Source organism: Heterodontus francisci, chromosome 19 (genome assembly GCF_036365525.1).
Source record: "Heterodontus francisci isolate sHetFra1 chromosome 19, sHetFra1.hap1, whole genome shotgun sequence".
NCBI classification, from domain to species: Eukaryota; Metazoa; Chordata; class Chondrichthyes; order Heterodontiformes; family Heterodontidae; genus Heterodontus; species Heterodontus francisci.
In genome coordinates this window covers 92,494,618-92,638,796 of record NC_090389.1, presented here as the reverse complement: position 1 = coordinate 92,638,796, position 144,179 = coordinate 92,494,618, and the positions used below count along the sequence as shown (strand labels likewise).

The window sequence follows — 144,179 nt, the reverse complement described above, 5'->3', positions numbered from 1 at the left end:
CACTGGGGTACAGTTCCACACACACTGACTCTCACTGGGGTACAGTTCAACACACACTGACTCTCACTGGGGTACAGTTCCACAGGCACTGACTCTCACTGGGGTACAGTTCCACACACACTGACTCTCACTGGGGTACAGTTCAACACACACTGACTCTCACTGGGGTACAGTTCCACAGGCACTGACTCTCACTGGGGTACAGTTCCACACGCACTGACTCTCACTGGGATACAGTCCCACACACACTGACTCTCACTGGGGTACAGTTCCACACACACTGACTCTCACTGGGGTACAGTTCCACACACACTGACTCTCACTGGGGTACAGTTCCACGCACACTGACTCTCACTGGGGTACAGTTCCACACACACTGACTCTCACTGGGATACAGTTCCACACACACTGACTCTCACTGGGATACAGTTCCACACACACTGACTCTCACTAGGGTACAGTTCCACACACACTAACTCTCACTGGGATACAGTTCCACACACACTGACTCTCACTGGGGTACAGTTCCACACACACTGACTCTCACTGGGGTACAGTTCCACACACACTGACTCTCACTGGGATACAGTTCAACACACACTGACTCTCTTTGGGGTACAGTTCAACAGGCACTGCTTCTCACTGGGGTACAGTTCCACACTCACTGACTCTCACTGGGGTACAGCTCAACAGGCACTGACTCTCACTGGGGTCTAGTTTCACACACACAGGCTCTCTTTGGTGTACAGTTCAACACACACTGACTCTCACTGGGGTACAGTTCCACACACACTGACTCTCACTGGGGTACAGTTCCACACACACTGATTCTCACTGGGGTAAGGGTTCCACACACACTGACTCTGACTGGGGTACAGTTCCACACACACTGACTGTCACTGGGTTACAGTTCCACACACACTGACTCTCACTGGGGTACGGGTTACACACACACTGACTCACTGGGTTACAGTTCCACACACACTGACTCTCACTGGGGTACAGTTCAACAGGCACTGACTCTCACTGGGGTCTAGTTTCACACACACTGACTCTCACTGGGTTACAGTTCCACACACACTGACTCTGACTGGGGTACAGTTCCACACACACTGACTCTCACTGGGGTACGGGTTACACACACACTGACTCACGGGGTTACAGTTCCACACACACTGACTCTCACTGGGGTAATGTTCCACACACACTGTCTCTCACTGGGGTACAGTTCCACACACACTGACTCTCACTGGGGTACAGTTCAACAGGCACTGACTCCCTCTGGGGTACAGTTCAACACACACTGACTCTCACTGGGGTACAGTTCAACAGGCACTGACACTCACTGGGGTCTAGTTTCACACATACTGACTCTCACTGGGGTACAGTTTCACACACACTGACTCTCACTGGGGTACAATTCCACACACACTGACTCTCACTGGGGTACAGTTCCACACTCTCTGACTCTCACTGGGGTACAGTTCCACACACACTGACTCTCACTGGGGTACAGTTCCACACACACTGACTCTCACTGGGATACTGTTCAACACACACTGACTCTCATTGGGGTACAGTTCCACACACATTGACTCTCACTGGGGTACAGTTCAACAGGCACTGACTCTCACTGGGGTCTAGTTTCACACACACAGACTCTCTTTGGTGTACAGTTCAACACACACTGACTCTCACTGGGGTACAGTTCCACACACACTGACTCTGACTGGGGTACAGTTCCACACACACTGACTGTCACTGGGTTACAGTTCCACACACACTGACTCTCACTGGGGTACGGGTTACACACACACTGACTCACTGGGTTACAGTTCCACACACACTGACTCTCACTGGGGTACAGTTCAACAGGCAGTGACTCTCACTGGGGTCTAGTTTCACACACACTGACTCTCACTGGGTTACAGTTCCACACACACTGATTCTCACTGTGGTAAGGGTTCCACACACACTGCCTCTCACTGGGGTACAGTTCCACACACACTGACTGTCACTGGGTTACTTTTCCACACACACTGGCTCTCACTGGGGTACGGGTTACACACACACTGACTCACTGGGTTACAGTTACACACACACTGACTCTCACTGGGGTAATGTTCCACACACACTGTCTCTCACTGGGGTACAGTTCCACACACACTGACTCTCACTGGGGTACAGTTCAACAGGCACTGACTCCCTCTGGGGTACAGTTCAACACACACTGACTCTCATTGGGGTACAGTTCAACAGGCACTGCGTCTCACTGGGGTACAGTTCCACACTCACTGACTCTCACTGGGGTACAGTTCAACAGGCACTGACTCCCTCTGGGGTCTAGTTTCACACACACTGACTCTCACTGGGGTACAATTCCACACACACTGACTCTCACTGGGGTCCAGTTCCACACACTTTGACTCTCACTGGGGTACAGTTCCACAGACACAGACTCTCACTGGGGTCCAGTTCCACACACACTGACTCTCACTGGGATACAGTTCCACAGGCACTGACTCTCACTGGGGTACAGTTCCACACACACTGACTCTCACTGGGGTACAGTTCCACACACACTGACCCTCACTGGGGTACAGTTCCACACACACTGACTCTCACTGGGGTACAGTTCCACACGCACTGACTCTCACTGGGATACAGTTCCACACACACTGACCCTCACTGGGGTACAGTTCCACACACACTGACTCTCACTGGGGTACAGTTCCGCACACACTGACTCTCACTGGGATACAGTTCCACACACACTGACTCTCACTGGAATACAGTTCCACACACACTGACTCTCACTGGGATACAGTTCCACACACACTGACTCTCACTGGGGTACAGTTCCACAGGCACTGACTTTCACTGGGATACAGTTCCACACACACTGACTCTCACTGGAATACAGTTCCACACACACTGACTCTCACTGGGATACAGTTCCACACACACTGACTCTCACTGGGGTACAGTTCCACAGGCACTGACTCTCACTGGGATACAGTTCCACACACACTGACTCTCACTGGGATACAGTTCCACACACACTGACTCTCACTGGGGTACAGTTCCACAGGCACTGACTTTCACTGGGATACAGTTCCACACACACTGACTCTCACTGGGGTACAGTTCCACACACACTGACTCTCACTGGGGTACAGTTCCACACACACTGACTCTCACTGGGGTACAGTTCCACAGGCACTGACTCTCACTGGGATACAGTTCCACACACACTGATTCTCACTGGGATACAGTTCCACACACACTGACTCTCACTGGGGTAAAGTTCCACAGGCACTGACTCTCACTGGGATACAGTTCCACACACTCTGACTCTCACTGGGGTACAGTTCCACACACACTCTCTCTCACTGGGGTACAGTTCCACACACACTGACTCTCACTGGGGTACAGTTCCACACACACTGATTCTCACTGGGGTACAGTTCCACAGGCACTGACTCTCACTGGGGTACAGTTCCACACGCACTGACTCTCACTGGGGTACAGTTCTACACACACTGACTCTCACTGGGATACAGTTCAACACACACTGACTCTCTTTGGGGTACAGTTCAACAGGCACTGCGTCTCACTGGGGTACAGTTCCACACACACTGACTCTCACTGGGGTACAGCTCAACAGGCACTGACTCTCACTGGGGTCTAGTTTCACACACACAGACTCTCTTTGGTGTACAGTTCAACACACACTGACTCTCACTGGGGTACAGTTCCACACACACTGACTCTCACTGGGGTACAGTTCAACAGGCACTGACTCTCACTGGGTTACAGTTCCACACACACTGATTCTCACTGGGGTAAGGGTTCCACACACACTGACTCTGACTGGGGTACAGTTCCACACACACTGACTCTCACTGGGGTACGGGTTACACACACACTGACTCACGGGGTTACAGTTCCACACACACTGACTCTCACTGGGGTAATGTTCCACACACACTGTCTCTCACTGGGGTACAGTTCCACACACACTGACTCTCACTGGGGTACAGTTCAACAGGCACTGACTCCCTCTGGGGTACAGTTCAACACACACTGACTCTCATTGGGGTACAGTTCAACAGGCACTGCGTCTCACTGGGGTACAGTTCCACACTCACTGACTCTCACTGGGGTACAGTTCAACAGGCACTGACACTCACTGGGGTCTAGTTTCACACATACTGACTCTCACTGGGGTACAGTTTCACACACACTGACTCTCACTGGGGTACAATTCCACACACACTGACTCTCACTGGGGTCCAGTTCCACACACTCTGACTCTCACTGGGGTACAGTTCCACACACACTGACTCTCACTGGGGTACAGTTCCACACACACTGACTCTCACTGGGATACTGTTCAACACACACTGACTCTCATTGGGGTACAGTTCCACACACACTGACTCTCACTGGGGTACAGTTCAACAGGCACTGACTCTCACTGGGGTCTAGTTTCACACACACAGACTCTCTTTGGTGTACAGTTCAACACACACTGACTCTCACTGGAATACAGTTCCACACACACTGACTCTCACTGGGATACAGTTCCACACACACTGACTCTCACTGGGGTACAGTTCCACAGGCACTGACTCTCACTGGAATACAGTTCCACACACACTGACTCTCACTGGGATACAGTTCCACACACACTGACTCTCACTGGGGTACAGTTCCACAGGCACTGACTCTCACTGGGATACAGTTCCACACACACTGACTCTCACTGGGATACAGTTCCACACACACTGACTCTCACTGGGGTACAGTTCCACAGGCACTGACTTTCACTGGGATACAGTTCCACACACACTGACTCTCACTGGGGTACAGTTCCACACACACTGACTCTCACTGGGGTACAGTTCCACAGGCACTGACTCTCACTGGGATACAGTTCCACACACACTGATTCTCACTGGGATACAGTTCCACACACACTGACTCTCACTGGGGTAAAGTTCCACAGGCACTGACTCTCACTGGGATACAGTTCCACACACACTGACTCTCACTGGGGTACAGTTCCACACACACTCTCTCTCACTGGGGTACAGTTCCACACACACTGACTCTCACTGGGGTACAGTTCCACACACACTGACTCTCACTGGGGTACAGTTCCACAGGCACTGACTCTAACTGGGGTACAGTTCCACACACACTGACTCTCACTGGGGTACAGTTCCACACACACTGACTCTCACTGGGATACAGTTCAACACACACTGACTCTCTTTGGGGTACAGTTCAACAGGCACTGCGTCTCACTGGGGTACAGTTCCACACTCACTGACTCTCACTGGGGTACAGCTCAACAGGCACTGACTCTCACTGGGGTCTAGTTTCACACACACAGACTCTCTTTGGTGTACAGTTCAACACACACTGACTCTCACTGGGGTACAGTTCCACACACACTGACTCTCACTGGGGTACAGTTCCACACACACTGATTCTCACTGGGGTAAGGGTTCCACACACACTGACTCTGACTGGGGTACGGGTTACACACATACTGACTCACTGGGTTACAGTTCCACACACACTGACTCTCACTGGGGTACATTTCAACAGGCACTGACTCTCACTGGGTTACAGTTCCACACACACTGATTCTCACTGGGGTAAGGGTTCCACACACACTGACTCTGACTGGGGTACAGTTCCACACACACTGACTGTCACTGGGTTACATTTCGACACACACTGACTCTCACTGGGGTACAGTTCCACACACACTGACTCTCACTGGGGTACAGTTCAACAGGCACTGACTCCCTCTGGGGTACAGTTCAACACACACTGACTCTCATTGGGGTACAGTTCAACAGGCACTGCGTCTCACTGGGGTCTAGTTTCACACATACTGACTCTCACTGGGGTACAGTTTCACACACACTGACTCTCACTGGGGTACAATTCCACACACACTGACTCTCACTGGGGTCCAGTTCCACACACTCTGACTCTCACTGGGGTACAGTTCCACACACACTGACTCTCACTGGGGTACAGTTCCACACACACTGACTCTCACTGGGGTACAGTTCAACAGGCACTGACACTCACTGGGGTCTAGTTTCACACATACTGATTCTCACTGGGGTACAGTTTCACACACACTGACTCTCACTGGGGTACAATTCCACACACACTGACTCTCACTGGGGTCCAGTTCCACACACTCTGACTCTCACTGGGGTACAGTTCCACACACACTGACTCTCACTGGGGTACAGTTCCACACACACTGACTCTCACTGGGATACTGTTCAACACACACTGACTCTCATTGGGGTACAGTTCCACACACACTGACTCTCACTGGGGTACAGTTCAACAGGCACTGACTCTCACTGGGGTCTAGTTTCACACACACAGACTATCTTTGGTGTACAGTTCAACACACACTGACTCTCACTGGGGTACAGTTCCACACACACTGACTCTGACTGGGGTACAGTTCCACACACACTGACTGTCACTGGGTTACAGTTCCACACACACTGACTCTCACTGGGGTACGGGTTACACACACACTGACTCACTGGGTTACAGTTCCACACACACTGACTCTCACTGGAGTACAGTTCAACAGGCACTGACTCTCACTGGGGTCTAGTTTCACACACACTGTCTCTCATTGGGTTACAGTTCCACACACACTGATTCTCACTGTGGTAAGGGTTCCACACACACTGACTCTCACTGGGGTACAGTTCCACACACACTGACTGTCACTGGGTTACATTTCCACACACACTGACTCTCACTGGGGTACGGGTTACACACACACTGACTCACTGGGTTACAGTTACACACACACTGACTCTCACTGGGGTAATGTTCCACACACACTGTCTCTCACTGGGGTACAGTTCCACACACACTGACTCTCACTGGGGTACAGTTCAACAGGCACTGACTCCCTCTGGGGTACAGTTCAACACACACTGACTCTCATTGGGGTACAGTTCAACAGGCACTGCGTCTCACTGGGGTACAGTTCCACACTCACTGACTCTCACTGGGGTACAGTTCAACAGGCACTGACTCTCACTGGGGTCTAGTTTCACACACACTGACTCTCACTGGGGTACAATTCCACACACACTGACTCTCACTGGGGTACAGTTCCACACACACTGACTCTCACTGGGGTCCAGTTCCACACACTTTGACTCTCACTGGGGTACAGTTCCACAGACACAGACTCTCACTGGGGTCCAGTTCCACACACACTGACTCTCACTGGGATACAGTTCCACAGGCACTGACTCTCACTGGGGTACAGTTCCACACACACTCACTCTCACTGGGGTACAGTTCCACACACACTGACCCTCACTGGGGTACAGTTCCACACACACTGACTCTCACTGGGGTACAGTTCCACACGCACTGACTCTCACTGGGATACAGTTCCACACACACTGACCCTCACTGGGGTACAGTTCCACACACACTGACTCTCACTGGGGTACAGTTCCACACACACTGACTCTCACTGGGATACAGTTCCACACACACTGACTCTCACTGGAATACAGTTCCACACACACTGACTCTCACTGGGATACAGTTCCACACTCACTGACTCTCACTGGGGTACAGTTCCACAGGCACTGACTTTCACTGGGATACAGGTCCACACACACTGTCTCTCACTGGGATACAGTTCCACACACACTGACTCTCACTGGGGTACAGTTCCACACACACTGACTGTCACTGGGTTACAGTTCCACACACACTGACTCGCACTGGGGTACGGGTTACACACACACTGACTCACTGGGTTACAGTTCCACACACACTGACTCTCACTGGAGTACAGTTCAACAGGCACTGACTCTCACTGGGGTCCAGTTTCACACACACTGACTCTCACTGGGTTACAGTTCCACACACACTGATTCTCACTGTGGTAAGGGTTCCACACACACTGACTCTGACTGGGGTACAGTTCCACACACACTGACTGTCACTGGGTTACATTTCGACACACACTGACTCTCACTGGGGTACGGGTTACACACACACTGACTCACGGGGTTACAGTTCCACACACACTGACTCTCACTGGGGTAATGTTCCACACACACTGTCTCTCACTGGGGTACAGTTCCACACACACTGACTCTCACTGGGGTACAGTTCAACAGGCACTGACTCCCTCTGGGGTACAGTTCAACACACACTGACTCTCATTGGGGTACAGTTCAACAGGCACTGCGTCTCACTGGGGTACAGTTCCACACTCACTGACTCTCACTGGGGTACAGTTCAACAGGCACTGACACTCACTGGGGTCTAGTTTCACACATACTGACTCTCACTGGGGTACAGTTTCACACACACTGACTCTCACTGGGGTACAATTCCACACACACTGACTCTCACTGGGGTCCAGTTCCACACAGTCTGACTCTCACTGGGGTACAGTTCCACACACACTGACTCTCACTGGGGTACAGTTCAACAGGCACTGACTCTCACTGGGGTCTAGTTTCACACACACAGACTCTCTTTGGTGTACAGTTCAACACACACTGACTCTCACTGGGGTACAGTTCCACACACACTGACTGTCACTGGGTTACAGTTCCACACACACTGACTCTCACTGGGGTACGGGTTACACACACACTGACTCACTGGGTTACAGTTCCACACACACTGACTCTCTCTGGGGTACAGTTCAACAGGCACTGACTCTCACTGGGGTCTAGTTTCACACATACTGATTCTCACTGGGGTACAGTTTCACACACACTGACTCTCACTGGGGTACAATTCCACACACACTGACTCTCACTGGGATACTGTTCAACACACACTGACTCTCATTGGGGTACAGTTCCACACACACTGACTCTCACTGGGGTACAGTTCAACAGGCACTGACTCTCACTGGGGTCTAGTTTCACACACACAGACTCTCTTTGGTGTACAGTTCAACACACACTGACTCTCACTGGGGTACAGTTCCACACACACTGACTGTCACTGGGTTACAGTTCCACACACACTGACTCTCACTGGGGTACGTGTTACACACACACTGACTCACTGGGTTACAGTTCCACACACACTGACTCTCACTGGGGTACAGTTCAACAGGCACTGACTCTCACTGGGGTCTAGTTTCACACACACTGACTCTCACTGGGTTACAGTTCCACACACACTGATTCTCACTGTGGTAAGGGTTCCACACACACTGACTCTCACTGGGGTACAGTTCCACACACACTGACTGTCACTGGGTTACATTTCCACACACACTGACTCTCACTGGGGTACGGGTTACACACACACTGACTCTCACTGGGGTAATGTTCCACACACACTGTCTCTCACTGGGGTACAGTTCCACACACACTGACTCTCACTGGGGTACAGTTCAACAGGCAGTGACTCCCTCTGGGGTACAGTTCAACACACACTGACTCTCATTGGGGTACAGTTCAACAGGCACTGCGTCTCACTGGGGTACAGTTCCACACTCACTGACTCTCACTGGGGTACAGTTCAACAGGCACTGACTCTCACTGGGGTCTAGTTTCACACACACTGACTCTCACTGGGGTACAATTCCACACACACTGACTCTCACTGGGGTACAGTTCCACACACACTGACTCTCACTGGGGTCCAGTTCCACACACTTTGACTCTCACTGGGGTACAGTTCCACAGACACAGACTCTCACTGGGGTCCAGTTCCACACACACTGACTCTCACTGGGATACAGTTCCACAGGCACTGACTCTCACTGGGGTACAGTTCCACACACACTGACTCTCACTGGGGTACAGTTCCACACACACTGACCCTCACTGGGGTACAGTTCCACACACACTGACTCTCACTGGGGTACAGTTCCACACGCACTGACTCTCACTGGGATACAGTTCCACACACACTGACCCTCATTGGGGTACAGTTCCACACACACTGACTCTCACTGGGGTACAGTTCCACACACACTGACTCTCACTGGGATACAGTTCCACACACACTGACTCTCACTGGAATACAGTTCCACACACACTGACTCTCACTGGGATACAGTTCCACACTCACTGACTCTCACTGGGGTACAGTTCCACAGGCACTGACTTTCACTGGGATACAGGTCCACACACACTGACTCTCACTGGAATACAGTTCCACACACACTGACTCTCACTGGGATACAGTTCCACACACACTGACTCTCACTGGGGTACAGTTCCACAGGCACTGACTCTCACTGGGATACAGTTCCACACACACTGACTCTCACTGGGATATAGTTCCACACACACTGACTCGCACTGGGGTACAGTTCCACAGGCACTGACTTTCACTGGGATACAGTTCCACACACACTGACTCTCACTGGGGTACAGTTCCACACACACTGACTCTCACTGGGGTACAGTTCCACACACACTGACTCTCACTGGGGTACAGTTCCACAGGCACTGACTCTCACTGGGATACAGTTCCACACACACTGATTCTCACTGGGATACAGTTCCACACACACTGACTCTCACTGGGGTACAGTTCCACAGGCACTGACTCTCATTGGGATACAGTTCCACACACACTGACTCTCACTGGGGTACAGTTCCACACACACTCACTCTCACTGGGGTACAGTTCCACACACACTGACTCTCACTGGGGTACAGTTCCACACACACTGACTCTCACTGGGGTACAGTTCCACAGGCACTGACTCTCACTGGGGTACAGTTCCACACACACTGACTCTCACTGGGATACAGTTCCACACACACTGACTCTCACTGGGGTACAGTTCCACACACACTGACTCTCACTGGGGTACAGTTCCACACACACTGACTCTCACTGGGGTACATTTCCACACACACTGACTCTCACTGGGGTACAGTTCAACACACACTGACTCTCACTAGGGTACAGTTCCACAGGCACTGGCTCTCACTGGGGTACAGTTCCACACACACTGACTCTCACTGGGGTACAGTTCCACACACACTGACTCTCACTGGGGTACATTTCCACACACACTGACTCTCACTGGGGTACAGTTCAACACACACTGACTCTCACTAGGGTACAGTTCCACAGGCACTGACTCTCACTGGGGTACAGTTCCACACACACTGACTCCCACTGGGATACAGTTCCACACACACAGACTCTCACTGGGGTACAGTTCCACACACACTGACTCTCACTGGGGTACAGTTCCACACACACTGACTCTCACTGGGGTACAGTTCCACACACACTGACCCTCACTGGGGTACAGTTCCACACACACTGACTCTCACTGGGGTACAGTTCCACACACACTGACTCTCACTGGGATAAAGTTCCACACACACTGACCCTCACTGGGGTACAGTTCCACACGCACTGACTCTCACTGGGATACAGTTCCACACACACTGACCCTCACTGGGGTACAGTTCCACACACACTGACTCTCACTGGGGTACAGTTCCACACACACTGACTCTCACTGGGATACAGTTCCACACACACTGACTCTCACTGGAATACAGTTCCACACACACTGACTCTCACTGGGGTACAGTTCCACAGGCACTGACTCTCACTGGGATACAGTTCAACACACACTGACTCTCACTGGGATACAGTTCCACACTCACTGACTCTCACTGGGATACAGTTCCACACACACTGACTCTCACTGGGGTACAGTTCCACACACACTGACTCTCACTGGGGTACAGTTCCACACACACTGACTCTCACTGGGGTACAGTTCCACAGGCACTGACTCTCACTGGGATACAGTTCCACACACACTGACTCTCACTGGGATACAGTTCCACACGCACTGACTCTCACTGGGGTACATTTCCACAGGCACTGACTCTCACTGGGATACAGTTCCACACACACTGACTCTCACTGGGGTACAGTTCCACACACACTGACTCTCACTGGGGTACAGTTCCACACACACTGACTCTCACTGGGGTACTGTTCCACACACACTGACTCTCACTGGGGTACAGTTCAACACACACTGACTCTCACTGGGGTACAGTTCCACAGGCACTGACTCTCACTGGGGTACAGTTCCACACACACTGACTCTCACTGGGATACAGTTCCACACACACTGACTCTCACTGGGGTACAGTTCCACACACACTGACTCTCACTGGGGTACAGTTCCACACACACTGACTCTCACTGGGGTACAGTTCCACAGGCATTGACTCTCACTGGGGTACAGTTCCACACACACTGACTCTCACTGGGATACAGTTCCACACACACTGACTCTCACTGGGGTACAGTTCAACACACACTGACTCTCACTGGGGTACAGTTCCACAGGCCCTGACTCTCACTGGGGTACAGTTCCACACACACTGACTCTCACTGGGATACAGTTCCACACACACTGACTCTCACTGGGGTACAGTTCCACACACACTGACTCTCACTGGGGTACAGTTCCACACACACTGACTCTCACTGGGGTACAGTTCCACACACACTGACTCTCACTGGGATACAGTTCCACACACACTGACTCTCACTGGGGTACAGTTCCACACACACTGACTCTCACTGGGGTACAGTTCCACACACACTGACTCTCACTGGGGTACAGTTCCACACACACTGACTCTCACTGGGGTACAGTTCCACACACACTGACTCTCACTGGGATACAGTTCAACACACACTGACTCTCATTTGGGTACAGTTCAACAGGCACTGCGTCTCACTGGAGTACAGTTCCACACTCACTGACTCTCACTGGGGTACAGCTCAACAGGCACTGACTCTCACTGGGGTCTAGTTTCACACACACAGACTCTCTTTGGTGTACAGTTCAACACACACTGACTCTCACTGGGGTACAGTTCCACACACACTGACTCTCACTGGGGTACAGTTCCACACACACTGATTCTCACTGGGGTAAGGGTTCCACACACACTGACTCTGACTGGGGTACAGTTCCACACACACTGACTGTCACTGGGTTACATTTCCACACACACTGACTCTCACTGGGGTACGGGTTACACACACACTGACTCACTGGGTTACAGTTCCACACACACTGACTCTCACTGGGGTACAGTTCAACAGGCACTGACTCTCACTGGGGTCTAGTTTCACACACACTGACTCTCACTGGGTTACAGTTCCACACACACTGATTCTCACTGGGGTAAGGGTTCCACACACACTGCCTCTGACTGGGGTACAGTTCCACACACACTGACTGTCACTGGGTTACATTTCCACACACACTGACTCTCACTGGGGTACGGGTTACACACACACTGACTCACTGGGTTACAGTTCCACACACACTGACTCTCACTGGGGTAATGTTCCACACACACTGTCTCTCACTGGGGTACAGTTCCACACACACTGACTCTCACTGGGGTACAGTTCAACAGGCACTGACTCCCTCTGGGGTACAGTTCAACACACACTGACTCTCATTGTGGTACCGTTCAACAGGCACTGCGTCTCACTGGGGTACATTTCCACACTCACTGACTCTCACTGGGGTACAGTTCAACAGGCACTGACTCTCACTGGGGTCTAGTTCCACACACACTGACTCTGACTGGGGTACAGTTCCACACACACTGACTGTCACTGGGTTACATTTCCGCACACACTGACTCTCACTGGGGTACGGGTTACACACACACTGACTCACTGGGTTACAGTTCCACACACACTGACTCTCACTGGGGTAATGTTCCACACACACTGTCTCTCACTGGGGTACAGTTCCACACACACTGACTCTCACTGGGGTACAGTTCAACAGGCACAGACTCCCTCTGGGGTACAGTTCAACACACACTGACTCTCATTGGGGTACCGTTCAACAGGCACTGCGTCTCACTGGGGTACAGTTCCACACTCACTGACTCTCACTGGGGTACAGTTCAACAGGCACAGACTCTCACTGGGGTCCAGTTCCACACACACTGACTCTCACTGGGGTACAGTTCCACACACACTCACTCTCACTGGGGTCCAGTTCCACAGGCACTGACTCTCACTGTTGTAAAGTTCAACACACACTGACTCTCACTGGGGTACAGTTCCACACACACTGACTCTCACTGGGGTCCAGTTCCACACACACTGACTCTCACTGGGGTACAGTTCCACACACACTGACTCTCACTGGGGTACAGTTCAACACACACTGACTCTCACTGGGGTACAGTTCCACACACACTGACTCTCAGTGGGGTACAGTTCCACAGACACTGACTCTCACTGGGGTACAGTTTAACACACACTGACTCTCACTGGGGTCCAGTTCCACAAACACTGACTCTCACTGGGGTACAGTTCCACACACACTGACTCTCACTGGGGTACAGTTCCACACACACTGACTCTCACTGGGGTACAGTTCCACACACACTGACTCTCATTGGGGTGCAGTTCCACACACACTGACTCTCACTGGGATACAGTTCCCCACACACTGACTCTCACTGGGATACAGTTCCACACACACTGACTCTCACTGGGGTACAGTTCCCCACACACTGTCTCTCACTGGGATACAGTTCCACACACACTGACTCTCACTGGGGTACAGTTCCACACACACTGACTCTCACTGGGATACAGTTCCACACACACTGACTCTCACTGGGATACAGTTCCACACACACTGACTCTCACTGGGGTACAGTTCCCCACACACTGTCTCTCACTGGGATACAGTTCCACACACACTGACTCTCACTGGGGTACAGTTCCACACACACTGACTCTCACTGGGATACAGTTCCACACACACTGACTCTCACTGGGGTACAGTTCCACACGAACTGACTCTCACTGGGGTACAGTTCCACACGCTTTGACTCTCACTGGGGTACAGTTCCACACACACTGACTCTCACTGGGGTACAGTTCCACAGGCACTGACTCTCACTGGGGTACAGTTCCACACACACTGACTCTCACTGGGGTACAGTTCCACACACACTGACTCTCACTGGGGGACAGTTCCACAGGCACTGACTCTCACTGGGATACAGTTCCACACACACTGACTCTCACTGGGGTACAGTTCCACACACACTGACTCTCACTGGGATACAGTTCCACACACACTGACTCTCACTGGGGTCCAGTTCCACACACACTGACTCTCACTGGGGTCCAGTTCCACACACACTGACTCTCACTGGGGTACAGTTCCACACACACTGACTCTCACTGGGGTACAGTTCCACACGAACTGACTCTCACTGGGGTACAGTTCCACACGCATTGACTCTCACTGGGGTACAGTTCCACACACACTGACTCTCACTGGGGTACAGTTCCACACACACTGACTCTCACTGGGGTACAGTCCCACACACACTGACTCTCACTGGGGTACAGTTCCACACACACTGACTCTCACTGGGGTACAGTTCCACACACACTGACTCTCACTGGGGTACAGTTCCACACACACTGACTCTCACTGGGGTACAGTTCCACAGGCACTGACTCTCACTGGGGTACAGTTCCACACACACTGACCCTCACTGGGGTACAGTTCCACACACACTGACTCTCACTGGGGTACAGTTCCACACACACTGACTCTCACTGGGGTACCGTCCCACACACACTGACTCTCACTGGGGTACAATTCCACACACACTGACTCTCATTGGGGTACAGTTCCACACACACTGACTCTCACTGGGGTACAGTTCCACACACACTGACTCTCACTGGGGTCCAGTTCCACACACACTGACTCTCACTAGGGTACAGTTCCACAAACACTGACTCTCACTGGGGTACAGTTCCACACGAACTGACTCTCACTGGGGTACAGTTCCACACGCTTTGACTCTCACTGGGGTACAGTTCCACACACACTGACACTCACTGGGGTACAGTTCCACACACACTGACTCTCACTGGGGTACAGTTCCACAGGCACTGACTCTCACTGGGGTACAGTTCCACACACACTGACTCTCACTGGGGTACAGTTCCACACACACTGACTCTCACTGGGGGACAGTTCCACAGGCACTGACTCTCACTGGGATACAGTTCCACACACACTGACTCTCACTGGGGTACAGTTCCACACACACTGACTCTCACTGGGATACAGTTCCACACACACTGACTCTCACTGGGGTCCAGTTCCACACACACTGACTCTCACTGGGGTCCAGTTCCACACACACTGACTCTCACTGGGGTACAGTTCCACAGACACTGACTCTCACTGGGGTACAGTTCCACACACACTGACTCTCACTGGGGTACAGTTCCACACGAACTGACTCTCACTGGGGTACAGTTCCACACGCATTGACTCTCACTGGGGTACAGTTCCACACACACTGACTCTCACTGGGGTACAGTTCCACACACACTGACTCTCACTGGGGTACAGTCCCACACACACTGACTCTCACTGGGGTACAGTTCCACACACACTGACTCTCACTGGGGTACAATTCCACACACACTGACTCTCACTGGGGTACAGTTCCACACACACTGACTCTCACTGGGGTACAGTTCCACACACACTGACTCTCACTGGGGTACAGTTCCACAGGCACTGACTCTCACTGGGGTACAGTTCCACACACACTGACCCTCACTGGGGTACAGTTCCACACACACTGACTCTCACTGGGGTACAGTTCCACACACACTGACTCTCACTGGGGTACCGTCCCACACACACTGACTCTCACTGGGGTACAATTCCACACACACTGACTCTCACTGGGGTACAGTTCCACACACACTGACTCTCACTGGGGTACAGTTCCACACACACTGACTCTCACTGGGGTACAGTTCCACAGGCACTGACTCTCACTGGGGTACAGTTCCACACACACTGACCCTCACTGGGGTACAGTTCCACACACACTGACTCTCACTGGGGTACAGTTCCCCACACACTGTCTCTCACTGGGATACAGTTCCACACACACTGACTCTCACTGGGGTACAGTTCCACACACACTGACTCTCACTGGGATACAGTTCCACACACACTGACTCTCACTGGGGTCCAGTTCCACACACACTGGCTCTCACTGGGGTCCAGTTCCACACGAACTGACTCTCACTGGGGTACAGTTCCACACGCATTGACTCTCACTGGGGTACAGTTCCACACACACTGACTCTCACTGGGGTACAGTTCCACACACACTGACTCTCACTGGGGTACAGTTCCACACGAACTGACTCTCACTGGGGTACAGTTCAACAGGCACTGACTCTCACTGGGGTCTAGTTCCACACACACTGACTCTGACTGGGGTACAGTTCCACACACACTGACTGTCACTGGGTTACATTTCCACACACACTGACTCTCACTGGGGTACGGGTTACACACACACTGACTCACTGGGTTACAGTTCCACACACACTGACTCTCACTGGGGTAATGTTCCACACACACTGTCTCTCACTGGGGTACAGTTCCACACACACTGACTCTCACTGGGGTACAGTTCAACAGGCACAGACTCCCTCTGGGGTACAGTTCAACACACACTGACTCTCATTGGGGTACCGTTCAACAGGCACTGCGTCTCACTGGGGTACAGTTCCACACTCACTGACTCTCACTGGGGTACAGTTCAACAGGCACTGACTCTCACTGGGGTCTAGTTTCACACACACTGACTCTCACTGGGGTACAATTCCACACACACTGACTCTCTCTGGGGTACAGTTCCACACACACTGAATCTCACTGGGGTCCAGTTCCACACACACTGACTCTCACTGGGGTACTATTCCACAGACACAGACTCTCACTGGGGTCCAGTTCCACACACACTGACTCTCACTGGGGTACAGTTCCACACACACTGACTCTCACTGGGGTCCAGTTCCACAGGCACTGACTCTCACTGTTGTAAAGTTCAACACACACTGACTCTCACTGGGGTACAGTTCCACACACACTGACTCTCACTGGGGTCCAGTTCCACACACACTGACTCTCACTGGGGTACAGTTCCACACACACTGACTCTCACTGGGGTACAGTTCAACACACACTGACTCTCACTGGGGTACAGTTCCACACACACTGACTCTCAGTGGGGTACAGTTCCACACACACTGACTCTCACTGGGGTACAGTTTAACACACACTGACTCTCACTGGGGTCCAGTTCCACAAACACTGACTCTCACTGGGGTACAGTTCCACACACACTGACTCTCACTGGGGTACAGTTCCACACACACTGACTCTCACTGGGGTACAGTTCCACACACACTGACTCTCATTGGGGTGCAGTTCCACACACACTGACTCTCACTGGGATACAGTTCCCCACACACTGACTCTCACTGGGATACAGTTCCACACACACTGACTCTCACTGGGGTACAGTTCCCCACACACTGTCTCTCACTGGGATACAGTTCCACACACACTGACTCTCACTGGGGTACAGTTCCACACACACTGACTCTCACTGGGATACAGTTCCACACACACTGACTCTCACTGGGGTCCAGTTCCACACACACTGACTCTCACTGGGGTACAGTTCCACACACACTGACTCTCACTGGGGTACAGTTCCACACGAACTGACTCTCACTGGGGTACAGTTCCACACTCTTTGACTCTCACTGGGGTACAGTTCCACACACACTGACTCTCACTGGGGTACAGTTCCACAGGCACTGACTCTCACTGGGGTACAGTTCCACACACACTGACTCTCACTGGGGGACAGTTCCACAGGCACTGACTCTCACTGGGATACAGTTCCACACACACTGACTCTCACTGGGGTACAGTTCCACACACACTGAATCTCACTGGGATACAGTTCCACACACACTGACTCTCACTGGGGTCCAGTTCCACACACACTGACTCTCACTGGGGTCCAGTTCCACACACACTGACTCTCACTGGGGTACAGTTCCACACACACTGACTCTCACTGGGGTACAGTTCCACACGAACTGACTCTCACTGGGGTACAGTTCCACACGCATTGACTCTCACTGGGGTACAGTTCCACACACACTGACTCTCACTGGGGTACAGTTCCACACACACTGACTCTCACTGGGGTACAGTCCCACACACACTGACTCTCACTGGGGTACAATTCCACACACACTGACTCTCACTGGGGTACAGTTCCACACACACTGACTCTCACTGGGGTACAGTTCCACACACACTGACTCTCACTGGGGTACAGTTCCACAGGCACTGACTCTCACTGGGGTACAGTGCCACACACACTGACCCTCACTGGGGTACAGTTCCACACACACTGACTCTCACTGGGGTACAGTTCCACACACACTGACTCTCACTGGGGTACCGTCCCACACACACTGACTCTCACTGGGGTACAATTCCACAGACACTGACTCTCACTGGGGTACAGTTCCACACACACTGACTCTCACTGGGGTACAGTTCCACACACACTGACTCTCACTGGGGTCCAGTTCCACACACACTGACTCTCACTAGGGTACAGTTCCACAAACACTGACTCTCACTGGGGTACAGTTCCACACGAACTGACTCTCACTGGGGTACAGTTCCACACGCTTTGACTCTCACTGGGGTACAGTTCCACACACACTGACACTCACTGGGGTACAGTTCCACACACACTGACTCTCACTGGGGTCCAGTTCCACACACACTGACTCTCACTGGGGTACAGTTCCACACACACTGACTCTCACTGGGGTACAGTTCGACACACACTGACTCTCACTGGGGGACAGTTCCACAGGCACTGACTCTCACTGGGATACAGTTCCACACACACTGACTCTCACTGGGGTACAGTTCCACACACACTGACTCTCACTGGGATACAGTTCCACACACACTGACTCTCACTGGGATACAGTTCCACACACACTGACTCTCACTGGGGTCCAGTTCCACACACACTGACTCTCACTGGGGTACAGTTCCACACACACTGACTCTCACTGGGGTACAGTTCCACACGAACTGACTCTCACTGGGGTACAGTTCCACACGCATTGACTCTCACTGGGGTACAGTTCCACACACACTGACTCTCACTGGGGTACAGTTCCACACACACTGACTCTCACTGGGGGACAGTTCCACAGGCACTGACTCTCACTGGGATACAGTTCCACACACACTGACTCTCACTGGGGTACAGTTCCACACACACTGAATCTCACTGGGATACAGTTCCACACACACTGACTCTCACTGGGGTCCAGGTCCACACACACTGACTCTCACTGGGGTCCAGTTCCACACACACTGACTCTCACTGGGGTACAGTTCCACACACACTGACTCTCACTGGGGTACAGTTCCACACGAACTGACTCTCACTGGGGTACAGTTCCACACGCATTGACTCTCACTGGGGTACAGTTCCACACACACTGACTCTCACTGGGGTACAGTTCCACACACACTGACTCTCACTGGGGGACAGTTCCACAGGCACTGACTCTCACTGGGATACAGTTCCACACACACTGACTCTCACTGGGGTACAGTTCCACACACACTGACTCTCACTGGGATACAGTTCCACACACACTGACTCTCACTGGGGTCCAGTTCCACACACACTGACTCTCACTGGGGTACAGTTCCACACACACTGACTCTCACTGGGGTACAGTTCCACACACACTGACTCTCACTGGGGTACAGTTCCACAGGCACTGACTCTCACTGGGGTACAGTTCCACACACACTGACTCTCACTGGGGTACAGTTCCACATACACTGACTCTCACTGGTGTACCGTCCCACACACACTGACTCTCACTGGGGTACAATTCCACACACACTGACTCTCACTGGGGTACAGTTCCACACACACTGACTCTCACTGGGGTACAGTTCCACACACACTGACTCTCACTGGGGTACAGTTCCACAGGCACTGACTCTCACTGGGGTACAGTTCCACACACACTGACCCTCACTGGGGTACAGTTCCACACACACTGACTCTCACTGGGGTGCAGTTCCACACACACTGACTCTCACTGGGATACAGTTCCCCACACACTGACTCTCACTGGTATACAGTTCCACACACACTGACTCTCACTGGGGTACAGTTCCCCACACACTGTCTCTCACTGGGATACAGTTCCACACACACTGACTCTCACTGGGGTCCAGTTCCACACACACTGGCTCTCACTGGGGTCCAGTTCCACACACACTGACTCTCACTGGGGTACAGTTCCACACACACTGACTCTTACTGGGGTACAGTTCCACACAAACTGACTCTCACTGGGGTACAGTTCCACACGCATTGACTCTCACTGGGGTACAGTTCCACACACACTGACTCTCACTGGGGTACAGTTCCACAGGCACTGACTCTCACTGGGGTACAGTTCCACACACAATGACTCTCACTGGGGTACAGTTCCACACTCACTGACTCTCACTGGGGTACAGTTCCACAGGCACTGACTCTCACTGGGGTACAGTTCCACACACACTGACTCTCACTGGGGTACAGTTCCACACACACTGACTCTCACTGGGGTACAGTTCCACACACACTGACTCTCACTGGGGTCCAGTTCCACACTCACTGACTCTCACTGGGGTACAGTTCCACACACACTGACTCTCACTGGGATACAGTTCCACACACACTGACTCTCACTGGGGTACAGTTCCACACACACTGACTCTCACTGGGGTACAGTTCCACACACACTGACTCTCACTGGGGTACAGTTCCACACACACTGACTCTCACTGGGGTACAGTTCCACACACACTGACTCTCACTGGGATACAGTTCAACACACACTGACTCTCATTTGGGTACAGTTCAACAGGAACTGCGTCTCACTGGAGTACAGTTCCACACTCACTGACTCTCACTGGGGTACAGCTCAACAGGCACTGACTCTCACTGGGGTCTAGTTTCACACACACAGACTCTCTTTGGTGTACAGTTCATCACACACTGACTCTCACTGGGGTACAGTTCCACACACACTGATTCTCACTGGGGTAAGGGTTCCACACACACTGACTCTGACTGGGGTACAGTTCCACACACACTGACTCACTGGGGTACAGTTCCACACACACTGACTGTCACTGGGTTACATTTCCACACACACTGACTCTCACTGGGGTACGGGTTACACACACACTGACTCACTGGGTTACAGTTCCACACACACTGACTCTCACTGGGGTACAGTTCAACAGGCACTGACTCTCACTGGGGTCTAGTTTCACACACACTGACTCTCACTGGGTTACAGTTCCACACACACTGATTCTCACTGGGGTAAGGGTTCCACACACACTGCCTCTGACTGGGGTACAGTTCCACACACACTGACTGTCACTGGGTTACATTTCCACACACACTGACTCTCACTGGGGTACGGGTTACACAGACACTGACTCACGGGGTTACAGTTCCACACACACTGACTCTCACTGGGGTACAGTTCCACACACACTGACTCTCACTGGGGTACAGTTCAACAGGCACTGACTCCCTCTGGGGTACAGTTCAACACACACTGACTCTCATTGGGGTACCGTTCAACAGGCACTGCGTCTCACTGGGGTACAGTTCCACACTCACTGACTCTCACTGGGGTACAGTTCAACAGGCACTGACTCTCACTGGGGTCTAGTTCCACACACACTGACTCTGACTGGGGTACAGTTCCACACACACTGACTGTCACTGGGTTACATTTCCACACACACTGACTCTCACTGGGGTACGGGTTACACACACACTGACTCACTGGGTTACAGTTCCACACACACTGACTCTCACTGGGGTAATGTTCCACACACACTGTCTCTCACTGGGGTACAGTTCAACAGGCACAGACTCCCTCTGGGGTACAGTTCAACACACACTGACTCTCATTGGGGTACCGTTCAACAGGCACTGCGTCTCACTGGGGTACAGTTCCACACTCACTGACTCTCACTGGGGTACAGTTCAACAGGCACTGACTCTCACTGGGGTCTAGTTTCACACACACTGACTCTCACTGGGGTACAATTCCACACACACTGACTCTCTCTGGGGTACAGTTCCACACACACTGACTCTCACTGGGGTCCAGTTCCACACACACTGACTCTCACTGGGGTACTATTCCACAGACACAGACTCTCACTGGGGTCCAGTTCCACACACACTGACTCTCACTGGGGTACAGTTCCACACACACTGACTCTCACTGGGGTCCAGTTCCACAGGCACTGACTCTCACTGGTGTAAAGTTCAACACACACTGACTCTCACTGGGGTACAGTTCCACACACACTGACTCTCACTGGGGGACAGTTCCACAGGCACTGACTCTCACTGGGATACAGTTCCACACACACTGACTCTCACTGGGGTACAGTTCCACACACACTGACTCTCACTGGGATACAGTTCCACACACACTGACTCTCACTGGGGTCCATTTCCAAACACACTGACTCTCACTGGGGTACAGTTCCACACACACTGACTCTCACTGGGGTACAGTTCCACACGAACTGACTCTCACTGGGGTACAGTTCCACACGCATTGACTCTCACTGGGGTACAGTTCCACACACACTGACTCTCACTGGGGTAAAGTTCCACACACACTGACTCTCACTGGGGTACAGTCCCACACACACTGACTCTCACTGGGGTACAATTCCACACACACTGACTCTCACTGGGGTACAGTTCCACACACACTGACTCTCACTGGGGTACAGTTCCACACACACTGACTCTCACTGGGGTACAGTTCCACAGGCACTGACTCTCACTGGGGTACAGTTCCACACACACTGACCCTCACTGGGGTACCGTCCCACACACACTGACTCTCACTGGGGTACAATTCCACACACACTGACTCTCACTGGGGTACAGTTCCACACACACTGACTCTCACTGGGGTACAGTTCCACACACACTGACTCTCACTGGGGTCCAGTTCCACACACACTGACTCTCACTAGGGTACAGTTCCACAAACACTGACTCTCACTGGGGTACAGTTCCACACGAACTGACTCTCACTGGGGTACAGTTCCACACGCTTTGACTCTCACTGGGGTACAGTTCCACACACACTGACACTCACTGGGGTACAGTTCCACACACACTGACTCTCACTGGGGTACAGTTCCACAGGCACTGACTCTCACTGGGGTACAGTTCCACACACACTGACTCTCACTGGGGTACAGTTCCACACACACTGACTCTCACTGGGGGACAGTTCCACAGGCACTGACTCTCACTGGGATACAGTTCCACACACACTGACTCTCACTGGGGTACAGTTCCACACACACTGACTCTCACTGGGATACAGTTCCACACACACTGACTCTCACTGGGGTCCAGTTCCATACACACTGACTCTCACTGGGGTCCAGTTGCACACACACTGACTCTCACTGGGGTACAGTTCCACACACACTGACTCTCACTGGGGTACAGTTCCACACGAACTGACTCTCACTGGGGTACAGTTCCACACGCATTGACTCTCACTGGGGTACAGTTCCACACACACTGACTCTCACTGGGGTACAGTTCCACACACACTGACTCTCACTGGGGTACAGTCCCACACACACTGATTCTCACTGGGGTACAATTCCACACACACTGACTCTCACTGGGGTACAGTTCCACACACACTGACTCTCACTGGGGTACAGTTCCACACACACTGACTCTCACTGGGGTGCAGTTCCACAGGCACTGACTCTCACTGGGGTACAGTTCCACACACACTGACCCTCACTGGGGTACAGTTCCACACACACTGACTCTCACTGGGGTACAGTTCCACACACACTGACTCTCACTGGGGTACCGTCCCACACACACTGACTCTCACTGGGGTACAATTCCACACACACTGACTCTCACTGGGGTACAGTTCCACACACACTGACTCTCACTGGGGTACAGTTCCACACACACTGACTCTCACTGGGGTACAGTTCCACAGGCACTGACTCTCACTGGGGTACAGTTCCACACACACTGACCCTCACTGGGGTACAGTTCCACACACACTGACTCTCACTGGGGTGCAGTTCCACACACACTGACTCTCACTGGGATACAGTTCCCCACACACTGACTCTCACTGGGATACAGTTCCACACACACTGACTCTCACTGGGGTACAGTTCCCCACACACTGTCTCTCACTGGGATACAGTTCCACACACACTGACTCTCACTGGGGTACAGTTCCACACACACTGACTCTCACTGGGATACAGTTCCACACACACTGACTCTCACTGGGGTCCAGTTCCACACACACTGGCTCTCACTGGGGTCCAGTTCCACACACACTGACTCTCACTGGGGTACAGTTCCACACACACTGACTCTTACAGGGGTACAGTTCCACACGAACTGACTCTCACTGGGGTACAGTTCCACACGCATTGACTCTCACTGGGGTACAGTTCCACACACACTGACTCTCACTGGGGTACAGTTCCACACATACTGACTCTCACTGGGGTACAGTTCCACAGGCACTGACTCTCACTGGGGTACAGTTCCACACACACTGACTCTCACTGGGGTACAGTTCCACACACACTGACTCTCACTGGGGTACAGTTCCACAGGCACTGACTCTCACTGGGGTACAGTTCCACACACACTGACTCTCACTGGGGTACAGTTCCACACACACTGACTCTCACTGGGGTCCAGTTCCACACTCACTGACTCTCACTGGGGTACAGTTCCACACACACTGACTCTCACTGGGGTACAGTTCCACACACACTGACTCTCACTGGGGTACAGTTCCACACGAACTGACTCTCACTGGGGTACAGTTCCACACGCATTGACTCTCACTGGGGTACAGTTCCACACACACTGACTCTCACTGGGGTACAGTTCCACACACACTGACTCTCACTGGGGTACAGTCCCACACACACTGACTCTCACTGGGGTACAATTCCACACACACTGACTCTCACTGGGGTACAGTTCCACACACACTGACTCTCACTGGGGTACAGTTCCACACACACTGACTCTCACTGGGGTACAGTTCCACACACACTGACTCTCACTTAGGTACAGTTCCACAGGCACTGACTCTCACTGGGGTACAGTTCCACACACACTGACCCTCACTGGGGTACAGTTCCACACACACTGACTCTCACTGGGGTACAGTTCCACACACACTGACTCTCACTGGGGTACATTTCCACACACACTGACTCTCACTGCGGTACAGTTCCACAGGCACTGACTCTCACTGGGGTACAGTTCCACAGGCTTTGACTCTCACTGGGGTACAGTTCCACACACACTGACTCTCACTGGGGTACAGTTCCACACACACTGACTCTCACTGGGGTACAGTTCAACAGGCACTGACTCTCACTGGGGTACAGTTCCACACACACTGACTCTCACTGGGGTACAGTTCCACAGGCACTGACTCTCACTGGGGTACAGTTCCACACACACTGACTCTCACTGGGGTAAAGTTCCACACACACTGACTCTCACTGTGGTACAGTTCAACACACACTGACTCTCACTGGGATACAGTTCCACACACACTGACTCTCACTGGGGTACAGTTCCACACACACTGACCCTCGCTGGGGTACAGTTCCACACACACTGACCCTCACTGGGGTACAGTTCCACACACACTGACCCTCACTGGGGTACAGTTCCACACACACTGACTCTCACTGGGGTACATTTCCACACACACTGACTCTCACTGGTGTCCAGTTCCACAGGCACTGACTCTCACTGGGCTACAGTTCCACACACACTGACTCTCACTGGGGTACAGTTCCACACACACTGACTCTCACTGGGGTACAGTTCAACACACACTGACTCTCACTGGGATACAGTTCCACAGGCACTGACTCTCACTGGGATACAGTTCCACACACACTGACTCTCACTGGGGTACAGTTCCACACACACTGACTCTCACTGGGGTTCAGTTCCACACACACTGACCCTCACTGGGGTACAGTTCCACACACACTGACTCTCACTGGGGTATAGTTCCACACACACTGACTCTCACTGGGATACAGTTCCACACACACTGACCCTCACTGGGGTACAGTTCCACACGCACTGACTCTCACTGGGATACAGTTCCACACACACTGACCCTCACTGGGGTACAGTTCCACAGGCACTGACTCTCACTGGGGTACAGTTCAACAGGCACGGACTCTCACTGGGGTCTAGTTTCACACACACTGACTCTCACTGGGGTACAATTCCACACACACTGACTCTCTCTGGGGTACAGTTCCACACACACTGACTCTCACTGGGGTCCAGTTCCACACACACTGACTCTCACTGGGGTACTATTCCACAGACACAGACTCTCACTGGGGTCCAGTTCCACACACACTGACTCTCACTGGGGTACAGTTCCACACACACTGACTCTCACTGGGGTCCAGTTCCACAGGCACTGACTCTCACTGGGGTAAAGTTCAACACACACTGACTCTCACTGGGGTACAGTTCCACACACACTGACTCTCACTGGGGTCCAGTTCCACACACACTGACTCTCACTGGGGTACAGTTCCACACACACTGACTCTCACTGGGGTACAGTTCCACACACACTGACTCTCACTGGGGTCCAGTTCCTCACACACTGACTCTCACTGGGGTACAGTTCAACACACACTGACTCTCACTGGGGTACAGTTCCACACACACTGACTCTCAGTGGGGTACAGTTCCACACACACTGACTCTCACTGGGGTACAGTTTAACACATACTGACTCTCACTGGGGTACAGTTCCACAGGCAGTGACTCTCACTGGGGTACAGTTCCACACACACTGACTCTCACTGGGGTACAGTTCCACACACACTGACTCTCATTGGGGTGCAGTTCCACACACACTGACTCTCACTGGGGTACAGTTCCACACACACTGACTCTCATTGGGGTGCAGTTCCACACACACTGACTCTCACTGGGGTACAGTTCCACAGGCAGTGACTCTCACTGGGGTACAGTTCCACACACACTGACTCTCACTGGGATACAGTTCCCCACACACTGACTCTCACTGGGATACAGTTCCACACACACTGACTCTCACTGGGGTACAGTTCCCCACACACTGTCTCTCACTGGGATACAGTTCCACACACACTGACTCTCACTGGGGTACAGTTCCACACACACTGACTCTCACTGGGATACAGTTCCACACACACTGACTCTCACTGGGGTACAGTTCCACACACACTGACTCTCACTGGGGTCCAGTTCCACACACACTGACTCTCACTGGGGTACAGTTCCACACACACTGACTCTCACTGGGGTACAGTTCCACACGAACTGACTCTCACTGGGGTACAGTTCCACACGCTTTGACTCTCACTGGGGTACAGTTCCACACACACTGACTCTCACTGGGGTACAGTTCCACACACACTGACTCTCACTGGGGTACAGTTCCACAGGCACTGACTCTCACTGGGGTACAGTTCCACACACACTGACTCTCACTGGGGTACAGTTCCACACACACTGACTCTCACTGGGGGACAGTTCCACAGGCACTGACTCTCACTGGGATACAGTTCCACACACACTGACTCTCACTGGGGTACAGTTCCACACACACTGACTCTCACTGGGATACAGTTCCACACACACTGACTCTCACTGGGGTCCAGTTCCACACACACTGACTCTCACTGGGGTCCAGTTCCACACACACTGACTCTCACTGGGGTACAGTTCCACACACACTGACTCTCACTGGGGTACAGTTCCACACGAACTGACTCTCACTGGGGTACAGTTCCACACGCATTGACTCTCACTGGGGTACAGTTCCACACACACTGACTCTCACTGGGGTACAGTTCCACACACACTGACTCTCACTGGGGTACAGTCCCACACACACTGACTCTCACTGGGGTACAATTCCACACACACTGACTCTCACTGGGGTACAGTTCCACACACACTGACTCTCACTGGGGTACAGTTCCACACACACTGACTCTCACTGGGGTACAGTTCCACAGGCACTGACTCTCACTGGGGTACAGTTCCACACACACTGACCCTCACTGGGGTCCAGTTCCACACACACTGACTCTCACTGGGGTACAGTTCCACAAACACTGACTCTCACTGGGGTACAGTTCCACACGAACTGACTCTCACTGGGGTACAGTTCCACACGCTTTGACTCTCACTGGGGTACAGTTCCACAAACACTGACTCTCACTGGGGTACAGTTCCACACACACTGACTCTCACTGGGGTACAGTTCCACACACACTGACTCTCACTGGGGTACAGTTCCACACACACTGACACTCACTGGGGTACAGTTCCACACACACTGACTCTCACTGGGGTACAGTTCCACAGGCACTGACTCTCACTGGGGTACAGTTCCACACACACTGACTCTCACTGGGGTACAGTTCCACACACACTGACTCTCACTGGGGGACAGTTCCACAGGCAGTGACTCTCACTGGGATACAGTTCCACACACACAGACTCTCACTGGGGTACAGTTCCACACACACTGACTCTCACTGGGATACAGTTCCACACACACTGACTCTCACTGGGGTCCAGTTCCACACACACTGACTCTCACTGGGGTCCAGTTCCACACACACTGACTCTCACTGGGGTACAGTTCCACACACACTGACTCTCACTGGGGTACAGTTCCACACGAACTGACTCTCACTGGGGTACAGTTCCACACGCATTGACTCTCACTGGGGTACAGTTCCACACACACTGACTCTCACTGGGGTACAGTTCCACACACACTGACTCTCACTGGGGTACAGTCCCACACACACTGACTCTCACTGGGGTACAATTCCACACACACTGACTCTCACTGGGGTACAGTTCCACACACACTGACTCTCACTGGGGTACAGTTCCACACACACTGACTCTCACTGGGGTACAGTTCCACAGGCACTGACTCTCACTGGGGTACAGTTCCACACACACTGACCCTCACTGGGGTACAATTCCACACACACTGACTCTCACTGGGGTACAGTTCCACACACACTGACTCTCACTGGGGTACCGTCCCACACACACTGACTCTCACTGGGGTACAATTCCACACACACTGACTCTCACTGGGGTACAGTTCCACACACACTGACTCTCACTGGGGTACAGTTCCACACACACTGACTCTCACTGGGGTACAGTTCCACAGGCACTGACTCTCACTGGGGTACAGTTCCACACACACTGACCCTCACTGGGGTACAGTTCCACACACACTGACTCTCACTGGGGTGCAGTTCCACACACACTGACTCTCACTGGGATACAGTTCCCCACACACTGACTCTCACTGGGATACAGTTCCACACACACTGACTCTCACTGGGGTACAGTTCCCCACACACTGTCTCTCACTGGGATACAGTTCCACACACACTGACTCTCACTGGGGTACAGTTCCACACACACTGACTCTCACTGGGGTCCAGTTCCACACACACTGGCTCTCACTGGGGTCCAGTTCCACACACACTGACTCTCACTGGGGTACAGTTCCACACGAACTGACTCTCACTGGGGTACAGTTCCACACGCATTGACTCTCACTGGGGTACAGTTCCACACACACTGACTCTCACTGGGGTACAGTTCCACACACACTGACTCTCACTGGGGTACAGTTCCACAGGCACTGACTCTCACTGGGGTACAGTTCCACACACACTGACTCTCACTGGGGTACAGTTCCACACACACTGACTCTCACTGGGGTACAGTTCCACACACACTGACTCTCACTGGGATACAGTTCCACACACACTGACTCTCACTGGGGTCCAGTTCCACACACACTGACTCTCACTGGGGTCCAGTTCCACACTCACTGACTCTCACTGGGGTACAGTTCCACACACACTGACTCTCACTGGGGTACAGTTCCACACACACTGACTCTCACTGGGGTACAGTTCCACACGAACTGACTCTCACTGGGGTACAGTTCCACACGCATTGACTCTCACTGGGGTACAGTTCCACACACACTGACTCTCACTGGGGTACAGTTCCACACACACTGACTCTCACTGGGGTACAGTCCCACACACACTGACTCTCACTGGGGTACAATTCCACACACACTGACTCTCACTGGGGTACAGTTCCACACACACTGACTCTCACTGGGGTACAGTTCCACACACACTGACTCTCACTGGGGTACAGTTCCACACACACTGACTCTCACTGGGGTACAGTTCCACAGGCACTGACTCTCACTGGGGTACAGTTCCACACACACTGACCCTCACTGGGGTACAGTTCCACACACACTGACTCTCACTGGGGTACAGTTCCACACACACTGACTCTCACTGGGGTACATTTCCACACACACTGACTCTCACTGGGGTACAGTTCCACAGGCACTGACTCTCACTGGGGTACAGTTCCACAGGCACTGACTCTCACTGGGGTACAGTTCCACACACACTGACTCTCACTGGGGTACAGTTCCACACACACTGACTCTCACTGGGGTACAGTTCCACAGGCACTGACTCTCACTGGGGTACAGTTCCACACACACTGACTCTCACTGGGGTACAGTTCCACACACACTGACTCTCACTGGGGTACAGTTCCACAGGCACTGACTCTCACTGGGGTACAGTTCCACACACACTGACTCTCACTGGGGTAAAGTTCCACACACACTGACCCTCACTGGGGTACAGTTCCACACACACTGACTCTCACTGGGGTACAGTTCAACACACACTGACTCTCACTGGGATACAGTTCCACACACACTGACTCTCACTGGGGTACAGTTCCACACACACTGACCCTCGCTGGGGTACAGTTCCACACACACTGACCCTCACTGGGGTACAGTTCCACACACACTGACCCTCACTGGGGTACAGTTCCACACACACTGACTCTCACTGGGGTACATTTCCACACACACTGACTCTCACTGGTGTACAGTTCCACAGGCACTGACTCTCACTGGGCTACAGTTCCACATACACTGACTCTCACTGGGATACAGTTCCACACACACTGACTCTTTCTGGGCTACAGTTCCACACACACTGACTCTTACTGGGGTACAGTTCAACACACACTGACTCTCACTGGGATACAGTTCCACAGGCACTGACTCTCACTGGGATACAGTTCCACACACACTGACCCTCACTGGGGTACAGTTCCACACGCACTGACTCTCACTGGGATACAGTTCCACACACACTGACCCTCACTGGGGTACAGTTCCACAGGCACTGACTCTCACTGGGGTACAGTTCCACACACACTGACTCTCACTGGAATACAGTTCCACACACACTGACTCTCACTGGGGTACAGTTCCACAGGCACTGACTCTCACTGGGATACAGTTCCACACACACTGACTCTCACTGGGATACTGTTCCACACACACTGACTCTCACTGGGGTACAGTTCCACAGGCACTGACTCTCACTGGGATACAGTTCCACACACACTGACTCTCACTGGGGTACAGTTCCACACACACTGACTCTCACTGGGGTACAGTTCCACAGGCACTGACTCTCACTGGGATACAGTTCCACACACACTGACTCTCACTGGGATACAGTTCCACACACACTGACTCTCACTGGGATACAGTTCCACACACACTGACTCTCACTGCGGTACAGTTCCACAGGCACTGACTCTCACTGGGGTACAGTTCAACACACACTGACTCTCACTGGGGTACAGTTCCACAGGCACTGACTCTCACTGGGGTACAGTTCCACACACACTGACTCTCACTGGGATACAGTTCCACACACACTGACTCTCACTGGGGTACAGTTCCACACACACTGACTCTCACTGGGGTACAGTTCAACACACACTGACTCTCACTGGGGTACAGTTCCACAGGCACTGTCTCTCACTGGGGTACAGTTCCACACACACTGACTCTCACTGGGGTACAGTTCAACACACACTGACTCTCACTGGGGTACAGTTCCACAGGCACTGACTATCACTGGGGTACAGTTCCACACACACTGACTCTCACTGGGATACAGTTCCACACACACTGACTCTCACTGGGGTACAGTTCCACACACACTGACTCTCACTGGGGTACAGTTCCACACACACTGACTCTCACTGGGGTACAGTTCAACACACACTGTCTCTCACTGGGGTACAGTTCCACACACACTGACTCTCACTGGGATACAGTTCCACACACACTGACTCTCACTGGGGTACAGTTCCACACACACTGACTCTCACTGGGATACAGTTCCACACACACTGACTCTCACTGGGGTACAGTTCCACACACACTGACTCTCACTGGGGTACAGTTCCACACACACTGACTCTCACTGGGATACAGTTCCACACACACTGACTCTCACTGGGGTACAGTTCCACACACACTGACTCTCACTGGGGTACAGTTCCACACACACTGACTCTCACTGGGATACAGTTCCACACACACTGACTCTCACTGGGGTACAGTTCCACACACACTGACTCTCACTGGGGTACAGTTCCACACACACTGACTCTCACTGGGGTCCAGTTCCACACACACTGACTCTCACTGGGGTACTGTTCAACAGGCACTGACTCTCACTGGGGTACAGTTCCACACACACTGACTCTCACTGGGGTACAGTTCAACAGGCACTGACTCTCACTGGGCTACAGTTCCACACACACTGACTCTCACTGGGCTACAGTTCCACACACACTGACTCTCACTGGGGTACAGTTCAACACACACTGTCTCTCACTGGGATACAGTTCCACAGGCACTGACTCTCACTGGGATACAGTTCCACACACACTGACTCTCACTGGGGTACAGTTCCACACACACTGACTCTCACTGGGGTACAGTTCCACACACACTGACCCTCACTGGGGTACAGTTCCACACATACTGACTCTCACTGGGGTACAGTTCCACACACACTGACTCTCACTGGGGTACAGTTCCACACACACTGACTCTCACTGGGGTACAGTTCAACAGGCACTGACTCTCACTGGGGTACAGTTCCACACACACTGACTCTCACTGGGGTACAGTTCCACACACACTGACTCTCACTGGGGGACAGTTCCACACACACTGACTCTCACTGGTGTACAGTTCCACACACACTGACTCTCACTGGGGTCCAGCAGTTCCACACACAGTGACTCTCACTGGGGTACAGTTCCACACACACTGTAACCATCACATAATCCCACCCATGATATTCGAACCTCCGTTTCGTTCTGTGATGTGACTGGTCAGTTCTTCTGACCAACGCTCTGAATGACTCTCCCCCAGTGTGAGTGGCCCCCCGTGTGACTCTCTCCTGGAATGACTCTCTCCTGGAATGTCCCCCCGAGTGACTCTCCCCCGAGTTACCGGCTGATTCTGCTCGATTAATTCTATGTGACTGTGACAAAGGTAAACGTTCCCTCCTCATTCTTCTCGATCTGTCTGCAACCTTTGACGCTGCTGACCAGACCATCTCCCGCCACACAGGATGTCCTCTGTGACTTTGATAAGAGCTGTTTCGGTATGTGGCTGGGCTGAAACCTGATTGGAGGGAATCAAACATGGAGTTCCGGGAAAGATGGGATCATGTTTGGGAGGCAACAACACGTTTAAGGATTTTGGAGCAGAGAGAGAGGTTGGATTTGGATGGTACTTTGCAAGAATGGGGGGGTCAAGGGCGGGTTATTTTGAGGAGAGGGTGCTGATGGCAGATATGTAAGATTTAAAGGACAGAAGGATAACACTTGAAGAGAGAGCCATTAACAATATTGGCTAACAGGGCCCAGCGGGTGGTGGGGGGTGGGGGTGTTGGATGGTCAGCAGTTTAATGGGAATAGGATCAAAGGAGCAGGAGGTGGGTCTCAAGGACATGAGGGGAGAAAGGAGAGAAACTGCAGAAAGATGCGAGTTCAGGGCTCGGGCAGCAGGGAGGATTAGAGGAAGTTTGGCTGGGTGGGCTAGTGGAAGGGAGGAATGCGATAGAAACAACTGATCAGATGGTCTCGATCTTTGTGACAAAGAAGTTCATGAGCTCCTTGCGCTTATTATTGGAGGTGAGGGTGGAGTGGACAGGGGAGAAGGGGAGAGGGGTTTAAGAAGATAGTTTGTAGTAGAGAAAAGAAGCCGGGAATTATCTTTGCATTCCAGGATGATCCTGGAGTAGTGAGCAGACTGAAGCCAGTGTTTTCAGTCCCCGTTCCAAACTCCATTCCCTCTTCCGAGCAGCAGTCTGAGATTAAGCCAGTCAGTTCGCAACCTTGATGTCACGTTTGACCCCAAGATGGGCATCTGACCACATATCTACACCATCACTGAGACCGCCTACTTCCACCTCCGTAACGTCACCCAACTTCGCCCCTCTCTCAGCTCATCTGCTGCTGAAACCCTCACTTGTGCCTTTGCTACCTCTAGAGTTCCAACATTCCAACACACTCCTGGCTGGTCTCCCACATTCTATGCTCCATAAACCTAAAGTCATTCAAATCTCTGCTGCCCATGTCTTAACTCGCACCAATTCCCGTTCACCTCTTACCCCAGTGCTTGCTGACCTACATTGACTCCCAGTCAAGCAATGTCTTGATTTTTAAATTCTCATCCTTGTTTTCAAATCCCTCCATGGCCTCACCCCCTCCCTATCGCTGGAATCTCCTCCAACCCCACAACCCTGTCAGATCTCTGTGCTCATCAAATTCTGGCCTCTTGAGCATCCCCGATTTTAATCCTTCCACCATTGGCGGCCGTGCCTTCAGCTGCCTCAGCCCCAAGCTCTGGAATTCCCTCCCTAAACCTCTCCACCTCTCCTCCTCGCTTTCCTCCCTTAAGGCACTCCTTAAAACCTACCCCTTTGACCAAACTTTAAGTCATCTGACCTAATATCTCCTTTTGTGTCCTCAGTGTCATACTTTGTTTTATAATGCTCCTGTGAAGCCCCTCTCATTGTTTTATTACATTAAAGGCGCTATATAAATATAAGTTGTTGTTGTGGATAAAAGGGAACCAGTAGATGTAGTGTATTTGGATTTCTAAAAAGCAGTTGATAAGGTGCCACATAAAAGGTGGGAAACAAGGAAATGGCAGAGACTTTGAACAAATATTTTGTACCCATCTTCACAGTAAAAGTCACTAAATGCATTCCACTAACAGATGAAAATCAAGGGGCAAAAGGGAGGGAGGAATTTTAAACAATCACTATCACTAGAGAAAAACTACTAGGAAAACTAATGGGACTAAAGGGTGACAAGTCCCCTGGACCTGATGGCCTGCATCCGAGGATCTTAAAAGAAGTGGCTGCAAAGATAGTGGATGCATTGGTTGTAATCTTCCAAAATCCTCTAGATTCTGCAACGGTCCCAGTGTATTGGAAAACCACAAAAAGGAGGGAGACAGAAAGCAGGAAACTATAGGTCATTTAGCTGAACATTGGGAAAATGCTGGAATCCATTATTGAGGTGGTAGCAGGTCATTTAGAAAATCATAATACAATCAGGCAGTGTCAACATGGTTTTGTGAAAGGTTAGTCGTGCTTGACAAATTTATTAGAGGATAGAACAAGAAATAGATGTAGTATATTTGGATTTCCAAAAGGCATTTGATAAGGTGCAACATTAAAGGTTACTGCATAAGGTAAGAGCTCATGGTATTTATTTATTTATTTTATTTATTTTGAGATACAGCACTGAAACAGGCCCTTCGGCCCACCGAGTCTGTGCCGACCAACAACCACCCATTTATACTAACCCTACAGTAATGTATTGTGGGTGATATATTAGCATGGAGAGAGGATTGGCTAACAGGAAACAGAGAGTCGGGATAAATGGGTCATTTTCAGATTGCAAACTGTAACTAGTGGAGTGCCACAGGGATCAGTGCTGGGGCCTGAACTATTTATGATCTATATTAATGACTTGGATGAAGGGACCGAGTGTATTGTCGCCAAATTTGCTGATGATACAAAGATAGGTAGGAAAGTAAGTAGTGAGGAGGACACAGAGTCCACAAAGGGATATCGATAGGTTAAGTGAGTGGGCAAAAACTTGGCAGATGGAATATAATGTGGGAAAATGTGAGGGTGTCCACTTTGGCAGGAAGAATAGAAAAGCAGAATATTATTTACATGGAGAGAGACTGCAGAATGCTGTGGTACAGAGGGATCTGGGTGTCATTGTACATGAAACACAAAAAGTCAGCATGCAGATACAGCAAGTAATTAGGAAGGCAAATGGAATGTTGGCCTTTATTGCAAGGGGGATGGAGTATAAAAGTAGGAAAGTCTTGCTACAACTGTACAGGGCATTGGTGAGACTGCACCTAGAGTACTGTGTACAGTTTTGGTCTCCTTATTTAAGGAGGGATATACTTGCATTGGAAGCAGTTCAGAGAAGGTTCACTGAGTTGATTCCTGGGGCGAAGGGGTTGTCTTATGAGGATAGATTGAGCAGTTTGGGCCGTTACTCATTGGAGTTTAGATGAATGAGAGGTGATCTTATTGAAATGTGTAAGTTTCTGAGGGGGTTTAACAGGGCCGATGCTGAGAGGATGTTTCCCCTCGTGGGGGAATCTAGAACTAGTGGGTACAGTTTCAGAATAAGGGGACTCTTTTAAGACGGAGATGAGGAGGAATTTCTTCTCTCAGAGGGTCGTTAATCTTTGGAATTCTCTTCCCCAGAGAGCAGTGGAGGCTGGGTCACTGAGTATATTCAAGGCTGAGTTAGACAGATTTTTGAACTAAAGGGGAGTCGAGGGTAATGGGGAACAGGCAGAAAAGAGGGGTTGAGGCCACAATCAGATCATCCATCATTTTATTGAATGGCGGAGCAGACTCAAGGGGCCGAGTGGCCTCCTCCTGCTTCTGTTTCTTATGTTGTTATGAGGTACAGTACTGAGGGAGTGCTGCACCGTTAGAGGATTAGTATTATGGGAGTGCTACACTGTCAGAGGTACTGTCTTTCAGATGAGGCATTAAACCTAGTCCCTGTCGACCCTCTAAAGTGGACATAAAGGATTGCACAGCACTATTACAAAGAAGAGTGGGTGGTGGGGAGTTCTTCCCCGTGTCCTGGCCAATATTTATCCCTCAATCAACATCATTGAGACAGATTATCTGGTCATTATTTCAGTGCTGATTGTGGGATCTTGCTATGCTCAAATCAGTTGCCATGTTTCCTGCATTATAACTTCAAAGGTACTTCATTGGCTGCAGAGTGCTTTGCGATGTCCTGAGGTCCTGAAAGGCGCTATATAAATGCAAGTCTGTTAATTCTCCTGTCTGTAAGGATGCCGATCAATCTTGGTTATTCCCAGGGTTTGTGCTTTTCCTCAAGGCCTTGGGGCATTTTTGTAACGTTCTCACTCACCCCGGTGATTGTTTCCAATAGAACCCACTGTCAAAATGAGGTTGTGAGGGACACCGGTGAACAGCAGTGACAGGAATTACTCTGTGGTGGAGCACACAGCGAGTTAAGTTTTGGAAGACCCACATATTTCAGGATAGCTTCCTGCAGCTCTGAAATCCAGTGAGAGTCTTCGAAAGAGAGAAATGGTGACTGAATGTAGATCCCTTGGGACAATATGTGATAGAGGGTCCACAATGCAAAACAAGAATAGGCTTTATTGGGCCTAATGGGTTTTTCCTGTTCCTAATGGTTAATAACTTCTTAATCCTGAAGTGGGAAGAGAGATTAGAATGCATTCCACAACACGGAGTAGATACACAGTGCGATCCCTGCACAACAGCTCATGGTTCAGCAGGAAGCTGGGGAATGAGGAAACATGGATAACCCAGTTGGAGTGACTCATAAAGAGGACATCCTAGCTTTGGTGAGGGTTGTTGTAACTTGGAATACTTTGGGATGGGGAGTGTTTGAGACAGAGGCGCAACTGCATCTGTTCAAGGCAAACTGGAGATGCTACAGGGCCATGGGGAGAGAGCAGGGCAGTGGGATTAGTTTAGGATTGATACAGGGCTATGGGGAGAGAGCAGGGCAGTGGGGTTAGTTTAGGATTGATACAGGGCCATGGGGAGAGAGCAGGGCAATGGGGTTAGTTTAGGATTGATACAGGGCTATGGGGAGAGAGCAGGGCAGTGGGGTTAGTTTAGGATTGATACAGGGCAATGGGGAGAGAGCGGGTCAGTGGGATTAGTTTAGGATTGATACAGGGCTATGGGGAGAATGTGGTGGAATGGGATTAGTTTGGGATTGATACAGGGCTATGGGGAGAGTCAGGATGGTGTATGACTTGGAGGGGAACTTGCAGGTGGTGGTGTTCCCACGTATTTGCTGCCCTTGTCCTTCTAGGTGGTAGAGGTCGTGGGCTTGGAAGGTGCTGTCTAAGGAGCCTTGGTGCATTGCTGCAGTGCATCTTGTAGATGGTACACACTGCTGTCACTGTGCATCAGTGGTGGAGGGAGTGAATGTTTGTAGATGGGATGCCAATCAAGCGGGCTGCTTTGTCCTGGATGGTGTTGAGCTTCTTGTGTGTTGTTGGAGCTGCACCCATCCAGGCAAGTGGAGAGTATTCCATCACACTCCTGACTTGTGCCTCGTAGATGGTGGGGTCAAGAACCAGGGGGCATAGATTTAGGGTAAGGGGCAGGAGGTTTAGGGAAGATTTGAGGAAACATTTTTTCACCCAGAGGGTGGTTGGAATCTGGAATGCACTGCCTGAAGAGGTGGTGGAGGCAGGAACCCTCACAACATTTAAGAAGTATTTAGATGAGCACTTGAAACGCCATAGCATACAGGGCTATGGGCCAAGTGCAGGAATATGGGATTAGAATAGTTGGGTGCTGTATGGCCGGCACAGACACGATGGGCCGAAGGGCCTGTTTCTGTGCTGTTTAACTCTATGACTCTATGATAGGCAATGGGGAGACAGGAGGTGAGTTACCATAGGATTCCCAGCCTCTGTTTTGCTCTTGTAGCCACGGTATTTATATGGCTACTCCAGTTCAGTTTCTGGTCAATGGTAGCCACTAGGATCTTGATAGTGGGGGATTGAGTGATGGTAATGCTATTGAATGTCAAGGGGAGATGGTTAGATTCCCTCTTGTTGGAGATGGTCATTGCCTGGCACTTGTGTGGTATGAATGTTACTTGCCACCTATCAGCCCAAGCCTGGATATTGTCCATGTCTTGCTGCATGTGGACATAGACTGCCTCAGTATCTGAGGAGTCACGAATAGAACTAAACATTGTATAATCATCAGTGAACATCCCCACTTCTGACCTTATGTGGAGGGAAGATCATTGATGAAGCAGCTGAAGACGGTTGGGTCTGAAACACTACGCTGAGGAACTTCTTTACACAACGGGTGGTGATTACCTGGAACTCGCTGCCCACAAGGGAGTGGAAGTGGAGACGATCAATGACTTCAAAAGGATATTGGATGGCTACTTGAAGGAAATAGACTTGCAGAGCTACGAGAATCATATGGGGGAGTGGGACTGAATGAATTGCTCCATGGAGAGCCAGCATGAACTCGATGGGCCAAATAGCCTCTTACTGTACATAAATGATTCTATAACTCCTGCAGCGATGTCCTGACGCTAAGATGATTGGCTTCCAACAACCTCAACCAAATTCCTTTGTGCTAGGTATGACTCCAACCAGCGGAGAATTTTCCCTGAATCCCATTGACTCCAGTTTTGCTCAGGATCCTTGATCCTACACAGTCAAATGCTGCCTTGATGTCATGAGTGAATCAGCTGGGTTTTTACGACAGCTTCATGATCACCTTTACTGAGACCCATCTCCTTATTTTCAGATTTTTTTTAACTGAGTTCAAATTCTCAAAGTGCCCATGGTGGGATTTGAACTCCCATTCTCTGGATTATTAGCCCAAACCTCAGGAATACTTGTCCAGTAAAATAACCAGTACACCACTGTACCTGTCATACAGCATGAGGGTGAACACAGAACAAAAAATTGGAGCTACAGCATGTTGTTTACGAAGTGAGCTGGTAATTACTTGGGAAATTTCCACCCAGCCTGCGAGCGACAGGTCTGAGTGACCTCACACTCTCTTAAAGGACCCCTGCGTTTCAGCGTCCTCTCAACTCCAGCTGTGTCTGTCACCTGCTTCCACAATCACTCACTGGTTTCCTTTCCAACGGAACTGCCTCAGCACTTGGGGAAAAACAGAGAAACAAAGCTGCTGTTGGCAGAACTCATTCCCTTCTGTCAGAGTTGACATTTACTGTGTAATATCCTTCCTGGTCCTAGAATGTACTCCCGCTGATAAGTTTCTGAGAGTTAAATAAGATTTCCGCTTTTTTTTCCTCTCTCTACAAACCTTGACCATTCACTCACCTCCTGGGATCAAGGCAACAGAGAGGGAGGGTGCATTCAAGACCCCGGTCCTCTGGAGGTTGTGAGGTCAAATCCCAGCAGGGCAGATCAGCCATGATCTAACTGAATGATGGAACAGGTTTGAGGGGCCGAATGGCCTCTTTCTGTGTCGATATTCCTATGTATGATTTCAGTCCCATAATACAGAAATGACTTGGAAACCACTCAGTTGTAAAACTATTGCTTCAAGAAGAAGATTTATTGATGCCACCCTGATTCCTCCTCCTTCGGGTAATGAGGGATTGGCAGTAACTGTACCCATGCCAGTGTTGCCCACATCTGGATAACCAGCTTCCCCACACGCCGTGGGGGTTGGAAGGTGAATACCAGAAGTCTTGAGATTTAATGAACCAGCTGTTTTTAACAGGACGTTGCTGGAACACTTCCGCTGAATGCTGAGACCCAACAAAGTGTCTTCAATGGGAATTGAGGATGAAGAATCTTCGCCAGTTGTTGCAACAGGAAATGTGGCCGGTGAGAAAAGAGCCAGGCACCGCTTCAATGCAGAGAGTGACCCTGCTCAACACCACCCCCACCCCAACTCTACCCCATCCCACCACCCCCACCCCACCTCAACTCTACCTCACCCCCACCCCAACTCTACCCCACCCTCACCCCAACTCTATCCCACCCCCATCCCAACTCTACCCCACCCCCATCCCAACTCTACCCCACCCTCACCCCAACACCACCTCACCCCCACCCCACCTCAACTCTACCCCATCCCACCACCCCCACCCCACCTCAACTCTACCTCACCCCCACCCCAACTCTACCCCACCCTCATCCCAACTCTACCCCACCCTCACCCCAACACCACCCCACCCCCATCCCAACTCTACCCCACCCTCACCCCAACACCACCTCACCCCCACCCCAACTCTACCCCACCCTCACCCCAACACCACCTCACCCCCACCCCAACTCTACCCCACCCTCACCCCAACACCACCTCACCCCCACCCCAACTCTACCCCACCCTCACCCCAACTCTACCCCACCCTCATCCCAACTCTACCCCACCCTCACCCCAACACCACACCACCCCCATCCCAACTCTACCCCACCCTCACCCCAACACCACCTCACCCCCACCCCAACTCTACCCCACCCTCACCCCAACACCATCCCACCCCCACCCCACCTCAACTCTACTCCACCCCCACCCCCACCCCAACACCACCCCACCCCCACCCCAACTCTACCCCACCCCTACCCCAACACCACCCCACCCCTACCCCAACTCTACCCCACCCCCACCCCAACACCACCCCAACGCCACCCCACCCCCACCCCATCCCTGCCCCAATACTACCGCACCCCCACCCCAACATTACCCCATCCCCACCCCAACTCTACCCCACCCCAACACCACCCCACCCCTACCCCAATTCTACCCTAACCCCCACCCCAATTCCAAACCCAAACCAAACCCACCCCACCCCAACCCTACCCCAACCAACCCAGCCCACCCCAATTCCAACCCCGATACTACCCCACCCCCACCCCAATCCCGACTACCCCACCCCTACCCCAACACTACCCCACCCCCACCCCAATCCCAACTCTACCCCAACCCCACCCAACACTACCCCACCCCAATCCCAACTCCCATCCCAACCCAACCTGAACTCCACCCCACCTCAACTCAAACCACCTACTCCCACCCCAGTCTAACTCCACTTCACCCCAACCCCATCCCAGCCCCAGCTCCACTTAACTCCACCCCACCCAACCCCCAACCCAACTCCATCCCAACCCTACCTGACCTGACCCCATTAGTGTTTTTATTTATTCGTTTGGGGGATGTGGCGTCATTGGCAAGAGCAATTAGGGATGGATAATAAATGCTGGCCTAGCCAGCGACGCCCACATCCCAGGAATAAATAAAAACAAATGTTGGTGTAACAAGCAGGCAGGAAGAGACAAAATGACAATATATTCTGTGATCAGACCGTGTTGGAATCTTGAAAGCCCTTTTGTCTGGACAAATTCCACCCAAACTGAGAAAGAAACCTCAGTGTTTGTCCTGTCTAATCAAGCCGGTTATATTTTGGCGTGTTTCACTTTGGAGATTATTACTGATTTGATCTCCAAGGTCAGTATTGATCAGGAAGAGAACCTTCAATATGATTTTTGCTCTTCCTTTGGTTTTTCTCTCTTCACTCCTCTCTCTCATTTTACTCCCTCACTTTTACTCACATCCCTTTCCTGCATCTCTCCTCTACCCCACCTCCACACAGCTGGTCTGCCCTCTCCCCACTCCCCACTCCATGGAGGTTCCATAGATGTGTTCACCTCTGAACACAAACAGTGATCAACAAATGGATTTGATTTGCAGATGGAGGAGTGAGGAGAACCCCTGGGATTATTAAGAAATAACTAGATGCTACAAGAAATAACTAGGTTCCCCACGGTAGGCTATTGTAGAAAATACGGAAGTATGGGGTTGAAGGTGATTTAGAGCTTTGGATCAGAAATTGGCTAGCTGAAAGAAGACAGAGGGTGGTGGTTGATGGCAAATGTTCATCCTGGAGTTTAGTTACTAGTGGTGTACCGCAAGGATCTGTTTTGGGGCCACTGCTGTTTGTCATTTTTATAAATGACCTGGAAGAGGGTGTAGAAGGGTGGGTTAGTAAATTTGCGGATGACACTAAGGTCGGTGGAGTTGTGGATAGTGCCGAAGGATGTTGTAGGGTACAGAGGGACATAGATAGGCTGCAGAGCTGGGCTGAGAGATGGCAAATGGAGTTTAATGCGGAAAAGTGCGAGGTGATTCACTTTGGAAGGAGTAACAGGAATGCAGAGTACTGGGCTAATGGGAAGATTCTTGGTAGTGTAGATGAGCAGAGAGATCTTGGTGTCCAGGTGCATAAATCCCTGAAGGTTGCTACCCAGGTTAATAGGGCTGTTAAGAAGGCATATGGTGTGTTAGCTTTTATTAGTAGGGGGGTCGAGTTTCGGAGCCACGAGGTCATGCTGCAGCTGTACAAAACTCTGGTGAGGCTGCACCTGGAGTATTGCGTGCAGTTCTGGTCACCGCATTATAGGAAGGATGTGGAAGCTTTGGAAAGGGTGCAGAGGAGATTTACCAGGATGTTGCCTGGTATGGAGGGAAGGTCTTACGAGGAAAGGCTGAGGGACTTGAGGTTGTTTTCGTTGGAGAGAAGGAGGAGGAGAGGTGACTTAATAGAGACATATAAGATAATCAGAGGGTTAGATAGGGTGGATAGTGAGCGTCTTTTTCCTCGGATGGTGATGGCAAACACGAGGGGACATAGCTTTAAGTTGAGGGGTGATAGATATAGGACAGATGTCAGAGGTAGTTTCTTTACACAGAGAGTAGTAGGGGCGTGGAACGCCCTGCCTGCAACAGTAGTAGCCTCGCCAACTTTAAGGGCATTTAAGTGGTCATTGGATAGACATATGGATGAAAATGGAATAGTGTAGGTCAGATGGTTTCACAGGTCGGCGCAACATCGAGGGCCGAAGGGCCTGTACTGCGCTGTAATGATCTAATCTAATGCTAATACACTGGGGGTAGTTTAGAAACTCTGTGGATGGATAAATTAAAATGGGACTACTGGCTTTCCTCATCTGTAATTGTCTTGTGAATGATGTTGGTGTCAATCGAGTGGTTTGTGCTGTTGTCAGGACACATTAGGCAGGACTGGGAGGTTGGGGCAGGTGGGGGTGAGGTAGAGGATGTGAGTTAGGGTTTTGTAGGAGGAAAGAGGGTTAAGCTGGGGTTCTGGGGATGTGTGAGGCAGGGTTGTGTTGGGGGTAGGGAGCTAAGCTTAGGTTGTGAGGAATAAGGTGGGGGGAAGGGGGGGATAAGGTGGGGTTGTGGGGTGGGTGAGCTGCTGTCTCCTTCTGATACCACATGGGGAGATATGTTGCTCTCTGTTTCAGAGACCGGGTATAGCAGTCTTCACTTTTTGAAGTCTGACTTTGCACTCAGTATTGGTGAATCCCCAAAAGGAATCCTGAACTAAAGGTGAGTGACATAAAGTCAGGAGGAGCCGTGTGGGTTCCCCTGCAGGCTTTAGTGTTACCCTCTGTTTAGCTCTGCTGTCCTTAAACCTTTTGGAATTCTGAAGCTTTGGGTGAGCTGATGGTAGTGAGTGTCATAGAGTCATAGAGTTATACAGCACTGAAACAGGCCCTTCAGCCCATCGTGTCTGTGCCGGCCATCAAGCACCTACCTATTCTAATCCCATTTTCCAGCACTTGGCCCGTAGTCCTGAATGCTATGGCGTTTCAAGTGCTCATCTAAATACTTCTTAAATGTTGTGAGGGTTCCTGCCTCTACCACCTCTTCAGGCAGTGCGTTCCAGATTCCAAAAATGTTTCCTCAAATCTCCCCTAAACCTCCTGCCCCTTACCCTAAATCTATGCCCTCTGGTTATTGACCCCTCCGCTAAGGGAAAAAGTTTATTTCTATCTAACCTATCAATGCCCCTCATAATCTTGTACACCTCAATCATGTCCCCCCTCAGCCTTCTCTGCTCTAAGGAAAACAACCCTAGCCTTTTCAGTCTCTCTTCATAGCTGAAATGCTCCAGCCCAGGTAACAGAGTGAGTAAATGGTCAGTATCTCATCCATTCCTAGCAGGAAGCTTAACTGACGCACAAGGAAATGGTTTCTCATTGGAGCTGCGACAGTGTATATCTTGGGTGAAATCCACAGTTTAATGAGTCGACACAGTGCCTGCTGGACTGAGTGCAACTGTCAGGTAGGAATGTTCCACTCGCTCTGTTCCATTCACTCTTCCTCACAATGTCTGCAGCTTTGTTTGTTGGGATTTTGGGATTTCACTCGATGGATAATTAGATCAGTGAGCAGTATTTTAAAAGCAGGATGTGCACTGGGAATTGTGTTAATACAAGGTTGAACTCGATAGATTTTTGGACACTAAAGGAATCAAGGAATATGGGGATCAGGTGAGCAAGTAGAGTTGAGGTCGAGGATCAGCCATGATCTTATTGAACAACAAAGTAGGTTGGAGGGGCCGAATGGCCTCCTCCTGCTCCTGTTTCTTGTGTTCTTATGTACACTGACTGTAGGGTACAAAATCAGTGGCTGTGGAGACTTGAGCTTTGATGAAAAGGCAAACCGGTATAATCTGAACTGTTCTTTATTTGGAGTTATTTTTTTAAATTCAAATTTATTTGGAATCGGGTACCAGGAATGTACAAGTCTGACAGCCTGATAAAAATAAAAGTCATAAAGTTACCCAGTGGCTAATTGTGACTCAGAAGCTTCCAGAACATTCAGGTAAAGTGTGAAGCAGTAGCAGCTGAGATAATGGATGCATTAATTGTAATTTTCCAAAATTCCCTAGATTCTAGAAAGATCCCATCAGATTGGAAAATAGCAAATGTAACTCCTCTATTCAAGAAAGGAGGGAGACAGAAAGCAGGAAACGACAGGCCAGTTAGCCTAACTTCTGTCATAGGGAAAATTCTAGAATCTATTATTAAGGAGGTTATAGCAGGGCATTTGGAAAATCTTAATGCAATGAGGCAGAGTCAACATGGTTTTGTGAATGGGAAATCACGTTTGACATTTATTAGAGTTCATTGAAGTGATAAAGCAACATGGATAAAGGGGAACCTGTGGATGTGGTGTACTTGAATTTCTTTTGATAATGTGCCACATCAATGGTTACTACACAAAATAAGAGCTCATGGTAACATATTAGCTAACTCAATCCTCAATCCATTCGAACAGGAAGCAGAGAGTAGGGATAAATGGATCATTTTCAGGTTTGCAAGCCGTAACTAATGGTGTGTCACAGGAATCAGTGCTGGGGCCTCAACTATTTACAATTTATATCAATGACTTGGATGAAGGGGCAGAATGTATGGTCCTCACCCAAAATCACTGGACCCTGAGGAGACTGTGGATTGACTGATGACCTGTTTGAGAGCACTGGTGAAACATGTACCCAGTTTCACAAGAGATTTCACCAGCTGAATTGTCAAACTCCGGGAGGTATTGGAGAATGGGTCCCACTTGTATTTATGCAAAAAACAAGATGGCATTTTCATCAAGCTCACAGCCTCCTCCACCACCCTCCTTTCACTCTTGCAGCAATTATTCAGTGAGGACTTCAACACTTTTGTGTTTACAAAAGTAACTGACACGGTGTCATAGTCATAGAGTTATACAGCACAGAAACAGGCCCTTCAGCCCATCGTGTCTGTGCCGGCCATACAGCACCCAACTATTCGAATCCCATATTCCAGCACTTGGCCCGTAGCCTTGTATGCTTTGGTGTTTCAAGTGCTCATCTAAATACTTCTTAAATGTTGTGAGGTTTCCTGCCTCCACCACCTCTTCAGGCAGTGCGTTCCAGATTCCAACCACCTGCTGGGTGAAAAAACTTTTCCTCAAATCCCCTCTAAACCTCCTGCCCTTACCCTAAATCTATGCCCCCTGGTTATTGACCCCTCCGCTAAGGGAAAAAAGTTTCTTCCTATCTAACCTATCAATGCCCCTCATAATCTTGTACACCTCAATCATGTCCCCCCTCAGCCTTCACTGCTCCAAGGAAAACAACCCTAGCCTTTTCAGTCTCTCTTCATAGCTGAAATGCTCCAGCCCAGGCAACAGGTGAATCCCCTCTGCACCCTCTCTAGTGCAATAACATCCTCCCAATAGTGTGGTGACCAGAACTGTACACAGTACTCAGCTGTGGCCTAACTAGCGTTTTATACAGCTCCATCATAACCTCCCTGCTCTTATATTCTATGTCTCGGCTAATTAAGGCAAATATCCCATATGCCTTCCTAACCACCTTATCTACCTGTGCTGCTGCCTTCACTGATCTATAGACAAGTACACCAAGGTCCCTCTGACCCTCTGGATTTCCTAGGGTCCTACCATCCATTGTATATTCCCGTGCCTTGTTAGTTCTCCCAAAATGCATCACCTCACACTTCTCAGGATTAAATTCCATTTGCCACTGCTCCGCCCATCTTTCCAGCCCATCTATATCGTCCTGTAATCTAAGGATTTCCTCCTCACTATTTACACCACCACCAATTTTTGTGTCATCTGCAAACTTACTGATCAAACCTCCTATATTCACGTCTAAATCATTAATGTACACTACAAACAGAAAGGGCCCCAGCACCAATCCCTGTGGTACACCACTGGTCACAGGCTTCCAATCGCAAAAACAACCCTCGACCATTACCCTCTGCCTCCTGCCACTAAGTCAATTTTGGATCCAATTTGCCAAATTTCCCTGGATCCCATGGGATCTTACCTTCTTAACCAATCTCTCATGTGTGTTGAACTTTTTTCCCCAAAAATATACTTTATTCATAAAATTTGTAAAATACACTTCATAATAATTCAAATTTGACATTACATAAAGTGCAATCCAGATCAGTTTCTTTCAATACACGTACCATTACAGATTATATTTACAATAGGTTGGCATCTTTCCAACTACGAAAGATGATGGACACGAAGTAAACAATCCATTTAGGTGGGGTGTCTTCTCTTGGTGCACTGTTGCTGATGGCTGTGAAGGCCAGTCCTTGAAAGGCAGGTTCTGCCACAAACGTGAAGCTGCCAAGTGACACTGAGTTGTTGTTTTTGATGCTGGCGCCTGTTGCCAAGCTGCTCTAGCAACTGGTCGTCATGGCAGTGCACACCAGTCCGCAGGATGTGTCACCATTTCCCTCTTTCGGCAGCTAGTGACTCCCAGGTGTGACAGTCGACATTTAGGGCCTTCATGTCATGCTTGCAAGTATCCCTGAAGTGGAGCTTTGGGCACTCCACTGGTCGTCTGGGCCTGGCTACTTCACCACACAGATAGTCCTCGGGTATGCGACCGTATTTTGTCCTGTGGACGTGTCCAATCCACTGATGCTACCTCTGTTTGAGTTAGTACCAACACACCTGGGAGACTGCTTTTGTGAGGACTGCCACATTTGTGATTTTGTCCTGCCAGGATATACCCATAATGCACCACAGACAGCAAAGATGGAAAGTTTTAAGCTTTTACAATTCACCTCAAACATTCTCTGGTGCAAACAGTCCGAAGGGTTTTACATGGGTCCCAGCCCCTCCCAGTACTATGGCGGGAGGACCTTACACTGTGGTCTTTCCCCATTGGGCCTTTGCTGCGGCTGCCCCAAGCTTTAGTGCGTCCCTCAGCACGTAGTCCTGGACCTTGGAATGTACCAGTCTGCAACATTCAGTGGTGGACAACTCTTTGCGCTGGAAGACCAGCAAGTTTTGGGCAGACCAAAGGGCATCTTTCACCGAATTGATAGTCCTCCAGCAGCAGTTGATGTTTGTCTCGGTGTGCGTCCCCGGGAACAGCCCGTAGAGCACAGACTCCTGCGTTACAGAGCTGCTTGGGATGAACCTCGACAAAAACCACTGCATCTCTTTCCACACCTGCTTTGCAAAGACACATTTCAGAAGGAGATGGGCAACCGTCTCTTCCCCACCACAGCCACCTCGAGGGCAGCGTGCAGAGTCGGTGAGATTCCAGGCATGCAGGAAGGATCTGACAGGGAGGGCCCTTCCCACCGCCAGCCAAACCACGTCTTGGTGCTTGTTTGAAAGTTCTGGTAATGAAGCATTCCGCCAAATGAGTTTGACAGTCTGCTCGGGGAACCATCCAACAGGATCCACCATCTCCTTTTCCCACAGGGCCTCAAGGACATTACATGTAGACCACTGCCTGATGGATTTGTGGTCAAAGATGTTTCTCTACAGACTTTTGCCACGAGGGACCGTGTTATGGCACAGTCCAACTGAATGAAGCATTCTGTGGCAACATGGCCAGACCTATCCTTTGCAACACTGGGGACAGACAGAAGCTCAGCACATAGTGACACTTGGTGTTTGCAGTCACAGTGTGTGTTGAACTAATCGTCAAGTTGCCCATTCCCAATGAACAGCCATGGCCTGTGTTGTCTGCGGTGTGCCATTCTCTACAATCCACATCACCAACTCCATTCTCAGCCTGCGCCATCCGCCCCCCTCCCCGTCCCCCCTCCCTGTCCCCCCACCCCGTCTCCCCACCCCCAGGCAACTGTCTGAGGCTGAACCAGTCTGTTCGGAGCTTCCAACCACATATCCATGCCATCACTAAGACCACCTATTTCCACCTCCATAACATTACACAGCTCCGTCCCAACTCAGCTCATCTGCTGTTGAAATCCTCATCCATTCCCACAGCCCTCTGAGATTTCTGTACTCCTCTAATTATGGCCCCTTGAGCATCCTCGATTTTAATCACTCCCCACTGGCGGCCGTGCCTTTAGCTGCCTGGGCTCTAAGGTCTGGAATCCACTTCATAAACCTCTCCCCCTCTCTACCTCGCTTTCCTCCTTTAAAAGATGCTGCTTAAAACCTACCTTCTTCACCAAGTTTTTGGTCGCCTGCCCTAATATCTCCTTATGTGGCTCTGTGTCAATATTTGTTTTGCAATGCTTCTTGTGAAATGCCTTGGGTTCAATGTTCCCTCTAAGCTGCAAGGCCATGTAGCAGTGCAGAACGTACCACACAAGGAACAAACAGGCTACACACAACAAATGTTCCTTTAAGATGCCCGCATGCACGGCAATCTTAAAGGGACCACACAGTGCAACAAGCAGGCCGTGTACTGCAGAGAGAAATTTGAGGAAACATTGCTTGGGATGTTTTACTACATAAAGGTACTAAAAAATACAAGTTTTTGTTGTAAAAACAGAAAATGCTAACAATACTCCGCAGGTCTGGCAGCATCTGTGTAGACAGAAACAGAGTTAACATTTCAAATCTGTGACTTTTCATCACAACTGAGAAAAGTTAGAGATGCAACAGGTTTTAAGCGTGTACAGAGGCAGGGTAAGTGAGAGGGGAGGAAAGAACAAAATGGAAGGTCTGTGATAGGGTGGAGCGCAGGAGAGATTAAATGACAAAAGGGAGGATGGTGCAAGGGGAAAGGAGATGGTAATGGGACAAGTAAAGAAACAAAAGATGGGTCTAGAGGAGGTGTAAATGGCAACAGCAGAATCATCACAAACAGCTGCTGTCTGAAAACAAAAAAATTGGCAGCAGAGGTTATGATCTGAAATGTTGAGCCTGGAAGGCTGCAAGTGCCCAATTGAAAGATGAGGCACTGTTCATCGAGCTTATGTTGAGCTCCATTGGAATACTGCAGAGAGGACAGGGGGAGAGCAAGGGGGAGAATTAAAATGGTCAGCAAACGGAAGCTCGGGGTCATGCTTGCGGACTGAGCAGAGGTGTTCCACAAAGCACTTACCCAGTCTGCGTTTGGTCTCCCCAGTGTCGAGGAGACCACACTGTGAGCAGCGAATACAGTATACTACATTGAAAGAAGTACAAGTAAATCGCTGCTTCACCTGAAAGGAGTGTTTGGGGCCTGGGTTAGTGAGGAGAGAGGAGGTAAATGGGCAGGTATTACACCTCCTGTGAATGCAGGGGAAGGTGCCCTGGGAAGGGGTGGAGCTATTGGTGGGCAGAGGGTGGTGACTGAGGAGTAGACCAGGGTGTCACAGAGGGAATGGTGAAAGGGGCTGGGGGGGGCAGGGTGGGGAGGATGTGTTTGGTGGCGGCATCATGATGGAGGTGGCGGAAATAGCAAAGGATGATCCATTGAATGTGTAAGCTGGTGGAGTGGAAGGTGAGGACAAGAGGAACACTATCACATTTCTGGGAGGGAGGGGATGGGAAGAGGGCAGATGTGCGCGAAATGGAAATATTTCCAGCATCCACAGTACATTCCTGTTGTTAGAGGTAGCGCTGCACTGTCGGAGGGACAGTACTGAAGGAGTGCCGCACTGTCGGAGGGTCAGTACTGAAGGATTGCTGCACTGTCGGAGGGTCAGTACTGTGGGAGTGCTGCACTGTCGGAGGGTCAGTACTGAGGGAACGCCGCACTGTCGGAGGGTCACTACTGAGGGAACGCCGCACTGTCAGAGGGTCAGTACTGAGGGAGCGCCGCACTGTCGGAGGGTCAGTACTGAAGGAGTGCCGCACTGTCGGAGGATCAGTACTGAGGGAGTGCTGCACTGTTGGAGGTGCCGTTTTGCAGAGGAGATGTATAATTGAGGCCCCTGTCTGCCCTCTCAGCTGGATGTAAACGATCCCAGGACAGTACTGCAAGAACAGGGGAGTTTTACCTGGTGTTCTGGCCAATATTTATTCCTCAATCCACATCACTAAAGACATTATTTGCTCGTGATCTCCCAGCTGCTTTTTGGGATCTTGCTGTACACAAATTGACTGCTGCGTTTCCTGCATTCCAACAGTGACCCCACTTCAAAAGGTACTTCATTGGCTGTAATTATGCAAAGCGCTAGATAAATGCAAGTTCTTTACTTGTGCTGAACTGCCTTCCAGAGATAGAACTTTGCCAAGTACCTCGTCATATCAGCAGGAAGTGAAGAGTTGCAATATCAACTGGGAGGGGCATGAAATGGAATCCTGTACAATCTCATATCCTGTTGGACTAACAGCCGGATGTCTGACTTCCTGCTGTTCAAAGTTAATGGCCTGCATCTTGCTGACAGTTTTACATTGACAAGTCCTGCAGCCTTCCGATAATTAGTTAGAAATAGTTCAACAAAACTCAGGGAACAAATGACACAATCAAATTAAGTAATTGTTACAGAACACGGAAGGGCCCTCCTTCTGCATTGGGTAATATTCATAAATAACAAAGTCCCAACACATTCTGTCCCAGGCAGGAACATTTAACTTTGACTGTTTTCTGGTCATGCCTCTATATCTCAGCCATTGCTGTCTCTATTCTACACATTATCCTCACCTTCCCTTCACTGACTTCCACTGGGGTGCATGTGCGCATGGACACTGGCTGACTTGGGGCACAGCTTCCTCAGGCACTGGATCTCTGGGGTGCAGGTTAAAGCCTGGTTCGGGTATAAAATTAAAGCCCGACCCAGGCCCAACGCGATAACAGCCAACCCCAACCCAACCCCAACCCCAACCCGACCCAATAACAGCCAACCCCAACCCGACCCCAACCCGACCCGATAACTGCCAACTCCAACCCGACCCCAACCCCAACCCGACCCGATAACAGCCAACCCCAACTGGACCCCAAACCGACCCGATAACAGCCAACCCCAACCCGACCCCAACCCCAACCCGACCCAATAACAGCCAACCCCAACCCGACCCCAACCCGACCCGATAACAGCCAACCCCAACCCGACCCCAACCCGACCCGAGAACAGCCAACCCCAACCCGACCCGATAACAGCCAATCCCAACCCGACCACATCCCGACCCGATAACAGCCAACCTCAAACTGACCCAAACCCGACCCGATAACAGCCAACCCCAACCTGACCCAAACCCGACCCGAAAACAGCCAACCTCAAACTGACCCAAACCCGACCCGATAACAGCCAACCCCAACCTGACCCAAACCCGACCCGAAAACAGCCAACCTCAAACTGACCCAAACCCGACCCGATAACAGCCAACCCCAACCTGACCCAAACCCGACCCGATAACAGCCAACCCCAACCTGACCCAAACCCGACCCGATAACAGCCAACCCCAACCTGACCCAAACCCGACCCGATAACAGCCAACCCCAAACTGACCCAAACCCGACCCGATAACAGCCAACCCCAACCTGACCCAAACCCGACCCGATAACAGCCAACCCCAACCTGACCCAAACCCGACCCGATAACAGCCAACCCCAACCTGACCCCAACCCAACCTGATAACAGCCAACCCCAACCCGACCCCAACCCAACCTGATAACAGCCAACCCCAACCCGACCCAAACCCGACCCAATAACAGTCAACCCCAAACCGACCCCAACGCGACCCGATAACAGCCAACCCCAACCCGACCCCAACCTGACCTGATAACAGCCAACCCCAACCCGACCCCAACCCAACCTGATAACAGCCAACCCCAACCCGACCCAAACCCGACCCAATAACAGCCAACCCCAACCTGACCCCAACCCAACCTGATAACAGCCAACCCCAACCCGACCCAAACCCGACCCAATAACAGTCAACCCCAAACCGACCCCAACGCGACCCGATAACAGCCAACCCCAACCCGACCCCAACCTGACCTGATAACAGCCAACCCCAACCCGACCCCAACCCGACCCGATAACAGCCAACCCCAACCTGACCCCAACCCGACCCAAACCTGACCCAATAACAGTCAACCCCAAACCGACCCCAACGCGACCCGATAACAGCCAACCCCAACCCGACCCCAACCTGACCTGATAACAGCCAACCCCAACCCGACCCCAACCCGACCCGATAACAGCCAACCCCAACCTGACCCCAACCCGACCTGATAACAGCCAACCCCAACCCGACCCCAACCCGACCCGATAACAGCCAACCCCAACCTGACCCCAACCTGACCTGATAACAGCCAACCCCAACCCGACCCCAACCCGACCCGATAACAGCCAACCCCAACCTGACCCCAACCCGACCTGATAACAGCCAACCCCAACCCGACCCCAACCCGACCCGATAACAGCCAACCCCAACCTGACCCAAACCCAACCCAAACCTGACCCAATAACAGCCAACCCCAAACCGACCCCAACCCGACCCGATAACAGCCAATCCCAACCCGACCACAACCCGACCCGATAACAGCCAACCCCAACCTGACCCAAACCCGACCCGATAACAGCCAACCCCAACCTGACCCAAACCCGACCCGATAACAGCCAACCCCAACCTGACCCCAACCCGAACTTATAACAGCCAACCCCAACCTGACCCAAACCCGACCCGATAACAGCCAACCCCAACCTGACCCAAACCCGACCCGATAACAGCCAACCCCAACCTGACCCAAACCCGACCCAATAACAGCCAACCCCAACCTGACCCCAACCCGACCTGATAACAGCCAACCCCAACCCGACCCCAACCCGACCCGATAACAGCCAACCCCAACCTGACCCAAACCCAACCCAAACCTGACCCAATAACAGCCAACCCCAAACCGACCCCAACCCGACCCGATAACAGCCAACCCCAACCTGACCCAAACCCGACCCGATAACAGCCAACCCCAACCTGACCCAAACCCGACCCGATAACAGCCAACCCCAACCTGACCCAAACCCGACCCGATAACAGCCAACCCCAACCTGACCCAAACCCGACCCGATAACAGCCAACCCCAACCTGACCCAAACCCGACCCGATAACAGCCAACCCCAACCTGACCCCAACCCGACCCAAACCTGACCCAATAACAGCCAACCCCGACCCGACCCGATAACAGCCAACCCCAACCTGACCCAAACCCGACCCGATAACAGCCGACCCCAACCCGACCCCAACCTGACCCGATAACAGCCAACCCCAACCTGACCCCAACCCGACCCAAAGCTGACCCAATAACAGCCAACCCCAACCCAACCCAAACCCGACCCAATAACAGCCAACCCCAACCTGACCCCAACCCGACCCCAACCTGACCCAATAACAGCCAACCCCAAACCGACCCCAACCCGACCTGATAACAGCCAACCCCAACCCGACCCCAACCCGACCTGATAACAGCCAACCCCAACCCGACCCCAACCCGACCCGATAACAGCCAACCCCAACCTGACCCAAACCTGAACCAATAACAGCCAACCCCAAACCGACCCCAACCCGACCCGATAACAGCCAACCCCAACCCGACCCCAACCTGACCCGATAACAGCCAACCCCAACCCGACCCCAACCTGACCCGATAACAGCCAACCCCAACCCGACCCAAACCTGACCCGATAACAGCCGACCCCAACCCGACCCCAACCTGACCTGATAACAGCCAACCCCAACCTGACCCCAACCCGACCCAAACCTGACCCGATAACAGCCGACCCCAACCCGACCCCAACCCGACCCCAACCCGACCCGATAACAGCCGACCCCAACCCGACCCGATAACAGCCAACCCCATCCCGACCCCAACCCGACCCGATAACAGTCAACCCCAACCTGACCCGATAACAGCCAACCCCAACCTGACCCGATAACAGCCAACCCCAACCTGACCCGAAAACAGCCAACCACAACCCGACCCCAACCTGACCCGATAACAGCCAACCCCAACCCGACCCGACCCGATAACAGCCAACCCCAACCTGACCCGATAACAGCCAATCCCAATCCGACCCCAACCTGACCCGATAACAGCCGACCCCAACCCGACCCCAACCTGACCCGATAACAGCCGACCCCAACCCGACCCCAACCTGACCCGATAACAGCCGACCCCAACCCGACCCCATCCTGACCCGGTAACAGCCGACCCCAACCCGACCCAAACCCGACCCGATAACAGCAAACCCCAACCCGACCACACCCGACCCAAACCCGACCCGATAACAGCCAACCCCAACCCGACCCGATAACAGCCAACCCCAACCTGACCCCGACCCGGGCCCGATCCTTTAATGTTTTTAAATGCCCAACCCAACCCGAAAATAACAAACATATTATTGAAACAGGAAAAAATCGTAGATTAAAACAAAAACAATACGAAACAAAACAGTATAGTCCAGTCCGACCCGAGCCTGAATGCTGGACGCAGAATACAGACCTTACCTGACCCCATCACGAGGTTGGGTTTGGTTGGGTTCAGGCGGGTAGCCAGGCTTTAGTGCATGTTGCCAAGGGCACTGGCTCTGTGGGAGGTATAGGGTCCTGGGCCACTGGATCTCCCTAGGGTGCAGCTTCCCACAGGCACTTGTTCTGTGTGGGGTATGAGCTCCCTGGGCTCTGGCTGTCTCTGGGTGCGGCTTCCCCAGGTACTGGCTCTCGCTGTAGGGAGGGTGGGGTCAGGAAGTGCCCCATTCAAAACAGCACTGGGAGAGTCAACCTAGATTATGTTCTTAAGTCTCTGAAGTGGGGATGAAGCAATGATCTCGTGACTCAGAGTTGATAGTGCTACTCATAGAATCATGGAAAGTTTAAGGCACAGAAAGAGGCCACTTGGCCCATCGTGTCTGTGCCGGCCGAAAAACGATCCACCAATTCTAATCCCACCTTCCAGCATTTGGTCCGTAGCCCTGTAGATTACAGCACTTGAGCTGCATATCCAGACTCCCCTTGAATGAGTTGAGGGTCTCTTCCTCAACTACCCTTTCAGACAGTGAGTTCCAGACCCCCACCATCCTCTGGGTGAAAATGTTTTTCCTCAACTCCCCTCTAATCTTTCTACCAATCACTTTAAATCTATGCCCTCTCGTCACTGACCTCTCTGCTAAGGTGAATAGACCCTTCACCTCCACTCTATCCAGGCCCCTCAAAATTTTGTACATTTCAATCAGATCTCCCCTCAGCCTTCTCTGTTCCAATGAGAACAACCCCAGCCTATCCAATCTTTCCTCATAACTGCATTTTTTCAGTCCTGGCAACATCTTCGTAAATCTCCTCTGTACCCTCTCTAGTGCAATTACATCCTTTCTGTAATGAGGTGACCAGAACTGCACACAGTACTCAAGTTGTGGCCTAACCAATGAGTTATACAGTTCCAGCATAACCTCCCTGCTCTTATATTCTATACCTCAGCTAATAAAGGAAAGAATTCCATATGCCTTCTTAACCACTTTATCGACCTGTCCTGCTACCTTCAGGGATCTGTGGACGTTCACTCCGAGGTCCCACACTTCCTCTACACCTCTCAGTACTTTCTCATTAATTGTGTATTCCTTTGCCTTGTTTGACCTCCCCAAATTCTTCACCTCACACTTCTCCAGGTTGAATTCCATTTGCCACTTTTCTGCCCATCTGACCAGACCATCAATATCTTCCTGCAGCCTGCAGCTATCCTCCTCGCTATCTACCACACAGCCAATCTTTGTGTCATTTGCAAACTTCTTGATCATGCCCCCTACATCTACGTCCAAATCATTAATATATACCACAAAAAGTAGGGGACCCAGTACTGAGCCCTGCAGAACGCCGCTGGAAACAGCCCTCCAGTCAACAATTACCCTTTGTTTCCTGCCACTGAGACAATTTTGTATCCACCTTGCTGCATTTCCCTGGATCCCATGGGATTTAATTTTTTTAACCAGTCTGCCATGTGGGACCTTGTCAAAAGCCTTGCTAAAATCCATGTTGACCACATCAACTGCACTAACCTCATTTATCTTCCTTGTTACTTCAAAAAATTCAATCAAGTTGGTCAAACAAGATCTTCCCTTAACAAATCCATGCTGACTATCCTTGATTAACCTGTGCCTTTCTAAGTGACAGTTTATCCTGTCTCTCAGAATAGATTCCAATAATTTGCCCACTACTGAGGTTAGTCTGACTGGGCTGTAATTATTCGGTCTATCCCTTGCTCCCTTTTTAAACAGAGGTACAATGTTAGCAGTTCTCCAATCCTCCGGCACCACACCTGTATCCAGTGAAGACTGGAAAATGAGGGTCAGACCCTCTGCTATTTCCTCTCTTGCTTCTTTTAACAGCCGAGGATACATTTCAACCGGCCCTGGTGATTTATCAACTTTCAAGGCCGTTAATCTCATTAATACTTCCTCTCTCCCTATGTTTATCACATCCAATACTTCACACTCTTCCTCCTTAACTACAATATCTGCATCTTTCCCCTCTTTTGTGAAGGCAGATGCAAAGTATTCATGAAGAGCCATACAAATATCTTCCATTCCTACACATAGGTTACCTTTTTGGTCTTTTATGGGCCCTACTCTCTCCTTAGTTGTCCTCTTACTCTTAATGTATTGTTAAAACATCTTTGGGTTCACCTTGATTTTTCTTGCCAATATTCTTTCATGCCCTCTCTTTGCTTTCCTAATTTCCTTTTTGATTTCACCCCTCCACTTTCTATACTCCTCTCAGCTTTCTGTAGTATTGAGTTCTCGGTGTTGGACACAAGCTTTCCTTTTCTACCTTATCTTACTCTGTCGGCTGCTTGACATCCAGGGGGCTCCAGATTTGGCCGCCTCACCCTTTTTCCCTGTGGGAACATGTTTACTCTGACCCCCTTGAATCTTCCCTTTGAATGCCTCCCACTGTTCTGACACTGATTTACCTTCAAGTAGCTGTTTCCAGTTCACTTTCACTAAATCACTCCTCAGTTTAGTAAAATTGTCCTTGCCCCAATTGAGAACTCTAACTCCTGTTCTATCTCTGTCCTTTTTTATAATTATGTTAAAACTGACTGAATTATGATCACTGCCACCAAAATGCTCTCCCACTGCCACTCCTTCCACCTGCCCATCTTCATTTCCTAAAACTAAGTCTAAAACTGCGTCCTCTCTTGTTGGACTTGCTACATACTGGGCAAAAAAGTTCTCCTGAATGCACCTCAAGAATTCTGCTCCTCAATTCCTTTCACACTAAAACTATCCCAGTTAATATTGGGGTAATTGAAATCTCCTGCTATTACTGCCCTATTGTTCTTGCACTTCTCAGAGATTTGCCTACATATCTGCTCTTCTATCTCCCTCGGACTGTTTGGGGGTCTATAGTACACTCCCAGCAGTGTGATTGCCCCTTTTTTGTTCCTTAGCTCAATCCATATGGCCTAATTCGATGAACCTTCCAACATATCATCCCTCCTCACAGCTGTAATAGTTTCTTTGACCAAAATTGCCACTCCCCCTCCTGATTGCATCTGAAAACCCTGTAACCAGGAACGTTGAGCTGCCATTCCTGTCCCTCCTGAAGCCACGTTTCATTAATAGCTATAATATCATATTGTCACAGATGAGCCACAGTTGAATTATTCCTTGCTTTATTGCCCCAAGGACCATCTGAGTCTGGGAGCCAGTGAGCCCATGTATGAGAATTCTGTGACCCACCTGGCTGTGACATTACAACCAAAGCCCGCAACTGAACTTACCAGATGTTTGTAGCTCTGTCATGGTTCTGATTGTGGACCAGTAATCGGGAGTTCCAAGCCACCAGGGCATGTTGTGAAACTGAATTCAATAAATCTAATCATTTGTCAGCTGGCAACAGAAAATGACCACAAAAATTATCATTAAAAATCCAACTGATTAACTAATGTCCTTCAGAGAAGGGAACCTACCATCCTGAGCTGGTCTGGGCTTCACATAACTCCAGTCCCACACGGTGTGGTTGACTCTTTGTACCTCTGAGTGGGTGTAGAAAGTCCCTCAGCAACAAGCTTCTTGAGCAATAATGAGACCTCACCAACAGCTCCTACATCCCAGGAAAGAATTCATAAAAAAGGGTTTGTCAAACCTCCTTTTTGTTCATTTGCAAAGACGAAGCCTGGCGACAGAAAGATCATTCACCATGTAATTTCTCTCAATCATAGCACCCGCTGCAGCAACAGGAATGGCTCGTGGCTGAAGTGTTCATTGGGCAAGGGGGTGGGGGAGTGGGGGGCAGCAAACAGCGATTGCTCCTTTCAATAGAATCCACTGCATTCTCAGGGCGAATGAGATTCCCGCCAGGAATTTGTCATCTCCGTGGTGACTGATCCTCCAGCTGACGATGGTTCAGATTGTTGCTATTTGACCGGATTCAGAAGCTGGAGTCTCGGAGAATTAACCCTTCTGTCTTCAAATTTCCTCCACAATTTTCAAAGAAAGATTTGCATTTATATAGCATCTTTCATAACTTTCTAAAGCACTTTACATTCAATGAATTACTTCTGAAGTGTTAGTTCATTGGTGTCACCTTCTTCACAGAAGGTTACTGCCATGGATCTTCACCTTTCTCTATCCTGTGCTGCTGTTACACTTTCCAAATAGGTCAACTGCATCCAGTCTATTATATCCATCCTCCATTGTCTCCTCTCTTCCCTCTCCTACGTTTTCCATTGATCTTTCCTTCTAATAATTGTCTCTGTCTATCTTCTACTCTAACGATGTGACTGAAATATTGTATCTTTCTCTCTTGGATGGAGTGCACTAATTTTCTATTTTCTTCATCCATTTCCAGCACTGGAGTACAGTCACTGTTGTAGGAAATGCAGCAGCTAATTTGTGCACAGTAAGCTCCCACAAACAGTAATGTGATAATGACCAGATAATCTGTTTTTAGTGATATTGATTGAGGGATATTGGGCAGGACACAGGGGAGAACTCCCCTGCTCTTCTTCAAAACAGTGCCATGGGATCTTTTACACACAACAGAGCAGATCGAACAAGAGCTGGGCAGTGGGATTAGTTTGGGATTGATACAGGGCTATGGAGAGAGAGCAGGGCAATGAGATTAGTTTGGGATTGATACAGGGCTATGGAGAGAGAGCAGGGCAGTGGGATTAGTTTGGGATTAGATTAGGTTAGATTAGATTAGAGATACAGCACTGAAACAGGCCCTTCGGCCCACCGAGTCTGTGCCGAACATCAACCACCCATTTATACTAATCCTACACTAATCCCATATTCCTACCAAACATCCCCACCTGTCCCTATATTTCCCTACCACCTGCCTATACTAGTGACAATTTATAATGGCCAATTTACCTATCAACCTGCAAGTCTTTTGGTTTGTGGGAGGAAACCGGAGCACCCGGAGAAAACCCACGCAGACACAGGGAGAACTTGCAAACTCCACTCAGGCAGTACCCGGAATCGAACCCGGGTCCCTGGAGCTGTGAGGCTGCGGTGCTAACCACTGCGCCACTGTGCCGCCCATTGATACAGGGCTATGGAGAGAGCAGGGCAATGAGATTAGTTTGGGATTGATACACAGCTATGGAGAGAGAGCAGGGAAGTGAGATTAGTTTGGGATTGTTACAGGGCTATGGAGAGAGAGCGGGGCAATGAGATTAGTTTGGGATTGATACAGGGCTATGGAGAGAGAGTGGGGCAGTGGGATTAGTTTGGGATTGATACAGGGCTATGGAGAGAGAGCGGGGCAATGAGATTAGTTTGGGATTGATACACAGCTATGGAGAGAGAGCAGGGAAGTGGGATTAGTTTGGGATTGATACAGGGCTATGGAGAGAGAGCGGGGCAATGAGATTAGTTTGGGATTGATACAGGGCTATGGAGAGAGAGTGGGGCAGTGGGATTAGTTTGGGATTGATACAAGGCTATGGAGGGAGAGTCGGGCAGTGGGATTAGTTTGGGATTGATACAGGGCTATGGAGAGAGAGCGGGGCAATGAGATTAGTTTGGGATTGATACAGGGCTATGGAGAGAGAGTGGGGCAGTGGGATTAGTTTGGGATTGATACAGGGCTATGGAGAGAGAGCGGGGCAATGAGATTAGTTTGGGATTGATACACAGCTCTGGAGAGAGAGCGGGGCAATGAGATTAGTTTGGGATTGATACAAGGCTACGGAGAGAGAGCAGGGCAATGAGATTAGTTTGGGATTGATACACAGCTATGGAGAGAGAGCAGGGAAGTGGGATTAGTTTGGGATTGATACAGGGCTATGGAGAGAGAGCGGGGCAATGGGATTAATTTGGGATTGATACAGGGCTATGGAGAGAGAGCATGGCAATGGGATTAGTTTGGGATTGATACACAGCAATGGAGAGAAGGCAGGGAAGTGGGATTAGTTTGGAATTGATACAGGGCTATGGAGAGAGAGCGGGGCAATGGGATTAATTTGGGATTGATACAGGGCTATGGAGACAGAGCAGGGCGATGAGATTAGTTTGGGATTGATACACAGCTATGGAGAGAGAGCAGGGAAGTGGGATTAGTTTGGGATTGATACAGGGCTATGGAGAGAGAGCGGGGCAATGGGATTAGTTTGGGATTGATACACAGCTATGGAGAGAGAGCAGGGAAGTGGGATTAGTTTGGGATTGATACAGGGCTATGGAGAGAGAGCGGGGCAATGGGATTAATTTGGGATTGATACAGGGCTATGGAGAGAGAGCATGGCAATGGGATTAGTTTGGGATTGATACAGGGCTATGGAGAGAGAGCATGGCAATGGGATTAGTTTGGGATTGATACAGGGCTATGGAGAGAGAGCAGGGCAATGGGATTAGTTTGGGATTGATACAGGGCTATGGGGAGAGAGTGGGGCAATGAGATTAGTTTGGGATTGATACAGGGCTATGGAGAGAGAGTGGGGCAGTGGGATTAGTTTGTGATTGATACACAGCTATGGAGAGAGAGCAGGGCAGTGGGATTAGTTTGGGATTGATACACAGCTATGGAGAGAGAGCAGGGAAGTGGGATTAGTTTGGGATTGATACAGGGCTATGGAGAGAGAGTGGGGCAGTGGGATTAGTTTGGGATTGATACAGGGCTACGGAGAGAGAGCAGGGCAATGAGATTAGTTTGGGATTGATACAGGGCTATGGAGAGAGAGTGGGGCAGTGGGATTAGTTTGGGATTGATACAGGGCTATGGAGAGAGAGTGGGGCAGTGGGATTAGTTTGGGATTGATACAGGGCTACGGAGAGAGAGCAGGGCAATGAGATTAGTTTGGGATTGATACAGGGCTATGGAGAGAGAGTGGGGCAGTGGGATTAGTTTGTGATTGATACAGGGCTATGGAGAGAGAGCAGGGAAGTGGGATTAGTTTGGGATTGATACAGGGCTATGGAGAGAGAGCGGGGCAATGAGATTAGTTTGGGATTGATACAGGGCTATGGAGAGAGAGTGGGGCAGTGGGATTAGTTTGTGATTGATACAGGGCTATGGAGAGAGAGCAGGGAAGTGGGATTAGTTTGGGATTGATACAGGGCTATGGAGACAGAGCAGGGCGATGAGATTAGTTTGGGATTGATACAAGGCTACGGAGAGAGAGCAGGGCAATGAGATTAGTTTGGGATTGATACACAGCTATGGAGAGAGAGCAGGGAAGTGGGATTAGTTTGGGATTGATACAGGGCTATGGAGAGAGAGCGGGGCAATGGGATTAATTTGGGATTGATACAGGGCTATGGAGAGAGCAGGGCAATGGGATTAGTTTGGGATTGATACAGGGCTATGGAGAGAGAGCATGGCAATGGGATTAGTTTGGGATTGATACAGGGCTATGGAGAGAGAGCAGGGCAATGGGATTAGTTTGGGATTGACACAGGGCTATGGAGAGAGAGCAGGGCAATGGGATTAGTTTGGGATTGATACAGGGCTATGGAGAGAGAGTGGGGCAGTGGGATTAGTTTGGGATTGATACAGGGCTATGGAGAGAGAGCAGGGCAATGGGATTAGTTTGGGATTGATACAGGGCTATGGAGAGAGAGCAGGGCAGTGGGATTAGTTTGGGATTGATGCAGGGCGATGGGGAGACAGCAGGTAAGTGGGATTAGTTTAGGATTGATAAGGGCTATGGAGAGAGAGCAGGGCAGTGGGATTAGTTTGGGATTGATACAGGGCTATGGAGAGAGAGCAGAGCAATGGGATTAGTTTGGGATTGATACAGGGCTATGGAGAGAGAGTGGAGCAGTGGGATTAGTTTGGGATTGATACAGGGCTATGGAGAGAGAGTGGAGCAGTGGGATTAGTTTGGGATTGATACATGGCTATGAAGAGAGAGCAGGGCAGTGGGATTAGTTTGGGATTGATACAGGGCGATGGAGAGAGAGCAGGGCAATGGGATTAGTTTGGGATTGATACAGGGCTATGGGGAGAGAGCAGGGCAATGGGATTAGTTTAGGATTGATACAGGGCTATGGAGAGAGAGTGGAGCAGTGGGATTAGTTTGGGATTGATACATGGCTATGGGGAACGAACAGGGCGATGGGATTAGTTTGGGATTGATACAGGGCTATGGGGAGAGAGCAGGGCAGTGGGATTAGTTTGGGATTGATACAGGGCTATGGAGAGAGAGTGGGGCAGTGGGATTAGTTTGGGATTGATACAGGGCTATGGAGAGAGAGCAGGGCAATGGGATTAGTTTAGGATTGATACAGGGCTATGGAGAGAGAGCAGGGGAATGGGATTAGTTTAGGATTGATACAGGGCTATGGAGAGAGCAGGGCAGTGGGATTAGTTTAGGATTGATACAGGGCTATGGAGAGAGAGTGGAGAAGTGGGATGAGTTTAGGATTGATACAGGGCTATGGAGAGAGCAGGGCAGTGGGATTAGTTTGGGATTGATACAGGGCTATGGAGAGAGAGTGGAGCAGTGGGATTAGTTTGGGATTGATACAGGTCTATGGAGAGAGAGTGGGGCAATGGGATTAGTTTGGGATTGATACAGGGCTATGGAGAGAGCAGGGCAGTGGGATTAGTTTGGGATTGATACAGGGCTATGGAGAGAGAGCAGGTAAGTGGGATTAGTTTGGGATTGATACAGGGCTATGGAGAGAGCAGGGCAGTGGGATTAGTTTAGGATTGATACAGGGCTATGGAGAGAGAGCAGGGCAGTGGGATTAGTTTGGGATTGATACAGGGCTATGGAGAGAGAGTGGAGCAGTGGGATTAGTTTGGGATTGATACAGGGCTATGGAGAGAGAGTGGGGCAATGGGATTAGTTTGGGATTGATACAGGGCGATGGAGAAAGTAGGGCAATGGGATTAGTTTGCACTGATACAGGGCTATGGGGAGAGAGCAGGGCAAAGAGATTAGTTTGGGATTGATACAGGGCTATGCAGAGAGAGCAGGGCAAAGGGATTAGTTTGGGATGGAGACAGGGCTATGGGGAGAGAGCAGGGCAATGGGATTAGTTTGGGATTGATACAGGGCTATGGAAAGAGAGCAGGGCAAAGGGATTAGTTTGGGATTGATACAGGGCTATGGGGAGAGAGCAGGGCAATGGGATTAGTTTGGGATTGATACAGGGCTATGGAGAGAGAGCAGGGCAAAGGGATTAGTTTGGGATTGATACAGGGCTATGGAGAGAGAGCAGGGCAATGGGATTAGTTTGGGATTGATACAGGGCTATGGAGACAGAGTGGAGCAGTGCGATTAGTTTGGGATTGATGCAGGTGTCTGGAGAGAGAGCAGGGCAATGGGATTAGTTTAGGATTGATACAGGGCTATGGAGAGAGATCAGGGCAGTGGGATTAGTTTGGGATTGATACATGGCTATGGAGAGAGAGCAGGGAAGTGGGATTAGTTTGGGATTGATACATGGCTATGGAGAGAGATCAGGGCAGTGGGATTAGTTTGGGATTGATACATGGCTATGGAGAGAGAGCAGGGCAAAGGGATTTGTTTGGGATTGATACAGGGGTATGGAGAGAGATCAGGGCAGTGGGATTAGTTTGGGATTGATAGATGGCTATGGAGAGAGAGCAGGGAAGTGGGATTAGTTTGGGATTGATACATGGCTATGGAGAGAGAGCAGGGAAGTGGGATTAGTTTAGGATTGATGCAGGGCTATGGAGAGAGATCAGGGCAATGGGATTAGTTTAGGATTGATACAGGGCTATGGGGAGAGATCAGGGCAGTGGGATTAGTTTGGGATTGATACAGGGCTATGGAGAGAGAGTGGAGCAGTGGGATTAGTTTGGGATTGATACAGGGCTATGGGGAGAGAGCAGGGCAGTGGGATTAGTTTAGGATTGATACAGGGCTTTGGGGAGAGATCAGGGCAGTGGGATTAGTTTAGGATTGATACAGGGCTATGGGGAGAGATCAGGGCAGTGGGATTAGTTTGGGATTGATACATGGCTATGGAGAGAGAGCAGGGCAGTGGGATTAGTTTAGGATTGATACAGGGCTATGGAGAGAGAGCAGGGCAATGGGATTAGTTTAGGATTGATACAGGGCTATGGGGAGAGATCAGGGCAGTGGGATTAGTTTGGGATTGATACATGGCTATGGAGAGAGAGCAGGGCAGTGGGATTAGTTTAGGATTGATACAGGGCTATGGGGAGAGATCAGGGCAGTGGGATTAGTTTGGGATTGATACAGGGCTATGGAGAGAGAGCAGGGCAGTGGGATTAGTTTCGTATTGATACAGGGCTATGGAGAGAGAGTGGAGCAGTGGGATTAGTTTGGGATTGATACAGGGCTATGGAGAGAGCAGGGCAATGGGATTAGTTTGGGATTGATACAGGGCTATGGAGAGAGAGTGGAGCAGTGGGATTAGTTTGGGATTGATACAGGGCTATGGAGAGAGAGCAGGGCAATGGGATTAGTTTGGGATTGATACAGGGCTATGGAGAGAGCAGGGCAATGGGATTAGTTTGGGATTGATACAGGGCTATGGAGAGACAGTGGAGCAGTGGGATTAGTTTGGGATTGATACATGGCTATGGAGAGAGAGCAGGGCAGTGGGATTAGTTTAGGATTGATACAGGGCTATGGAGAGAGAGCAGGGCAGTGGGATTAGTTTAGGATTGATACAGGGCTATGGAGAGAGAGCAGGGCAATGGGATTAGTTTAGGATTGATACAGGGCTATGGGGAGAGATCAGGGCAATGGGATTAGTTTGGGATTGATACAGGGCTATGGAGAGAGAGCAGGGCAAAGGGATTAGTTAGGGATTGATACAGGGCTATGGGGAGAGAGCAGGGCAATGGGATAGTTTGGGATTGATACAGGGCTATGGAGAGAGAGTAGGGCAAAGGGATTAGTTTGGGATTGAAACAGGGCTATGGGGAGAGAGCAGGGCAATGGGATAGTTTGGGATTGATACATGGCGATGGAGAGAGAGCAGGGCAGTGGGATTAGTTTAGGATTGATACAGGGCTATGGGGAGAGATCAGGGCAGTGGGATTAGTTTGGGATTGATACAGGGCTATGGAGAGAGCAGGGCAATGGGATTAGTTTGGGATTGATACAGGGCTATGGAGAGAGAGTGGAGCAGTGGGATTAGTTTGGGATTGATACAGGGCAATGGAGAGAGCAGGGCAATGGGATTAGTTTGGGATTGATACATGGCTATGGAGAGAGAGCAGGGCAAAGGGATTAGTTTGGGATTGATACAGGGCTATGGAGAGAGAGCAGGGCAGTGGGATTAGTTTGGGATTGATACAGGGCTATGTGGAGAGAGCAGGGCAATGGGATAGTTTGGGATTGATACAGGGCTATGGGGAGAGATCAGGGCAGTGGGATTAGTTTGGGATTGATACAGGGCTATGGAGAGAGAGCAGGGCAGTGGGATTAGTTTCGTATTGATACAGGGCTATGGAGAGAGAGTGGAGCAGTGGGATTAGTTTGGGATTGATACAGGGCTATGGAGAGAGCAGGGCAATGGGATTAGTTTGGGATTGATACAGGGCTATGGAGAGAGAGTGGAGCAGTGGGATTAGTTTGGGATTGATACAGGGCTATGGAGAGAGAGCAGGGCAATGGGATTAGTTTGGGATTGATACAGGGCTATGGAGAGAGCAGGGCAATGGGATTAGTTTGGGATTGATACAGGGCTATGGAGAGACAGTGGAGCAGTGGGATTAGTTTGGGATTGATACATGGCTATGGAGAGAGAGCAGGGCAGTGGGATTAGTTTAGGATTGATACAGGGCTATGGAGAGAGAGCAGGGCAGTGGGATTAGTTTAGGATTGATACAGGGCTATGGAGAGAGAGCAGGGCAATGGGATTAGTTTAGGATTGATACAGGGCTATGGGGAGAGATCAGGGCAATGGGATTAGTTTGGGATTGATACAGGGCTATGGAGAGAGAGCAGGGCAAAGGGATTAGTTAGGGATTGATACAGGGCTATGGGGAGAGAGCAGGGCAATGGGATAGTTTGGGATTGATACAGGGCTATGGAGAGAGAGTAGGGCAAAGGGATTAGTTTGGGATTGAAACAGGGCTATGGGGAGAGAGCAGGGCAATGGGATAGTTTGGGATTGATACATGGCGATGGAGAGAGAGCAGGGCAGTGGGATTAGTTTAGGATTGATATAGGGCTATGGGGAGAGATCAGGGCAGTGGGATTAGTTTGGGATTGATACAGGGCTATGGAGAGAGCAGGGCAATGGGATTAGTTTGGGATTGATACAGGGCTATGGAGAGAGAGTGGAGCAGTGGGATTAGTTTGGGATTGATACAGGGCAATGGAGAGAGCAGGGCAATGGGATTAGTTTGGGATTGATACATGGCTATGGAGAGAGAGCAGGGCAAAGGGATTAGTTTGGGATTGATACAGGGCTATGGAGAGAGAGCAGGGCAGTGGGATTAGTTTGGGATTGATACAGGGCTATGTGGAGAGAGCAGGGCAATGGGATAGTTTGGAATTGATACAGGGCTATGGAGAGAGAGCAGGGTAAAGGGATTAGTTTGGGATAGATACAGGGCTATGGGGAGAGTGCAGGGCAATGGGATTAGTTTGGGATTGATACAGGGCTATGGGGAGAGAGCAGGGCAATGGGATTAGTTTGGGATTCATACAGGGCGATGGAGAGAGAGCAGGGCAAAGGGATTAGTTTGGGATTGAAACAGGGCTATGGGGAGAGAGCAGGGCAATGGGATAGTTTGGGATTGATACAGGGCTATGGAGAGAGAGTAGGGCAAAGGGATTAGTTTGGGATTGAAACAGGGCTATGGGGAGAGAGCAGGGCAATGGGATAGTTTGGGATTGATACAGAGCTATGGAGAGAGAGTAGGGCAAAGGTATTAGTTTGGGATTGAAACAGGGCTATGGGGAGAGAGCAGGTCAATGGGATAGTTTGGGATTGATACAGGGCTCTGGAGAGAGAGTCGGGCAAAGGGATTAGTTTGGGATTGATACAGGGCTATGGGGAGAGAGCAGGGCAATGGGATAGTTTGGGATTGATACAGGGCTATGGAGAGAGAGTAGGGCAAAGGGATTAGTTTGGGATTGAAACAGGGCTATGGGGAGAGAGCAGGGCAATGGGATAGTTTGGGATTGATACAGAGCTATGGAGAGAGAGTAGGGCAAAGGTATTAGTTTGGGATTGAAACAGGGCTATGGGGAGAGAGCAGGTCAATGGGATAGTTTGGGATTGATACAGGGCTCTGGAGAGAGAGTCGGGCAAAGGGATTAGTTTGGGATTGATACAGGGCTATGGGGAGAGAGCAGGGCAATGGGATTAGTTTGCGATTGATACAGGGCTATGGAGAGAGAGCAGGGCAAAGTGATTAGTTTGGGATTGATACAGGGCTATGGGGAGAGAGCAGGGCAAAGTGATTAGTTTGGGATTGATACAGGGCTATGGAGAGAGAGCAGGGGAATGGGATTAGTTTGGGATTGATACATGGCTATGCAGAGAGAGTAGGGCAAAGGGATTAGTTTGGGATTGAAACAGGGCTATGGAGAGAGAGAAGGGCAGTGGGATTAGTTTGGGATTGATACAGGGCTATGGAGAGAGAGCAGGGCAGTCGGATTAGTTTGGGATTGATACAGGGCTATGGAGAGAGAGCAGGGCAATGGGATGAGTTTGGGACTGATACAGGTGTCTGGAGAGTGAGCAGGGCAATGGGATTAGTTTAGGATTGATACAGGGCTATGGAGAGAGAGCAGGGCAGTGGGATTAGTTTGGGATTGATACAGGGATATGGGGAGAGAGCAGGGCAATGGGATTAGTTTGGGATTGATACAGGGCTATGGAGAGAGAGCAGGGCAGTGGGATTAGTTTAGGATTGATACAGGGCTATGGAGAGAGAGCAGGGCAGTGGGATTCGTTTGGGATTGATACAGTGCTATGGAGAGAGAGCAGGGCAGTGGGATTAGTTTGGGATTGAAACAGGGGTATGCGGAGAGAGCAGGGCAATGGGATAGTTTGGGATTGATACAGGGCTATGGAGAGAGAGCAGGGCAAAGGGATTAGTTTGGGATTGATACAGGGCTATGGAGAGAGAGCAGGGCAAAGGGATTAGTTCGGGATTGATACAGGGCTATGGAGAGAGAGCAGGGCAATGGGATTAGTTTGGGATTGATACAGGGCTATGGAGAGAGAGTGGAGCAGTGCGATTAGTTTGGGATTGATACATGGCTATGGAGAGAGAGCAGGGCAATGGGATTAGTTTGGGATTGATACAGGGCTATGGAGAGAGAGTGGAGCAGTGGGATTAGTTTTGGGATTGATGCAGGGCTATGGAGAGAGAGTGGGGCAGTGGGATTAGTTTGGGATTGATACACGGCTATGGAGAGAGAGCAGGGCAATGGGATTAGTTTGGGATTGATACAGGGCTATGGAGAGAGCAGGGCAATGGGCTTAGTTTGGGATTGATACATGGCCATGGGGAGAGAGCAGGGCAATGGGATTAGTTTGGGATTGATACAGGGCTATGGAGAGAGATCAGGGCAGTGGGATAAGTTTAGGATTGATACAGGGCTATGGAGAGAGAGCAGGGCAGTGGGATTAGTTTAGGATTGATACAGGGCTATGGAGAGAGAGTGGAGCAGTGGGATTAGTTTGGGATTGATACAGGGCTATGGAGAGAGAGCAGGGCAATGGGATTAGTTTGGGATTGACACAGGGCTATGGAGAGAGCAGGGCAATAGGATTAGTTTGGGATTGATACATGGCTATGGGGAGAGAGCAGGGCAATGGGATTAGTTTGGGATTGATACAGGGCTATGGAGAGAGAGTGGAGCAGTGGGATTAGTTTGGGATTGATACAGGGCTATGGAGAGAGAGCAGGGTAAAGGGATTAGTTTGGGATAGATACAGGGCTATGGGGAGAGAGCAGGGCAATGGGATTAGTTTGGGATTGATACAGGGCAATGGGGAGCGAGCAGGGCAATGGGATTAGTTTGGGATTGATACAGGGCTATGGAGAGAGAGTGGAGCAGTGGGATTAGTTTGGGATTGATACAGGGCTATGGAGAGAGAGCAGGGTAAAGGGATTAGTTTGGGATAGATACAGGGCTATGGGGAGAGAGCAGGGCAATGGGATTAGTTTGGGATTGATACAGGGCTTTGGGGAGAGAGCAGGGCAATGGGATTAGTTTGGGATTGATACAGGGCGATGGAGAGAGAGCAGGGCAAAGGGATTAGTTTGGGATTGATACAGGGCTATGGGGAGAGAGCAGGGCAATGGGATAGTTTGGGATTGATACAGGGCTATGGAGAGAGAGTAGGGCAAAGGGATTAGTTTGGGATTGAAACAGGGCTATGGGGAGAGAGCAGGGCAATGGGATAGTTTGGGATTGATACAGAGCTATGGAGAGAGAGTAGGGCAAAGGGATTAGTTTGGGATTGAAACAGGGCTATGGGGAGAGAGCAGGGCAATGGGATAGTTTGGGATTGATACAGGGCTATGGAGAGAGAGTAGGGCAAAGGGATTAGTTTGGGATTGATACAGGGCTATGGGGAGAGAGCAGGGCAATGGGATTAGTTTGCGATTGATACAGGGCTATGGAGAGAGAGCAGGGCAAAGTGATTAGTTTGGGATTGATACAGGGCTATGGGGAGAGAGCAGGGCAAAGTGATTAGTTTGGGATTGATACAGGGCTATGGAGAGAGAGCAGGGGAATGGGATTAGTTTGGGATTGATACAGGGCTATGGAGAGAGAGTAGGGCAAAGGGATTAGTTTGGGATTGAAACAGGGCTATGGAGAGAGAGAAGGGCAGTGGGATTAGTTTGGGATTGATACAGGGCTATGGAGAGAGAGCAGGGCAGTCGGATTAGTTTGGGATTGATACAGGGCTATGGAGAGAGAGCAGGGCAATGGGATTAGTTTGGGACTGATACAGGTGTCTGGAGAGTGAGCAGGGCAATGGGATTAGTTTAGGATTGATACAGGGCTATGGAGAGAGAGCAGGGCAGTGGGAGTAGTTTGGGATTGATACAGGGATATGGGGAGAGAGCAGGGCAATGGGATTAGTTTGGGATTGATACAGGGCTATGGAGAGAGAGCAGGGCCGTGGGATTATTTTAGGATTGATACAGGGCTATGGAGAGAGAGCAGGGCAGTGGGATTAGTTTGGGATTGATACAGGGCTATGGAGAGAGAGCAGGGCAGTGGGATTAGTTTGGGATTGAAACAGGGCTATGGGGAGAGAGCAGGGCAATGGGATAGTTTGGGATTGATACAGGGCTATGGAGAGAGAGCAGGGCAAAGGGATTAGTTTGGGATTGATACAGGGCTATGGAGAGAGAGCAGGGCAAAGGGATTAGTTCGGGATTGATACAGTGCTATGGAGAGAGAGCAGGGCAATGGGATTAGTTTGGGATTGATACAGGGCTATGGAGAGAGAGTGGAGCAGTGCGATTAGTTTGGGAATGATACATGGCTATGGAGAGAGAGCAGGGCAATGGGATTAGTTTGGGATTGATACAGGGCTATGGAGAGAGAGTGGAGCAGTGGGATTAGTTTTGGGATTGATGCAGGGCTATGGAGAGAGAGTGGGGCAGTGGGATTAGTTTGGGATTGATACACGGCTATGGAGAGAGAGCAGGGCAATGGGATTAGTTTGGGATTGATACAGGGCTATGGAGAGAGCAGGGCAATGGGCTTAGTTTGGGATTGATACATGGCTATGGGGAGAGAGCAGGGCAATGGGATTAGTTTGGGATTGATACACGGCTATGGAGAGAGAGCAGGGCAATGGGATTAGTTTGGGATTGACACAGGGCTATGGAGAGAGCAGGGCAATAGGATTAGTTTGGGATTGAAACATGGCTATGGGGAGAGAGCAGGGCAATGGGATTAGTTTGGGATTGATACAGGGCTATGGAGAGAGGGTGGAGCAGTGGGATTAGTTTGGGATTGATACAGGGCTATGGGGAGAGAGCAGGGCAATGGGATTAGTTTGGGATTGATACAGGGCTATGGAGAGAGAGTGGAGCAGTGGGATTAGTTTGGGATTGATACAGGGCTATGGAGAGAGAGCAGGGCAATGGGATTAGTTTGGGATTGATACAGGGCTATGGGGAGAGAGCAGGGCAATGGGATTAGTTTGGGATTGATACAGGGCTATGGAGAGAGCAGGGCAATGGGATTAGTTTGGGATTGATACATGGCTATGGGGAGAGAGCAGGGCAATGGGATTAGTTTGGGATTGATACAGGGCTATGGAGAGAGAGTGGAGCAGTGGGATTAGTTTGGGATTGATACAGGGCTATGGAGAGAGAGCAGGGCAATGGGATTAGTTTGGGATTGATACAGGGCTATGGAGAGAGAGCAGGGCAATGGGATTAGTTTTGGATTGATACAGGGCAATGGGGAGAGAGCAGGGCAATGGGATTAGTTTAGGATTGATACAGGGCTATGGAGAGAGAGCAGGGGAATGGGATTAGTTTGGGATTGATACAGGGCTATGGAGAGAGAGTGGAGCAGTGGGATTAGTTTGGGATTGATACAGGGCTATGGAGAGAGAGCAGGGGAATGGGATTAGTTTGGAATTGATACAGGGCTATGGAGAGAGAGTGGAGCAGTGGGATTAGTTTGGGATTGATACAGGGCTATGGAGAGAGAGTGGAGCAGTGGGATTAGTTTGGGATTGATACAGGGCTATGGAGAGAGAGCAGGGCAATGGGATTAGTTTGGGATTGATACAGGGCTTTGGGGAGAGAGCAGGGCAATGGGATTAGTTTGGGATTGATACAGGGCGATGGAGAGAGAGCAGGGCAAAGGGATTAGTTTGGGATTGATACAGGGCTATGGGGAGAGAGCAGGGCAATGGGATAGTTTGGGATTGATACAGGGCTATGGAGAGAGAGTAGGGCAAAGGGATTAGTTTGGGATTGAAACAGGGCTATGGGGAGAGAGCAGGGCAATGGGATAGTTTGGGATTGATACAGAGCTATGGAGAGAGAGTAGGGCAAAGGGATTAGTTTGGGATTGAAACAGGGCTATGGGGAGAGAGCAGGGCAATGGGATAGTTTGGGATTGATACAGGGCTATGGAGAGAGAGTAGGGCAAAGGGATTAGTTTGGGATTGATACAGGGCTATGGGGAGAGAGCAGGGCAATGGGAGTGGTTTGCGATTGATACAGGGCTATGGAGAGAGAGCAGGGCAAAGTGATTAGTTTGGGATTGATACAGGGCTATGGGGAGAGAGCAGGGCAAAGTGATTAGTTTGGGATTGATACAGGGCTATGGAGAGAGAGCAGGGGAATGGGATTAGTTTGGGATTGATACAGGGCTATGGAGAGAGAGTAGGGCAAAGGGATTAGTTTGGGATTGAAACAGGGCTATGGAGAGAGAGAAGGGCAGTGGGATTAGTTTGGGATTGATACAGGGCTATGGAGAGAGAGCAGGGCAGTCGGATTAGTTTGGGATTGATACAGGGCTATGGAGAGAGAGCAGGGCAATGGGATTAGTTTGGGACTGATACAGGTGTCTGGAGAGTGAGCAGGGCAATGGGATTAGTTTAGGATTGATACAGGGCTATGGAGAGAGAGCAGGGCAGTGGGATTAGTTTGGGATTGATACAGGGATATGGGGAGAGAGCAGGGCAATGGGATTAGTTTGGGATTGATACAGGGCTATGGAGAGAGAGCAGGGCCGTGGGATTAGTTTAGGATTGATACAGGGCTATGGAGAGAGAGCAGGGCAGTGGGATTAGTTTGGGATTGATACAGGGCTATGGAGAGAGAGCAGGGCAGTGGGATTAGTTTGGGATTGAAACAGGGCTATGGGGAGAGAGCAGGGCAATGGGATAGTTTGGGATTGATACAGGGCTATGGAGAGAGAGCAGGGCAAAGGGATTAGTTTGGGATTGATACAGGGCTATGGAGAGAGAGCAGGGCAAAGGGATTAGTTCGGGATTGATACAGTGCTATGGAGAGAGAGTGGAGCAGTGCGATTAGTTTGGGAATGATACATGGCTATGGAGAGAGAGCAGGGCAATGGGATTAGTTTGGGATTGATACAGGGCTATGGAGAGAGAGTGGAGCAGTGGGATTAGTTTTGGGATTGATGCAGGGCTATGGAGAGAGAGTGGGGCAGTGGGATTAGTTTGGGATTGATACACGGCTATGGAGAGAGAGCAGGGCAATGGGATTAGTTTGGGATTGATACAGGGCTATGGAGAGAGCAGGGCAATGGGCTTAGTTTGGGATTGATACATGGCTATGGGGAGAGAGCAGGGCAATGGGATTAGTTTGGGATTGATACAGGGCTATGGAGAGAGATCAGGGCAGTGGGATAAGTTTAGGATTGATACAGGGCTATGGAGAGAGAGCAGGGCAGTGGGATTAGTTTAGGATTGATACAGGGCTATGGAGAGAGAGTGGAGCAGTGGGATTAGTTTGGGATTGATACAGGGCTATGGAGAGAGAGCAGGGCAATGGGATTAGTTTGGGATTGACACAGGGCTATGGAGAGAGCAGGGCAATAGGATTAGTTTGGGATTGATACATGGCTATGGGGAGAGAGCAGGGCAATGGGATTAGTTTGGGATTGATACAGGGCTATGGAGAGAGGGTGGAGCAGTGGGATTAGTTTGGGATTGATACAGGGCTATGGGGAGAGAGCAGGGCAATGGGATTAGTTTGGGATTGATACAGGGCTATGGAGAGAGAGTGGAGCAGTGGGATTAGTTTGGGATTGATACAGGGCTATGGAGAGAGAGCAGGGCAATGGGATTAGTTTGGGATTGATACAGGGCTATGGGGAGAGAGCAGGGCAATGGGATTAGTTTGGGATTGATACAGGGCTATGGAGAGAGCAGGGCAATGGGATTAGTTTGGGATTGATACATGGCTATGGGGAGAGAGCAGGGCAATGGGATTAGTTTGGGATTGATACAGGGCTATGGAGAGAGAGTGGAGCAGTGGGATTAGTTTGGGATTGATACAGGGCTATGGAGAGAGAGCAGGGCAATGGGATTAGTTTGGGATTGATACAGGGCTATGGAGAGAGAGCAGGGCAATGGGATTAGTTTTGGATTGTTACAGGGCAATGGGGAGAGAGCAGGGCAATGGGATTAGTTTAGGATTGATACAGGGCTATGGAGAGAGAGCAGGGGAATGGGATTAGTTTGGGATTGATACAGGGCTATGGAGAGAGAGTGGAGCAGTGGGATTAGTTTGGGATTGATACAGGGCTATGGAGAGAGAGCAGGGGAATGGGATTAGTTTGGAATTGATACAGGGCTATGGAGAGAGAGTGGAGCAGTGGGATTAGTTTGGGATTGATACAGGGCTATGGAGAGAGAGTGGAGCAGTGGGATTAGTTTGGGATTGATACAGGGCTGTGGAGAGAGAGCAGGGCAATGGGATTAGTTTGGGATTGATACAGGGCTATGAAGAGAGAGCAGGGCAATGGGATTAGTTTGGGATTGATACAGGGCTATGGAGAGAGAGCAGGGCAGTGGGATTAGTTTAGGATTGATACAGGGCTATGGGGAGAGAGCAGGGCAATGGGATTAGTTTGGGATTGATACAGGGCTATGGAGAGAGATCAGGGCAGTGGGATTAGTTTGGGATTGATACAGGGCTATGGGGAGAGAGCAGGGCACTGGGATTAGTTTGGGATTGATACAGGGCTATGGAGAGAGAGCAGGGCAAAGGGATTAGTTTGGGATTGATACAGGGCTATGGGGAGAGAGCAGGGCAATGGGATAGTTTGGGATTGATACAGGGCTATGGAGAGAGAGTAGGGCAAAGGGATTAGTTTGGGATTGAAACAGGGCTATGGGGAGAGAGCAGGGCAATGGGATAGTTTGGGATTGATACATGACGATGGAGAGAGAGCAGGGCAGTGGGATTAGTTTAGGATTGATACAGGGCTATGGGGAGAGATCAGGGCAGTGGGATTAGTTTGGGATTGATACAGGGCTATGGAGAGAGCAGGGCAATGGGATTAGTTTGGGATTGATACAGGGCTATGGGGAGAGATCAGGGCAATGGGATTAGTTTGGGATTGATACAGGGCTATGGAGAGAGCAGGGCAATGGGATTAGTTTGGGATTGATACAGGGCTATGGAGAGAGAGTGGAGCAGTGGGATTAGTTCGGGAATGATACATGGCTATGGAGAGAGAGCAGGGCAATGGGATTAGTTTGGGATTGATACAGGGCTTTGGAGAGAGAGTGGAGCAGTGGGATTAGTTTTGGGATTGATGCAGGGCTATGGAGCGAGAGCAGGGCAATGGGATTAGTTTGGGATTGATACAGGGCTATGGAGAGAGCAGGGCAATGGGCTTAGTTTGGGATTGATACATGGCTATGGGGAGAGAGCAGGGCAATGGGATTAGTTTGGGATTGATACACGGCTATGGAGAGAGAGCAGGGCAATGGGATTAGTTTGGGATTGATACAGGGCTATGGAGAGAGCAGGGCAATGGGCTTAGTTTGGGATTGATACATGGCTATGGGGAGAGAGCAGGGCAATGGGATTAGTTTGGGATTGATACAGGGCTATGGAGAGAGATCAGGGCAGTGGGATAAGTTTAGGATTGATACAGGGCTATGGAGAGAGAGCAGGGCAGTGGGATTAGTTTAGGATTGATACAGGGCTATGGAGAGAGAGTGGAGCAGTGGGATTAGTTTGGGATTGATACAGGGCTATGGAGAGAGAGCAGGGCAATGGGATTAGTTTGGGATTGACACAGGGCTATGGAGAGAGCAGGGCAATAGGATTAGTTTGGGATTGATACATGGCTATGGGGAGAGAGCAGGGCAATGGGATTAGTTTGGGATTGATACAGGGCTGTGGAGAGAGGGTGGAGCAGTGGGATTAGTTTGGGATTGATACAGGGCTATGGGGAGAGAGCAGGGCAATGGGATTAGTTTGGGATTGATACAGGGCTATGGAGAGAGAGTGGAGCAGTGGGATTAGTTTGGGATTGATACAGGGCTATGGAGAGAGAGCAGGGCAATGGGATTAGTTTGGGATTGATACAGGGCTATGGGGAGAGAGCAGGGCAATGGGATTAGTTTGGGATTGATACAGGGCTATGGAGAGAGCAGGGCAATGGGATTAGTTTGGGATTGATACATGGCTATGGGGAGAGAGCAGGGCAATGGGATTAGTTTGGGATTGATACAGGGCTATGGAGAGAGAGTGGAGCAGTGGGATTAGTTTGGGATTGATACAGGGCTATGGAGAGAGAGCAGGGCAATGGGATTAGTTTGGGATTGATACAGGGCTATGGAGAGAGAGCAGGGCAATGGGATTAGTTTTGGATTGAGACAGGGCCATGGGGAGAGAGCAGGGCAATGGGATTAGTTTAGGATTGATACAGGGCTATGGAGAGAGAGCAGGGGAATGGGATTAGTTTGGGATTGATACAGGGCTATGGAGAGAGAGTGGAGCAGTGGGATTAGTTTGGGATTGATACAGGGCTATGGAGAGAGAGCAGGGGAATGGGATTAGTTTGGAATTGATACAGGGCTATGGAGAGAGAGTGGAGCAGTGGGATTAGTTTGGGATTGATACAGGGCTATGGAGAGAGAGTGGAGCAGTGGGATTAGTTTGGGATTGATACAGGGCTATGGAGAGAGAGCAGGGCAATGGGATTAGTTTGGGATTGATACAGGGCTATGAAGAGAGAGCAGGGCAATGGGATTAGTTTGGGATTGATACAGGGCTATGGAGAGAGAGCAGGGCAGTGGGATTAGTTTAGGATTGATACAGGGCTATGGGGAGAGAGCAGGGCAATGGGATTAGTTTGGGATTGATACAGGGCTATGGAGAGAGATCAGGGCAGTGGGATTAGTTTGGGATTGATACAGGGCTATGGGGAGAGAGCAGGGCACTGGGATTAGTTTGGGATTGATACAGGGCTATGGAGAGAGAGCAGGGCAAAGGGATTAGTTTGGGATTGATACAGGGCTATGGGGAGAGAGTAGGGCAAAGGGATTAGTTTGGGATTGAAACAGGGCTATGGGGAGAGAGCAGGGCAATGGGATAGTTTGGGATTGATACATGGCGATGGAGAGAGAGCAAGGCAGTGGGATTAGTTTCGGATTGATACAGGGCTATGGGGAGAGATCAGGGCAGTGGGATTAGTTTGGGATTGATACAGGGCTATGGAGAGAGCAGGGCAATGGGATTAGTTTGGGATTGATACAGGGCTATGGGGAGAGATCAGGGCAATGGGATTAGTTTGGGATTGATACATGGCTATGGAGTGAGAGCGGGGCAAAGGGATTAGTTTGGGATTGATACAGGGCTATGGAGAGAGAGCAGGGCAGTGGGATTAGTTTGGGATTGATACAGGGCCATGGAGAGAGAGCAGTGCAGTGGGATTAGTTTGGGATTGAAACAGGGCTATGTGGAGAGAGCAGGGCAATGGGATAGTTTGGGATTGATACAGGGCTATGGAGAGAGAGCAGGGTAAAGGGATTAGTTTGGGATAGATACAGGGCTATGGGGAGAGAGCAGGGCAATGGGATTAGTTTGGGATTGATACAGGGCTATGGGGAGAGAGCAGGGCAATGGGATTAGTTTGGGATTGATACAGGGCGATGGAGAGAGAGCAGGACAAAGGGATTAGTTTGGGATTGATACAGGGCTATGGGGAGAGAGCAGGGCAATGGGATAGTTTGGGATTGATACAGGGCTATGGAGAGAGAGTAGGGCAAAGGGATTAGTTTGGGATTGAAACAGGGCTATGGGGAGAGAGCAGGGCAATGGGATAGTTTGGGATTGATACAGAGCTATGGAGAGAGAGTAGGGCAAAGGGATTAGTTTGGGATTGAAACAGGGCTATGGGGAGAGAGCAGGGCAATGGGATAGTTTGGGATTGATACAGGGCTATGGAGAGAGAGTAGGGCAAAGGGATTAGTTTGGGATTGATACAGGGCTATGGGGAGAGAGCAGGGCAATGGGATTAGTTTGCGATTGATACAGGGCTATGGAGAGAGAGCAGGGCAAAGGGATTAGTTTGGGATTGATACAGGGCTATGGAGAGAGAGCAGGGCAAAGGGATTAGTTTGGGATTGAAACAGGGCTATGGAGAGAGAGAAGGGCAGTGGGATTAGTTTGGGATTGATACAGGGCTATGGAGAGAGAGCAGGGCAGTCGGATTAGTTTGGGATTGATACAGGGCTATGGAGAGAGAGCAGGGCAATGGGATTAGTTTGGGACTGATACAGGGCTATGGAGAGAGATCAGGGCAGTGGGATTAGTTTGGGATTGATACAGGGCTATGGGGAGAGAGCAGGGCACTGGGATTAGTTTGGGATTGATACAGGGCTATGGAGAGAGAGCAGGGCAAAGGGATTAGTTTGGGATTGATACAGGGCTATGGGGAGAGAGCAGGGCAATGGGATAGTTTGGGATTGATACAGGGCTATGGACAGAGAGTAGGGCAAAGGGATTAGTTTGGGATTGAAACAGGGCTATGGGGAGAGAGCAGGGCAATGGGATAGTTTGGGATTGATACATGGCGATGGAGAGAGAGCAGGGCAGTGGGATTAGTTTAGGATTGATACAGGGCTATGGGGAGAGATCAGGGCAGTGGGATTAGTTTGGGATTGATACAGGGCTATGGAGAGAGCAGGGCAATGGGATTAGTTTGGGATTGATACAGGGCTCTGGGGAGAGATCAGGGCAAAGGGATTAGTTTGGGATTGATACATGGCTATGGAGAGAGAGCGGGGCAAAGGGATTAGTTTGGGATTGATACAGGGCTATGGAGAGAGAGCAGGGCAGTGGGATTAGTTTGGGATTGATACAGGGCCATGGAGAGAGAGCAGTGCAGTGGGATTAGTTTGGGATTGAAACAGGGCTATGTGGAGAGAGCAGGGCAATGGGATAGTTTGGGATTGATACAGGGCTATGGAGAGAGAGCAGGGTAAAGGGATTAGTTTGGGATAGATACAGGGCTATGGGGAGAGAGCAGGGCAATGGGATTAGTTTGGGATTGATACAGGGCTATGGGGAGAGAGCAGGGCAATGGGATTAGTTTGGGATTGATACAGGGCGATGGAGAGAGAGCAGGGCAAAGGGATTAGTTTGGGATTGATACAGGGCTATGGGGAGAGAGCAGGGCAATGGGATAGTTTGGGATTGATACAGGGCTATGGAGAGAGAGTAGGGCAAAGGGATTAGTTTGGGATTGAAACAGGGCTATGGGGAGAGAGCAGGGCAATGGGATAGTTTGGGATTGATACAGAGCTATGGAGAGAGAGTAGGGCAAAGGGATTAGTTTGGGATTGAAACAGGGCTATGGGGAGAGAGCAGGGCAATGGGATAGTTTGGGATTGATACAGGGCTATGGAGAGAGAGTAGGGCAAAGGGATTAGTTTGGGATTGATACAGGGCTATGGGGAGAGAGCAGGGCAATGGGATTAGTTTGCGATTGATACAGGGCTATGGAGAGAGAGCAGGGCAAAGTGATTAGTTTGGGATTGATACAGGGCTATGGAGAGAGAGCAGGGCAAAGGGATTAGTTTGGGATTGAAACAGGGCTATGGAGAGAGAGAAGGGCAGTGGGATTAGTTTAGGATTGATACAGGGCTATGGAGAGAGAGCAGGGCAGTCGGATTAGTTTGGGATTGATACAGGGCTATGGAGAGAGAGCAGGGCAATGGGATTAGTTTGGGACTGATACAGGTGTCTGGAGAGTGAGCAGGGCAATGGGATTAGTTTGGGATTGATACAGGGCTATGGAGAGAGAGCAGGGCAATGGGATTAGTTTAGGATTGATACAGGGCGATGGAGAGAGAGCAGGGCAGTGGGATTAGTTTAGGATTGATACAGGGCTATGGGGAGAGAGCAGGGCAATGGGATTAGTTTGGGATTGATACAGGGCTATGGAGAGAGAGCAGGGCAATGGGATTAGTTTAGGATTGATACAGGGCGATGGAGAGAGAGCAGGGCAGTGGGATTAGTTTCGGATTGATACAGGGCTATGGAGAGAGAGCAGGGCAGTGGGATTAGTTTGGGATTGATACAGGGCTCTGGGGAGAGAGCAGGGCAAAGGGATTAGTTCGGGATTGATACAGGGCTATGGAGAGAGAGTGGAGCAGTGCGATTAGTTTGGGATTGATACATGGCTATGGAGAGAGAGCAGGGCAATGGGATTAGTTTGGGATTGATACAGGGCTATGGAGAGAGAGTGGAGCAGTGGGATAAGTTTGGGATTGATACAGGGCTATGGAGAGAGATCAGGGCAGTGGGATAAGTTTAGGATTGATACAGGGCTATGGAGAGAGAGTGGGGCAGTGGGATTAGTTTAGGATTGATACAGGGCTATGGAGAGAGAGCAGGGCAGTGGGATTAGTTTAGGATTGATACAGGGCTATGGAGAGAGAGCAGGGCAGTGGGATTAGTTTGGGATTGATACAGGGCCATGGAGAGAGAGCAGTGCAGTGGGATTAGTTTGGGATTGAAACAGGGCTATGTGGAGAGAGCAGGGCAATGGGATAGTTTGGGATTGATACAGGGCTATGGAGAGAGAGCAGGGTAAAGGGATTAGTTTGGGATAGATACAGGGCTATGGGGAGAGAGCAGGGCAATGGGATTAGTTTGGGATTGATACAGGGCTATGGGGAGAGAGCAGGGCAATGGGATTAGTTTGGGATTGATACAGGGCGATGGAGAGAGAGCAGGGCAAAGGGATTAGTTTGGGATTGATACAGGGCTATGGGGAGAGAGCAGGGCAATGGGATAGTTTGGGATTGATACAGGGCTATGGAGAGAGAGTAGGGCAAAGGGATTAGTTTGGGATTGAAACAGGGCTATGGGGAGAGAGCAGGGCAATGGGATAGTTTGGGATTGATACAGAGCTATGGAGAGAGAGTAGGGCAAAGGGATTAGTTTGGGATTGAAACAGGGCTATGGGGAGAGAGCAGGGCAATGGGATAGTTTGGGATTGATACAGGGCTATGGAGAGAGAGTAGGGCAAAGGGATTAGTTTGGGATTGATACAGGGCTATGGGGAGAGAGCAGGGCAATGGGATTAGTTTGCGATTGATACAGGGCTATGGAGAGAGAGCAGGGCAAAGTGATTAGTTTGGGATTGATACAGGGCTATGGAGAGAGAGCAGGGCAAAGGGATTAGTTTGGGATTGAAACAGGGCTATGGAGAGAGAGAAGGGCAGTGGGATTAGTTTGGGATTGATACAGGGCTATGGAGAGAGAGCAGGGCAGTCGGATTAGTTTGGGATTGATACAGGGCTATGGAGAGAGAGCAGGGCAATGGGATTAGTTTGGGACTGATACAGGTGTCTGGAGAGTGAGCAGGGCAATGGGATTAGTTTGGGATTGATACAGGGCTATGGAGAGAGAGCAGGGCAGTGGGATTAGTTTAGGATTGATACAGGGCTATGGGGAGAGAGCAGGGCAATGGGATTAGTTTGGGATTGATACAGGGCTATGGAGAGAGAGCAGGGCAATGGGATTAGTTTAGGATTGATACAGGGCGATGGAGAGAGAGCAGGGCAGTGGGATTAGTTTCGGATTGATACAGGGCTATGGAGAGAGAGCAGGGCAGTGGGATTAGTTTGGGATTGATACAGGGCTATGGGGAGAGAGCAGGGCAATGGGATAGTTTGGGATTGATACAGGGCTATGGAGAGAGAGCAGGGCAAAGGGATTAGTTTGGGATTGATACAGGGCTATGGAGAGAGAGCAGGGCAATGGGATTAGTTCGGGATTGATACAGGGCTATGGAGAGAGAGTGGAGCAGTGGGATTAGTTTGGGATTGATACAGGGCTATGGAGAGAGATCAGGGCAGTGGGATAAGTTTAGGATTGATACAGGGCTATGGAGAGAGAGTGGGGCAGTGGGATTAGTTTAGGATTGATACAGGGCTATGGAGAGAGAGCAGGGCAGTGGGATTAGTTTAGGATTGATACAGGGCTATGGAGAGAGAGTGGAGCAGTGGGATTAGTTTGGGATTGATACAGGGCTATGGAGAGAGAGCAGGGCAATGGGATTAGTTTGGGATTGACACAGGGCTATGGAGAGAGGGTGGAGCAGTGGGATTAGTTTGGGATTGATACAGGGCTATGGGGAGAGAGCAGGGTAATGGGATTAGTTTGGGATTGATACAGGGCTATGGAGAGAGAGTGGAGCAGTGGGATTAGTTTGGGATTGATACAGGGCTATGGAGAGAGAGCAGGGCAATGGGATTAGTTTGGGATTGATACAGGGCTATGGAGAGAGCAGGGCAATGGGATTAGTTTGGGATTGATACATGGCTATGGGGAGAGAGCAGGGCAATGGGATTAGTTTGGGATTGATACAGGGCTATGGAGAGAGAGTGGAGCAGTGGGATTAGTTTGGGATTGATACAGGGCTATGGAGAGAGAGCAGGGCAATGGGATTAGTTTGGGATTGATACAGGGCTATGGAGAGAGAGCAGGGCAATGGGATTAGTTTTGGATTGATACAGGGCCATGGGGAGAGAGCAGGGCAATGGGATTAGTTTAGGATTGATACAGGGCTATGGAGAGAGAGCAGGGGAATGGGATTAGTTTGGGATTGATACAGGGCTATGGAGAGAGAGTGGAGCAGTGGGATTAGTTTGGGATTGATACAGGGCTATGGAGAGAGAGCAGGGCAATGGGATTAGTTTTGGATTGATACAGGGCCATGGGGAGAGAGCAGGGCAATGGGATTAGTTTAGGATTGATACAGGGCTATGGAGAGAGAGCAGGGCAGTGGGATTAGTTTAGGATTGATACAGGGCTATGGGGAGAGAGCAGGGCAATGGGATTAGTTTGGGATTGATACAGGGCTATGGAGAGAGAGCAGGGCAATGGGATTAGTTTTGGATTGATACAGGGCGATGGAGAGAGATCAGGGCAGTGGGATTAGTTTGGGATTGATACAGGGCTATGGGCAGAGAGCAGGGCAATCGGATTAGTTTTGGATTGATACAAGGCGATGGAGAGAGATCAGGGCAGTGGGATTAGTTGAGGATTGATACAGGGCTATGGAGAGAGAGTGGAGCAGTGGGATTAGTTTGGGATTGATACAGGGCTATGGAGAGAGAGCAGGGCAATGGGATTAGTTTGGGATTGACACAGGGCTATGGAGAGAGCAGGGCAATGGGATTAGTTTGGGATTGATACATGGCTATGGGGAGAGAGCAGGGCAATGGGATTAGTTTGGGATTGATACAGGGCTATGGAGAGAGAGCAGGGCAATGGGATTAGTTTGGGATTGATACAGGGCTATGGAGAGAGAGCAGGGCAGTGGGATTAGTTTAGGATTGATACAGGGCTATGGGGAGAGAGCAGGGCAATGGGATTAGTTTGGGATTGATACAGGGCTATGGAGAGGGAGCAGGGCAATGGGATTAGTTTGGGATTGATACAGGGCGATGAAGAGAGAGCAGGGCAATGGGATTAGTTTGGGATTGATACAGGGCTATGGAGAGAGAGCAGGGCAATGGGATTAGTTTAGGATTGATACAGGGCTATGGGGAGAGAGCAGGGCAATGGGATTAGTTTGGGATTGATACAGGGCTATGGAGAGAGAGCAGGGCAAAGGGATTAGTTTGGGATTGATACAGGGCTATGGAGAGAGAGCAGGGCAATGGGATTAGTTTTGGATTGATACAGGGCTATGGAGAGAGATCAGGGCAGTGGGATTAGTTTGGGATTGATACAGGGCTATGGGGAGAGAGCAGGGCAATGGGATTAGTTTGGGATTGATACAGGGCTATGGAGAGAGATCAGGGCAGTGGGATTAGTTTGGGATTGATACAGGGCTATGGAGAGAGAGTGGAGCAGTGGGATTAGTTTGGGATTGATACAGGGCTATGGAGAGAGAGTGGAGCAGTGGGATTAGTTTGGGATTGATACAGGGCTTTGGAGAGAGAGCAGGGCAGTGGGATTAGTTTAGGATTGATACAGGGCTATGGAGAGAGAGTGGGGAAGTGGGATTAGTTTGGGATTGATACAGGGCTATGGAGAGAGAGGAGGGCAGTGGGATTAGTTTAGGATTGATACAGGGCTATGGAGAGAGAGTGGGGAAGTGGGATTAGTTTGGGATTGATACAGGGCTATGGAGAGAGAGGAGGGCAGTGGGATTTGTTTAGGATTGATACAGGGCTATGGAGAGAGAGTGGGGCAATGGGATTAGTTTGGGATTGATACAGGGCTGTGGGGAGAGAGTGGGGCAGTGGGATTAGTTTGGGATTGATACAGGTCTATGGGGAGAGAGCAGGGCAATGGGATTAGTTTGGGATTGATACAGGGCTATGGAGAGAGAGTGGGGCAGTGGGATTAGTTTGGGATTGATACAGGGCTATGGAGAGAGAGTGGGGCAGTGGGATTAGTTTAGGATTGATACAGGGCTATGGAGAGAGAGCAGGGCAGTGGGATTAGTTTAGGATTGATACAGGGCTATGGAGAGAGAGTGGAGCAGTGGGATTAGTTTGGGATTGATACAGGGCTATGGAGAGAGAGCAGGGCAATGGGATTAGTTTGGGATTGATACAGGACTATGGAGAGAGCAGGGCAATGGGATTAGTTTGGGATTGATACAGGGCTATGGAGAGAGAGTGGAGCAGTGGGATTAGTTTGGGATTGATACAGGGCTATGGAGAGAGAGCAGGGCAATGGGATTAGATTGGGATTGATACAGGGCTATGGAGAGAGATCAGGGCAGTGGGATTAGTTCAGGATTGATACAGGGCGATGGAGAGAGAGCAGGGCAGTGGGATTAGTTTAGGATTGATACAGGGCTCTGGAGAGAGAGTGGAGCAGTGGGATTAGTTTGGGATTGATACAGGGCTATGGAGAGAGAGCAGGGCAATGGGATTAGTTTGGGATTGATACAGGGCTATGGAGAGAGAGCAGGGCAATGGGATTAGTTTGGGATTGATACAGGGCTATGGAGAGAGAGCAGGGCAATGGGATTAGTTCGGGATTGATACAGGGCTATGGAGAGAGAGTGGAGCATTGGGATTAGTTTGGGATTGATACAGGGCTATGGGGAGAGAGCAGGGCAATGGGATTAGTTTGGGATTGATACAGGGCTATGGAGAGAGAGTGGAGCAGTGGGATTAGTTTGGGATTGATACAGGGCTATGGAGAGAGAGCAGGGCAATGGGATTAGTTTGGGATTGATACAGGGCTGTGGAGAGAGAGCAGGGTAGTGGGATTAGTTTCGGATTGATACAGGGCTATGGGGAGAGAGCAGGGCAATGGGATTAGTTTGGGATTGATACAGGGCTATGGAGAGAGAGCGGGGAAGTGGGATTAGTTTGGGATTGTTACAGGGCTATGGAGAGAGAGCAGGGCAATGGGATTAGTTTGGGATTGATACAGGGCTATGGAGAGAGAGTGGAGCAGTGGGATTAGTTTGGGATTGATACAGGGCTATGGAGAGAGAGCAGGGCAATGGGATTAGTTTGGGATTGATACAGGGCTATGTAGAGAGAGCGGAGCAGTGGGATTAGTTTGGGATTGATACAGGGCTATGGAGAGAGAGCGGAGCAGTGGGATTAGTTTGGGATTGATAGAGGGCTATGGAGGGAGAGTGGGGCAGTAGGATTAGTTTCGGATTGATACAGGGCTATGGAGAGAGAGTGGGGCAGTGGGATTAGTTTAGGATTGATACAGGGCTATGGAGAGAGAGTGGGGCAGTGGGATTAGTTTAGGATTGATACAGGGCTATGGAGAGAGAGCGGAGCAGTGGGATTAGTTTGGGATTGATAGAGGGCTATGGAGGGAGAGTGGGGCAGTAGGATTAGTTTCGGATTGATACAGGGCTATGGAGAGAGAGTGGGGCAGTGGGATTAGTTTAGGATTGATACAGGGCTATGGAGAGAGAGTGGGGCAGTGGGATTAGTTTAGGATTGATACAGGGCTATGGAGAGAGAGCGGGGCAGTGGGATTAGTTTAGGATTGATACAGGGCTATGGAGGGAGAGTCGGGCAGTGGGATTAGTTTCGGATTGATACAGGGCTATGGAGAGAGAGTGGGGCACTGGGATTAGTTTGGGATTGATACAGGGCTATGGAGGGAGAGTGGGGCAGTGGGATTAGTTTAGGATTGATCCAGGGCTATGGAGAGAGAGTGGGGCAGTGGGATTAGTTTGGGATTGATACAGGGCTATGGAGTGAGAGCAGGGCGATGGGATTAGTTTGGGATTGATACAGGGCTATGGAGAGAGAGCAGGGCAATGGGATTAGTTTGGGATTGATGCAGGGCTATGGAGAGAGAGTGGGGCAGTGGGATTAGTTTGGGATTGATACAGGGCTATGGAGGGAGAGTGGGGCAGTGGGATTAGTTTAGGATTGATACAGGGCTATGGAGAGAGAGTGGGGCAGTGGGATTAGTTTGGGATTGATACAGGGCTATGGAGAGAGAGCAGGGCAATGGGATTAGTTTGGGATTGATACAGGGCTATGGAGAGAGAGCAGGGCAGTGGGATTAGTTTAGGATTGATACAGGGCTATGGAGAGAGAGTGGGGCAGTGGGATTAGTTTGGGATTGATACAGGGCTATGGAGAGAGAGTGGGGCAGTGGGATTAGTTTGGGATTGATACAGGGCTATGGAGAGAGAGTGGGGCAGTGGGATTAGTTTGGGATTGATACAGGGCTATGGAGAGAGAGCAGGGCAGTGGGATTAGTTTAGGATTGATACAGGGCTTTGGAGAGAGAGTGGGGCAGTGGGATTAGTTTGGGATTGATACAGGGCTATGGAGAGAGAGCAGGGCAGTGGGATTAGTTTGTGATTGCTTTGTTCTGGTCATCACAGAATTGTTATTGCACAGAAGGAGGCCATTCAGCCCATCATGTCTGCACCAACTCTTCGAAACAGCAATTCACTTCGTGCCGCTTCCCCCAACTTCTCCGCATAACCCTGCAAATTCTTTTTTTTCATATAACTGCCTAATTCCCTTTTGAATGCTTCAATTGAACCTGCCTTCACCACACTCTCAGGCAGCGCATTCCAGACCTTAACCACTCGCTGTGTGAAAATGTTTTTCCTCATGTCACCACTGCTTCTTTTGACCATTATTTTAAACCTGTGCCCTCTCGTTAAAGCCTGGCAACCAGCCCCGAACCCGACCAAACCTGACTACACGGGTTGGGTTCGAGTCTGCTCAGGTCGATATTCGATGTCCAGCATTCGGGCTCGGGTCGGGTCGGGTCGGGTCAGGTTCGGGTTCGGGTTGGCTGAGGTCGGGTTTTGTTTTGTTTTCTTTTCTTTTAAATCTACGTTTTGAAGCGATTTTATTTTTCTGTATTAATAACGTTTGATGTTTTCGGGTCGGGTCAGCCATGAGAATAAATTGAAGGACTCGGGCCTGGGTCGGTTTCGGGTTGGCTGCAGTCGGGTCGGGTTTTTAATTTTATGCCCAAGCCAGGCTTCACCTCTCGTTCTCGATCCTTTCACGAGTGGGAACAGTTTCTCTCTATCTACTCTGTCCAGACCTCTCATGATTTTGAATACCTCTATCAAATCACCTCTCAGCCTTCTCTTCGAGGAAAACAGTCCTAACTTCTCCAATCTATCTTCATAGAAACATAGAAAATAGGAGCAGGAGTAGGCCATTCGGCCCTTCGAGCCTGCTCTGCCATTCATTATGATCATGGCTGATCATCCAACTCAGTAACCTGTTCCCATTTTCCCCCCCTACCCTTTGATCCCTTTAGACCCAAGAGCTATATCTAAGTCCTTCTTGAAAACATATGTTTTGGCCTCAACTGCTTTCTGTGGTAGTGAATTCCACAGGTTCACCACTCTCTGGGTGAAGAAATTTCTCCTCATCTCAGTCCTGAAAGGTTTACCTTTAGACTATGACCCCTGGTTCTGGACTCCCCCACCATCAGGAACATCCTTCCTGCATCTAGCCTGTCAAGTCCTGTTAGAATTTTATAGGTTTCTATGAGATCCCCCCTCATTCTTCTGAACTCCAGCGAATATAATCCTAACCGACTCAATCTCTCCTCATATGTCAGTCCCGCCATCCCAGGAATCAGTCTGGTAAACCTTCGCTGCACTCCCTCTATAGCAATAACATCCTTCCTCAGATAAGGAGACCAAAACTGCATACAATATTCCAGATGTGGCCTCACCAAGGCCCTGTATAATTGCAGCAAGACATCCCTGCTCCTGTACTCGAATCCTCTCGCTATGAAGGCCAACATACCATTTGCCTTTTTTACCGCCTGTTGCACCTGCATGCTTACCTTCAGCGACTGGTGTACGAGAACACCCAGGTCTCGTTGCATATTCCTCTTTCTCAGTTTACCGCCGTTCAGATAATAATCTGCCTTCCTGTTTTTGCTACCAAAGTGGATAACCTCACATTTATCCACATTATACTGCATCTGCCATGCATTTGCCCACTCACTCAATTTGTCCAAATCACCCTGAAGCCTCTCTGCATCCTCCTCACAACTCACCCTCCCATCCAGTTTTGTGTCATCTGCAAATTTGTGATATTACATTTAGTTCCCTCATCTAAATCATTAATATATATTGTGAATAGCTGGGGTCCTAGCACCGATCCCTGCGGTACCCCACTAGTCACTGCCTGCCATTCGGAAAAAGACCCATTTATCCCTACTCTTTGTTTCCTGTCTGCCAACTAATTTTCTATCTATCACAATATACTATCCCCAATCCCATGCGCTTTAATTTTACACGTTAATCTCTTATGTGGAACTTTGTCGAAAGCCTTCTGAAAGTCCAAATAAACCACATCCACTGGCTCCCCCTCATCAACTCTACTAGTTACATCCTCGAAGAATTCTAGTAGATTTGTCAAGCATGATTTCCCTTTCGTAAATCCATGCTGACTCTGTCCAATTCTACCACTGTTCTCCAAGTGCTCTGCTATAAAATCTTTGATAATGGACTGCAGAATTTTCCCCACTACCGACGTCAGGCTGACTGGTCTATAATTCCCTGTTTTCTCTCTCCCTCTCTTTTTAAATAGTGGGGTTACATTAGCTACCCTCCGATCTGTAGGAACTGTTCCAGAGTCTATAGAATCTTGGAAGATGACCACCAATGCATCCACTATTTCTAGAGCCACTTCCATAAGTACTCTGGGATGCAGACCATCAGGCCCTGGGGATTTATCGGCCTTCAAAGCCATCAATTTCCCCAACACCATTTCTCTACTAATACTGATTTCCTTCAGTTCCTCTCTCTCACTAAACCCTGTGTTCCCCAACATTTCTGGTATGATATTTGTATCCTCCTTTGTGAAGACAGACCCAAAGTATGCATTTAGTTGGTCAGCCATTTCTTTGTTCCCCATAATAAATTCCCCTGTTTCTGACTGTAAGGGACCTACATTTGTCTTCACCAATCTTTTTCTCTTCACATACCTACAGAAACTTTTACAGTCAGTTTTTATGTTCCCCGCAAGCTTGCTCTCATACTCTATTTTCCCCTTCTTAATCAATCCCTTGGTCCTCCTTTGCTGAATTCTAAACTGCTCCCAATCCTCAGGTCTGTTGTTTTTTCTGGCGAATTTATATGCCTCTTCCTTGGATCTAATGCTATCTCTAATTTCCCTTGTAAGCCATGGTTTAGCTACCTTTCCCATTTTACTTTTGCGCCAGACAGGGATAAACAATTGTTGCAGTTCACCCATGAGCTCTTTGAATGTTTGCCATTGTCTATCCACCGTCATCCCTCTAAGTAATGTTTCCCAATCTGTCATAGCCAACTCGTGCCTCATACCTTCGTAGTTTCCTTTATTAAGATTCAGGACCCTAGTCTCAGAATCAACTACGTCACTCTCCAGCTTGATGAAGAATTCTATTATATTATGGTCACTCATCCCCAAGGGGTCTCGCACAACTAGACTGTCAATTATTCCTCTCTCATTACACAATACCCAGTCTAGATGGCCTGTTCTCTAGTTATTTCCTCAATGTATTGGTCCAGAAAACCATCCCGTATACACTCCAAGAATTCCTCCTCTACGGTATTGTGACTAATTTGATTTGCCCAATCTATATGCAGATTAAAGTCACCCATAATTACAGATGTTCCTTTATCGCATGCATCTCTAATTTCCTGTATAATGCCATTCCCAACATCACCACTACAGTTTGGGGGTCTATATACAACCCCCACTAACGTTTTTTGAACCTTAGTGTTTCTCAGCTCTACCCATACAGATTCCACATTGTCAGAGCTAATATCCTTCCTCACTATTGCGTTAATTTCCTCTTGAACCAGCAATGCAACTCCACCGCCTTTTACTTTTTGTCTGTCCTTCCTAAATACTGAATACCCCTGGATGTTCATTTCCCATCCCTGGTCACCTTGCAGCCATGTCTCCGGAATCCTGACTATATCATACCCGTTTACATCTATTTGCACAATTAATTCATCCAATTTATTGCGAATGCTCCGCATGTTAAGGGGCAAAGCCTTAAGGCTTGTCTTTTTAACATTACTTGTCCCCTTCCCACTATTTTTCACTGTGGCCCTGTTTGATTCTGGCCCTTGATTTCTCTGCCTATCACTTTTCTTATTCCCCTTACTGTCTTTTGTTCTTGTCTTTGATCCCCCCTCCTCTGACTCCTTGCAAAGGTCCCCATTCCCCCTGCCATTTTAGTTTAAACCCTCCCCAACCACTCTAGCAAATACTCCCCCTCGGACATCAGTTCTGGTCCTGCCCAGGTGGAGCCCGTCCAGTTTGTACTGGTCCTACCTCCCCCAGAACCGGTCCCAATGTCCCAGGAATCTAAAATCCTCCCCCTCACACCATCTCTTCAGCCATGTATTCATCCGATGTCTCTTGTTATTTCTATTCTGACTAACACGTGGCACTGGTAGTAATCCTGAGATCACTACCTTTTGAGGTCCTACTTTTCAACTCATTTCCTCGCTCCCTGTATTCTGCTTTTAGGACCTCATCCTTTTTTTTACCTACAGCGTTTGTACCAATGTGTACCACGACCACTGGCTGTTCACCCTCCCCCTTCAGAATGTCCTGTAACCGCTCTGAGACACCCTTGACCCTAGCACCAGGGAGGCAACATACCATCCTGGAGTCTTCATAACTGAAGTTCCTCATCCCAGGAATCATTCTTGTGAATCTGTTCTGCACTCTTTCCAACGCCTTCACATCCTTCCTAAAGTGCGGCACCCAATACTCCAGCTGAGGCCAAACTAGTGTCTTATCCAAGTTCAACATAACTTCCTTGCTCTTGTACTCTATGCCTCTATTAATAAAGCCCAGGATCTTCTTTCTTTCTTTCTTTCTTTGGGCCTCCTTATCTCGAGAGACAATGAATACACGCCTGGAGGTGGTCAGTGGTTTGTGAAGCAGCGCCTGGAGTGGCTATAAAGGCCAATTCTAGAGTGACAGGCTCTTCCACAGGTGCTGCAGAGAAATTTGTTTGTCGGGGCTGTTACACAGTTGGCTCTCCCCTTGCGCCTCTGTCTTTTTTCCTGCCAACTGCTAAGTCTCTTTGACTCGCCACACTTTAGCCCTGTCTTTATGGCTGCCTGCCAGCTCTGGCGAACGCTGGCAACTGACTCCCACGACTTGTGATCAATGTCACAGGATTTCATGTCGCGTTTGCAGACGTCTTTAAAGCGGAGACATGGACGGCCGGTGGGTCTGATGCCAGTGGCGAGCTCGCTGTACAATGTGTCTTTGGGGATCCTGCCATCTTCCATGCGGCTCACATGGCCAAGCCATCTCAAGCGCCGCTGACTCAGTCGTGTGTATAAGCTGGGGATGTTGGCCACCTCGAGGACTTCTGTGTTGGAGATATGGTCCTGCCACCTGATGCCAATTATTCTCCGAAGGCAGCGAAGATGGAATGAATTGAGACGTCGCTCTTGGCTGACATACGTTGTCCAGGCCTCGCTGCCGTAGAGCAAGGTACTGAGGACACAGGTTTGATACACTCGGACTTTTGTGTTCCGTGTCAGTGCGCCAGGATAAAGCCCAGGATATTGTATGCTTTATTAACCGCTCTCTCAACCTGTCCTGCCACCTTCAATAACTTATGCACAGATACATCCGGTCCCTCTGCTCCTGCACCCCCTTTAGAGTTGTTCACTTTATTTTAGAAACATAGAAAAGTCGGAGCAGGAGTAGGCCATTTGGTCCTTCGAGCCTGCTCCGCCATTCAATACGATCATGGCTGATCATCCAAACTCAGTAACCTGTTCCCGCTTTCTCCCCGTATCCCTTGATCCCATTAACCCTAAGAACTATATCTAACTCTTTCTTGAATATATTTAATGATTTGGCCTCAACTGCTTTCCATGGTAGAGAATTCCACAGGCTCACCCCTCTCTGGGTGAAGAAATCCCTCCTCATCTCAGTCCTAAATGGCTTACCCCTTATCCTTAGACTGTGACCCCCTGGTCCTGGACTCCCCCGCCATCGGGAACATCCTTCCTGCATCTAGTCTGTCCAGTCCTGTTAGAATTTTGTAGGTTTCTATGAGATCCCTTCGCATTCTTCTAAACTCTAGCGGATACAAGTCTAATCGACCCAATCTCTCTCCATACGTCAGTCCCACCATCCCAGGAATCAGTCTGGTGAACCTTCGCTGCACTCCCTCCATGGCAAGAACATCCTTCCTCAGATAAGGAGACCAAAACTGCACACAATATTCCAGATGTGGTCTCACCAAGGCCTTGTATAATTGCAGCAAGACATCCTTGCTCCTGTACTCGAATCCTCTCGCTATGAAGGCCAACCTACCACTTGCCTTCTTAACTGCCTGCTACACCTGCATGCTTACTCGCAGCGACTGGTGCACAAGGACACCCAGGTCTCGCTGCACCTCCCCCTTTCCAATCTATCGCCATTCAGATAATAATCTGCCTTTCTGTTTTTGCCACCAAAGTGGATAACCTCACATTTATCCACATTATACTGCATCTGCCATGTATTTGCCCACTCACTCAACCTGTCTAAATCACACTGGAGCTTCTCTGCATCCTCCTCACAGCTCACACTCCCACCCAGCTTTATGTCATCTGCAAACTTGGAAATATTACATTTAATTCCCTCTATTTCATGAATATATATAGTGAATAGCTGGGGTCCCAGCACTGATCCCTGCAGTACCCCACTACTCACTCACTGCGGTAGTATTAGCTGTTTTAGCGGGTTTAAAAGTGGATAAATCCCCAGGCCTAGATGAGATGTATCCCAGGCTGTTATGTGAGGCAAGGGAGGAGATAGCAGGGGCTCAGACACAAATTTGCAGATCCTCTCTGGCCACAGGAGAGGTACCAGAGGACTGGAGAACAGTGAATGTGATACCATTATTCAAGAAGGGTAACAGGGATAAACCAGGTAATTACAGGCCAGTGATTCTAACATCAGTGGTTGGGAAAATATTGGAAAAAGCTCCGAGGGACAGGATTAATCTCCACTTGGAGAGGCAGGGATTAATCAGGGATAGTCAGCACGGCTTTGTCAGGGGGAGATCATGTCTAACTAACTTGATTGAATTTTTTGAGGCGGTGACTAGATGTGTCGATGAGGGTAAAGCAGTTGATGTAGTCTACATGGACTTCAGTAAGGCTTTTGATAAGGTCCCGCATTGGAGATTGGTTAAGAAGGTAAGAGCCCATGGGATCCAGGGCAATTTGGCAAATTAGATCCAAAATTGGCTTAATGGCAGGAGGCAGAGGGCGATGGTCAAGGGTTGTTTTTGCGAGTGGAAGCCTGTGACCAGTGGTGTACCACAGGGATCAGAGCTGGGACCCTTGCTGTTTGAAGTGTATATTAATGATTTAGATGTGAATATAGGAGGTATGATCAGTAAGATCACAGATGACATGAAAATTGGTGTCGTAAATACAAAAGTCCGAGTGTATCAGGCCTGTGCCCTCAGTACCTTGCTCTACGGCAGCGAGGCCTGGACAACGTATGCCAGCCAAGAGCGACATCTCAATTCATTCCATCTTCGCTGCCTTCGGAGAATACTTGGCATCAGGTGGCAGGACTATATCTCCAACACAGAAGTCCTTGAAGCGGCCAACATCCCCAGCTTATACACACTACTGAGTCAGCGGCGCTTGAGATGGCTTGGCCATGTGAGCCGCATGGAAGATGGCAGGATCCCCAAAGACACATTGTACAGCGAGCTCGCCACTGGTATCAGACCCACCGGCCGTCCATGTCTCCGCTTTAAAGACGTCTGCAAACGCGACATGAAATCCTGTGACATTGATCACAAGTCGTGGGAGTCAGTTGCCAGCATTCGCCAGAGCTGGCGGGCAGCCATAAAGACAGGGCTAAAGTGTGGCGAGTCAAAGAGACTTAGTAGTTGGCAGGAAAAAAGACAGAGGCGCAAGGGGAGAGCCAACTGTGCAACAGCCCCGACAAACAAATTTCTCTGCAGCACCTGTGGAAGAGCCTGTCACTCCAGAATTGGCCTTTATAGCCACTCCAGGCGCTGCTTCACAAACCATTGACCACCTCCAGGCGCGTATCCATTGTCTCTCGAGATAAGGAGGCCCAAAAGAAAGAAAAGAAAGATCAGTAAGATCACAGATGACATGAAAATTGGTGTCGTAAATAGTGAGGAGGAAAGCCTTAGATTACAGGATGATATAGATGGGCTGGTAAGATGGGCGGAGCAGTGGCAAATGGAATTTAAGCCTGAGAAGTGTGAGGTGATGCATTTTGAGAGGACTAACAAGGCAAGGGAATATACAATGGATGGTAGGATCCTCGGAAGTACAGAGGGTCAGAGGGACCTTGGTGTACTTGTCCATAGATCACTGAAGGCAGCAGCACAGGTAGATAAGGTGGTTAGGAAGGCATATGGGATACTTGCCTTTATTAGCCAAGGCATAGAATATAAGAGTAGGGAGGTTCTGATGAAGCTGTATAAAACACTAGTTAGGCCACAGCTGGAGTACTGTGTACAGTTCTGGGCACCACACTATGGGAAGGATGTGATTGCACTGGAGAGGGTGCAGAGGAGATTCACCAGGATGTTGCCTGGGCTGGAGCATTTCAGCTATGAAGAGAGACTGAAAAGGCTAGGGTTGTTTTACTTAGAGCAGAGAAGGCTGAGGGGGGACCCGATTGAGGTATACAAAATTATGAGGGGCATTGAGATTAGATAGGAGGAAACTTTTTCCCTTAGCAGAGGGGTCAATAACCAGGGGGCATAGATTTAGGGTAAGAGGCAGGAGGTTTAGAGGGGATTTAAGGAAACACTTTTTCACCCAGAGGATGTTTGGAATCTGGAACACACTGCCTGAAGGGGTGGTAGAGGCAGGAACCCTCACAACATTTAAGAAGTATTTAGATGAGCACTTGAAATGCCATGGCATACAAGGCTATGGGCCAAGTGCTGGAATATGGGATGAGAATAGTTAGGTGCTTAATGGCTGGCACAGACACGATGGGCCGAAGGGCCTGTTTCTGTGCTGTATAATTCTGACTCTAAATTACTTTGGGATGTCCTGAGGATGGGAAAATGCAAGTTCTTAAATCCTGAATATTTTTGGCCACATCAACAGGTTCAGAGAATTTCTTACTGATTTCCTCACCCTTCGCTCTGTTCTGCTGCACGTTTTGCTGTTTTTCTGGGGTGCAGTTTCGAATTTCACCTCTTCACCCAATGGCCAACTCTTCAACACTTACAATGCAGGCCATCTCTCACCCATTGCTGCATTTGCTCATGACCCAAATCCCCCCAGACCCCCTCCCAGCCTAACTTCCTTCTCTAAATGGAAAAGTCCTGGGGAAAATTGATGTACAGAGAGATTTGGGTGTTCAGGTCCATTGTTCCCTGAAGGTGGCAACGCAGGTCAATAGAGTGGTCAAGAAGGCATACGGCATGCTTTCCTTCATCGGACGGGGCATTGAGTACAAGAGTTGGCAGGTCATGTTACAGTTGTATAAGACTTTGGTTCGGCCACATTTGGAATACTGCGTGCAGTTCTGGTCGCCACATTACCAAAAGGATGTGGATGCTTTGGAGAGGGTGCAGAGGAGGTTCACCAGGATGTTGCCTGGTATGGAGGGCGCTAGCTATGAAGAGAGGTTGAGTAGATTAGGATTATTTTCATTAGAAAGACGGAGGTTGAGGGGGGACCTGATTGAGGTGTACAAAATCATGAGAGGTATAGACAGGGTGGATAGCAAGAAGCTTTTTCCCAGAGTGGGGGTTTCAATTACTAGAGGACACGAGTTCAAAGTGAGAGGGGAAAGGTTTAGGGGGGATATGCATGGAAAGTTCTTTACGCAGAGGATGGTGGGTGCCTGGAATGCGTTGCCAGCAGAGGTGGTAGACGCGGGCACGATGGAGTCTTTTAAGATGTATCTAGACAGATACATGAATGGGCAGGAAGAAAAGAGATACAGACCCTTAGAAAATAGGCGACAGGTTTAGATAGAGGATTTGGAGCGGCGTAGGCTTGGAGGGCTGAAGGGCCTGTTCCTGTGCTGTAATTTTCTTTGTTCTATCCCCAATTCAATTACAGCTATAACTCAGCGAGACTGCGTGACACATCAAGCCTCTGTTTTGGGGTTCAGAGGAACCGAGTCCGGGTTTGGGGGGATCGGGGGGACTGAGCCCGGGGTTGGGGGTTTGAGCCCGGGGTTGGGGGGGGTGGGGTTGGGGGTTTGAGTCCGGGGTTGGGGGGGGTGGGGTTGGGGGTTTGAGCCCGGGGTTGGGGGGGGTGGGGTTGGGGGTTTGAGTCCGGGGTTGGAGGGTGGGGTTGGGGGTTTGAGCCCGGGGTTGGGGGGGGGTGGGGTTGGGGGTTTGAGTCCGGGGTTGGGGGGGGTGGGGTTGGGGGTTTGAGCCCGGGGTTGGGGGGGGTGGGGTTGGGGGTTTGAGTCCGGGGTTGGGGGGGGTGGGGTTGGGGGTTTGAGTCCGGGGTTGGGGGGGGTGGGGTTGGGGGTTTGAGCCCGGGGTTGGAGGGGGGTTGGGGGGTGGGGTTGGGGGTTTGAGCCCGGGGTTGGGGGGGGTGGGGTTGGGGGTTTGAGCCCGGGGTTGGGGGGGGTGGGGTTGGGGGTTTGAGCCCGGGGTTGGGGGGGGTGGGGTTGGGGGTTTGAGTCCGGGGTTGGGGGGGGTGGGGTTGGGGGTTTGAGTCCGGGGTTGGGGGTTTGAGCCCGGGGTTGGGGGTTTGAGCCCGGGGTTGGGGGGGGTGGGGTTGGGGGTTTGAGCCCGGGGTTGGGGGGGGTGGGGTTGGGGGTTTGAGCCCGGGGTTGGGGGGGGGTGGGGTTGGGGGTTTGAGCCCGGGGTTGGGGGTTTGAGCCCGGGGTTGGGGGGGGGTGGGGTTGGGGGTTTGAGCCCGGGGTTGGGGGTTTGAGCCCGGGGTTGGGGGGGGTGGAGTTGGGGGTTTGAGCCCGGGGTTGGGGGTTTGAGCCCGGGGTTGGGGGGGGGTGGGGTTGGGGGTTTGAGCCCGGGGTTGGGGGGGGTGGGGTTGGGGGTTTGAGCCCGGGGTTGGGGGTTTGAGCCCGGGGTTGGGGGGGGTGGGGTTGGGGGTTTGAGCCCGGGGTTGGGGGGGGTGGGGTTGGGGGTTTGAGCCCGGGGTTGGGGGGGGTGGGGTTGGGGGTTTGAGCCCGGGGTTGGGGGGGGGTGGGGTTGGGGGTTTGAGCCCGGGGTTGGGGGGGGTGGGGTTGGGGGTTTGAGCCCGGGGTTGGGGGTTTGAGCCCGGGGTTGGGGGGGGTGGGGTTGGGGGTTTGAGCCCGGGGTTGGGGGGGGTGGGGTTGGGGGTTTGAGCCCGGGGTTGGGGGGGGTGGGGTTGGGGGTTTGAGCCCGGGGTTGGGGGTTTGAGCCCGGGGTTGGGTGGGGTTGGGGGTTTGAGCCCGGGGTTGGGGGTTTGAGCCCGGGGTTGGGGGGGGTGGAGTTGGGGTTTGAGCCCGGGGTTGGGGGTTTGAGCCCGGGGTTGGGGGGGGTGGGGTTGGGGGTTTGAGCCCGGGGTTGGGGGGGGTGGGGTTGGGGGTTTGAGCCCGGGGTTGGGGGTTTGAGCCCGGGGTTGGGGGGGGTGGGGTTGGGGGTTTGAGCCCGGGGTTGGGGGGGGTGGGGTTGGGGGTTTGAGCCCGGGGTTGGGGGGGGTGGGGTTGGGGGTTTGAGCCCGGGGTTGGGGGGGGGTGGGGTTGGGGGTTTGAGCCCGGGGTTGGGGGGGGTGGGGTTGGGGGTTTGAGCCCGGGGTTGGGGGTTTGAGCCCGGGGTTGGGGGGGGGTGGGGTTGGGGGTTTGAGCCCGGGGTTGGGGGGGGTGGGGTTGGGGGTTTGAGCCCGGGGTTGGGGGGGGTGGGGTTGGGGGTTTGAGCCCGGGGTTGGGGGTTTGAGCCCGGGGTTGGGGGGGGGTGGGGTTGGGGGTTTGAGCCCGGGGTTGGAGGGGGGTTGGGGGGTGGGGTTGGGGGTTTGAGCCCGGGGTTGGGGGGGGGTGGGGTTGGGGGTTTGAGCCCGGGGTTGGGGGGGGTGGGGTTGGGGGTTTGAGCCCGGGGTTTGAGCCCGGGGTTGGGGGTTTGAGCCCGGGGTTGGGGGGCTCCTGTACATTCTAACTGTGGGTCCTCCCACCCCGGTGCCGGGAGAGATGCTGCTGCCGGAATGAATGGTGAGCGTGTCCCGGGGAGAGCCCGGTCTCTGTCTCTCTGGAGGTGGGATCAGTTACTGTGATGCGGACAGACTTCAGGAACAAGCCGCTGGTTCACGGAAGTTGAGTTAAATCGATCTCCGGCTGAGCTGCAGCGGCCTCGTGTTCCGGTTACACCGACAGCGGGGAAATAGCGGGGAAACGGCGGGGTAACAGCGGCGGAATAGCGGGGGAACGGCGGCGGAACGGGCCGAGCTGCCGGCGAGACTCCGCTGGAGGGGAAGAAGGAGAAAGAATCAGAAAGAGGAGGAAAACCCGGTAGAAAGTGAGTGAGAATAAAGAGAGAATCCGGCAGAACTCAGCCATAAATATCAGATAATCAGGAATAAATCCAATGGGAATTGAGGAAAACTTTCTCCAGACACCGGGAGAATGTGACTGCGGTGAAATATATGGAAGAGGGAGAAAGGAGTGAGTTTACACTGATAGTGAGTGGTGAGATAGGGAGAGACCGGCATGGACCGGCCGAATGGCCTCTTTCTGTAAAGCAAAGAAACAGAGACAAGAATTCAGAGACTGATAAAGCACAGAAAGAGTCCATTCGGCCCATCACACACATGCTGACTCTTTGCATGAGTTATCCAATTGATCCCACTCCCCCTGCCCTTTCCCCATCGTCCCGGGAATTTTTCCCCTTCCAGGATTTATCCAATTTCCTTGTGAAAGTTATTATTGAATCTGCTTCCACCACCTTTCCCGGCAGGACATTCCCGATCACAACAACTCACTGGATTATGTTTTGCGTCGGGTTCTTTTGTCAATTGTCTTAAATCTGTGTTCTCTGTTTACTGACTCTTCGGAAAATCATAGAAATGTCTAAACTCTTCATAATTCTGAACATCTCGATTAAATCTCCCCTTAACCTTCTCTGCTCTAAAGAGAACAATCCCAGCTTCTCCAGTCTCTTCTCGTTAACTGAAGTCCCTCAGCCCCAGTATCATTCCCGTAAATCTCCTCGACACCCTGTCCAAGGACTGGACATCCTTCTGAAAGTGCGGGGCCCAGAACTGGACACAATCCTCCAGCTGGGCTTTAACCAGTGATTAATAAATGTTCATAGTTCATTGGTGGGAGGGGTAGGTTTGAAGCAGTGTCTTAAAGGAGGAAAGATAATTGGACAGGTTTAGGGCAGGAATTCCAGATTTAGTGTCCAAACAGCTGAAGGCACAGCTGCCAATGGTCAGTGATTAGAATTGGGAAGGCTCGAGGCCAGAATTGCAGGAATACAAAGAACCCAGAGGGTTGTAGAACTGGGGGAGATTTCTTTGATTTTAGGGGGTCTGGTGTTGTTATAGATCAGACTAGTAATGGACATTCAGGGAGTACATTAATAAGGATCAATGATATGATCAGTGCCTGCTTGAACAGACGAATTCAATCATTTCCACTGATTTCTCCTCCCCAGCCCCATCCTACACCCCCTATCCCACTCCCCCCCCACCACATCCCACTCCCCCCCACATCCCACTCCCCCACCCCATCCCACTCTCCCACCCCATCCCACACTCCCCCCCACATCCCACTCCCCCCCCACATCCCACTACCCCCCCACATCCCACTCCCCCCCCCACATCCCACTCCCCCCCACATCCCACTCTCCCACCCCATCCCACACTCCCCCCCACATCCCACTCCCCCCCCACATCCCACTACCCCCCCACATCCCACTCCCCCCCCACATCCCACTCCCCCCCACATCCCACTCCCCCACCCCATCCCACTCTCCCACCCCATCCCACACTCCCCCCCACATCCCACTCCCCCCCACATCCCATTACCCCCCCATCCCACTCCCCCCCACATTCCACTCCCCCCCACATCCCATTACCCCCCCATCCCACTCCCCCCCACATCCCACTCCCCCCCCCCACATCCCACTCCCCCCCCCCCACATCCCACTCCCCCCCCCTGCACATCCCACTTCCCCCCCCAACCCCACATCCCACTCCCCCCACTCCATACACCATCCCCCACACCCACTCCCCCATCCCATCCCCCCACCACATACCCCCCATTCCCACTGCCCCAACCCAACACCTCTGCATTGGTCAAGTTCAGCTCACAAAGTGCTGATGGAACCTGGAATCTTCCTGCTAACTTGTGATGTTCGAATGACTTTGAAATTTAGAAACCACATCAAAGAACATCAGGAACTTTTCATGGCCATAATGTGACCATGTGTTTGTATATAAATGTCTCCTCGTACTGAACAAACACTCACACACCAAGTCACTGAACAAGGAATGGAGCAGACAAGACTTTTAAAATGAATAGATTATAGTGACTGAGTGCTCTGGAGGGTCGGAGGGAGTGGAGGCAGGCGGAGGGAGGGGAACCTGGTGGAGGTGGAGGCAAACAGCCCAGGACCTGGAAACTGTTGAATTCCTTTTGTCCCTCAGTCAAGCCTTCACCATTTAGTTTACCAGCCTTTAAAAGTGACCTTGATGTCCTTTGTTTGCTGTGGGGAATGAAACTGTTTTTCTTTTCAGTATCTAACAGGGCTGTTGTTTCGAGGGATCAGAGTAAAGGTTATTGCAGTTTCACCTTGGTGAGAGTAATTGTGTGAGCAGTCAGCTGCCAGTAAATCTTTCACAATTAATTCCTCTACTTGGCAAATATTTTCCAACAAGTCATGTTTGTGTTGATCTCCTGTGAGCTCAGCGCAATAACTGCAGGAATTCTACCGCTGTCATGTCTGAACCAGCCTGCCTGCTTCTGTTATCTCCCAGACTTTACATTTTGACCCTGGAGGATAAAGGAGGGAGGGAGAGAGAGAGGAGACTGGGCTGGGAGGATCTGTCTCTGAACATTAAAGCAGTCTTGCTGTTCAGCTGCACGCTGCTATGTTGAACAGACTTGTCCGTATTTAGCGATTAAAGGAGGAAAACAGCAACAGGCTGAGTGAACTAAAATTTCAAACCACAGATAAGGGCGGCGCAGTGGTTAGCACCGCAGCCTCAGCTCCAGCGACCCAGGTTCAATTCTGGGTACTGCCTGTGTGGAGTTTGCAAGTTCTCCCTGTGTCTGCATGGGTTTCCTCCGGGTGCTCCGGTTTCCTCCCACAGCCAAAGACTTGCAGGTTGATAGGTAAATTGGCCATTAGAAATTGCCCCTAGTATAGGTAGGTGGTAGGGAAATATAGGGACAGGTGGGGATGTGGTAGGAATATGGGATTAGTGTAGGATTAGTATAAATGGGTGGTTGATGGTCGGCACAGACTCGGTGGGCCGAAGGGCCTGTTTCAGTGCTGTATCTCTAAACTAAACTAAGATATCAGATATTTCACAGTTCAGCCCTGTACCTGATGACGGGTGCTTGGTCATTCATCAACCCCAGCTGAGGGATGGTGGGGGATTCCCGGATCTATAAGGGTCTGGGAAAGGGGTCGGAATTGAGGTGAAGGAGATGCCACATGGGCCAAATGGGGAAAGACCATGGCATGGGACAAGTTGGTAACTCTTATAGAAATTGTGCTCAGTAATCACTCCCTCCTCTTCCCTCCCTCCCATACAACCTGCCAAGGGACAGATTCTACGAAATGATTTTAATTCACTTCCCAAATATTTTCTGATACTCAGACTCAACTCATTCATGAAGAATAATTATTGTCTGACGAACTGGACGGTGGAACTGTATTCCAGTGAGAGTGAGTGTGTGGAACTGTATCCCAGTGAGAGTCAATGTGTGTGGAACTGTATCCCAGTGAGAGTCAGTGTGTGTGGAACTGTACCCCAGTGAGAGTCATGTGTGTGGAACTGTACCCCAGTGAGAGTCATGTGTGTGGAACTGTAGCCGAGTGAGAGTCAGTGTGTGTGGAACTGGACCCCAGTGAGAGTCAGTGTGTGTGGAACTGGACCCCAGTGAGACTCAGTGTGTGTGGAACTGTACCCCAGTGAGAGTCAGTGTGTGTGGAACTGTATCCCAGTGAGACTCAGTGTGTGTGGAACTGTACCCCAGTGAGAGTCAGTGTGTGTGGAACTGCACCCCAGTGAGAGTCATGTGTGTGTGGAACTGTACCCCAGTGAGAGTCAGTGTGTGTGGAACTGCACCCCAGTGAGAGTCATGTGTGTGGAACTGCATCCCAGTGAGAGTCAGTGTGTGTGGAACTGTATCCCAGTGAGACTCGGTGTGTGTGGAACTGTACCCCAGTGAGAGTCAGTATGTGTGGAACTGCACCCCAGTGAGAGTCATGTGTGTGTGGAACTGTACCCCAGTGAGAGTCTGTGTGTGTGGAACTGTACCCCAGTGAGAGTCAGTGTGTGTGGAACTGTATCCCAGTGAGACTCGGTGTGTGTGGAACTGTACCCCAGTGAGAGTCAGTATGTGTGGAACTGCACCCCAGTGAGAGTCATGTGTGTGTGGAACTGTACCCCAGTGAGAGTCAGTGTGTGTGGAACTGTACCCCAGTGAGAGTCAGTGTGTGTGGAATTGTACCCCAGTGAGAGTCAGTGTGTGTGGAACTGTGGGTGGAAGGGTGTTGAGGGGGTCAGGGGGAGAGTGTTGTTTTGGGTGAGTGCTGTGTTGAATGGCTGTGGTTTGAGAATAGAGTGCACTCTGTGATAGGGTTTGGGTGTGGAGTTGCTTCAATCTGATGTTCTGTGTTCCAGGGTCTGGAGTGGGGCAAAAGCTGGAACTGCGGCTTTTCCAGAACCCGGAGGGCGGGTGATTGCAAGGTTGAGGAGCCATGGCCCATAGAGTGGTCTCTGTCGCCACAGCACTGGTTTGTGTTGTCACCCTCGTGATGTCCAGGAGTCGGGCTCAGCTGAAGCAATCCTCCCGGTTTGGTGGCAAACCCTTTGTGACTGTCTGGAACGCACCGACGCAGGAATGTGTCCGTCATTCCGTCAATCTGGACCTTAACATGTTCAACATTGTTTCATCTCCAAATGAAGGCTTTTATAACCAGAAACTGACCATTTTCTATAAGGAGAGGTTGGGAAAATACCCTTATTACCAGGGGCAGCAGCCTGTGAATGGGGGTGTGCCACAGAACAGTAACCTACTGGATCACCTGGCTGTGATGGAGCGGGACATCGAGCGGTACATGAGATCTCCTGATACCAATGGACTGGCAGTGATTGACTGGGAAGAGTGGAGGCCGCTGTGGATTCGCAACTGGAAGGACAAACAGATTTACCGGGACAGTTCCCGGCGCCTGGTGTCTAAAAAACACGCAGCCTGGTCCGAGAGCAAGCTCAACAGAGAAGCACAGTTTGAGTTTGAACAGTCGGGCCAGAGGTTCATGGTGGAGACTCTGCGGAAAGCGAGAAACGCACGGCCACACAGTATGTGGGGCTTCTACCTGTTCCCGGACTGCTACAACCATGACTACAAGAACAACATGGCCAATTACACAGGCCGCTGCCCTGACGTGGAGATATCCCGCAATGACCTGCTGATGTGGCTGTGGACCAACAGCACAGCCATCTTCCCCTCCATCTACCTGGACAGAATGCTGCGCTCCACCAACAGTGCCACCAGGTTTGTCCGCTCCCGGGTCAGGGAGGCACTGCGAGTGGCTCAGCTCCACAGTGACAACTACTCACTGCCTGTGTTCGTGTATTCACGGCCCACTTACACTTACACTGTCGACATGCTAACCCAGGTGAGTTGCCATAATATACTGTCAATCCACAGCACTCCCAGTTAGATACAGAGTAAAGCTCCCTCTACACTGTCCCCATCAAACACTCCCAGGACAGGTACAGCACTGGGGTTAGATACAGAGTAAAGCTCCCTCTACACTGTCCCCCATCAAACACTCCCAGGACAGGTACAGTACGGGGTTAGATACAGAGTAAAGCTCCCTCTACACTGTCCCCATCAAACACTCCCCAGGACAGGTACAGTACGGGGTTAGATACAGAGTAAAGCTCCCTCTACACTGTCCCCATCAAACACTCCCAGGACAGGTACAGCACTGGGGTTAGATACAGAGTAAAGCTCCCTCTACATTGTCCCCCATCAAACACTCCCAGGACAGGTACAGCACTGGGGTTAGATACAGAGTAAAGTTCCCTCTACACTGTCCCCCATCAAACACTCCCAGGACAGGTACAGCACTGGGGTTAGATACAGAGTAAAGCTCCCTCTACACTGTCCCCCATCAAACACTCCCAGGACAGGTACAGCACTGGGGTTAGATACAGAGTAAAGTTCCCTCTACACTGTCCCCCATCAAACACTCCCAGGACAGGTACAGCACTGGGGTTAGATACAGAGTAAAGTTCCCTCTACACTGTCCCCCATCAAACACTCCCAGGACAGGTACAGCACTGGGGTTAGATACAGAGTAAAGCTCCCTCTACACTGTCCCCCATCAAACACTCCCAGGACAGGTACAGCACTGGGGTTAGATACAGAGTAAAGCTCCCTCTACACTGTCCCCATCAAACACTCCCAGGACAGGTACAGCACGGAGTTAGATACAGAGTAAAGCTCCCTCTACACTGTCCCCCATCAAACACTCCCAGGACAGGTACAGCACGGGGTTAGATACAGAGTAAAGCTCCCTCTACACTGTCCACATCAAACACTCCCAGGACAGGTACAGCACTGGGGTTAGATACAGAGTAAAGCTCCCTCTACACTGTCCCCCATCAAACACTCCCAGGACAGGTACAGCACTGGGGTTAGATACAGAGTAAAGCTCCCTCTACACTGTCCCCCATCAAACACTCCCCAGGACAGGTACAGTACGGGGGTTAGATACAGAGTAAAGCTCCCTCTACACTGTCCCCATCAAACACTCCCAGGACAGGTACAGTATGGGGGTTAGATACAGAGTAAAGCTCCCTCTACACTGTCCCCATCAAACACTCCCAGGACAGGTACAGCACGGGGGTTAGATACAGAGTAAAGCTCCCTCTACACTGTCCCCATCAAACACTCCCAGGACAGGGACAGCACTGGGGTTAGATACAGAGTAAAGCTCCCTCTACACTGTCCCCCATCAAACACTCCCAGGACAGGTACAGCACTGGGGTTAGATACAGAGTAAAGCTCCCTCTACACTGTCCCCATCAAACACTCCCAGGACAGGGACAGCACTGGGGTTAGATACAGAGTAAAGCTCCCTCTACACTGTCCCCCATCAAACACTCCCAGGACAGGGACAGCACGGGGTTAGATACAGAGTAATTGTGCCTCAGTTCCAGCCGTACAGGTGCACCCTCTACTGTAAGCCTGTGATATTTTCCATTTCCCTCTCCAGTCTGTCTCTGTCAGATCGGCAGCAGGGGCAGATTGTGGCCAAAGGAATTATGAGCAGAACTGTTTTCATTGGAACAAGAGGAGGCCATTCGGCCCCTCAAGCCTGCTATGCCACTCAATAAGATCATGACTGATCTGGTTGTGGTCTCAACTCCACTTTCCTTTCTGCCCCCCCCCCCATAACCTTGGACTCCTTTGTCGATAATCTATCTAACTCAGCCTTAAAAACGTTCAATGACCCAGCCTCCACTGCTCTCTAGGGAACAGAATTCCACAGATTAACAACCCTCTGAGGGAAAAAATGTATCCTCATCTCCGTTAAATGGGAGACTTCTTATTTTTAAACTCTGTCCCCTAGTTCTAGTCTCGCCCATAAGTGGAAACATCCTCTCAGCATCCACCCTGTCAAATCCCCTCAGGATCTTATATGTTTCTATAAGATCACCTCTCAATCTTCTAAACTCCAATGATACAGGCCCAACCTGTTCAACCTTTCCTCATAAGATAATCCCTTGATCCCAGGAATCAGTCGAGTGAACCTTCTCTGAACAGCTTCTAAGAAGATTTAACTGGATCATGACTGATCTGTATCTTAACTCCATTTCCCCACCTTGTTCCAGATCCCTCGATACCCTGACCCAACAAAAATCTAGCAAACTCACTTCTTAAATTTCCAGTTGACCCCCAGCCTCAACAGCTTTCTGGAGGAGAGAGTTCCAGAATTCCACTCCCCTTTGTGTGAAGAAGTTCTTCCTGACATCACCCCTGAACGGCTCGAATTTTAAGGTTATTCCCCTTTGTTCTGAACTCTTTTCCCCCTCCCTGCCCCTGAGAAAATAGTTTCTCCGTATCTACCCTATCAACTCTTAACTATTCAAAATATTTCAATCAGATAAGTGTTCAACCTTCTAAACTATGGGTTTATGCAACCTCTGCTCAGAACCTAACCCTCTAACAACCTCTGCTCAGAACCTAACCCTCTAACAACCTCTGCTCAGAACCTAACCCTCTAACAACCTCTGCTCAGAACCTAACCCTCTAACAACCTCTGCTCAGAACCTAACCCTCTAACAACCTCTGCTCAGAACCTAACCCTCTAACAACCTCTGCTCAGAACCTAACCCTCTAACAACCTCTGCTCAGAACCTAACCCTCTAACAACCTCTGCTCAGAACCTAACCCTCTAACAACCTCTGCTCAGAACCTAACCCTCTAACAACCTCTGCTCAGAACCTAACCCTCTAACAACCTCTGCTCAGAACCTAACCCTCTAAGCCCCAGGATCATTCTGGTGAATCTGTGCTGCATCTTCCATTATAACCTTGCTGAGGTGCAGGGCCCACAACTTTTTTTTTAGAATTAGAACATTACAGCGCAGTACAGGCCCTTCGGCCCTCGATGTTGCGCCGACCTGTGAAACCATCTGACCTACACTATTCCATTTTCATCCATATGTCTATCCAATGACCACTTAAATGCCCTTAAAGTTGGCGAATCTACTACTGCTGCAGGCAGGGCGTTCCACGCCCCTACTACTCTCTGAGTAAAGAAACTACCTCTAATATCTGTCCTATATCTATCACCCCTCAACTTAAAGCTATGTCCCCTCATGTTTGCCATCACCATCCGAGGAAAAAGACTCTCACTATCCACCCTATCTAACCCTCTGATTATCTTATATGTCTCTATTAAGTCACCTCTCCTCCTCCTTCTCTCCAACGAAAACAACCTCAAGTCCCTCAGCCTTTCCTCGTAAGACCTTCCCTCCATACCAGGCAACATCCTAGTAAATCTCCTCTGCACCCTTTCCATAGCTTCCACATCCTTCCTATAATGCGGTGACCAGAACTGCACGCAATACTCCAGGTGCGGTCTCACCAGAGTTCTGTACAGCTGCAGCATTACCTCGTGGCTCCGAAACTCGATCCCCCTACTAATAAAAGCTAACACACCATATGCCTTCTTAACAGCCCTATTAACCTGGTTAGCAACCTTCAGGGATTTATGCACCTGGACACCAAGATCTCTCTGTTCATCTACACTACCAAGAATCTTCCCATTAGCCCAGTACTCTGCATTCCTGTTACTCCTTCCAAAGTGAATCACCTCACACTTTTCCGCACTAAACTCCATTTGCCATCTCTCAGCCCAGCTCTGCAGCCTATCTATGTCCCTCTGTAACCTACAACATCCTTCGGCACTATCCACAACTCCACCGACCTTAGTGTCATCTGCAAATTTACTAACCCACCCTTCTACACCCTCTTCCAGGTCATTTATAAAAATGACAAACAGCAGTGGCCCCAAAACAGATCCTTGCGGTACACCACTAGTAACTAAACTCCAGGATGAACATTTACCATCAACCACCACCCTCTGTCTTCTTTCAGCTAGCCAATTTCTGATCCAAAGCTCTAAATCACCTTCAACCCCATACTTCCGTATTTTCTGCAATAGCCTACCGTGGGGAACCTTATCAAACGCCTTACTGAAATCCATATACACCACATCCACTGCTTTACCCTCATCCACCTGTTTGGTCACCTTCTCGAAAAACTCAATAAGGTTTGTGAGGCACGACCTACCCGTCACAAAACCGTGCTGACTATCGCTAATGAACTTATTCTTTTCAAGATGATTATAAATCCTGTCTCTTATAACCTTTTGCAACATTTTACCCACAACCGAAGTAAGGCTCACAGGTCTATAATTACCAGGGCTGTCTCTACTCCCCTTCTTGAACAAGGGGACAACATTTGCTATCCTCCAGTCTTCCGGCACTATTCCTGTCGACAATGACGACATAAAGATCAAGGACAAAGGCTCTGCAATCTCCTCCCTAGCTTCCCAGAGAATCCTAGGATAAATCCCATCTGGCCCAGGGGACTTATCTATTTTCACACTTTCCAAAATTGCTAACACCTCCTCCTTGTGAACCTCAATCCCATCTAGCCTCGTAGCCTGAATCTCAGTATTCTCAACAACATTTTCTTTCTCTACTGTAAATACTGACGCAAAATATTCATTTAACACTTCCCCTACCTCCTCTGATTCCACACACAACTTCCCACTACTATCCTTGATTGGCCCTAATCTAACTCTAGTCATTCTTTTATTCCTGATATACCTATAGAAAGCCTTAGGGTTTTCCCTGATCCGATCCACCAATGACTTCTCGTGTCCTCTCCTTGCTCTTCTTAGCTCTCCCTTTAGATCCTTCCTGGCTAGCTTGTAGCTCTCAAGCCCCCTAACTGAGCCTTCACGTCTCATCCTAACATAAGCCTTCTTCTTCCTCTTGACAAGCGCTTCAACTTCTTTAGTAAACCACGGCTCCCTCGCTCGACAACTTCCTCCCTGCCTCACAGGTACATACTTATCAAGGACACACAGTAGCTGCTCCTTGAATAAGCTCCACATTTCGATTGTTCCCATCCCCTGCAGTTTCCTTCCCCATCCTACACATCCTAAATCTTGCCTAATTGCATCATAATTTCCTTTCCCCCAGCTATAATTTTTGCTCTGCGGTATATACCTGTCCCTGCCCATCGCTAAGGTAAACCTAACCGAATTGTGATCACTATCACCAAAGTGCTCACCTACATCTAAATCTATCACCTGGCCGGGTTCATTTCCCAGTACCAAATCCAATGTGGCATCGCCCCTGGTTGGCCTGTCCACATACTGTGTCAGAAAACCCTCCTGCACACACTGGACAAAAACAGACCCATCTAAAGTACTCGAACTATAGTATTTCCAGTCAATATTTGGAAAGTTAAAGTCCCCCATAACAACTACCCTGTTCCTCTCACCCCTGTCGAGAATCATCTTCGCTATCCTTTCCTCTACATCTCTGGAACTATTCGGAGGTCTATAAAAGACTCCCAACAGGGTAACCTCACCTCTCCTGTTTCTAACCTCAGCCCATACTACCTCAGTAGACGAGTCCTCAAACGTCCTTTCTGTCGCTGTAATACTCTCCTTGATTAACAATGCCACACCCCCCCCTCTTTTACCATCTTCTCTGTTCTTACTGAAACATCTAAATCCCGGAATCTGCAACATCCATTCCTGCCCCTGCTCTACCCATGTCTCCGAAATGGCCACTACATCGAGATCCCAGGTACCAACCCATGCTGCAAGCTCACCCACCTTATTCCGGATGCTCCTGGCGTTGAAATAGACACACTTTAAACCAGGTTCTTGCTTGCCAGTGCCCTCTTGCGTCCTTGTAACCATATCCCTGACCTCACTACTCTCAACATCCTGTACACTGGCACTACAATTTAGGTTCCCATTCCCCTGCTGAATTAGTTTAAACCCCCCCGAAGAGCACTAGCAAACCTCCCCCCCAGGATATTGGTACCCCTCTGGTTCAGGTGAAGACCATCCTGTTTGTAGAGGTCCCACCTACCCCAGAAAGAGCCCCAATTATCCAGGAAACCAAAACCCTCCCTCCTGCACCATCCCTGCAGCCACGTGTTCAACTCCTCTCTCTCCCTATTCCTCGCTTCGCTATCACGTGGCACGGGCAACAACCCAGAGATAACAACTCTGTTTGTTCTCGCTCTAAGCTTCCACCCTAGCTCCCTAAATTTCTGTCTTAAATCCCCATCTCTCTTCCTACCTATGTCGTTGGTGCCTATGTGGACCACGACTTGGGGCTGCTCCCCCTCCCCATTAAGGATCCCAAAAACACGATCCGAGACATCACGAACCCTGGCACCTGGGAGGCAACATACCAACCGTGAGTCTCTCTCGTTCCCACAGAACCTCCTATCTGTTCCCCTAACTGTGGAGTCCCCAATGACTAATGTTCTGCTCCTCTTCCCCCTTCCCTTCTGAGCAACAGGGACAGACTCTGTGCCAGAGACCTGTACCCCATTGCTTACCCCTGGTAAGTCGTCCCCCGCAACAGTATCCAAAACGGTATACCTGTTGTTGAGGGAAACGGCCACAGGGGATCCCTGCACTGCCTGCTGGTTCCCTCTCCTTCCCCTGACGGTAACCCATCTACCTACTTCTTTTACCTGAGGTGTGACTACCTCCCCATAACTCCTCTCAATAACCTCCTCCGCCTCCCGAATGATCCGAAGTTCATCCAGCTCCAGCTCCAGTTCCCTAACGCGGTTCTCGAGGAGCTGGAGTTGGGTGCACTTCCCACAGATGCAGTCAGCAGGGACACTCTTGGCGACCCTTACCTCCCACATTCTGCAGGAGGAACATACAACTGCCTTAACCTCCATTCCCACTATTCCAAATTCCCAACAAATCTACTGAAAAACCAAAAAAACAAAAAGTCAAAACTTGTTAGGTTAGCAATCCAACGGACAGAACTTCCTAAATAAAAAGCTTACCTTATCAACACACCAGAGTCCTTTTTTTATGGTTAGAGGAGGAGGGTGGGTGGGAGACACTACACGTGTAGTGTCTCGGGTACAGCCACCACACAAATATATACCTTTTTCCTTACCCAGCAGTCCCCTGGTCCTCCGAAAACAAAAGGGAATTCACTTTTAAACTTACGCTGAAATTGACTTCACAGCTGTAAGCCCGTTCACACACCTCCGTTGCTATCCACGTTGCAGTCACCGAAACTAAAAGAAAGAGATTCTAAACCACACAAATATATACCTTTTTCCTTACCCAGCAGTCCCCTGGTCCTCCGAAAACAAAAGGGAATTCACTTTTAAACTTACGCTGAAATTGACTTCACAGCTGTAAGCCCGTTCACGCACCTCCGTTGCTATCCACGCTGCAGTCACCGAAACTAAAAGAAAGAGATTCTAAACCACACAAATATATACCTTTTTCCTTACCCAGCAGTCCCCTGGTCCTCCGAAAACAAAAGGGAATTCACTTTTAAACTTACGCTGAAATTGACTTCACAGCTGTAAGCCCGCTCACGCACCTCCGTTGCTATCAAAGCTGCAGTCACCGAAACTAAAGAAAGAGATTTTAAACCACACAAATATATACCTTTTTCCTTACCCAGCAGTCCCCTGGTCCTCCGAAAACAAAAGGGAATTCACTTTTAAACTTACGCTGAAATTGACTTCACAGCTGTAAGCCCGTTCACGCACCTCCGTTGCTATCCACGCTGCAGTCACCGAAACTAAAAGAAAGAGATTCGAAACCACACAAATATATACCTTTTTCCTTACCCAGCAGTCCCCTGGTCCTCCGAAAACAAAAGGGAATTCACTTTTAAACTTACGCTGAAATTGACTTCACAGCTGTAAGCCCGTTCACGCACCTCCGTTGCTATCCACGCTGCAGTCACCGAAACTAAAAGAAAGAGATTCTAAACCACACAAATATATACCTTTTTCCTTACCCAGCAGTCCCCTGGTCCTCCGAAAACAAAAGGGAATTCACTTTTAAACTTACGCTGAAATTGACTTCACAGCTGTAAGCCCGTTCACGCACCTCCGTTGCTATCCACGCTGCAGTCACCGAAACTAAAAGAAAGAGATTCTAAACCACACAAATATATACCTTTTTCCTTACCCAGCAGTCCCCTGGTCCTCCGAAAACAAAAGGGAATTCACTTTTAAACTTACGCTGAAATTGACTTCACAGCTGTAAGCCCGTTCACGCACCTCCGTTGCTATCCACGCTGCAGTCACCGAAACTAAAAGAAAGAGATTCTAAACCACACAAATATATACCTTTTTCCTTACCCAGCAGTCCCCTGGTCCTCCGAAAACAAAAGGGAATTCACTTTTAAACTTACGCTGAAATTGACTTCACAGCTGTAAGCCCGTTCACGCACCTCCGTTGCTATCCACGCTGCAGTCACCGAAACTAAAAGAAAGAGATTTTAAACCACACAAATATATACCTTTTTCCTTACCCAGCAGTCCCCTGGTCCTCCGAAAACAAAAGGGAATTCACTTTTAAACTTACGCTGAAATTGACTTCACAGCTGTAAGCCCGCTCACGCACCTCCGTTGCTATCAAAGCTGCAGTCACCGAAACTAAAAGAAAGAGATTTTAAACCACACAAATATATACCTTTTTCCCTTACCCAGCAGTCCCCTGGTCCTCCGAAAACAAAAGGGAATTCACTTTTAAACTTACGCTGAAATTGACTTCACAGCTGTAAGCCCGTTCACGCACCTCCGTTGCTATCCACGCTGCAGTCACCGAAACTAAAAGAAAGAGATTCTAAACCACACAAATATATACCTTTTTCCTTACCCAGCAGTCCCCTGGTCCTCCGAAAACAAAAGGGAATTCACTTTTAAACTTACGCTGAAATTGACTTCACAGCTGTAAGCCCGTTCACGCACCTCCGTTGCTATCCACGCTGCAGTCACCGAAACTAAAAGAAAGAGATTCTAAACCACACAAATATATACCTTTTTCCTTACCCAGCAGTCCCCTGGTCCTCCGAAAACAAAAGGGAATTCACTTTTAAACTTACGCTGAAATTGACTTCACAGCTGTAAGCCCGTTCACGCACCTCCGTTGCTATCCACGCTGCAGTCACCGAAACTAAAAGAAAGAGATTCTAAACCACACAAATATATACCTTTTTCCTTACCCAGCAGTCCCCTGGTCCTCCGAAAACAAAAGGGAATTCACTTTTAAACTTACGCTGAAATTGACTTCACAGCTGTAAGCCCGTTCACGCACCTCCGTTGCTATCCACGCTGCAGTCACCGAAACTAAAAGAAAGAGATTCGAAACCACACAAATATATACCTTTTTCCTTACCCAGCAGTCCCCTGGTCCTCCGAAAACAAAAGGGAATTCACTTTTAAACTTACGCTGAAATTGACTTCACAGCTGTAAGCCCGTTCACGCATCTCCGTTGCTATCCAAGCTGCAGTCACCGAAACTAAAAAAAAAACTATTACAGAGATATGGTTGCAAAGTGACCAAGGTTGGGAAATAGATATTCCAGGGTACACAACATTTTGAAAAGACAGACAGAATGGAAAAGGAGAAGTAGCCCTGACAGTAAAGGATGACATAAGGATGGTAGTGAGAAAGGATCTTGGCTCAGATGATCAGAAAGTAGAATCAGTATGGGTGAAGATTAGGAATAAGAAGGGTCAGAAAACGCTGGTGGGAGTAGTTTATAGGCCCCCTAACAGTAGTTATACTGTTGGACAGAGCATTAAGCAAGAAATAATTGGAGCTTGTAACAAAGGCAAATTAATAATGGTGGGGGACTTTAGCGCACATAGACTGGACCAATCAAATTGGCAAAGGTGGTCTGGAAGATAAATTTGTAGGATCCTTTTGTGATAGTTTCCTGGAACAATATGTTGCAGAACCAACTAGGGACAAAGCTATTTTAGATTTAGCATTGTGCAATGAGGCAGGGTTAATTAGTAATCTTATTGTAAAAGATCCTCTGGGAAAAAAATAGTCATAATACAATTGAATTTCATATTAAGTTTGAAAGCTACATACTCCAGGCCAATTACACAGGTATGAGGGGAGAGAAAAACAGAAAATGCTGGAAATACTCAGCAGGTCAGGCAGCATGTGTGTTGTGAAAAACAGAGTTAATGTTTCAGGTCTGTTATTTTTGGTCAGAAACCTGAAACATTAACTGTTTCTCTCTCCACGGTTGCTGCCTGACCTGCTGACTATTTCTAGCATTTTCTGTTTTTGTTTCAGATTTCCAGCATCCGCAGTATGAGGGGAGAGTGATTGGGTAAATAGACTAAAGAACAAAAAGCAGAATTTTTTTTTGAATTCATTAAACTTTTAAATGTTGATATTCAGAGAGACTTGGGTGTACTTGTACAAGGAACACAGATAATTAGCATGCTGGTACTGCAAGCAATCTGGGAGGCAAATGGCATTTAGCCTTTATTGCAAGGGGTTTGGAGTCTTGCTACAGTTGTACTGGGCTTTGGTAAGACCACACCTGGAATACTGTGTGCAGTTTTGGTCTCCATAATTAAGGAAGGATATATTTGCACTGGAGGTGGTACAGTGAAGGTTGACTAGATTGGTTCCTGGCATGAGAGGGCTGTCCTATGATGAGAGGCTGAGTAAATTCAGCCTATACTCTCTGGTGTTTAGAAGGGTGAGAGGTGATTTCATTGAAACATACAAGATTCTGAAGGGGCTGGATCAGGTAGACAGAGAGAGATTGTTTCCCCTGGCAGGGGAATCTAGAACACAGCAGCACAGTCTCCAGCTAAGGAGCCGATCATTTAGGGCTTAGATGGGGAGATATTTCTTCACTCAGAGGGTTGTGAATCTTTGGAATTCTCTACCCCTGAGGTTTGTGGATGCTCCATCATTGAATATAACTAAAGGCTGGGATAGAGAGATTTTTGGTCTCTCAAGGAAACAAGGGAAATGGGGAGCAGGTGGGAAAGTGGAGTTGAAGTCCAAGTTCAGCCATGATCATATTGAACGGTGGAGCAGGCTCGATGGGCCGAATGGTCCGCGTCTGCTCCTATTTCTTATGATCTCCAGGCTCTGTCCTTCTTTTTCCCGGGCGTGCTCTCTCTCTATCCTGGACTCTCACACTCACTTGCTGTCTCTCGCTCTCCTCCTCGCCGTTAGCCCGCTCCTCCCCCCCAGCTCATGTACATTCTCTCTCTCTCCCTTTCTTCCCCCCCCACCCCACCCCAGGCTCGCCCACGCGCCACTCTCTCTCCCTCCCCCTACCGGACTCTCTCTTTCCCCCACCCTGGACTCTCACTCTCTCTCCCCCTGCCCCAGTCCCTCCCTCTCTCTCTCTCTCTCTCTCCCCCCGACACTTACTCACTCTCCCTCCTGCTCTCTCCTGGGCTCTCTCTCTCTATCCATCCCCAGCCTCTCCCCCTCTCTCTCTCTCTCCCCTTCTCAGTCAGATTAGATTAGATTAGTTTAGAGATACAGCACTGAAACAGGCCCTTCGGCCCACCGAGTCTGTGCCGACCATCAACCACCCATTTATACTAATCCTACACTAATCCCATACTCCTACCACATTCCCACCTGTCCCTACAGTTCCCTACCACCTACCTATACTAGTGACAATTTATAATGGCCAATTTACCTATCAACCTGCAAGTCTTTTGGCTTGTGGGAGGAAACCGGAGCACCCGGAGGAAACCCACGCAGACACAGGGAGAACTTGCAAACTCCACACAGGCAGTACCCAGAATCGAACCCGGGTCGCTGGAGCTGTGAGGCTGCGGTGCTAACCACTGCGCCACTGTGCTGCTCTCTCTTCCTCTTTCTTTCTCCCCCCTCCCCAGCCCCTCTCTCTCTCTCTCTCTCTCTCTCTCTCTCTCTCTCTCTCTCTCTCTCTCTCTCTCTCTCTCTCTCTCTCTCTCTCTCTCTCTCTCTCTCTACTGGGCATGGGCTCTCTGTCTCTCTCTCTCTCTCCCCCTCTCTGTCTCTCTCTCTCTCTCCCTCTCTCTCTGTCTCTCCCTCCCCCTCTCTCTCTCTCTCTCTCTCTCTATATCTCTCTCTCTACACTGGGCATGGGCTCTCTGTCTCTCTCTCTCTCTGTCTCTCCCTCTCTCTGTCTCTCCCTCTCTCTCTCTCTCTGTCTCTCCCTCCCCCTCTCTCTCTCTCTCTCTCTCTCTCTCTCTCTCTACACTGGGCATGGGCTCTCTCTCTCTCTGTCTCTCTCTCTCTCTCTGTCTCTCTCTCTCTCTCTCCCTCCCTCCCCCTCTCTCTCTCTCTCTTTCTCCCTCTCCCACAGTCTCTCTCTGCCACTCAGTCATATGCCACTCGGCCTCAGGTACACTTTCTCTCACTCTCTGACTCACGTGCACACACAATCTTACTCGGTCACTGAATTTAGAGAGGTGAGGTCTTTGTCTTTTGGTACAAACTGGGTCTGAGGCAGGTCTTCAATTGCTGTCTCTGTGGGTCGAGGGTCAGGCAGCTATCCAAACTTTGTGAACAACAGTGAGGGTACTGGGTGGTGCCTGCACAGTCTAATAGTTTTCCAACACACTCTAGGTATGAACATAGAGTAAGCCTCTGGGAGCAGTTGGTGTCTATGGAAACCCTTGCCAGGTGAGAAGCCACATTGATCCTTCAGTTCTATTCTTTCTCTTTTAAACAGCAGGATCTCATTGTAACAATCGGGGAGACTGCAGCCCTGGGAGCAGCTGGCATCATATTCTGGGGTGACGCAGATTACAGTAACAGCGAGGTGAGGATTGACCCATTGTATTCTCTGTTGTGCTGCTCAGTGTCTTTGCATTTCTGCATTTCTGCCTCATTTCACCACCCCCCTCGCCACAGTTTATTATAACGTATTGATCTCCCTCCTGTCCAGGTGACATTTTGTAGGTCCTCCAGAGGTCACTAGGCAGGCCAAGCTTGATCCTTTCAGTTTGTTTCTGATGCCAGCTTGATGGGTCAGTGGGTACCTACACCTCCGAACCGGTCCAAATGGGATGGAGCTGCCAGCTGACCTCAGCCAGGGGTCAGGATTCTGGACTTGGTGTCTCTGGACCAATGAGAGCTGAAATCAGCCAGGATTCCATGTGATGTTTACTGCCCCTGGGACACTCACTGTACTGAGGACATTAGACTGGATAGGCACTTGCTAATCTGCTCAGGAAATAGAAAGTGTAGGGGGGGGGGGTACTTAAAAAAGTAATTAGGAGAGCGAAGAGGGGACATGAAAAAACACTGGCGGGCAAGATAAAGGAAAATCCTAAGGCGTTTTATAAGTATATTAAGGGCAAGAGGATAAACAGGGAAAGAGTAGGGCCCATTAGGGGCCAACGTGGCAATGTGTGTGTGGAGCCGGAGGACATCGGTGAGGTTTTAAATGATTACTTTGCATCTGTGTTCACTATGGAGAAGGACAATGTAGGTGTAGAGATCAGGGAGGGGGATTGTGATATACTTGAACATATTAACATCGAAAGGGAGGAAGTATTATCTGTTTTCGCGGGTTTAAAAGTGGATAAATCCCCAGGCCCAGATGAGATGTATCCAAGTCTGTTATGTGAGGCAAGGGAGGAGATAGCAGGGGCTCTGACACAAATTTGCAGATCCTCTCTGGCCACAGGAGAGGTACCAGAGGACTGGAGGACAGCGAATGTGGTACCATTATTCAAGAAGGGTAGCAGGGATAAACTAGGTAATTACAGGCCGGTGAGTCTAACATCAGTGGTAGGGAAACTATTGGAAATAATTCTGAGGGACAGGATTAATCTCCTCTTGAAGAGGCAGGAATTAATCAGGGATAGTCAGCATGGCTTTGTCAGGGGGAGATCATGTCTAACTAACTTGATTGAATTTTTCGAGGCGGTGACTAGATGTGTCGATGAGGGTAAAGCAGTTGATGTAGTCTACATGGACTTCAGTAAGGCTTTTGATAAGGTCCCGCATGGGAGATTGGTTAAGAAGGTAAAGGCCCATGGGATCCAGGGCAATTTGGCAAAGTGGATCCAAAATTGGCTTAGTGGCAGGAGGCAGAGGGTGATGGTCGAGGGTTGTTTTTGCGATTGGAAGCCTGTGACCAGTGGTGTACCACAGGGATCGGTGCTGGGACCCTTGCTGTTTGTAGTGTACATTAATGATTTTGACGTGAATGCAGGAGGTATGATCAGTAAGTTCACAGATGACACAAAAATTGGTGTCGTAAACAGTGAGGAGGAAAGCCTTAGATTACAGGGAGATATAGATGGGCTGATAAGATGGGCGGAGCAGTGGCAAATAGAATTTAATCCTGAGAAGTGTGAGGTGATGCATTTTGGGAGGACTAAAAAGGCAAGGGAATATACAATGGATGGTAGGACCCTAGGAAGTCCAGAGGGACCTTGGTGTACTTGTCTATAGATCAGTGAAGGCAGCAGCACAGGTAGATAAGGTGGTTCGGAAGGCATATGGCTGAGGGGGGATATGATTGAGGTATACAAAATTATGAGGGGCATTGATAGGGTAGAAAGAACAAAGAAAATTACAGCACAGGAACAGGCCCTTCGGCCCTCCAAGCCTGCGCCGATCCAGATCCTCTATCTAAACATGTCGCCTATTTTCTAAGGGTCTGTATCTCTTTGCTTCCTGCCCATTCATGTATCTGTCTAGATACATCTTAAAAGACACTATCGTGCCCGCGTCTACCACCTCCGCTGGCAACGCATTCCAGGCACCCACCACCCTCTGCGTAAAGATCTTTCCACGCATATCCCCCCTAAACTTTTCCCCTTTCACTTTGAACTCGTGACCCCTAGTAATTGAAACCCCCACTCTGGTAAAAAGCTTCTTGCTATCCACCCTGTCTATACCTCTCATGATTTTGTACACCTCAATCAGGTCCCCCCTCAACCTCCGTCTTTCTAATGAAAATAATCCTAATCTACTCAACCTCTCTTCATAACTAGCGCCCTCCATACCAGGCAACATCCTGGTGAACCTCCTCTGCACCCTCTCCAAAGCATCCACATCCTTTTAGTAATGTGGCGACCAGAACTGCACGCAGTATTCCAAATGTGGCCGAACCAAAGTCCTATACAACTATAACATGACCTGCCAACTCTTGTACTCAATACCCCGTCCGATGAAGGAAAGCGTGCCGTATGCCTTCTTGACCACTCTATTGACCTGCGTTGCCACCTTCAGGGAACAATGGACCTGAACACCCAAATCTCTCTGTACATCAATTTTCCCCAGGACTTTTCCATTTACTATATAGTTCACTCTTGAATTGGATCTTCCAAAATGCATCACCTCGCATTTGCCCTGATTGAACTCCATCTGCCATTTCTCTGCCCAACTCTCCAGTCTATCTATATTCTGCTGTATTCCCTGACAGTCCCCTTCACTATCTGCTACTCCACCAATCTTAGTGTCGTCTGCAAACTTGCTAATCAGACCACCTATACTTTCCTCCAAATCATTTATGTATATCACAAACAACAGTGGTCCCAGCACGGATCCCTGTGGAACACCACTGGTCACACGTCTCCATTTTGAGAAACTCCCTTCCACTGCTACTCTCTGTCTCCTGTTGCCCAGCCAGTTCTTTATCCATCTAGCTAGTACACCTTGGACCCCAAGCGCCTTCACTTTCTCCATCAGCTGCCATGGGGAACCTTATCAAACGCCTTACTGAAGTCCATGTATATGACATCGACAGCCCTTCCCTCATCAATCAACTTTGTCACTTCCTCAAAGAATTCTATTAAGTTGGTAAGACATGACCTTCCCTGCACAAAACCATGTTGCCTATCACTGATAAGCCCATTTTCTTCCAAATGGGAATAGATCCTATCCCTCAGTAACTTCTCCAGCAGCTTCCCTACCACTGACGTCAGGCTCACCGGTCTATAATTACCTGGATTATCCCAGCTACCCTTCTTAAACAAGGGGACAACATTAGCAATTCTCCAGTCCTCCGGGACCTCACCCGTGTTTAAGGATGCTGCAAAGATATCTGTTAAGGCCCCAGCTATTTCCTCTCTCGCTTCCCTCAGCAACCTGGGATAGATCCCATCCGGACCTGGGGACTTGTCCACCTTAATGCCTTTTAGAATACCCAACACTTCCTCCCTCCTTATGCCGACTTGGCCTAGAGTAATCAAACATCTGTCCCTAACCTCAACATCCGTCATGTCCCTCTCCTCGGTGAATACCGATGCAAAGTTCTCGTTTAGAATCTCACCCATTTTCTCTGACTCCACGCATAACTTTCCTCCTTTGTCCTTTAGTGGGCCAATCCTTTCTCTAGTTACCCTCTTGCTCCTTATATATGAATAAAAGGCTTTGGGATTTTCCTTAACCCTGTTTGCTAAAGATATTTCATGACCCCTTTTAGCCCTCTTAATTCCTCGTTTCAGATTGGTCCTACATTCCCGATATTCTTTCAAAGCTTCGTCTTTCTTCAGCCACCTAGACCTTATGTATGCTTCCTTTTTCCTCTTAGCTAGTCTCACAATTTCACCTGTCATCCATGGTTCCCTAATCTTGCCATTTCTATCCCTCATTTTCACAGGAACATGTCTCTCCTGCACGCTAATCAACCTCTCTTTAAAAGCCTCCCACATATCACATGTGGATTTACCTTCAAACAACTCTCCCAATCTACATTCCCCAGCTCCTGCCGAATTTTGGTATAGTTGGCCTTCCCCCAATTCAGCACTCTTCCTTTAGGACCACTCTTGGCTTTGTCCATGAGTATTTTAAAGCTTACGGAATTGTGATCACTATTCCCAAAGTAGTCCCCTACTGAAACGTCAACCATCTGGCCAGGCTCATTCCCCAACACGAGGTCCAGTATGGCCCCTTCCCGAGTTGGACTATTTACATACTGCTCTAGTAAACCCTCCTGGATGCTCCTGACAAATTCTGCTCCATCTAGACCTCTAACACTAAGTGAATCCCAGTCAATGTTGGGAAAATTAAAATCTCCTATCACCACCACCCTGTTGCTCCTACATCTTTCCATAATCTGTTTACATATTTGTACCTCTATCTCACGCTCGCTGTTGGGAGGCCTGTAGTACAGCCTCAACATTGTTAACACACCCTTCCTATTTCTGAGTTCTGCCCATATTGCCTCACTGCTCGAGTCCTCCATAGTGCCCTCCTTCAGCACAGCTGTGATATCCTCTTTGACCAGTAATGCAACTCCTCCACCCCTTTTACCTCCCTCTCTATCCCGCCTGAAGCATCGATATCCTGGGATATTTAGTTGCCAATCATGCCCTTCCCTCAACCAAGTCTCAGTAATAGCAATAACATCATACTCCCAGGTACTAATCCAAGCCCTAAGTTCATCTGCCTTACCTACTACACTTCTTGCATTAAAACAAATGCACCTCAGACCACCAGTCCCTTTGCGTTCATCATCTTCTCCCTGCCTACTCTTCCCCTTAGTCACGCTGAAGAAACATTTTCTCTTAGCGGAGATGTCAAGAACCAGGGGGCATAGATTTAAGGTAAGGGGCAGGGGGTTTAGAGGGGATTTGAGGAAAAACCTTTTACTCAGAGGGTGGTTGGAATCTGGAACACACTGTCTGAAGAGGTGGCAGAAGCAGGAACCATCACAACATTTAAGAAGTATTTAGATGAGCAGTTGAAACACCATAGCATACAAGGCTGTGGACCAAGTGCTGGAAAATGGGATTAGAATAGATCTTGATGGCCGGCACAGACAAGATGGACCGAAGGGCCTGTTTCTGTACTGTATAACTCTATGACTCTATGCTCTATTCTGTCTGCTTGCGTTGAGAGAGAGAGACTGAGAGACACTCCTCTAAATTTTCGGTCTTGTACCCGCCATGCTGCTTCAAAACAGAATCTACTCGGAGTTTGGTCTTGTTTGTCCAGTTCTCGAGGACGTTGACCCTGTTTCTGTTTCGTCCTGTAGAGTCGCTGCAAGATGTTGAAGGGCTACCTGGAAGGGGACTTTGGTCGTTATCTCCTAAATGTCACCACAGCCACACAGTATTGCAGCCAGACTGTGTGCCAGGGGCATGGGCGATGTGAACGAAGGGACAGCGAATCCAATGCTTACCTCCACCTCAGTGCAGAGAGTTTCCAAATCCAGGGGCACAATGTGACTGGAGGGACTAAGCTGGTGCTCACAGGAGCCTTGAGAAAGAGAGACATCCAGCAGTTCCAGGACAAGTTCCAGTGTCGGTGTTATCGGGGTTGGATGGGTCAAAACTGCAACATTAAGTCAAGTGCAGCCCAGCTGACTCGACCTCCTGTTCTGACTCTCATTCTCGCTCTGCTGCTCTCTCGAGCAATCTAGCAACAAAAACCTGTTTCTAGTTTTAAACCAGTAATGACCTTTTATTTTCCTCAAAGCATTTCTACTGTTCATATCAACAAACATTACTGAAACTCTTATTTTCAAATGGGAAGATTCTTTTTAAGATATTGAATTGTACAAAGAGAAGATATTTTTCAGCTGTTTTGTGTCTGTGGTGAACAATCTCTATTTGGTTCTTTTACTGATATTTATTGGAAAAGCAGCAATTTTCAGTGTGGGTCAGTATTATTTCTGGGGCTGGGAGAATCTGTGACTGTGGTGAAAGAAAGGCCACTGATTTATCAACATACCAAAGTCATGTTATTACTGTGGATAAAGTGTTATTTGACAGACCAAAGGCAAGTTCGGTTTCAGTTAATGCAGACACGTTAATCCAGCAATCAGCTCTGCCAGTATTAATGATGGGCGCCCTCCTGCAGTATTAAATGATGGGCCCCCACCTGCAGTATTCATGATGGGCGCCCTCCTGCAGTATTAATGATGGGCGCCCTCCTGCCAGTATTAATGATGGGCGCCCTCCTGCAGTATTAATGATGGGCGCCCTCCTGCCAGTATTAATGATGGGCGCCCTCCTGCAGTATTAATGATGGGCGCCCTCCTGCAGTATTAATGATGGGCGCCCTCCTGCCAGTATTAATGATGGGCGCCCTCCTGCCAGTATTAATGATGGGCGCCCTCCTGCCAGTATTAATGATGGGCCCCCACTTGCAGTATTCATGATGGGCGCCCTCCTGCAGTATTAATGATGGGCGCCCTCCTGCCAGTATTAATGATGGGCCCCCACCCGCAGTATTCATGATGGGCGCCCTCCTGCAGTATTAATGATGGGCGCCCTCCTGCCAGTATTAATGATGGGCGCCCTCCTGCAGTATTAATGATGGGCGCCCTCCTGCCAGTATTAATGATGGGCGCCCTCCTGCAGTATTAATGATGGGCGCCCTCCTGCCAGTATTAATGATGGGCGCCCTCCTGCCAGTATTAATGATGGGCGCCCTCCTGCCAGTATTAATGATGGGCGCCCTCCTGCCAGTATTAATGATGGGCGCCCTCCTGCAGTATTAATGATGGGCGCCCTCCTGCCAGTATTAATGATGGGCCCCCACTTGCAGTATTCATGATGGGCCCCCTCCTGCAGTATTCATGATGGGCGCCCTCCTGCCAGTATTAATGATGGGCGCCCTCCTGCCAGTATTAATGATGGGCGCCCTCCTGCCAGTATTAATGATGGGCGCCCTCCTGCCAGTATTAATGATGGGCGCCCTCCTGCCAGTATTAATGATGGGCCCCCTCCTGCCAGTATTAATGATGGGCGCCCTCCTGCAGTATTAATGATGGCCACCCTCCTGCCAGTAAATGGTGTTAAATAGGACCAAGGCTGTAAATGTGTGTTTTATACAAGGCGCAGTTCTTGGACAGTGAGGTTAAAGTTGCAGTGCATCCCGCTGGGTTAGATCCTAACTGTAAGACCCAAGGTTACTGCCTCTCCCACGACCAGACGCAGGACAAGTGGTGAGGGATTGGACTGAGGGGGTCAAGAGGGGTGAGGAGGGAGTGTGATGGAGGGGGTCAGTATGTATGTGGAGGGAGTGTGATGGAGGGGATCAGTATGAGGAGGGAGTGTGAGGAGGGGTCAGTATGAGGAGGGAGTGTGAGGAGGGGTCAGTATGTATGTAGAGGGATTGTGATGGAGGGGATCAGTATTTATGAGGAGGAGTGTGAGGGGGGGTCAGTATTTGTGAGGGACACAGTATTTATGAGGAGGGAGTGTGAGGGGGTTCAGTATTTATGAGGCGGGAGGGTGAGGGGGTTCAGTATTTGTGAGGAGGGAGTGTGAGGGGGTTCAGTATTTATGAGGAGGGAGTGGGGTGGTCAGTATTTATGAGGAGGGAGTGTGAGGGGGAGTCAGTATTTATGAGGAGGGAGTGTGAGGGGGAGTCAGTATTTATGAGGAGGGAGTGTGAGGGGGAGTCAGTATTTATGAGGAGGGAGTGTGAGGGGGAGTCAGTATTTATGAGGAGGGAGTGTGAGGGGGAGTCAGTATTTATGAGGAGGGAGGGTGAGGGGGTTCAGTATTTATGAGGAGGGAGGGTGAGGGGGTTCAGTATTTATGAGGAGGGAGTGGGGGAGTCAGTATTTATGAGGAGGGAGTGTGAGGGGGAGTCAGTATTTATGAGGCGGGAGGGTGAGGGGGTTCAGTATTTATGAGGAGGGAGGGTGAGGGGGTTCAGTATTTATGAGGAGGGAGTGTGATGGAGGGAGTCAGTATTTATGAGGAGGGAGGGTGAGGGGGTTCAGTATTTATGAGGAGGGAGTGGGGGGGGTCAGTATTTATGAGGAGGGAGTGTGAGGGGGAGTCAGTATTTATGAGGAGGGAGTGTGATGGAGGGAGTCAGTATTTATGAGGAGGGAGGGTGAGGGGGTTCAGTATTTATGAGGAGGGAGTGGGGGGGGTCAGTATTTATGAGGAGGGAGTGTGAGGGGGAGTCAGTATTTATGAGGAGGGAGTGTGATGGAGGGAGTCAGTATTTATGAGGAGGGAGGGTGAGGGGGGTCAGTATTTATGAGGAGGGAGTGTGATGGAGGGAGTCACTAGTTATGAGGGGGGTCAGTATTTATGAGGAGGGAGTGTGAGAGGGGTCAGTATTTATGAGGAGGGAGTGTGATGGAGGAGGGAGTGTGATGGAGGGAGTCACTAGATGTGAGGGGGGAGTGTGAGGGGGGTCAGTATTTATGAGGAGGGAATGTGATGGAGGGGGTCAGTATTTATGAGGAGGGAGTGTGAGGGGGAGTCAGTATTTATGAGGAGGGAGTGTGATGGAGGGAGTCAGTATTTATGAGGAGGGAGGGTGAGAGGGGTCAGTATTTATGAGGAGGGAGTGTGATGGAGCGAGTCACTAGTTGTGAGGGGGGAGTGTGAGGGGGTCAGTATTTATGAGGAGGGAGTGTGAGGGGGAGTCAGTATTTATGAGGAGGGAGTGTGAAGGAGGGTGTCAGTATTTATGAGGAGGGAGTGTGATGGAGGGAGTCAGTATTTATGAGGAGGGAGTGTGAGAGGGTTCAGTATTTATGAGGAGGGAGTGTGATGGAGGGGGTCAGTATTTATGAGGAGGGAGTGTGATGGAGGGAGTCACTAGTTGTGAGGGGGGTCAGTATTTATGAGGAGGGAATGTGATGGAGGGGGTCAGTATTTATGAGGAGGGAGTGTGAGGGGGAGTCAGTATTTATGAGGAGGGAGTGTGATGGAGGGATTCAGTATTTATGAGGAGGGAGGGTGAGAGGGGTCAGTATTTATGAGGAGGGAGTGTGATGGAGGGGGCCAGTATTTATGAGGAGGGAGTGTGATGGAGGGAGTCAGTATTTATGAGGAGGGAGTGTGATGGAGGGAGTCAGTATTTATGAGGAGGGAGTGTGATGGAGGGAGTCAGTATTTATGAGGAGGGAGTGTGATGGAGGGAGTCAGTATTTATGAGGAGGGAGTGTGATGGAGGGGGTCAGTATTTATGAGGAGGGAGTGTGATGGAAGGGGTCAGTATTTATGAGGAGGGAGTGTGATGGAGGGGGTCAGTATTTATGAGGAGGGAGTGTGATGGAGGGAGTCACTAGTTGTGAGGGGGGAGTGTGAGGGGGGTCAGTATTTATGAGGAGGGAGTGTGATGGAGGGGGTCAGTATTTATGAGGAGGGAGCATGATGGAGGGAGTCAGTATTTATGAAGAGGGAGGGTGATGGAGGGAGTCAGTATTTATGAGGAGGGAGTGTAATGGAGGGAGTCAGTATTTATGAGGAGGGAGTGTGATGGAGGGAGTCAGTATTTATGAGGAGGGAGTGTGATGGAGGGAGTCAGTATTTCTGAGGAGGGAGGGTGAGGGGGAGTCAGTATTTATGAGGAGGGAATATGAGGGGGAGTCAGTATTTATGAGGAGGGAGGGTGAGGGGGTTCAGTATTTATGAGGAGGGAGTGGGGGGGGGGTGTGAGGGGGAGTCAGTATTTATGAGGAGACAGTGTGAGGAAGGGAGTCAGTATTTATGAGGAGGGAGTGTGAGGGGGAGTCAGTATTTATGAGGAGGGAGGGTGAGGGGGTTCAGTATTTATGAGGAGGGAGTGTGAGGGGGAGTCAGTATTTATGAGGAGGGAATGTGAGGGGGAGTCAGTATTTATGAGGAGGGAGGGTGAGGGGGTTCAGTATTTATGAGGAGGGAGTGGGGGGGTCAGTATTTATGAGGAGGGAGTGTAAGGGGGAGTCAGTATTTATGAGGAGGGAGTGTGAAGGAGGGAGTCAGTATTTATGAGGAGGGAGGGTGAGGGGGGTCAGTATTTATGAGGAGGGAGTGTGATGGAGGGAGTCTAGTTGTGAGGGGTGTCAGTATTTATGAGGAGGGAGTGTGAGAGGGGTCAGTATTTATGAGAAGGGAGTGTGATGGAGGGGGTCAGTATTTATGAGGAGGGAGTGTGATGGAGGGAGTCACTAGTTGTGAGGGGGGTCAGTATTTATGAGGAGGGAATGTGATGGAGGGGGTCAGTATTTATGAGGAGGGAGTGTGAGGGGGAGTCAGTATTTATGAGGAGGGAGTGTGATGGAGGGAGTCAGTATTTATGAGGAGGGAGTGTGATGGAGGGGGTCAGTATTTATGAGGAGGGAGTGTGATGGAGGGGGTCAGTATTTATGAGGAGGGAGTGTGATGGAGGGAGTCACTAGTTGTGAGGGGGGAGTGTGAGGGGGGTCAGTATTTATGAGGAGGGAGCGTGATGGAGGGAGTCAGTATTTATGAAGAGGGAGGGTGATGGAGGGAGTCAGTATTTATGAGGAGGGAGTGTGATGGAGGGAGTCAGTATTTATGAGGAGGGAGGGTGAGGGGGAGTCAGTATTTATGAGGAGACAGTGTGAGGAAGGGAGTCAGTATTTATGAGGAGGGAGTGTGAGGGGGAGTCAGTATTTATGAGGAGGGAATGTGAGGGGGAGTCAGTATTTATGAGGAGGGAATGTGAGGGGGTCAGTATTTATGAGGAGGGAGGGTGAGGGGGTTCAGTATTTATGAGGAGGGAGTGTGAGGGGGAGTCAGTATTTATGAGGAGGGAATGTGAGGGGGAGTCAGTATTTATGAGGAGGGAGGGTGAGGGGGTTCAGTATTTATGAGGAGGGAGTGGGGGGGTCAGTATTTATGAGGAGGGAGTGTGAGGGGGAGTCAGTATTTATGAGGAGGGAATGTGAGGGGGAGTCAGTATTTATGAGGAGGGAATGTGAGGGGGAGTCAGTATTTATGAGGAGCGAGTGTGATGGAGGGGGTCAGTATTTATGAGGAGGGAGTGTGATGGAGGGGGTCAGTATTTATGAGGAGGGAGGGTGAGGGGGTTCAGTATTTATGAGGAGGGAGTGTGATGGAGGGAGTCAGTATTTATGAAGAGGGAGGGTGATGGAGGGAGTCAGTATTTATGAGGAGGGAGTGTGATGGAGGGAGTCAGTATTTATGAAGAGGGAGGGTGATGGAGGGAGTCAGTATTTATGAGGAGGGAGTGTGATGGAGGGAGTCAGTATTTATGAAGAGGGAGGGTGATGGAGGGAGTCAGTATTTATGAGGAGGGAGTGTGATGGAGGGAGTCAGTATTTATGAGGAGGGAGGGTGAGGGGGAGTCAGTATTTATGAGGAGACAGTGTGATGGAGGGGGTCAGTATTTATGAGGAGGGAGTGTGATGGAGGGGGTCAGTATTTATGAGGAGGGAGTGTGAGGGGGAGTCAGTATTTATGAGGAGGGAATGTGAGGGGGAGTCAGTATTTATGAGGAGGGAATGTGAGGGGGTCAGTATTTATGAGGAGGGAGGGTGAGGGGGTTCAGTATTTATGAGGAGGGAGTGTGAGGGGGAGTCAGTATTTATGAGGAGGGAATGTGAGGGGGAGTCAGTATTTATGAGGAGGGAGGGTGAGGGGGTTCAGTATTTATGAGGAGGGAGTGGGGGGGTCAGTATTTATGAGGAGGGAGTGTGAGGGGGAGTCAGTATTTATGAGGAGGGAATGTGAGGGGGAGTCAGTATTTATGAGGAGGGAATGTGAGGGGGAGTCAGTATTTATGAGGAGCGAGTGTGATGGAGGGGGTCAGTATTTATGAGGAGGGAGTGTGATGGAGGGGGTCAGTATTTATGAGGAGGGAGGGTGAGGGGGTTCAGTATTTATGAGGAGGGAGTGTGAGGGGGAGTCAGTATTTATGAGGAGGGAATGTGAGGGGGAGTCAGTATTTATGAGGAGCGAGTGTGATGGAGGGGGTCAGTATTTATGAGGAGGGAGTGTGAGGGGGTTCAGTATTTATGAGGAGGGAGTGTGAGGGGGAGTCAATATTTATGAGGAGGGAATGTGAGGGGGAGTCAGTATTTATGAGGAGGGAATGTGAGGGGGGTTCAGTATTCATGAGGAGCGAGTGTGAGGGGGAGTCAGTATTTATGAGGAGGGAATGTGAGGGGGAGTCAGTATTTATGAGGAGGGAATGTGAGGGGGAGTCAGTATTTATGAGGAGCGAGTGTGATGGAGGGGGTCAGTATTAATGAGGAGGGAGTGTGATGGAGGGGGTCAGTATTTATGAGGAGGGAGGGTGAGGGGGTTCAGTATTTATGAGGAGGGAGTGTGAGGGGGAGTCAGTATGAGGAGGGAGTGTGAGGGTGGTCAGTATGAGGAGCGAGTGTGTGGGAGTTGTATGAGGGAGTTTGAGGTGGGGTCAGTAGGAGATGGAATGTTGAGGGGGGTCAGTACGAGGAGGGAGTATGAGGGGCGACAGTATGAGGTGGGTGTCGTGTGAGGGGCGGTCAGTATGAGGAGGGAGTGTGATGGAGGGGGTCAGTATTTATGAGGAGCGAGTGTGAGGGGGAGTCAGTATTTATGAGGAGGGAATGTGAGGGGGAGTCAGTATTTATGAGGAGGGAATGTGAGGGGGAGTCAGTATTTATGAGGAGCGAGTGTGATGGAGGGGGTCAGTATTTATGAGGAGGGAGTGTGATGGAGGGGGTCAGTATTTATGAGGAGGGAGGGTGAGGGGGTTCAGTATTTATGAGGAGGGAGTATGAGGGGGTCAGTATGAGGAGGGAGTGTGAGGGTGGTCAGTATGAGGAGCGAGTGTGTGGGAGTTGTATGAGGGAGTTTGAGGTGGGGTCAGTAGGAGATGGAATGTTGAGGGGGGTCAGTACGAGGAGGGAGTATGAGGGGCGACAGTATGAGGTGGGTGTCGTGTGAGGGGCGGTCAGTATGAGGAGGGAGTGTGATGGAGGGGGTCAGTATTTATGAGGAGCGAGTGTGAGGGGAGTCAGTATTTATGAGGAGGGACTGTGAGGGGAGTCAGTATTTATGAGGAGGGAGTTTGATGGAGGGAGGGAGTGTGGTGGAGGGAGTCAGTATTTATGAGGAGGGAGTGTGAGGGGAGTCAGTATTTATGAGAAGGGAGTTTGATGGAGGGAGGGAGTGTAGTGGAGGGAGTCAGTATTTATGCGGAGGGAATGTGATGGAGGGAGTCAGTATTTATGAGGAGCGAGTGTGAGGGGGTCAGTATTTCAGGAGGGGGTAGATATGAGGGGGGAGTGTGAGGGAGTGGTATGAGGAGGGATTGTGTAGGGGGTCAGTATGAGGAGGGAGTATGAGGGGTGTCAGTATGAGGATGGAGTGTGAGGCTGTCAGTATGAGGAGGGACTGTCAGGAGTGGTCAGTATGTTGAGGGAGTGTGAGAGAGTCAGGAGGAGGGAGTGTGAGGGTGTCGTATGAGGAGGAAGTGTGAGGGGGTCAATATTTATGATGAGGCAGTGTGAGGGGGTCACTAAGAGGGAGTGTGAGGGGTTCAGTATGAGGAGGGAGTGTGAGGCAGTCGTATGAGGAGGGAGTGTGAGGGGGTCAGTATGAGGAGGGAGTATGAGGTGGGGTCAATAGGAGATGGAATGTTGAGAGGGGTCAGTATGAGGAGGGAGTGTGAGGGTGTCAGTATGAGGAGAGAGTTTGAGGGGGGTCAGTATTAATGAGGAGGGAGTGTGATGGAGGAGATCAGTATTTATGAGGAGGGAGTGTGCTGGAGGGGGTCAGTAGGAGGTGGAGGGAGTGTGAGGGGGATCAGTATTTATGAGCAGGGAGTGTGATTGAGGGGGGTCAGTATTTATGAGGAATGAGTGTGAGGGGGGTCAGTATGAGGAGGGAGTGTGATGGGGGGTCAGTATTTATGAGGAGAGAGTTTGATGGAGGGGTCAGTATTAATGATGAGGGTGTGTGATGGAGGAGGTCAGTATTTATGAGGAGGGAGTGTGAGGGGGTCAGTATGAAGATGGGTTGTACGGGGGTCAGTATGAGGAGGGAGTGTGAGGGAGTCAGTATGAGGAGGGAGTGTAGGGGGGTCAGTATGAGGAGGGAGTGTGAGGGGGTCACTATGAGGAGGGAGTGTGAGGGGGGTCATTATGAGGAGGGAGTGAGGAGGGTCAGTCTGAGGAGTGAGTGCACAGGGGTCAGTAGGAGGAGGGAGTATACGGGGGTCAGTATGAGGAGGGAATGTGAGGGGGGTTAGTATGAGGAGGGAGTGTGAGGGGATTATGAGGAGGAAGTGTGGGGGAGGTCAGTATGAGGAGGGAGTGTGAGGGGGTCAGTATGATGAGTGAGTGTGATTGGGGTCAGTATGAGGAGGGAGTTTGAGGGGGCGTCAGTATGAGGAGGTAGTGTGAGGGGATAGGTATGAGAGGGGAGTGTGAGGGAGTGGTATGAGGTGGGAGTGAGGACGCTCAGTCTGAGGAGGGAGTGTGAGGGGGGTCAGTATGAGGAGGGATAATGAGGGGGTCAGTATGAGGAGGGAGTGTGAGGGAGTCGTATGAGGAGGGAGTGTGAGGCGGGTCAATATGAGTAGGGAGTGTGAGGGGGGTCAGTATGAGTAGGGAGTGTGAGGGGGGTCAGTATGAGTAGGGAGTGTGAGGGGGGTCAGTATGAGGAGGGAGTGTGAGGGGGTCAGTATGAGGAGGGAGTGTGAGGGTTGTCAGTATGAGGAGGGAGTGTGAGGGGGCCAGTATGAGGAGGGTGTGTGAGGGGGATCACTATGAGGAGGGAGTCTGAGGGGGCCAGTATGAGGAGGGAGTGTGAGGGGGTCAATATGAGGAGGGAGTGTCAGGGGGGCCAGTATGAGGAGGGAGTGTCAGGGGGGTCAGTATGAGGAGGGAGTGTGAGGGGGGTCAGTATGAGTAGGGAGTGTGAGAGTGTCAGTATGAGGAGGGAGTGTGAGGGTTGTCAGTATGAGGAGGGATTGTGAGGGGGTTCAGTATGAGGAGGGAGTGTGAGGGGGGTCAGTATGAGGATGGAGTGTGAGGGGGGTCAGTATGAGGAGGGAGTGTGAGGGGGGTCAGTATGAGGAGGGAGTGGGAGGGGGGTCAGTATGAGGAGGGATTGTGAGGGGGTCAGTATGAGGAGGGAGTTTGAGGGGGGTCAGTACGAGGATGGAGTGTGAGGGGGGTCAGTATGAGGAGGGAGTGTGAGGGGGGTCAGTATGAGGAGGGAGTGGGAGGGGGGTCAGTATGAGGAGGGATTGTGAGGGGGTCAGTATGAGGAGGGAGTTTGAGGGGGTCAGTACGAGGATGGAGTGTGAGGGGGTCAGTTCAAGGGGGAGTGTGTGGGGGTCAGTATGAGGAGGGAGTGTGAGGGGGTCTGTACAAGGATGGAGTGTGAGGGGGTCAGTATGAGGAAGGAGTGTGAGGGGGGTCAGTATGAGGAGGGAGTGTGTGGGGGTCAGTACGAGGATGGAGTGTGAGGGGGTCAGGATGAGGGAGTGTGAGGAGGGAGTGTGAGGCGGGGGTGTGTGGGGGGTCAGTACGAGGATGGAGTGTGAAGGGGGTCAGTATGAGGAGGGAGTGTGAAGGGTCAGTATGATGAGGGAGTGTGAGGGGGTCAGTCTGAGGAGGGAGTGTGAGGGGGTCAGTATGAGGAGGGAGTGTGAGGGTTGTCAGTATGAGGAGCGAGTGTGAGGGGGTCAGTATGAGGAGGGTGTGTGAGGGGGATCACTATGAGGAGGGAGTCTGAGGGGGCCAGTATGAGGAGGGAGTGTGAGGGGGGTCAATATGAGGAGGGGGTGTCAGGGGGGCCAGTATGAGGAGGGAGTGTCAGGGGGGTCAGTATGAGGATGGAGTGTGAGGGTGTCAGTATGAGGAGGGAGTGTGAGGGGGTCAGTATGAGGAGGGAGTGTGAGGGGGTCAGTATGAGGCGGGAGTGTGAGGGGGTCAGTATGAGGATGGAGTGTGAGGGGGTCAGTATGAGCAAGGAGTGTGAGGAGGGAGTGTGCGGTGGCTCAGTGTGAGGAGGGTCAGTGTGAGGATGGAGTGTGAGAGGGGTCGGTATGAGGAGGGATTGTGAGGGGGTCAGTATGAGGAGTGAGTGTGAGGGGGTTCAGTATGAGGAGGGATTGTGAGGCGGTCAGTATGAGGAGGGAGTGTGAGGGGGTCAGTATGAGGAGGGAGTGTGAGGGGGTCAGTATGAGGATGGAGTGTGAGGGGGTCAGTATGAGGAGGTCAGTATGAGCAAGGAGTGTGAGGGGGCTCAGTGTGAGGAGGGAGTGTGCGGTGGCTCAGTGTGAGCAGGGAGTGTGAGGGGGGCCAGTATGAGGAGGGAGTGTGAGGGGGTCAGTACGTGGATGGAGCGTGAGGGGGTCAGTTGGAGTGTGAGGGGGTCAGTACATGGATGGAGTGTGAGGGGGTCAGTATGAGGATGGAGTGTGAGGGGATCAGTATGAGGAGGGAGTGTGAGGCGGGAGTGTGAGGTGGTCAGTACGTGGATGGAGTGTGAGGGGATCAGTATGAGGAGGGAGTGTGAGGGTGTCAGTATGAGGAGGCAGTGTGAGCCGGGAGTGTGAGGGGGATCAGTATGAGGAGGGAGTGTGAGAGGGGTCAGTATGAGGAGGGAGTGTGAGGTGGGAGTGTGAGGGGGGTCAGTATGAGGAGGGAGTGTGAGGGGGGTCAGTATGAGGAGGGAGTGGGAGGGGGTTCAGTATGAGGAGGGATTGTGAGGGGGTCAGTATGAGGAGGGAGTTTGAGGGGGTCAGTACGAGGATGGAGTGTGAGGGGGTCAGTTCAAGGGGGAGTGTGTGGGGGTCAGTATGAGGAGGGAGTGTGAGGGGGTCTGTACAAGGATGGAGTGTGAGGGGGTCAGTATGAGGAAGGAGTGTGAGGGGGGTCAGTATGAGGAGGGAGTGTGTGGGGGTCAGTACGAGGATGGAGTGTGAGGGGGTCAGGATGAGGAGGGAGTGTGAGGAGGGTCAGTATGAGGAGGGAGTGTGAGGCGGGGGTGTGTGGGGGGTCAGTACGAGGATGGAGTGTGAAGGGGGTCAGTATGAGGAGGGAGTGTGAAGGGTCAGTATGATGAGGGAGTGTGAGGGGGTCAGTCTGAGGAGGGAGTGTGAGGGTTGTCAGTGTGAGGAGGGATTGTGAGGGGGATCAGTATGAGGAGGGAATGTGAGGAGGGTGTCGGAGGGAGTCAGTATGAGGAGGGAGTGTGAGGGGGTCAGTATGATGAGGGAGTGAGCGGGGGGGTCAGTATGAGGAGGGAGTGTGACGTGGGGTAAGTATGAGGAGCCAATGTGAGGGGGTCAGTATCAGGTGGGAGTGTGAGGGGGGTCAGTGTGAGGATGGAGTGTGAGGGGGGATCAGTCTGAGGAGGGATTGTGAGGGGGTCAGTATGAGGAGGGGGTCAGTATGAGGAGGGAGTGTGAGGGGTTCAGTATGAGGAGTGAGTGTGAGGGGGTCAGTATGAGGAGGGATGTGTGAGGGGGTCAGTATGAGGAGGGATTGTGAGGCGGTCAGTATGAGGAGGGAGTGTGAGGGGGTCAGTATGAGGAGGGATTGTGAGGGGGTCAGTATGAGGAGGGAGTGTGAGGGGGTCATTATGAGGAGTGAGTGTGAGGGGGTCAGTATGAGGAGGGATTGTGAGGCGGTCAGTATGAGGAGGGAGTATGAGGGGGTCAGTATGAGGAGGGAGTGTGAGGTGGTCAGTATGAGGAGGAATTGTGAGGCGGGTGTGTGAGGGGGTCAGTACGAGGAGGGAGTGTGAGGGGGTCAGTACGAGGATGGAGTGTGAGGGGGTCAGTTGAAGGGGGAGTGTGAAGGGGTCAGTATGAGGAGGGAGTGTGAGGGGGTCTGCACAAGGATGGAGTGTGAGGGGGTCAATATGAGGAGGGAGTGTAATGGGGGTCAGTATGAGGAGGGAGTGTGAGGGGGTCTATACGAGGATGGAGTGTGAGGGGGTCAGTATGAGGAGGGAGTGTGTGGGGGTCAGTACGAGGATGGAGTGCAAGGGGATCAGTACGAGGATGGAGTGTGAGGGGGTCAGTACGAGGAGGGAGTGTGTGGGGGTCAGTACGAGGATGGAGTTCAAGGGGATCAGTACGAGGATGGAGTGTGAGGGGGTCAGTACGAGGAGGGAGTGTGAGGGGGTCAGTACCAGGATGGAGTGTGAGGGGGTCAGTTGAAAGGGGAGTGTGTGGGGGTCAGTACGAGGATGGAGTGTGAGAGGGTCAGTATGAAGAGGGAGTGTGAGGGGGCTGTGTGAGGGGGTCAGTATGAGGAGGGAGTGTGAGAGGGTCAGTCTGAGGAGGGATTGTGAGGGGGTCAGTATGAGGAGGGGGTCAGTATGAGGAGGGAGTGTGAGGGGGTTAGTATGAGGAGTGAGTGTGAGGGGGTCAGTATGAGGAGGGATGTGTGAGGGGGTCAGTATGAGGAGGGATTGTGAGGCGGTCAGTATGAGGAGGGAGTGTGAGGGGGTCAGTATGAGGAGGGATTGTGAGGGGGTCAGTATGAGGAGGGAGTGAGTGGGGGTCATTGTGAGGAGTGAGTGTGAGGGTGGTCAGTATGAGGAGGGATTGTGAGGCGGTCAGTATGAGGAGGGAGTGTGAGGGGGTCAGTACGAGGATGGAGTGTGAGGGGGTCAGTATGAGGAGGGAGTGTGAGGGGGTCTAACAAAAAAGAACAAAGAACAAAGAAAATTACAGCACAGGAACAGGCCCTTCGGCCCTCCAAGCCTGCGCCGATCCAGATCCTCTATCTAAACATGTCGCCTATTTTCTAAGGGTCTGTATCTCTTTGCTTCCTGCCCATTCATGTATCTGTCTAGATACATCTTAAAAGACGCTATCGTGCCCGCGTCTACCACCTCCGCTGGCAACGCGTTCCAGGCACCCACCACCCTCTGCGTAAAGAACTTTCCACGCATATCCCCCCTAAACCTTTCCCCTCTCACTTTGAACTCGTGACCCCTAGTAATTGAAACCCCCACTCTGGTAAAAAGCTTCTTGCTATCCACCCTGTCTATACCTCTCATGATTTTGTACACCTCAATCAGGTCCCCCCTCAACCTCTGTCTTTCTAATGAAAATAATCCTAATCTACTCAACCTCTCTTCATAGCTAGCACCCTCCATACCAGGCAACATCCTGGTGAACCTCCTCTGCACCCTCTCCAAAGCATCCACATCCTTTTGGTAATGTGGCGACCAGAACTGCACGCAGTATTCCAAATGTGGCCGAACCAAAGTCCTATACAACTATAACATGACCTGCCAACTCTTGTACTCAATACCCCGTCCGATGAAGGAAAGCGTGCCGTATGCCTTCTTGACCACTCTATTGACCTGCGTTGCCACCTTCAGGGAACAATGGACCTGAACACCCAAATCTCTCTGTACATCAATTTTCCCCAGGACTTTTCCATTTACTGTATAGTTCACTCTTGAATTGGATCTTCCAAAATGCATCACCTCGTATTTGCCCTGATTGAACTCCATCTGCCATTTCTCTGCCCAACTCTCCATTCTATCTATATTCTGCTGTATTCTCTGACAGTCCCCTTCACTATCTGCTACTCCACCAATCTTAGTGTCGTCTGCAAACTTGCTAATCAGACCACCTATACTTTCCTCCAAATCATTTATGTATATCACAAACAACAGTGGTCCCAGCACGGATCCCTGTGGAACACCACTGGTCACACGTCTCCATTTTGAGAAACTCCCTTCCACTGCTACTCTCTGTCTCCTGTTGCCCAGCCAGTTCTTTATCCATCTAGCTAGTACACCTTGGACCCCAAGCGCCTTCACTTTCTCCATCAGCCTGCCATGGGGAACCTTATCAAACGCCTTACTGAAGTCCATGTATATGACATCGACAGCCCTTCCCTCATCAATCAACTTTGTCACTTCCTCAAAGAATTCTATTAAGTTGGTAAGACATGACCTTCCCTGCACAAAACCATGTTGCCTATCACTGATGAGCCCATTTTCTTCCAAATGGGAATAGATCCTGTCCCTCAGTAACTTCTCCAGCAGCTTCCCTACCACTGACGTCAGGCTCACCGGTCTATAATTACCTGGATTATCCCTGCTACCCTTCTTAAACAAGGGGACAACATTAGCAATTCTCCAGTCCTCCGGGACCTCACCCGTGTTTAAGGATGCTGCAAAGATATCTGTTAAGGCCCCAGCTATTTCCTCTCTCGCTTCCCTCAGTAACCTGGGATAGATCCCATCCGGACCTGGGGACTTGTCCACCTTAATGCCCTTTAGAATACCCAACACTTCCTCCCTCCTTATGCCGACTTGACCTAGAGTAATCAAACATCTGTTCCTAACCTCAACATCCGTCATGTCCCTCTCCTCGGTGAATACCGATGCAAAGTACTCGTTTAGAATCTCACCCATTTTCTCTGAGTCCAAGCATAACATTCCTCCTTTGTCCTTTAGTGGGCCAATCCTTTCTCTAGTTACCCTCTTTCTCCTTATATATGAATAAAAGGCTTTGGGATTTTCTTTAACCCTGTTTGCTAAAGATATTTCATGACCCCTTTTAGCCCTCTTAATTCCTCGTTTCAGATTGGTCCTACATTCCCGATATTCTTTCAAAGCTTCGTCTTTCATCAGCCGCCTAGACCTTATGTATGCTTCCTTTTTCCTCTTAGCTAGTCTCACAATTTCACCTGTCATCCATGGTTCCCTAATCTTGCCATTTCTATCCCTCATTTTCACAGGAACATGTCTCTCCTGCACGCTAATCAACCTCTCTTTAAAAGCTTCCCACATATCACATGTGGATTTACCTTCAAACAGCTGCTCCCAATCTACATTCCCCAGCTCCTGCCGAATTTTGGTATAGTTGGCCTTCCCCCAATTTAGCACTCTTCCTTTCGGACCACTCTCGTCTTTGTCCATGAGTATTTTAAAGCTTACGGAATTGTGATCACTATTCCCAAAGTAGTCCCCTACTGAAACTTCAACCACCTGGCCGGGCTCATTCCCCAACACCAGGTCCAGTATGGCCCCTTCCCGAGTTGGACTATTTACATACTGCTCTAGAAAACCCTCCTGGATTCTCCTTACAAATTCTGCTCCATCTAGACCTCTAACACTAAGTGAATCCCAGTCAATGTTGGGAAAATTAAAATCTCCTATCACCACCACCCTGTTGCTCCTACATCTTTCCATAATCTGTTTATATATTTGTACCTCTATCTCACGCTCGCTGTTGGGAGGCCTGTAGTACAGCCCCAACATTGTTACCGCACCCTTCCTATTTCTGAGTTCTGTCCATATTGCCTCACTGCTCGAGTCCTCCATAGTGCCCTCCTTCAGCACAGCTGTGATATCCTCTTTGACCAGTAATGCAACTCCTCCACCCCTTTTACCTCCCTCTCTATCCCGCCTGAAGCATCGATATCCTGGGATATTTAGTTGCCAATCATGCCCTTCCCTCAACCAAGTCTCAGTAATCGCTATAACATCATACTCCCAGGTACTAATCCAAGCCCTAAGTTCATCTGCCTTACCTACTACACTTCTTGCATTAAAACAAATGCACCTCAGACCACCAGTCCCTTTATATTCATCATCTGCTCCCTGCCTGCTCTTCCCCTTAGTCACACTGACTTCATTATCTAGTTTCTTACAGGCTTTTGTTACTACCTCCTTACTGTCAACTGACCTCAATTGGTTCCCATCCCCCTGCCACATTAGTTTAAACCCTCCCCAACAGCGTTAGCAAAAGCACCCCCAAGGACATTGGTTCCAGTCCGGCCCAGGTGTAGACCGTCCAATTTGTAATAGTCCCACCTCCCCCAGAACCGGTCCCAATGTCCCAAAAATCTGAACCCCTCCTTCCTGCACCATCTCTCAAGCCACGCATTCATCCTGACTATTCTTTCATTCTTACTCTGACTATCACATGGCACTGGTAGCAATCCTGAGATTACTACCTCTGAGGTCCTACTTTTTAACTTGGCTCCTAACTCCCTAAACTCTGCTTGTAGGACCTCATCCCGTTTTTTACCTATATCATTAGTGCCGATGTGCACAATGACAACTGGCTGTTCACCCTCCCCCTTTAGAATGTTCTGCAGCCGATCTGAGACGTCCCTGACCCGTGCACCAGGGAGGCAACATACCATTCGGGAGCCTCGTTTTCGACCACAGAACCGCCTATCTACTCCCCTTACAATCGAATCCCCTACGACTATAGCCCTTCCACTCTTTTTCCCGCCCTTCTGAACAGCAGAGCCAGCCACGGTACCATGAACCTGGCTACTGCTGCCTTCCCCTGGTGAGCCATCTCCCTCAACAGTATCCAAAACGGTATACTTGTTTTGGAGGGAGATGACCGCAGGGGACTCCTGCGCTGCCTTCCTGCTCTTTCTCTGCCTTTTGGTCACCCATTCCCTTTCTCCCTCAGCAATCCTAATCTGCGGTGTGACCAATTCACTAAACGTGCTATCCACGACCTCCTCAGCATCGCGCATGCTCCAAAGTGAGTCCATCCGCAGCTCCAGAGCCGTCATGCGGTCTAACAAGAGCTGCAGCTGGACACACTTCCTGCACGTGAAGGAGTCAGGGTCATCAGCCATGTCCCTGAGCTCCCACATTGAGCAAGAGGAGCATGATACGGGTCTGAGATCTCCTGCCATTTTTAATCTTAAGCTTAACTTAGTTAAATGAAAAAGGAACGAAAAGTTTTTACCAATCACAATAAAACCAGAGAAATCGAAAAAGCCTTACCTTTTAAACACCCCACCGAGTCCTTTTTTTTTGGTTAGAGGAGGAGGGCGGGTGGGAGACACTACAAGTGTGGTGTCTCGGGTTCAGAAACCGCCCAAATATATAGTGTTTTACTTACCCAGCAGCCCCCTGGTCTCCGCCGAAAACAAAAGGAAATTAAGTTTACTTTCAAACTGACTTTCCCAGCTGCTCACTCGCTCACACTCTGCTCCCGAAAAAGCTGCTGCAATGAAAGGGGAGTGTGAGGGGGTCAGTATGAGGAGGGAGTGTGAGGGGGTCAGTTGAAGGGAGAGTGTGTGGGGGTCAGTATGAGGAGGGAGTGTCATGGGGGTCAGTATGAGGAGGGAGTGTGAGGGGGTCTGTACGAGGATGGAGTGTAAGGGGATCAGTACGAGGATGGAGTGTGAGGGGGGTCAGTTGACGGGAGAGTGTGTGGGGATCAGTACGAGGATGGAGTGTGAGGGGGTCAGTATGAGGAGGGAGTGTGAGGGGGTCAGTACGAGGAGGGAGTGTGAGGGGGTCAGCACCAGGATGGAGTGTGAGGGGGTCAGTTGAAAGGGGAGTGTGAGGGGGTCAGTATGAGGAGGGAGTGTGAGGGGGTCAGTACAAGAATGGAGTGTGAGGGGGTCAGTTGAAGGGAGAGTGTGTGGGGGTCAGTACGAGGATGGAGTGTGAGAGGGCCAGTATGAAGAGGGAGTGTGAGGGGGGTGTGTGAGGGGGTCAGAATGAAGAGGGAGTGTGAGGGGGTCAGTACGAGGAGGGAGTGTGAGGGGGTCAGTATGAGGAGGGATTGTGAGGGGGTCAGTACGAGGAGGGAGTGTGAGGGGGTCAGTTGAAAGGGGAGTGTGAGGGGGTCAGTACAAGGATGGAGTGTGAGGGGGTCAGTATGAGGAGGGAGTGTGAGGGGGTCAGTACGAGGATGGAGTGTGAGGGGGGTCACTATGAGGAGGGAGTCTGAGGGGGGCCAGTATGAGGAGGGAGTGTGAGGGGGGTCAGTATGGGTAGGGAGTGTGAGGGGGGTCAGTAAGAGTAGGGAGTGTGATGGGGTCAGTTTGAAGAGGGAGTGTGAGGGTTGTCAGTATGAGAAGGGATTGTGAGGGGGATCCGTATGAGGAGGGAGTGTGAAGGGGTCAGTATGAGGAGGGAGTGTGAAGGGGGTCAGTATGACGAGGGAGTGTGAGGCGGGAGTGTGAGGGGGGTCAGTATGAGGATGGAGTGTGAGGGGGTCAGTACGAGGATGGAGTGTGAGGGGGTCAGTATGAGGAGGGAGTGTGAGGCGGGGATGTGTGGCGGGGTCAGTACGAGGATGGAGTGTGAAGGGGGTCAGTATGAGGAGGGAGTTTGATGGGGTCAGTATGAGGAGGGAGTGTGAGGTAGTCAGTATGAGGAAGGATTGTGAGGGGGATCAGTATGGGGAGGGAGTGTGAGGGGGTCAGTGTGATGAGTGAGTGAGCGGGGGGTAAGTATGAGGAGCCAATGTGAGGGGGT

General features: G+C 50.4%; 1 protein-coding gene across 4 annotated transcripts; it reads left to right on the top strand.

The window, feature by feature from the left end:
• The first annotated feature begins 46,222 nt into the window (after window positions 1-46,222).
• LOC137380309 (hyaluronidase-2-like) lies at window positions 46,223-126,014 on the top strand. Of its 4 annotated transcripts, none has more exons than XM_068052230.1 (4): window positions 46,223-46,322; window positions 106,362-107,359; window positions 120,008-120,094; window positions 125,270-126,014. In XM_068052230.1, exons 2-4 carry the CDS (start codon window positions 106,439-106,441, stop codon window positions 125,654-125,656), a joined length of 1,395 nt encoding a protein of 464 aa, XP_067908331.1. In that variant the 5' UTR covers window positions 46,223-46,322; window positions 106,362-106,438; the 3' UTR covers window positions 125,657-126,014. The 4 variants fall into 4 exon arrangements, with proteins under 4 accessions (XP_067908331.1, XP_067908328.1, XP_067908330.1 ...); XM_068052227.1 differs by having other exon boundaries at window positions 120,005-120,094; XM_068052229.1 differs by lacking the exon at window positions 46,223-46,322 and adding an exon at window positions 51,131-51,276 and having other exon boundaries at window positions 120,005-120,094.
• Window positions 126,015-144,179: the final 18,165 nt, after the last annotated feature.

What these genes read in the sequence shown, in the direction of transcription:
- LOC137380309 (XM_068052227.1), top strand. Translation starts at nt 106,439, where the DNA reads ATGGCCCATAGAGTGGTCTCTGTCGCCACAGCACTGGTTTGTGTTGTC. An exon ending in CTGTCGACATGCTAACCCAG is followed by an intron (nt 107,360 to 120,004) that starts GTGAGTTGCCAT and finishes TCTTTTAAACAG; the next exon opens with CAGGATCTCATTGTAACAAT. An exon ending in CAGATTACAGTAACAGCGAG is followed by an intron (nt 120,095 to 125,269) that starts GTGAGGATTGAC and finishes TTCGTCCTGTAG; the next exon opens with AGTCGCTGCAAGATGTTGAA.